Source organism: Pseudophryne corroboree, chromosome 5 (assembly GCF_028390025.1).
Source record: "Pseudophryne corroboree isolate aPseCor3 chromosome 5, aPseCor3.hap2, whole genome shotgun sequence".
In the NCBI taxonomy this organism is placed as follows: domain Eukaryota; kingdom Metazoa; phylum Chordata; class Amphibia; order Anura; family Myobatrachidae; genus Pseudophryne; species Pseudophryne corroboree.
The window spans coordinates 735,020,207-735,164,385 of NC_086448.1; the positions used below are offsets into that span (position 1 = coordinate 735,020,207).

The window sequence follows — 144,179 nt, forward strand, 5'->3', positions numbered from 1 at the left end:
AATAAGGCTCACATTGGAGGCCAATAAATCTAATGGAAAAAAGGACAAATCATTTAAAGCTTAATGGGTTGCTATGAAACGTTTACAGAAGAAAGTGCTGTTTTACTGTGAATGTGTCATTTGATTTAAAAGTTTTTTGTTGGGGGGGGGATTTTTGTTTGATTCACCCCTCTGGAAAGGGCAATTTCAGGTACATTTAATTGTTGCTAATCTGGACTAAAAATATATATTTTAAATTTGGATATAGAAGAATGAATTTTAAAAGGGTATCTTTTCAGCAAAAATAGATTTTAACTATAAACATGTATTTAAACACAAAAATGTTTAGCTACATTTAGGAGGAATATGGTTAAAATGTATGGAAAAGCATAATATAAAATATTTTATGGGAACACTAGCATCTCTACCATTGTGAGGTTAAAAACTATTGTACAGACCACATAAATTATACAGGGAGCAGAAAAAGTCCCGAAGGCTCATCCATATAAAGATATTTTCAAATTGAAAAGCTTATTCCCACTTCTTCCTTGAATACAGTAAAAGTTGTATATATAAAGCTGTAATAGTCTGGCATGAGTCTGCATCACTTATACAAATTGATTTTTTTTCTGGTGATTAATTTAGAACTACGCAATTACTGTATTACAGAGCAACTAATTTTTTTTACTAATTAAATTTAATAGACATATGTGGTGAATATTAGTGTACCTAGGGAGCTGCAAAACATGGCACCGTTTCAGCTGCGTCTTGCAGAGCTTTTTAAACTTCAAAACCAGGGCAAGCCTCCAACCTGAATTTATTTTTACACTGAGCATCTTCAGATATGAAAGGGAATGGATTCTTATTTCTTAGATGAATGGAATTGTGCATGTTCCTCATTACTGGAGTAACCTACTTTAGGCAGTGTTGGAGTTATACAGTAGTATTCTCTAGATTGTAAACTCTAATATAACACCAGTACTAGATTTAGATTCTTGGTCCAAAATGGCAATTTTGCTGTGTTGCTCCCATTTCTTCCCTCACTAAAGCACACATCTCGGATAACCTCATAAACTCTATAATAAATGTATTCCGCCAGTTCACTTTTTTATGCTGACATGTACTGTATATATATTATTACTGTATTATTATTAATAGTTAGCCTTGTTATAGTTATCTGTTACTCTGGGATGCGGTTAGCATCCCGGCAGTGGGAATGCTGGCGGACATGTTACTGACACCGGTATCCCGACACCACTCGGAATCATGGTGCCGGAACACCAGCCGCCAACATCCCGAAGTTACAGTACGTATCGGGGTCACTGTTAGGGAAGGTGTGTGGGGAAGGGGAGGTTTAGAGTAGGGGATAGGGGATGGGTAAAATAATTATCCCTTCCCCTGTCTGCATTTTCATTGTCGGGATGACACTGCAGGTCATGTGACCGCCGGGATCACATATCCAACCCGTTACTCTTACTACTCATTTTTAATATATTTTTTAAGAAAATTGGTATTAATTGGTGCTCTTTATGTGTTCAATATAATATACCTGCTGCCGGGATACCGGCTGTCAGTATACCGAAACGGCCGCCAGTATGCCGGGCTCGCTGTGCTCGCTACAGGTTCTGTTCCCACTCTCTGGGTGTCGTGGACACCTACGAGTGGGAATAGCCCATTAGCCGGGATTCCGGGTGGCAGCATTGTCAGCAGTCGGGATTCCGGCATCGGTATCCCGACTGCCGGCTTCCCGACTGCCAGCATTCAGACTGCCGGCATCCTAACTGCATCCCCTTTTATGTGGGGGTGCTCAGCAATTCACAGGACCTGCACCTTTTATTTTATTTTATTTTGTTTAGGTGTAATCTTTAAATCTTATTGGGGGAGCTGTATCAAACCCTGGAGAGAAATAAAGTTGAAAGAGATTAAGTACCAATCATTCCTAACTGTAATTTTTCAAACACAGCCTTTAAAATGGCCAAAGACAGAAGCTGACCGGTTGCTACTCTCTCCACTTTACCTCACTCCTGGGTGGGAAGAGACATCGCCGTCCATCATCACGATGATAATCGCAGATGTGCTTACATATGCAATTAGCATTGTGAAGGACAGCTCTTCTGATAAGTACTGTCCTTCGCGATCCCCGGCGGCTCCCGTGACTTCCGGGTTTCGGCCCCCGAAGTCATTCTGCGCATGGACAGAGTGACGGGGTGGCTGCAGGCAGAGGCGTCACTCACCTCTGTGACACCCGGTGCGGCAGCGAGGATAGAGGGGGCAGGGCTTAAATAGAGGGGCGGGGCTTCACAGGCGGAACCCGTTTTTAGACCATTGCAGGCACGCAAAGGGGGCGGGGCTTTGCAGAGGGGCGGGGCTTCACATCCCGACACCCGTGTTTTTTTTCCACTGGGGAGTGTGGGTCCTGTGGGAGGTGAGGGCTGACTCCCGGGAGGTGCTGTCCCTGCAGTGCTGGCTCCTACACAGTGACAGGAGCCGAGTGCTGCACATAATATAACAGTGCAGCACTCGGCTTCTGTCACTCTGCAGGAGCCGGCATTTTGGTGTCACCCCTCGGCGGGTCACACCCGGGAGCGGGCCGCACCCCCCGCACCCCCCTTGTGACGCCACTGGCTGCAGGGCATGCTGGGAGGAATCCGATTAGATCCCTCACACCAGCGCTGCATAGAGAAGCCTATAGGTGGTGCTGACCTGGCGGCTGGGGGTTGGTACATACGGAAAATGTGGTAAACAGGGAATTACCGCATTTTCCATTTAGTACATCCCGCCCCAGTGCTTGAATTAAATGAAATAATTTCTGAAATTAATAAAAATAAATCTGTGAACACTAATCCAGAGTATGGAAGCTACCTTTAAATCTTTTATGAATTTATAATAACAGTAGGTAAGTTCCGGTGGATTGTTCTGTAGAAAAAAAAGCATTGGCTTTAATTAGAGATGTGTGGTTTAGTTCTTCAGAAATCTGAACCCACCCGAATTTAGTGGATCCGGACGAACCAAAACCAGACCCGAATCTTTGGAGAAGATCCCAACTGAACTAAGTCCTGGTTCAAATCTTCCTGTGGTTCAGAATTTGGGTTTTAAATCTGAAATTTGGGTTTTGGATTCAGTTTGGATTGCAAAAATAACATGAATTTAGCTGTTTTTATAAAAAATAAATTAAAAAAATCATAATAATCCGGATCCAAAATCAAAACCAGTGAGGCGGTTTATGTAAAACCAAAACCCTCCAACAAATTAAAACCAAAAGCAGTAAAAATAGGCCGGAGCACATCTCTAGTTTTAATCAGTTTTGTATATAGTACAGATTTTATTTATTTCAGAAATGAGTGATAGCGCTCCTATTCAAGTATATTTACATTTGTAAATTACTTGTATAAAGATGATGATGAAATAGGCATCTCACTAGCACTACTTCTCTGCTACCCAAACCTCGGGTCTAGAGCTCATTTCCATGATTATAGAAAGGACAAAACAATATAGAAATAAAATAGACATTGGTACTTTCTCCTGGTCACTCAAATACAAGAACACAGACATATGACATAAGAACAGCAATGAGCACATGACACGGATTTTGTGCATTGAAATTTAATTTCAGGATACAGAGGACATGGTGTAAAACATCGGTTCCGCTAGGATAATTGTTACAACCTGCAGATCAATGCAAATCACAGAGAAAATTGATTCATGTAACTCAACTGCACATTGTGTGTGAGATGCATTTACACAGTATCTTTATTAATGGGACTGTACATGCCTAATGTGAATTAGTGTTAATGAAATTATTTTTCCCCCTATGCTCCCGTACACAAACTCCCGAAGCCCGGGAACACTGGGAGCTGCCATATTTCATTTAACATCAGTTATTATAATACAGTCAGCTCTTCTGTTGGCACATACACTTTCATGGTTTAATATCCCACTGGCCAAAACGTATAATAGGATTCTAATACATTCTGCCTGCTAATCTAAGTGATGCTGTGTGAGTACTGGTCCTGCTTTAGCAGACAGGGTGGCGGCACTATTCTTCTTTCAAACACTTTCAACATGCAGAACCTTAAACTGTTTCTAACTGAAAATCTAAAGTTTGTTACAAGCATGATAGACACAGTTGTAAAATATATTCTCTGGTAATATACTAAAATAGCCCCGTATGCATGTTGATTATCTCTTTTATGTATCCTATATTCCCCATAATGTATTGGCTATAATGTCCGCGTGACTCTTTCAACAGTTGCAATGAGACAATTATATTTTTATAACAATAATATGACCTGTAAAATCACAGGTATAAATTGGGCTAACTATACCCATATTCATTTTGTAAGTTTAATGGGGACACCATATATAATGCTTCTCATTTACTAAACACTCATTTTCCAAATTGTGTCTTCATATTTAAAAATATTTTAGGATTTTATGAGCACCCAGGAGCTTTACATGGCTGTCACTGGTCTGTCTGAACTCTAATGGCTATTCTAAAGCCTCTATCCATCAGTAGCAAGACAGGCAGAGTAAGCAAGCACACGCCTGGCAAAATCTGGGTGAAGGCTTTGTCATCCTTTCATTCTTCCTTATAATGGTCAGTAATGGACCGTACCCAGGGCCAGTGTAAAGGTGCTGGGTGCTCCTCCTCAGGAGTGATGTGTCCCTGTGTGGAGCAAGTGGGAGGGGTCACAGGCAGAGGGGCAGAATGTCTGTCTCAGTTCTGTGTATGACACTGCCGGTGTCCTGTGTCGGCGAAGGCTGGAATTGCGGCACTATTACATCACCAGGCCACAATCAGTGGTAGGGTACGTGTTAAGTAGCTTACTGGCTGTATTCATGCCACCTCTTCCCTACTAATAAAGTGGGTGTATTTTATTTGAATCCACATGGTCGGAGGAGCTCAGTGTGGGGGACCGCAGGGAAAGATGTGACTACTAAAGGGGAAATGTATCTAACCTTCTAAAGAAAAAAGTGAAGAAGTCTCTGCAAGCCTTTCTATTCCTACAGTACTTTAATAATGTCAGCTGCATTCTGAGCAAAAGTGACTAAGAGCAGAGTGGGCTGGCATCCTAGCGTCTCTTCCAACCAGGGCTAAACTACAGTAGCTGCATCAGTGTTTGGGACATATGCTCTAAGCTGCAGGGAGTGCTGGCACAGATATATTCTCACCCTATTCATCACTTTACCCCTGTTCAAGGGTGTCCCCACAACTCACCTAATACACCTGTCCATGCATTCTCATTATAAGTAATATCAAACCTTCTAAAGAGGACAGGTGGAGAAGTCACTCAGACTCAGAAGGGCACTTAGGTTCGGGTACATCAGCCCTGCCTCAAACATTCTACACATACAGAAAAATTACAGTACCTGCAATGGTTTCAGAGACCCCCACCTCAAAATCGAGGCAAACAGAATATATCTAAGAATACAAGAACATATGCCTCTATGTTATTTTTAATCATGGTGTTATAAGCATATTCACTGGGTATTTGCTTAAAATTTCAGCAAAAGAAAGTGAAATTGGAGATTTACTATCCCAAGTATAAATTATTAGGAGCAGATAATAATCTCTATTAAGGGTGGAATTCAATTAGCCCCGTTAAGTTAACTGGGGTGAAAAAGGGGGGTAGCCTTGGGCTTTATATCCTGGGGCTATTCAAATCCAGACCCTTTTTCACCCAGTCCCCTTTTTAACTCCCTTTAACTTTACGTGTCAACACGTGTTAATGGGTGTTAACACACAGAATCCGAGAAAGGTTCACAGATCTATGAGATAACAGGTTCACGGCACCCATTATCCTGCTAGTTATCAGGATTTTTTTCCGCGTCTGTTCAGATGCGAAAAGAAATCCCTGATAAGTGCAGTGTTATCGGCTGACTTTGGGGACTAACTGTATAGTCTCGGGGGATCAATTAGCCGGCTGTAAATCACTGCAACTGAATTCCCCCCTAATTTGTAGTGATTACATTATTTGTTAATTGCCTTCGAAAGAAAGGGCAAGTCAACCTGGAGCAAAAGAAGATAAAAAAGGAAGAAGCACAAAACCCCCCCAGTATTATCTATATCGTTCTGTTTGCAACTGGGATACAAGACAAGAAGTGTATATATTTTACAGTTCATTTTTACAGCGCTCGCTCAGCGTTATTAATACTGTATATTGCATACAATAATAAGGTAGGTGCTGTTTTGTCTTAAAAATTCCATATATCTTTTCAAAAAATGTACATTATTAGGACGGACTTAATTTTTAGAACCTTTAGTCTCAAAGACTGGGAACAGATGTTTAAGGGGTCTGATTACAGTAAGGTGATACATTGGCCTAATTCAGGTGCTTACTTGGAAGCAGCAGTGTTGTACTATATTGCAGCAGGAGGCGTCTGATATAAGTAGATGCCTCCTGCTTGCATTAGTGATCACGTGTATGATTTCCTTGAGTGACCCATGGGTTCACGCAAGCTGGCTGCCGCAGTTCCTACAAAGAGGCCAGGAAATCTCCATCTTCCGGCGGTGATCTTGGCCTCGGCATCCCCCCAAAGGGGAGGCCATTGACCCCTATGCCCAAACAGCTGCAGATTGTAAATCTACTGCCTCAGATCCGTTGGATCCGCTACATAATAAATCAGTGTAATGGTTCGACTGTGCCGGGCATAAGTATTGCCTCGTATCCAGCCTATTTGAAAATCAGACCTTAAATTTACCATCTTGTACTTAAAGGTATTTGCTGATAAGATAAAACTGACATCGTCCCCTAATAACCTTGAATAATGACAGTAGTATCTTTGCAACATCTTGTGATCAGCCTCACAGCCTTTGACGGGTAGGGCACGCTGGGCCTTGTGGTCCAACAACAATATAAGAACCGTGGTTTGCCTCTACTTCCAGGGATTGCTAACATATACCTGTTTTGTTTTCATATAACCTGTTACTTGCAAATAAAAAATATATGTTAGCGCATAGTCCCCCTTTATGTCTTTTCACAAATATACATTCCATCTCTAACAAAGACATTCTCTGTTTTTACTCCCTTTATAGTTACAAAAACTGTACATTACAAACAGTATAGAAACAAACCAAATTAAAAAGGAAAAAAAAAAGTTGCAGCACATTCTGGCTAATATTCTATATGCAATTAGATTTACAGATAAAAAAGTACTAAGAGACTATTTTTATCTAGAGCCCATTGGATACAGTTAGTGGAAGATAGAGTGAGTTGTTTAGTTTTCATCGGCACAAAGGACTAGAGCCAACTCCGTTCTGTACAGCTTTCCTCCGTCTGATAAGGCCATGATGCTTTTCTTGTATGTTGGAATGCTGTTAATGTCTAGATCCTATTTAAAGAAAGATAAAACCTTGTAATCCAATTTTGGTACTCATGTGAAAATCTCCAGATCTTTGTAAACTGTTGCAGCTTAGTTTTTATATTGTTATTTCGTGTTACAGCAGTTTAATACTTTCTTAAGCTTTATAAAAGCAACTCTGGCTCTGGATTTACACACTTATTGGGGGACATGTACTATGCAGTGAAAAGAGTGGAGAAGTGAGCCAGTGGAGAAGTTGCCCATGGCAACCAATCAGCTGCTCTGTATACTTGCAAATTATAAATGTTATTTCACTGCTGATTGGTTGCCATGGGCAACTTCACCACTGGCTCCCTTGTCCACTTTTATGGCTGCTTAATACATCTCCCCTATGGCTTGGTAGACTTCACATGTTTGCAACATTTACAGTGCTCTATCTTTATCTTTCATTTTACATTATCAAGATTTCTAAAATCTAATTTAAAACCAAATTATCCCTTCCAAAAATAAAGTCACAGATTTACCTTTTTATTCTTTTCGCAGAGATCTTTCAGCAAGGCGTCCAATTCATTTTCATCTATATAGCCACTGCCATCCTGCATGATAAACGGAAAGTCATCAAGGCAAAGATGTGCATTTAAATGTGCTTGGAATCTCGGCTTCGTGAAAATGAGCTCCGTAAATACATTTTACTGACTAATTTCTTTATTTGTTTTTTTGTGAACTCAGAAGTTTTATGGAGTTCTCTTATTTTCGTGAAGTCTGGACCTTGCGACAATCAATGAGCTGATACTAAATGAGTCAGCATTTCATTATAAGCATTGTCCTAACGACAGAGATTAATTATGGCTGACTAGTGGTAATGAAAGGAAACTGCAGTGAAACCTAGAAATAATTCCATTTGCACTAATACAAAAACTGTTGTCAAAACCTTTATAAACAGATCTCTTTGCTGCAGATAGGACCTCATTTAGCTTGGATCGCTACTGAGACAGAAATTGCGATTTTCTAAATCCTGCTTCTGCTAAAAATCGCATGTGAAGAGCTGCCCAGAAAGATAAAAGACGCCCACTGATGCAATCGCAAAATTGTGATGCATAAGCAGAAATTCAGTATAATTGACAATTGCGGTCGCACTGGCGCCATGCTTTTAGTCCATTGCAAATGACGTCAGATACACGCCCCGAATACGGACATGATCTGCCTGCGTTTTTCCAACTACTGCCTACAAACACCATATTAACACCCACAAACGGTCACTTTCTGTAATTCCAACTGTGACCGCTATTAAGTCTTCGCACATGCGCAATGCATTCACAGCGCAGTCTGACGATAATTGCCCGATTTGCAATTCTGCAGCTGAAGCTGAATAAGGCCCATAGTTATAGTTCCAGGCATTGTGAGAGGATATGACCTAAATTAATAACTTTCCATCCCATGTGCTGGTGCCCATCTAACATCCTCTGTTGTTTCATTGTTACTTGTGTTTGATAAACATAATGTATATTATAAAAATTAATGACATTACTGGAAAAATCCTGTAATTGCGTCTCACTGGAAACTGGTGCCCCAACTAATAAAATAAAATCTTTGTTTCTACTGTAGTCAAGGTTATTTAGCTTGAAATATGTGATAATTGAAGAGAGAGATAAAGTGGGGAAGTAGCCCATAGTAACTAATCCATTCCCAACTGTCATTTTATAGACTGTGGTAGAAAAAATTGCGAAACAAAACTCTTTTGAAGGTTTGATACATCTATCCCTAAATCTAATATATCAGTTAATTCAAGATATAAATACTTTTTTTCATATTCGCAATGTCTATCTGTGGAACATTAAAGGCAGATTCAATTCAGCGTTTGGTCCCACCAAATGGTGCTGCTATGCAGATTTACTGCTTCAGTGCCACCCGGACGCCCCATGCAGCCCCGCCCATTCTGTATGACATCATATGCTTAGGGGGCGGTGCCAGCACAGGTTGCTACGGAGTCCTGTTTTGCTGCTTGTGATTATTTATACATAAATTTACACCCAGACCTGTGCAGAACCCAAACTAGCCTCAACTACTTCTAAAGTCTTTGTGTAATATCATTTAATAGCGCTACAAATAAGAAGACTGGTGTGCAAAACGAAACAAAACGCACAACTCATTCCCAATAAAATTAGACTCTACATACTGTAATGAATGAAAGGGAAAGCTTTATAGATAAAAAGAATACACATACCTTGTCATATAATTCAAAGGCCTGATTAAATTCTTTGCCACACATCTTGACTCCCTAAAATAATAACAGCAATGGTAAAATATATTGCAGCCATTAGACTCTAATGAAATATTAATACGGACTGTAAGAAATGCGGCTCCTACCTGGAATTTCAGTAGAAAGTTTTCTTGCACTGGCAGTAATCTTTGGAAGAAGAAAAGTGACAATGTTATCTAGTGCACAAAATGCAACCAATATTTACACAGCGGGGGGAGGGTGGGGGGAATATACACTGGCGTATCTATAATGGGTGCAGTGTGTGCGGTGCACACAGGACCCTAGGTCTCCCGTAATCGTCACCGCCACTGCTAGCGCACTGAGCGCTAGAGATTCTGGCACAGTGCCAGAGTCTACAGCGCATGTGCAGGACTCCGGAAAAATGGTGCGGCGGCCATTTTTTGGAGTCCTGCGCATGCGCAGAGACTCTGGCACTGTGCCAGAGTCTCAATGCTGAGAGCGCTAGCAGTCCTGCAACCCATAGCTAAAATCCGCCACTGGTTACATTTGATAATAATTTATTAATTGTTTCAATAATCAGGTGGTTGGCTTTGTCCATACATTGAGGACAATAAATTCCATTCATGCATCAAAATTGTTGAATACAATAAATCTACTATTTATTATGTGGCTGTTCTGTACATAAGACCTGAATCCTGATTTGAAAGTAAAGCAAACAAAAACAAGTAACTATCCTCCTGGGCAAAACCATGTTAAACTGTAGGTGGGACTGATGTAAAATGTGCAGAGATTTAGATTTGGGTGGGATGTGTTCAACTGCAAAACTGTGTTTGAAAAATTACAGTAAAGCCCCGTATACACGGGGGAGACGTGTGCTGAGTGATCTAGCACAGACCGCTAAGCACACATCTCTCCCCCGCTCAGCACAGCGCGATGAGTGCTGAGAGAGAGGTGGGGGCGGGGGAGGGGGGGGCGCTCATTTCCCCCAGCGCTGAAATGAGTGATCTCACTAGATTTGCCATGCATGCATTACAAATCTAGAGCCGGCGATAGCGACGCGCAGCTGTCGCCGACACCTTACACACGGAGAGATCCGTGCTTAATTTCAAAACAATTTAGTCAGATTGCTTAGAATTTAAGCATGGATCTCTCCGTGTGTACCCCCTTAAGGGGCTGATTGGTTAGTTTGTTATTTCTCTCCAAGCTTTGATACATCACCCCCTCAGTTAGGTAAATACACCTTACTATCCTGGGTCTATGCTTGTCCCATTCCAAGTGCAAGTCAATAATGTACGAAAATCTTTATATGGGTTTATGCATACGCAAATGTTTATCTTCCACAAAACAAAAAAAGAAAAGAAAAAAATACAATTGTAAATTAGTATTTTAATCAATAAAATGTATAGTTTCTAGAGATGAGCGGGTTTGGGTTTACTCGGTTTTACCCGGATTTACTCGGTTCTCAAAACGGCATGTTATTGGCTCACAGACGTCACGGGTTTTGGATAGCCAATAAGAAAAATCCGGATAAAACCGAAGTGGCGTTAATTCTGGCGTTACATCCGAACCCGCTCATCTCTAATAGTTTCTGCTAATAACTTTGCCCACCAGGGGATAGTCATCGTCTCACATATAGCTACAAACAAAATAAACCTTATTCTGGGATTGCGGGAGAGACATTAGGTACTTTTTGATTAACAGCGACATAATAATGCTGAAAGAATCGCCCTCTCCGATTTCTACTCTGCTGATTATCTGGAGGCTCATTGTAAAAAGAGCACAATGTTTCAGAAAGAATAGGTGGTTGTACTGTATACCTCAAATCACAGGAAGCATAGTTTCTCCCCAATCAAATCATATGATATTTTATCTCTGAAAATAGAATTTTACTTTGAAGACTCTTCTCTGTAATTATAGCTATTTTACATTGACAATATGTTGTTGTTTAAGAAGTAGCAATTACTGTAAATTAAAGTTGTTGAAAACAGACTATGTGGGGAATTCAATTAGCCATTGTAAAATTACTGCTGCTAATTGATCCCCCGGGGGCTATCCAATTACCCCCCGAAAGCCAGCACTATCGGGGATTTCTTTTCACCTGCCCAGAGGTAGGCGAAAAAATTCCCTGATAACTGACCTGTTTTTGCGACTACCACCGTGAAAACAATGGACTACAATTGAATTGGCCGGTTACGACAATCAGGCGGAAAATTAACGGGCACAATTGAATTCCTCCATTATACAGTTAATGAAACTTATCCCAAATCAAATTCTTAGTAGGAATCGTGTTAATTTACAAACAATTATTTTACTGTCTTATGTATGAAATTGAGCATTTACCTTTCTGCACCAGACCACGCAACTTATGGGCCCTCATTCCGTGTTGTTCGCTCGCTGCCGTTTTTCGCAGCGCAGCGATCAGGTGAAAAAAAACGGCATTTATGCGCATGCGCATGGTACGCAATGCGCATACGCTAAGTACTTTCACACAAAAGTTTGCAGTTTTACAGAAGCTCGAGCGACGTTTTTCGGTTGCTCAAGTGTTCGTAGTATGATTGACAGGAAGTGGGTGTTTCTGGGCGGCAACTCAGCTTTTTTAAGGAGTGTGGTAAAAAACGCAGGCGTGCCAGGTAAAAACGCAGGAGTGGCTGGAGAAACGGGGGAGTGGCTGGCCGAACGCAGGGTGTGTTTGTGACGTCAAACCAGGAACTAAACAGACTGCAGTCATCGCAAGATAGGAGTAGGTCTGGAGCTACTCAGAAACGGCATGACATTTTTACTGTGCAGTTCTGCTAACCTTTCGTTCGCACTTCTGCTAAGCTAAGATACACTCCCTGAGGGCGGCGGCCTAGCGTTTGCATTGCTGCTAAAAGCAACTAGCGAGCGATCAACTCGGAATGAGGGCCATTGAGCGATCCACCGCCAAGCTGCCCGACAGCAGATACGGCCGACGAGCGACCCGGCGGCGGGGGGTGGGTGGGGGGTTGGCCAGTGACGGGGGGAGTGAAGTTTCTACACTCCCCCCCGTCACCCGGCTCCATAGAAGTGCAGGCAAATATGTATGAGATTGTCCATATTGGTCTGCATGCACAGCCGACGGGGCACCAGCGATGAACGAGCGCGGGGCCGCGCATCGTTCATCGCTGGTGCCTCCACACTGAAAGATATGAATGGTATCTTGTTCATTAATGAACGAGATCGTTCATATCTTTCACTAATATCGCACAGTGTGTAGGGCCCATTACTTCTGTCAAGTAATCTTGATCTCTGAAATAACCCGTTATTTTTTTTCTTTGCTGTGGCTAATTTATTGTATTAGTTATTGAACAGACAGCTGAGAAGTGATGGAGTACGGCATATGTGAGAGCCAAATACTTATTAGACTGCAACACCTAAACGTACAGTCACCGACCATTTATGATACAGAAAGACGATACAGTTAAACAGCACTTGCAAGTGCTGTATTTCACTTGATGGTTATAAGTCACAAAACCTATTATATTCAGTACTGTACAGGCACTTTTACATACTGGCTATATCTGTTAGTCTGAATGTATAAGAACACATTTTCTTGAACTTGTATTTCAGGTTAAATATTCATGTGCCACTGCTCCGGATTTTGCCTATGGCATGTTCTGCTACAGCAGATGGGGAAGAGGAACACCTGAATGGAATCTAACAAGGAAATATATCATATTCCTAGTGGATGTAAACAGGAGATCTGGGCAAGGATCCTGCAATTACATTTCGTAGCCGCAAACAATTATAAAAACCACACACACAAATGTTTCCATTAATTAAGTGACATTATAATCAAAGGCACAAGTAATAGTTCTTTATGCTCCCTATTATGTTCTGACTATATTGTATGCAATCATTAAATGCCATGGTGACCATAACATGTATCCACATAATGGAACACTGAAATCAATATATCATTTTGACAGTGTTTAAAATGTAATTTCCAATATTGGATTTACAACAATTTGTTTCTTGAAAATGTACAAAAAGTTGTATTATGATTAATGTAAAATTCTTCCTGTGTAGTATTTTTGCTAGTCTGTTATAAAGTTCACACATTTTTTGGTTTATGACCAACTTCTGTCCAGTAAGCTGGACCGCTTAAACGCCTTGAATTCGTAAATGGTAACCATCACTCCCGGTTGTTAACCATATACACACGCACACATATATACATATATTTATCTTAATATAGGAAATAGGGGGGCACCAATATTTATCTTGCCTCTGGGCAACTGGGACGAACTTACGCCACTGGGTCCACACGAGACCCAGAAGGGAGCTGTACATAAGGAACAGGTCTTTTGCATTCTTCGTGGTCCTCGCGTTTTTCCTATTGGGAGTAGCACACTATGCAGTAATTTTATTGGATTTTAATGTCTATATAATTTTTGTTTTAGTTTCTTTTATTGATGTATTTTATGAATCGCTCTATGTCATTAAATATGTGTATTGCATTGATCTGCTCTTCTCATATGTGACCAATAAGTGCTACATATTTTATTGTTCTGTCCAGTAAGAACTTGTTATTAGTGAGAGCTGCAACTAATACTACATAAGTAATTGCTGAAGAAGCATGTTTTGCAGGTAACCCAGCAGGTGCACAGGTGTATTAATTACTCACTGACACATTTTAAAAGGTCCACAGGTGGGCTATTCATTTCACTTGTGATTCTGTGAGGAGACCGGCAAAACATGCACTGTGTGGGGTCCTGAGGACCGAGTTTGCAGACCTATGTCCTAGAGCACAGGTTCTCAAACTCGGTCCTCAGGACCCCACACAGTGCATGTTTTGCAGGTCTCCTCACAGAATCACAAGTGAAATAATTAACTCCACCTGTGGACCTTTTAAAATGTGTCAGTGAGTAATTAATACACCTGGGCACTTGCTGGGTTACCTGCAAAACATGCACTGTGTGGGGTCCTGAGGACCGAGTTTGAGAACCACTGTCCTAGAGCAAACAAGCCCTTCCGGCAACTGATCTCCAGTGCAAATTCACCTGCTCAGGTGAGAGTATGACAGTAGTTTATCGCCATTCCACCAGTAGTTATGACCCAGTTCAATTAAGCCAAGAAGGAAAACTGAAGCCCTCTAGCTTTCAACTGTAGCCAAATTAACAAAAAATATCCATTGTCCTGTGCTCCGTCACCTTCACAAGCTGACCCTCTCGCACTGACCTCATTACAGCCCTGTCACTAACCTACTCCTGCGGCTTAGCCTTGTCCCACAAATAAGCTAACGTCTGCCCCTCTCTTCATGCTTAGATGAGACATCTAGTAGGGATGGCATGCAGGGAAAAATGTGACATACAGTGGGCAACAGGAAGGAGCTAACACAGTAGATTGAAAGGCACCGTGCTCCAATAATATCAGGGAGGAGCCCAAGAAGCACCTTAGGCTAGCAGTCAGCGGCAAGCAATGACCGTACTCATTATAAAAGCTGTCATGACACTAAAGTCCAGTAATCTGGTGCAATTACAGAGCCATAGAATTTGTCGTCAGATAAGAACCACTTAGCCCATCTAGTCTGCCCTAATTAGTTGCAGCTAGTTTTTATTAAGGCACAAATTACTATAACAAAGCAAATCCTAGCTTATCTGGCTTAATAACACATGTGGGGGAACCTAATTTAATGTAGCACTGCAATATCACTCTCAGCATCACTAAATAAATTGGGGATTAAGGATGAGATTTAGCAAACCTACTTAAGAGTAACAGTGATATACCAGCGCTACATATAAAATTAATAATGTGTGATGGACATTTAAAGGTATAACAAGTATGTCTTAAAATCACAATATATATATAGAATAATAAGTAAAACATATATCACGTATATGTGCCACAGTCATGTCAAAGAATAAAGGTTTCTATAACTAGTGCATATGACTACTGGCCTGGCTCCTCTATAGAGTATTGGATTTGGATTAGGACTCTCTCCAAATATGTGTCCATTAAAGTCCAATAATAGCAGGGATATACGTGGTGCAGCCAAGGCGGCTTACCCCGTTTCTTTGCAGCATCGGCACCGAAGATACAGTAGTTTTGCCATTGACTATAAAGAAAATGGTCTGACAACAGCTACAACTTGCAGTGCATCTCCCACTGACATCCTGGACATGATGCTAGGGGATGCCAGGGGGGCCGGAGTGGCACACAGTGGGAGTTGGTGTGGTCTCCTGAGCTTCTCTGAGGACCAGGAACAGAGGGCAAGAATAACAGTATACAAGGGGAGGAGGAGGAGAAGGGGATACTAAGGTAACCCAGCAAATGCAGGGAACTCTTACTAGTATTTTCTATAAAATGATAGATACTGTATAATATTTAAGTTGCTGTTGGCTACACCTGCACCTCCACTTGTCCTCTTTAGGAGGTTGGATAAATATCTAAAGGGAAGATGCGTAAATGGAGTATAATTACTAGGAATTCGCATATGAGTTATAGGGCCTAATTCTAGTTTGCAAGTAAAGCATAAAAAGGCAAGTAACTGTGCACCTGGGCAAAACTATGCATGTGGGGCAGATGTAACATATACAGAGAAATTTAGATACGGGTCGGGTATTTTCAAACTGAAATCTAAACTGCAGTGTAAAAATAACGCTGTCTGACATTTGTGGGCTACATGTAAAAGCAGCCAGTATTTACCCTGCACAGAAAATATGTAACTGTATTTGCTCCCCTTGCATTGCAACATGGTTTGTTCCAGATACAAAGTTACTTTCTTTTTGTGCTTTACTTCCAAATGAGAATCAGGCCCATAGGCAGAGTTTGGACCAGCTGCAGCAAATGGTTATCCAAACAAGGTAATAAAACACAAAGATCAATCTTAATGATTATAAGGATTCAATAGCTTGCAATGCGAAGTTGAATCATTCAGTTCATTAACCAAATATATAAGATATATGCAAGAAAAATAATTGTGATGTATTGCAACCTGAACCTATTCTACAAAGATTTGTGGGTGAATGGCTGATGAAAACATAGAACCATTTTAGAAATATTAGCGACACCCTCGTTCATGCAGAATGGAAATCATGTCCTAGGTTTGACCCAAGAGCTTACTAACATTGTTGAATTTGTGCTCACTGTAAAAGTATACAACCCACTAAATATTTTAGTCACCCTTTTAAATGTCAATGTATAAACTTACCAATGAATGTTGTATTCTAACTACAGTTTATCTCTCATTTACAGTAGTAATTATTATATCAATGTTCAGCATTTTGTTAGAACGCAAAAGAGGGAGGAAAGACGGAGCACTCATGTAAACAAGTCCATAACGTTTATTATATTACTGACGCAGAGGGGACAATTACATTTTCTTGGGTGCCGGTAAGTAAAGGCGCCCGTCTGAACAATTTAATTGTTTTGCAGATCGGTAGGGAGGGGAGGGTGCGGTGCGGGCAGACACACACACACACACACACACACACACACACACACACACACACACACAAAGTCAATCCCGGGTATCTCGGGAATCCCGGGATTGACTATTTTTCAATCTCGATACCCCGGATTGAAAAAATGGCCCGGGATTGGCCTCCCTACTTATGAGCATTAAAAAACTAATAATTTATTCCCCCCACAGTATAGCACAATTTACATTTCAAATTAACTAGAGCTGTACAATGTACCTCCTAAGGCCTTAATTCAAATATGGCCCCGTCATTTGTGCATATACAATTACTTATTGCAAACTGAAATATAAGAATGGTCACAGTCTGTGGTGATGTTCATATACTGTAGTTGTATTGCTAGAATTGTTTATTGAAACCCCAAATAGGTGTCTCCACAAAACTGATCAGCCTTGAAAACAATGTAATTGTCGTCGTCAATGCTAAGAAACATTAGAGCTATATTAATATTGATGTACAGTGGAATATATATATATATATATATATAAACACTGCTCAAAAAAATAAAGGGAACACTTAAACAACACAATGTAACTCCAAGTCAATCACACTTCTGTGAAATCAAACTGTCCACTTAGGAAGCAACACTGATTGACAATCAATTTCACATGCTGTTGTGCAAATGGAATAGACAACAGGTGTGAATTATAGGCAATTAGCAAGACACCCCCAATAAAGGTGTTGTTCTGCAGGTGGTGACCACAGACCACTTCTCAGCTCCTATGCTTTCTGGCTGATGTTTTGGTCACTTTTGAAAGCTGGTGGTGCTTTCACTCTAGTGGTAGCATGAGACGGAGTCTACAACCCACACAAGTGGCTCAGGTAGTGCAGCTCATCCAGGATGACACATCAATGCGAGCTGTGGCAAGAAGGTTTGCTGTGTCTGTCAGCGTAGTGTCCAGAGCATTGAGGCGCTACCAGGAGACAGGCCAGTACATCAGGAGACGTGGAGGAGGCCAACAACCCAGCAGCAGGACCGCTACTTCCGCCTTTGTGCAAGGAGGAACAGGAGGAGCACTGCCAGAGCCCTGCAAAATGACCTCCAGCAAGCCACAAATGTGCATGTGTCTACTCAAACGATCAGAAACAGACTCCATGAGGGTGGTATGAGGGCCCGACGTCCACAGGTGGGGGTTGTGCTTACAGCCCAACACCGTGCAGGCAGGGCCGGATTAAGCCTTCAGGGGGCCTGGGGTACTTTAGATAGGGGGGCCCTCTTATCAAAACTACCTTCCCCCCTGGTTATGTCCATTGTGTGTGTGCCTGCTCCTCCCACTACAGCAATTTGCTGTACCCACATCCAGAGCCAGATTTAGACCATCAGTGTAGGTCCCCCCTCCCTCAACTGCATGCAATTTCACACACACACACACACACACACACACACACACACACACACACACACACACACACACACACACGCACACACTGCCCCCATAGCTGCACACACACTGCCTTACTGACATGGACTCCTCTTACTGACAGATACCACTTACTGACATGTCACAGACACATCTTACTGATACAAACACTGACACACACACTTAATGACACAGACACCGCTTACTGACACAAACACACTTACTGACAGACACCCTTACTGACACAGACAAACACTTACACCTTACTTACACACCACTTATTGGCATATGCATACTGAGAGCCACCCCTTAGTGATACAGATACAAGTTACTGATACAAACATTTACTGACACCCCTTACTGACACAAACACTTACTGAAATACACACTTAGTGACACAGATTCCACTTACTGACAGATATCCCTTACTGACACTATTTACTGGCACATTATATCATACATATTTACAGACACACCTTACTGACACAGAGAAAACTTACTAACACAGATGCCCCTTACTGACACACACAACACATTTATTCACAGATACGACTGACTGACTGACTGTCTCTGACAGTCTCACATAGACACCACTTATTGACTGATACCTCTTACTGACACACAAACCTACTGACATGCACACACACACTTACTGACACAAATACACACACTGACACAAACACACTTACTAACATACACACTTCATGGCATACATTCACACAGAAGATGACATAGCCTTCATGATATATTCCCCCACATCCCACTGCTGCACAGTGCACACTGAAACACATGCTACTGGTATCACTGTGCGGGATTGGCACTCGCCTTTCCAAAGTCCAGATTTCTTTACTTGTTTGACCTCTGCCACTTTTAATCAGCTGCAGTCAGAGGTCTGTTCATTCTCTGCTTCAATCCGCTTGGTCCGTCTCTCTTCAGATAGACGTGGGAGGAGGTGTGGTCTGCTACTGGCTGCTACTGCTGTACACTGTACAGTAGCTGCGTAACCCTTTGTGCTGCCACTCAGCGACGCAGCGTGACTTCAGTGTGCAAGACAGCAGGGGGCGGTTGTGTCAGAGGCAGAACAGCCTGTGACCCCCTGTGACCCCCCCCTTAATCCGGCTCTGCGTGCAGGACGTTTGGCATTTGCCAGAGAACACCAAGATTGGCAAATTCGCCACTGGCGCCCTGTGCTCTTCACAGATGAAAGCAGGTTCTCACTGAGCACATGTGACAGATGTGACAGAGTCTGGAGACGCCAAGGAGAACGTTCTGCTGCCTACAACATCCTCCAGCATGACCGGTTTGGCAGTTGGTAAGTAATGGTGTGGGGTGGCATTTCTTTTGGGGGCCGCACAGCCCTCCATGTGCTCGCCAGAGGTAGCCTGACTGCCATTAGGTACTGAGATGAGATCCTCAGACCCCTTGTAAGACCATATGCTGGTGCGGTAGGCCCTGGGTTCCTCCTAATGCAAGACAATGCTAGACCTCATGTGGCTGGAGTGTGTCAGCAGTTCCTGCAAGACGAAGGCATTGATGCTATGGACTGGCCCGCCCGTTCCCCAGACCTGAATCCAATTGAGCACATCTGGGACATCATGTCTTGCTCCATCCACCAATTCCACGTTGCGCCACAGACTGTCCAGGAGTTGGCGGATGCTTTAGTCCAGGTCTGGGAGGAGATCCCTCAGGAGACCATCCGCCACCTCATCAGGAGCATGCCCAGGTGTTGTAGGGAGGTCATACAGGCACGTGGAGGCCACACACACTACGGAGCCTCATTTTGACTTGATTTAAGGACATTGGCCCTCATTCCGAGTTGTTCGCTCGCTAGCTACTTTTAGCAGAAATGCAAACACAAAGCCGGAGTGTATCTTAGCATAGCAGAATTGCTAATGAAAGATTAGCAATTGCTAACGAAAGATTAGCAATTCTGCTAATATTAGCAGAATTGCTAACGAAAGCCATTTCCTTGCAGTTTCTGAGTAGCTCCAGACCTACTCCTAGATTGCGATCACCTCAGTCCGTTTAGTTCCTGGTTTGACGTCACAAACACGCCCAGCGTCCGAACAGCCACTCCCCCGTTTCTCCAGACACTCCTGCGTTTTTACCTGGCACGCCTGCGTTTTTTAGCACATTCCCTGAAAATGGCCAGTTTCCGCCCAGAAACACCCACTTCCTGTCAATCAGCAGAGCGATTGAAAAGCTTCGTTCGCCTGTGAGTAAAATAGCATAGCTTTGTGTAAGTTTGCTTAGCGCGTGCGCACTGAGATGCATACGCATGCGCAGAACTGCCGGATTTTAGCCTATTAGCAATTCTGCTAAAATTAGCAGCGAGCGAACAACTCGGAATGAGGGCCATTACATCAAAGTTGGATCGGCCTGTAGTGTGTTTTTCCACTTTAATTTTGAGTGTGACTCCAAATTACAGACCTCCATGGGTTAATAAATGTGATTTCCATTGATAATTTTTGTGTGATTTTGTTGTCAGCACATTCAACTATGTAAGGAACAAAGTATTTAATAAGAATATTTCATTCATTCAGATCTAGGATGTGTTATTTTAGTGTTCCCTTTATTTTTTTGAGCAGTGTATATATATATATATATATATATCTATGATGAATTTTAGATTTACAGCTTGTTTTCTTACCTTGCCATCTCTGTAAGTCCCAATTTTCCATCATTATTTGTATCAAACATTCTGAGCTGCAAATGACAGAAAATCTTGTATAAATAACGTTATTTTAATTATACGGCAGGCAATACTGATTTTTTTTGCTTATACGTGTTGAAATAACTGTATAAATCTCTGAACCCTTTATACCCTTGTTTTAGAGATGTCTAGACATGATCATCCGCCATTGGGACCCTGTCAGCCTGACCTGAATGAACTCATACACTCGGACAGAGGTACAGTGTGTTCATGCAGCGTATCTAATCAACAATTTTAATTAGATAGGGTGTATTTATTTACCTGCAGATCTGTATGATGTATTCCATATCATTTGGAGAAAAAAATATAAAAAAAAATGTCCACTAAGGCACCCGAGACATGGATGCATTTCATGTTACTCCACCCGTTTCCAGACTTCACCTACCATGATTGGAGCTTCTTACTGTATATGCAGCTCAGTCTCAGTGATTTGTGAATAGTTTCTCATTGTCAAGTCTATGTTTAAGACTATATAATTGTGGGACGCATGCATGAGTTATAAGGTATGTGCATTTATATAAAAATGGCAAGATAACATAAACGATGAAATACAAAAACCGTGACACAAATAATATAAACAACCCCAATGTCTCCTCTATCCCATGACTAATGTAAGGCAATATTAAGCAAGCAGCAGCCGTTTTCCCCATCACATGCTACTGTGTGCCGGGGAAGCAGTGGGTCCTGGAAGGCTTCTGCTGCTGAGTGTAGAGGGGGGAGTGATTGCACTTATCATGCCCCCCCTTCCCGTATCTGACTATGGCTGAGGGGCACATGGCACCCGCTGTGCAGTTCGGCACCATGTTACGGGTCCCTGAGGACTGGAGTTGGTAAACACTGGTCTAAGGGGACTTTATCAAAGTCAGAAAGCCTCAGGGATGGACTGGGGCTTTGATTCAGCCCTTGCATCTCTTTGTAAATGCACATGTGAAAAATGGGTGTGGCCCTGTTGTCTGCATGCTGGCTGTGTAGAGCACCAGGAGGCGCAGCTGCTCGGCCAGGCTTTCAGACCGCACTGGTTCATTAGACCATTCTTTCTTCTGGCATTTGCCATTATGTACATATACAGTTGTAAATCTAACCCAGCAAAAGTAGACGCAGGCTGATTTTACTTGAGGTAGTTCCAAGAAAATGGAGCTTAGCTTTGTATGTACGGGGCACTTACATAGGCAGATATGTATAATAGAAATGTACTGCCTGCAGGGGATGATTTTCTCAATTCAATGAACATTGTTATCACATAGTAGCCTCAATTATTTACATTTATTTCTGGTTCTGACGTTTTAGTGAGCTTTATGGATACTGGGTCTCTGGGTATAAGATATTATACCTGAATATTTTACATGTACCTCACGTACATCCTTAGGTACAGTATGATAGCTCATACTTCCTTTTCTCTAGAAAACTTTTACCAGTTATTAATCCCTATTCTACGGGTGTAAAATAACAGGAACAAGAGATTCTACTGAACTTCTTTCCTTCGTGTCAGTGCTGCTGGCATTTGCTGCAACCTTAATATTAAGCCCATCTTCAGTTTCTGACTTCAGTGTGAATAGGTGCATTGTGGAGAAGCCAATGCCACACTTGGCTAGATTCCGACATGCAGTGTCTTTGAACAACAGTTGCTTTTGAACACACATCTCTGCCACAGGAGAGGGCGACACACTTCTGAATAGTACTTAGAATAAAAACTTCAGACTATCAAGAAATGAAGGAGAGGCGGGCCGCCTTGGAGCAAAGCCCCATTGTACTGAGCGGCTCCAGACTGCTCATGTTTATGCAAAGCAGTATGTCTGGCGGCTGATAAACCACTTCATTGTAACAACAGCTGGAATGAAAGGCAGGATATCGTACAGCGGAACAGTGCGGATGATCTTACCGAGTCGGATTTGAAACTCTATACCTTTGCACCAGAATAATATTTTCACTTCTTGTGTGAATACGCCAGCACCTTCCTAATTAAATTTATTGAATTTACAATATATTAGGTGTTGGGTAAGTAGGTCTTTGACATACCCAAAAAGTGAATGGGTATTATGTTTTATATGGCACTGCTGCACTGAGAGGACCTAGGCTGGCGCATTCTCAAGTGAACCTTTCTTTTTAAATTACATGCATTCTTACTCATTAAGAATTAGGACACTTAATAATAGCAGAGCGTACCTTTCAGAGCAGAATATCAGAGGAGATAATGACTTTGCCTTTGCAGCATAAAGCTTCAGCAAAGGGAGGGAGAAAAAATGAATACGTCTCTCTACACCTATTAACTACTAGTAGTTGGCAACTCGGCTCACTTCTAAATCTATACCTGCGATACTATTATTAAGTCCGGTTGCACTTAATATTTCATATCAGCTGCACAATGAGGTTGATTTAATGAACAGATTAAACGGCTGTGTCAGCTCGAATTTTTTATATTTTATCCCCGCACTATTTAGTCACCCGGCAGTTAATCAAAAATATATCTACACACTTGGGCTCACCAGAGGCTATTTATGAAGCCCAAAGGTGCCAAAGCGCAGCGGGTCACCTTGCTGAGGTTGCCGCAGAAGACTGTGGCGGTTTATTTATTAACAGTTTCGTAGAAAGCGCAGCAAATTCCATTGTGTTTTACAATTGGAAACAGTGATAACATAAAGCAAAACAATTGCAAACAATAGTGGGAAAAAAACAAGAGTGGGTAATAACAGACAGTTATAGAGGTAGGAAGGCCCTGCTCATAAGTATAGGGAAATAGGAATGGATAAACAAGGATAAGTGTTATCTATTGCATAAAGGTCCACCAGATTGCAAAGGTTCTTGGTGGGCTGTATGATATGGTCACACAGCAATGTTGGCCTAGGGTCAGGAGGATGGGAAGTTGAAGAACGAAAAAATATGTGAGGATGTGAGTGAACTCTATAGTAGGGAAGTAATTGGATAGGAAAGTTAATGAAGTTTATGAGGGCGGTTTTGGAATTTGATAAGCTTGCCTGAAGAGGTGAGTTTTCAAGGAAAGCTTGAAGGTTAGGAGACTAGAGGAGAGTGTTATTGTGCATGGGAGGGCATTCCACAGAGTGGATGCAGCCCAAAGAAAGTCCTGCAATTGTGCATGGAGCAAAGGGTGGTATTCAGGTGACCGAAGGTCACATGACCTCCACAAACATTCCGCCCCCTCACTATCCCAACGGTCGGCGTGCCGACCAACAGGGACTATTTCCACGACACCCATAGAGTGGGAATAGAACCCGTGGCGTGCACTCGCCCCTCCCTTCCCCGTCGGGATCCCGGCGACGGTATGCTGCCAGGATCCTAGCGTCGGCTGAACGGCAGTCTCCTGACCGTCGGTCAGCCATACTACACCCTGGCAGCAAATAATGAGTGTGGATGAACAACGTATAACTATATACTGCAAAAAGCAAAGATGTCGGGTTGGGAGACATTTTGAGATAAGCGAAGAGATATATGTTGGTGTAGTTTGGTTAAACGCCTTGTGTGTGAGTAAAAGTTTTTTATATTGAATACGGTACAATACAGGTTACCAATGGAGGGACTGACAGAGTGGAGTAACTGCATTTTGTTGCCAATTTTAGCCTTTTGCACCACCTGGCTGAAGGAAATGGCACAACAAGGGCATTTGCATGGTCGGAAAAGGCACACTGTCATGCCTAGTTTTGCAGAGCAATAAAAAAAAAATTAGATTTCAGAATCAGCATTCAATGGCAAGTCCCATGTCACGGTCCAGCATCAGTGGCGAGTACACCATGGCTTGCTGCAGAGCAGGCTAGGTGGTACCAGGCAGGAGCCGTCCTATCCCCTATTGCAGGTGTTGGCAGGGCAGCAACAGTAGGTGTCTCCATTGCCTTTGGGAGTTCCGCCTCTGGTAGGGGAACTGGAGGGAAGCCCTATTAATGCTATCTGAAGATAGCGTTATTATCACAGGGCTCCCTCCGGTACTTTTTAATAATTTCATTTTAGTAATTTTGGGCAGATCACATTTCATTACAAGTATGCGATCTGGAATGCGAATTTAAAAGCGGGTGGTCTTCAGTATGCCGACTGACGGGATCCCGGCGCACAGTATACCGGCGCCAGGATCCCGACAGCCGGCATACCGACACTTATTCTCCCTCGTGGGGGTCCACGACCCCCCTGGAGGGAGAATAAAATAGCGTCACCGTGCCCGTAGCGTGGCGAGCGCAGCGAGCCTGCAAGGGGCTCATTTGCGCTCGCCACACTGTCGGTAAGCCGGCGGCCGGGCTCCCGGCGCCGGTATGCTGGTCGCCGGGAGCCCGACCGCCGGCATATCGTAGTGAACCCTTAAAAGCTTGTAGGAGAATTTAGCTAATTTTCCTCCAATTGCCCTTTAGTACATTCAGGTGATACTAAAATAATGTGAAAAATAATACAGGTTGAGTCTCCCTTATCCAAAATGCTTGGGACCAGAGGTATTTTGGATATGGGATTTTTCCGTATTTTGGAATAATTGCATACCATAATGAGATATCATGGTGATGGGACCTAAGTCTAAGCACAGAATGCATTTATGTTACATATACACCTTATACACACAGCAGGAAGGTCATTATAGCCAATATTTTTCATAACTTTGTGCATTAAACAAAGTGTGTCTACATTCACACAATTCATTTATGTTTCATATACACCTTATACACACAGCCTGAAAGTCATTTAATACAATATTTTGTATAACTTTGTGCATTAAACAAAGTGTGTCTACATTCACACAATTCATTTATGTTTCATATACACCTTGGGGGTAATTCTGAGTTGATCGCAGCAGCAAGTTTGTTAGCAGTTGGGCAAAACCATGTGCACTGCAGGGGGGGCAGATATAACATTTACAGAGAGAGCTAGATTTGGGTGGGTTATTTTGTTTCTGTGCAGGGTAAATAATGGCTGCTTTATTTTTACACTGCAATTTAGATTTCAGTTTGAATACACCCCACCCAAATCTAACTCTCTCTGCACATGTTATATCTGTCCCCCCTGCAGTGCACATGGTTTTGCCCAACTGCTAACAAATTTGCTGCTGCGATCAACTCAGAATTAGGCCCATTATACACACAGCCTTAAGGTCATTTAATACAATATGTATAATAACTGTGTGTATTAAACAAAGTTTGTGTACATTGAGCCATCAAAAAACAAAGGTTTCACTATCTCACTCTCACTCAGAAAAGTCCGTATTTCTGAATATTCCGTATTTCGGATATTTGGATATGGGATACTCAACCTGTATTGTTAAGAATGCCCCAAATGGAGATTCTGCAAAGATCTGTCCAACTCAGAATCAGATGGAGAAATTCAGAAATGCATAAATTCACTTCTGTGTATGCACTATTTGATTAAACTATTTGCGTCCATATAAAGTGATCCGTCTAAGTCAGCCCCACAATGTGCAACAAACTCAGTTATGTCCATAGTTCCCTGTAAATGAACAGGCTGAATCTTGCTCTACGCACTGTATATAAGTGATGACAGATTTTCATTTTTCTAAGATATTTGAATTTAAATTAACTCTAAGATCATCCTTACCATTGTTTGTGTGTATTCGTCCAGTTTTGCTTCTTCGTATGGTTTGTTCGCCTTTTTTAACAAGTCTTTAAGAAAACTCTATCAGGACAAGAAATAAGAAGGGAAAAGTAAGCGCTCTCTAGTGCAGAACTGACACAGATGATCTGTTACCCACTGGTGATTAGGTCACATTTTGGGGTGGCATACCATAGTACTGCCGGAATCCCGACAGCCAGCATACCGACAACTATTTTCCCTCTTGGGTGTCCACGACACCCCCGGAGGGAGAACAAATAGCGTAGCGCGCCACATTGCCTGCAGCATGGCGAACACAGCGAGCCCGCAAGGGGCTCTTTTGCGCTCGCCCCGCTGCCGGTATACCAATGGTCGGGATCCCGAGCGCAGGCATACCATAGTACACCCCACATTTTGCACTGGAAAACATCCAGGGAACAGAAGACATATTACAATATATCTATGCAAAGACTTGGCTGGTCAAGTGGCTTCGGGACATACCCAATAAGTTAGACCAATTATATTAAACATGATAAACCAGCCCGACAAACTTAGCACAAGACAAATGAGAATAGCTGAAAAGGCAACAACTAACTCAAACGGGTGTGGTTCATTAGGTCGACCTGAGTTAGATCGGCCACGTTTGGTCGACATGCGTTAGGTCGACATGATCACTAGGTCGACATGGTCATTAGGTCGACATGTACTAGGTCGACATGGGAAAAGATTGACATGAGTTTTTTTTACTTTTTTTGTTGTCGTTTTCTTCGAAACTGTAGTCCACGTGGATCGTTAAGTATGAAAAAGGTAAAAAAATGAAAAAATTGTGAAAACCGTTTTCCATGTTGACCTAGTACATGTCGACCTAATGACCATGTTAACCTAGTGATCATGTCGACCTAATGCATGTCGATCAAACGTGGTCGACCCAATGTATGTCGACCTAACTCATGTCGACCTAATGACCACCATCCAACTCACCCATATCTAAGTGTCATTTTTTAAAATGTGCTCTTGGTAATTGAAAAGATTTTGGTTACTGACTGAGCTCTCTATGAGAAAAATAGCAGCTTAGAAACCAGCTGAATCTACGCGATGTGGTTACTATCCCAGCAGTCGGGATCCCAGCGGTCAGTATACCAACGTCGGGATCCTGACTGCCACAATGCCACCAGGGGGCCCAGGGCTATAAATAATTTAAATGTGAAGAGAGCGCTATTAAATCATAAGCATATAATTTTAATATTAATAAAAATAAGTAACACAATTGATTTGTAGACACGTTAAATAAATATATATATATTCATAAAAGTCCCGTGTATAGTCACTGGTGCAGGACCCACCACAGTAATGGAATGTATTAGTCCACATTCGATTATAAGGCTGATATAGGAAGGAGCTGGAGCTGTTGCGCTTATGTTACCACCTCAAACTCACCACTCAGAGTCAGCTGCATTTCTAGAGAGGAGGGGACCCGTGTGCAGACTCCGTGTGTGGGCCCCCTCCTCCCTGTAGCCGTCACCGCTGCTGCTAGCGCCCTCAGCGCTGAGACTCTGGCACAGTGCCAAAGTCTACAGCGCATGCGCAGGACTCTGAAAAATGGCCTCCGCGCCATTTTTCCGGAGTCCTGCGCATGCGCTGTTAACTCTGGCACTGTGCCAGAGTCTCTAGCGTTCAGTGCGCTAGCAGCGGCGGTGACGGCTATGGGAGATGAGGGGGCCCACACACAGTTGCCGATGGATGCCAGAAAGGTAAGTATAGAAGAAATGCGTGCAGTGTGTGCGGTGTTGGCCCCCTCTGGACCCAGGGGCCCGTGTGCACCGCACACTGCACCCATTATACATACGCCAGTGCTCAGAGTTGCTTGTGTGCTTGAACTGCATCTGCAGCACTAATGAAGTTGGTGATTAAAAAATAAGTTGATAACCACCAGCGGGAGGAGAGGGAGGGCTCAGCAGATGACGGCTCTGTGCAGCGGTTGCCTTGACAATCTCCGTAATGTGGCTCCTAATGAATATCAGTTTCTAAATTGTCCCTATCCCATCACTTCCACTTATTATCACCTCTCAAAAATACACAAAACACTTCAGTCACCCCCTGGGCACCCTATTGGGTCCCTCACTACTAGGTATAGAAACACTACATACTTATTTGCAACCTGATATAGACCTGTGTGATGCCATCAAAGGTTTCTGTTGGATGCAGTCCAATTCATACTTTCACACAACTATTTCACCTTTAACACAGAGTATTTTTTACAGATTCACGGTATGGTCATGGGCAGCAAGTTCGCCCCAAGTTATGCCAACTTATATATGGGTCTCTGAGCGGTGAGTTTGAGGTGGTAACATAAGCACAACAGCTCCAGCTCCTTCCTATATGGATATTTACACATCCTTATAATCAATTGTGGACTAATACATTCCATTACTGTGGTGGGTCCTACACCAGTGAATATACACGGGACTTTTATGAATATATTTATTTAATGTGTCTACAAATCAATTGTGTTACTAATTTTTATTAGTGTTAAAATTATATGCTTATGATTTAATAGCGTTCTCTTCACATTTAAATTATTTATTGTCTCTTGAATAGCCACAGATTATTCGCTGGGAGCAGCTCAATTTATAATTTACTGATAAACACTCTTTATCCAGATTAATATAATTAGTCACAACAGTTGCACCCAATTGCTTCACTTAAATATTTGTATAGGCCCAGGGCTATTCCCACTCGTGGGTGTCCACGACACCCATAGAGTGGAAAGAGAACCTGTGGCGAGCGCAGCAAATCACCGAGCGCGCTTGCTCCCCTGCTGGCATTCTGATGGCTGGGATCCCAGCATCTGTATGCTGACCACTGGGATCCCGGATGCCAGTAACCCGTACACAATGCGAAACTACAGGATGTATGTAAGGATGGTTGTGTCAATCTGAAAATGGGTTGTAAGTGTGATTAGAAGCTTTACATACGGACAGACTAGTGATGCAGTGGGCTGTCCCATTGTGGTCGAACCTTTCCTGTGTTACAGCACAGCTGCAACTGGGGTGGGGAGGGGGATTTGAGGAGACGCCAAGACTGTTGGAGATCAAAAAGCAGGAAACCTGTGATGAGTCAGAAGCATGCCGTGGTGGGGTAGACTCCAGAGGGTAGGCCAGTGACTAATCAGCAGAAGTCCAGGATCACCTGGCAACATTCAGTTCTTTTTCTATCTGTGCTGCACGTGTGATGTCATGACCTTACGCACACTGAGGAGTCTGCTGCCACCACTGCATTAGGAAGGAGCAAGGAGAAGATCCAGGTAAGTGGTGGTGGGGGGAGGGGTGACACAAACACAGGCTGCTACTGCAGAGACACAGCAGGCTGCTGCGGGAAGGGGGGGGGGGACAGTCTGCTGTAGAGACACTGGTGGTGGTGGTGGGGAATTACTGCCTTGTCCTGGGTCCTAGTTTCAGCCCTCATTATAGGAACCTACAGTAGCTAAATGCCTCATGTGCCTAATTCAAGCTGTAGTCTTCAGTAGCATTATCAGTGCTATCATGTGACAGTACCTAATAAATATGTCCCCAGCATACATACTACTTGCATTTCTATCCACATGTATTCCTGTGAGAAGTGGAACCTGATAATGTTACACCAGTGGTAAGCCCACTTTACATGGATACATGGACGTATATAATTCTTGCATTGGAATCAATTGAAAATTAATATGTCATCTAACTGACTTTAATTGTGACTCGCAGGCTTGATATAGTATCTATATATTTACTGTACCTTAAGCTCTTCATTTTCTATATAGCCGCTGTGATCAGTGTCATACCGCCGCCATGTCTGGAAGAGGTAATAACAGGTCATGTGAAAACGATCCTATGACTTTTATGCTGTAAAAAGAATAAGCACCACAGAGAGGAGACTATTGTGGATCTGGATGTTGTGTCTGAAATAGTAGCTTATATTGAAACATCAATGTCTATTGCGGTTGGTCGCTTGAGTAGATAGCAAATAATTGTATACCTGCAGCAGCCACTGCCCATGTGAGAACCTGAAACGAATGACTGGTTCCTGGTTTGGTCACATGGAGAGTGGTTATGTTAGAGAAGGCTCAGAAAGAATCTCATGCACAGTGGCCAATGACCTTATTGTATAGCCTTCAAGGTGAAAGTGAGTTGAGTGATGGGGCAGATGATCAACATTTCAACATACATTTAGGGTCCTGCTACAAGGAGACACCTTAATGTGGTAAGCAACTTTAATAATTTAAAGCCAAACATTATAACCTTCCAAAACCTTATAGAAACAAACAGTAAAAAAAAAAAACCTAAAGATGTGCAGGTTCAGATTTACTCAGATCTGTGTTTTGGATAGCCAATAAGATAAATCCAGATAAATCTGAACTTGCGCTTGTTTGGCAAAAAGAACCGAGTAAATCTGAACCCGCACATCTCTATAAAAAAACTAGCAGTCAACATTGATTAGTACTCCAAAAACAGCCCGGTATGACATACAATTTTTGAAAATAGTGAAATTAGCAACACCCTTCAAAGTTTGGTTAAGCTGCAAAGCAATGTCAGAAAATAATGTTCAAAATATGACACCAACGAAATGATATAAATGTGCCATATTGAGCTGAGCTACATTTATGTTGGTTTTGTTATCCTACATGGACATTTTTACCCAAACTGTTTCAAAAATTGAGGTTCCTGCTATTCCCAATAATATGCATTTGATAGTACAGGATTAAAACAAATGTTTGTGTTTAGCCATTGGCTAATCCCTAATACAGCATACATGCACCATTCACCAATCAGAGAATACAAAGCATAAACAGGAAACATGGAAAATTAACATAAAGCCCTTTCATTCCTTCCCACTTCATAGTGCTACTATTTGTAAGTGTTGACAAAACAACAACTTCCCATTGAAAACCTTGTGACACCTGTAGCCTACCAAGGGGGTTATTCAGAGCTGAACGCAGATGGCTGCATACACACCAGATCTGTGTTCATCTCCGCACATGCTGGGGCGCGCCCAGCACAGGGCAAGGGAGCCCAGCATCTGTAAGGCCGCCCTCCGATGTGTCCGCAATTAGATTGCAGAGGTATCGGATCTAAGGGTGACCCGTGGCAGTGCAGCCTGTCGGTCAGTGGCCAGTGGCCATCTTTTTTTTCGGAGTGGCTGCGTGATGTCTTGCAGCCACCCCCAAAATGGTCCCAGCCTGCCCCCCCAACATCACGTAACCGCCCATGAACGCCCGCCACTGTCAATCGCGCAACGTGTTCATGCAAATTGGTAAATCACAGATTTGACCAATTTGTATGGATGACAGGTTTTGTCCATTTTCCAGTGTTTGGGAGCAAATGGTCAATTGTCATTTGCTCTCATCCATTACCAGGTTTTCATTCCAACCAGCCAGATCTGGCAGATTACCTTGCAGATAATTGTATAGTGTATGCCCAGCAGTAGTCGCATAACAGACACAGCGAAAAGTCGCTGACAGTGTACTAAAGATGCTGGGCTGCGACTTTACTTGCACGGGAATTGGTTAACACACGTAAAATGTTGGTGATGAAGAGCAACGGAACTTGGGTGAGAAAAAGTGGGCGCTGGTATCAGAGCCTTTTTTTCACCGATTGACACGCAGGGGGAGATCTACTACGCCTTGTAGAGTGATAAAGTGGAGAAAGATAAAGTATCAGCCAATCAGCTCATGTCATGTTACAGGCTGAGTTTAAAAATTGACAGAAGCTGACTGGCTGGTACTTTATCTCTCTCCACTTTATCACTCTACAAGGCTTAGTACTACATCTGCCCCCCTGTCTCAGACATATGTAGCAGTGCCGCAAGCCACAGTGATCAGTGTACACTAACCATGTAGTGGTGTCGCTTATTTCTGATTCTGTTTTAATTATGCAAATAAGATGCACATATTAAGTGGTAAAAGATGCTTGTTTCAGTCACGTCGCACGGAACCTTGTGCACAGAGAGGGGCTATTTGGCACACCTAGAGCCATAGCATATGAAGACACATTTCTAGTGGCATATTTATCAAGCTATGCCCAGATTTATCAAGCCTTGGAGAGTGATAAATTGCATGGTGATAAGGTACCAACCAATCACCTCCTAACTGCCATGTTACAGGCTGTTTGCAAAATGACAGTTAGGAGCTGATTGGCTGGTACTTTATCACCGTGGAATTTATCACTCTCCAAGGCTTGATAAACCTGGGCCATAGTGAATCATAGAGTTTCTGATGTTTTTACAATAAAAAAAAATTGACTTTGACTATTAGTCCTATTTATCAAACTGTAGAATACACTTCTGCTAAATAGATGGCCTTGTTTTACACCTTTCTTCATTTTCATTGGGAAAGCAAAGCAAACTGAAACATCGTATTATGTCTTTTTATAATTGTGGAAAATGACTGTTTCCCAGTGACGTGCGATGAGGTCATAGACTGGGGAGGCACTGATGGAGACTGATATATATATATATATATATATATATATCAGTGCAATACCCAGTCTATGACCTCACTGCACGTCACTGACCGAGATTCATCGCACATCCGTCCTCCCCCCCCCCCCCTCCCCCTCTCCTGTGTGTCCAGACAGTGAGTGTAGGCGCTGCTGCTGGCTGGGGGGAGAGGGAAGAGTGCTGGCCTCCGCCGTTTCCCACCGCTCCAGTCTTCAGGGTCACCGCTCCTCCGCTGCTGTAGGCGGGTGCCCGTGACGGCTCCACCGCAGGGACCTGCCGTCACTTCCGCCCACCGCGCCGCATAAAGGGGTGACTGGACAGCGGATCCAGCACTGGATCTGCTGTCCAATCACAGCTGCCTCGCTGACATGGGGGTGGTATTCCTGTCAGTGAGGCACTTGTTTAAGTGCCGCCTTCAAGCTTTTTTTATATGGGCTTTTAAAGCCCAGTGCTTGGGCCCCGCCCCGCGCTCTGTCCCTTTCCCATTGTCTACGGGAGGCACTGCTATCAGTGCCTCCCAAATTGATTTTAGTAGTTAAAATTATTAGAATAAAATAAAGAAGATCCTTATAACACAGAATATGGGGTCGATTCAATTCACCGACTGTTGAATAGCACCGGGAGTTAGCTCCCGACGCTATTCAATTCAGCTCAAGTTAAGTCGGCGAAGGCACGTTCCCCCTGGACTTAACAGGTTGAATTGTCGGGAGAACAGGCATTCTCCAACTTAACTCCCCGCCGCGAGGCTGATTCCCGACAGAATCAGCCTCGCGCTGGGCGCACGGCAGCACTTTTGTCGGATTTCTTCTCTCATCCCCCGGGGGTAAGAGAAGAATTCCCGACAACTGAGGGTCACTTGTTGCTGTATTGAATAGCGCCGGCAGCTAATTCCCGGCGCAATTCAACTGTCGGTGAATTGAATCGACCCCTCTGTGTCATAAGTATCTTCTTTGTATTATTTTAATAATTAATCACAGGGGAGGCACTGCCTCCCCTGACTGCACGTCCCTGCTGTTTCCCAGAAAGGTGCTACTCATCAGACCAGCTTGATAAATATGACCCATTTGTCTGGTGTGGTTATCTCCATGACATTTCCTGGCTACAGAATAAAGTGTCTTTAATGTACACAGATTATTTTTTGTTTTGTTTTGTTTCTGATTTACATGATGAATATGTGGAATTAGTTTTTGCAAACCTGTATTTTCCTTGCAAAGAAATAGCTCTGAGATACTGTACCTGCATAAACTCCTCGCTTGACTTCAGCTGCTGTCTAAAGAATAACAGGAAGTTCTCCTCGGTCGGTAAGATCTGGGCGAGCTGAAAGAGAGGGCAGATAATGGAAATGAGAGGCATACATTACCAGACAGCCTTCAATCTGCAGTCACACATTGTAGAAAACATTTTTCAGCATTTAGAGAGCTGTTTAGTGAAGAACGAATCTTATTTGTAGTTAATGATGTTTCTGTATTTACTGCCCTTAGCATTAACTCTAGAAGCTCTTAAGGGGTCTATTCATGAAGCAGTGAAAAGAGTGGAGAAGTGAGCCTGTGGAGAAGTTGCCCATGGCAACCAATCAGCATTGAAGTAACATTTATAATTTGCATACTATACAATTGTACAGAGCAGCTGATTGGTTACCATGGGCCACTTCTCCACTGGCTCACTTCTCCACTCATTTCACTGCTTCATAAATAGACCCCTTAAAAATGTAATCACCGATTTCTCAGTATCAGAGACTTCTATCCATAATAATACATGTGAAAGTGATTAAAGGATAATATTAAAGAAACATATTTGATTTATTTTTTTCCTATAATTCTGTAGTCATGATATCATAAGCTAAAGGAGGATTTAAAAAAATAATTGTTTTTATATCATACATTGCTGATTCTATTAAAAAAGTATTATACCCCCCTTGCGCACAACTAATTCACAGTCTTTGGAAATGTACCCATGAAATCAATATGAAGTTAACTTTACTTCCCCATTGGGACCCCTATGTTCATTCAATTAAACTTTTACATCTTTTTCTCTTAAAATGCTTCTCAGTTGATCATGACAGTGAGGGGAACTGTTGTGTGGTCAACATGTGTTACTTTAGTTGTGTCTGCTTTTTATTAGAGTGTCAGGTTCACTTAGAAATTTATTTTCAACTGCTACTGGAAGGTATATGGATGTGACAATAAACATGGTGGACCAGTGCAAGTAAAGGATCTAATATGCTGCGGTTTGCATCAGAAGACTTAAATCTACTAGATCAATTCATCATTGTTGCAGTGCTGGGACAGCTCACAAAAGCACTCAGTAGCGCTACATATACAGATGGAATTATAACAATAATAATAAATGATAAAAAAGAAAGTTCTTATATATATCCGGATAGTCTTCCCGACGTGTTTTCTACTGAAGCAAGGCTTCCCAGCCGTCTCCGTCAGTTTGGGTCATAGGAGGGAAAACACCAAGAAAAGAGAAAAGAGTGGTCTCAGTTCTATTTCTCATTTGTTTAATTATATCAATATCAATGGAAGAGTCTATAATCTTCCTCCTTATGGGTGGTGTTCAGCTCTTAAACGTCTTATGGGGTCACCCTTGTGGTAAACAGTCAACTGCGTGCTCACAATTCTCTTACATAAAGCCTCGGAGACAACACTTATAAAGGTTTCTTTTCCCGTCACTTTTTATCAATATCAGAGAAGGAGGGGATGCTCACGTGTATGCTTACATCAAGGAAAGTGTAAATAAACCCATCAAGGTATCTTTCATCGGGCCAGATTCCTTCCGATCTTTCCTCGTGGTTCCCGAAGTGTAGTCACAGGAAATGAAGCAGAAGGAAAGTGGTTACTAGAGAAAAGTTCTCAGAGTGGAATTCCACCTATACGGGACAACCCTAAGTTTATGGGATTGTGCAGCAAGGTAAGTTTAAAGGACCACCTGTTCCGTGAACCCAGAATATAGGAATTGCTCACATGTATGCTTACATATAAGCAGTTATGGAAGTACATATAAAGGTATCTTTATCCCTGGTATTCAAATCTCATGTTTTAAAACATCATAACGGGTAATACGGAATGCTCACTTGTTCGCTTACATCAATACGGGTGATTCAAAGCACATAATGGTTTCTTTTCCCAGAGTCAGCGAAATTCACCATATTACCAGAAAAGTTAATATTATATAGGAGTCCTTGTGGTAAAAACAATTCCAGCAATTTATTCCAATAAAAAACAAATGTACAAAAAATGAAAAGACTTCTAGGTACGATACCAGATGGATTTACCAGCCGTGGGAGGAGCTGAAAGGACATAGGGATTGACTTTTTGGGACCGATACCCTGCTATCCAGTGGTGAGGAACCCGGGTATATTATTCCCTCCCACGGCTGGTAAATCCATCTGGTATCGTACCTAGAAGTCTTTTCATTTTTTGTACATTTGTTTTTTATTGGAATAAATTGCTGGAATTGTTTTTACCACAAGGACTCCTATATAATATTAACTTTTCTGGCAATATGGTGAATTTCGCTGACTCTGGGAAAAGAAACCATTATGTGCTTTGAATCACCCGTATTGATGTAAGCGAACAAGTGAGCATTTCGTATTACCCGTTATGATGTTTTAAAACATGAGATTTGAATACCAGGGATAAAGATACCTTTATATGTACTTCCATAACTGCTTATATGTAAGCATACATGTGAGCAATTCCTATATTCTGGGGTCACGGAACAGGTGGTCCTTTAAACTTACCTTGCTGCACAATCCCATAAACTTAGGGTTGTCCCGTATAGGTGGAATTCCACTCTGAGAACTTTTCTCTAGTAACCACTTTCCTTCTGCTTCATTTCCTGTGACTACACTTCGGGAACCACGAGGAAAGATCGGAAGGAATCTGGCCCGATGAAAGATACCTTGATGGGTTTATTTACACTTTCCTTGATGTAAGCATACACGTGAGCATCCCCTCCTTCTCTGATATTGATAAAAAGTGACGGGAAAAGAAACCTTTATAAGTGTTGTCTCCGAGGCTTTATGTAAGAGAATTGTGAGCACGCAGTTGACTGTTTACCACAAGGGTGACCCCATAAGACGTTTAAGAGCTGAACACCACCCATAAGGAGGAAGATTATAGACTCTTCCATTGATATTGATATAATTAAACAAATGAGAAATAGAACTGAGACCACTCTTTTCTCTTTTCTTGGTGTTTTCCCTCCTATGACCCAAACTGACGGAGACGGCTGGGAAGCCTTGCTTCAGTAGAAAACACGTCGGGAAGACTATCCGGATATATATAAGAACTTTCTTTTTTATCATTTATTATTATTGTTATAATTCCATCTGTATATGTAGCGCTACTGAGTGTGTGTACCACAACCTCCTTTTTCATATAACCTTTGGAGTATAATTGGTGATATACTCAGGTTCACACCCACTATAGCAGCTCTTAGAGCGCAGGGATTTCCTCTAAACTCCCTTTCAGCTCACAAAAGCAGTTGTTCCATGAATCCTAAAACTACCACTTTCACTGCTACCAGTAGCTGCAAAAAATGTACACTGTTGTGTTCCTTCCCTCCAGTGTTGGTGCACATGTGCGACCATAGGGTTGGGTCTGATATGCCGATGTTGAGGCGAATCCCAACAGGGGGAAGGTAAGTATACTTACCTTCCCCCAATGCCCCCCTTACCCTCCCTTCCCGCAGCCTAAACCTAACCCTCCTCCCTCAGCCTAAACCTAACCCTCCCCGGTGGTGCCTAAATCTAACCCCCCCCTTCCTGCTGTCACGATCCGGGTATCTGGACGCCATTTCTTACCTATCAGATGCCTCCTAAGGCTGGCTCAGCGCTCCAGGACCGGATCCCATCTGTTATCCTGATGTGCACATTCCCGCATCCTCTCCTGTCTCTCTGGACGCAGTCACAGTAACGCCTTATACATCTGGCATGGCGTCTCCCGCGGCCTCCGCCGCCGTCCCTGAGCTTCTGCATTCAGAGTGGCGATTACGTCAGCCGCGGCCTCCGCTGTGTCCGCGTGGTCGGATGTGCATCTGTCAGCCTGGCGTCTCCTGTCTCCGGTGGCCGGCGCCGCCATTACTGTTTTCCAGACCACATGGATTACAATCCAAACTTCCCTCCAAGTGTCTGCATGGGCGCAGCCATCTTGGATTCTGTCAGCTGATCATTCCTACCAATCCGTTGTCAGTATTATTAATTTGCATAATTGCCTAGCCAATGCCTTCCTTGCTGCAGGTATAAATAGGTTGTGCCTGAGCAAGGAAGGCGTCAGTGCTTTGGTTGTCAAACCTAGTTCCAGTTTGTCTCTCTCCTGTGATTGTCTTCCAGGTTCCAGCTCCTGTCTCCAGACTTCTGCTATAGAGACCCGCACCAGCATTCCATCTGCGGTGTAGCCTGACTCTCCGATCCATTCTGGACTCACCTGTTTCCAGCTACAACAATCACCTGCTTCCAGCCCAGCTTCCAGCAGTGTACAGCTTCTCTTAAAGGGCCGGTGTCCTTTCTGCAGTTTACCTCTCTCCACCGGTATTATTATTTCTCCGTTCTCAAATTCTACATTTCATCCATATTGCATCGCTCTCAAGCCTCATTTATTATTTAACTGGTTCCAGCCAGTATCCACTCTGTGCCAACACCTGTCTGGTTCTAACCAGTACCCACAGCAGCATTTTATCTTCAGCAGTCCAGCTTTCCCTGGAACACCAGCTGGTACGACCCTGGGCTTTCTGCATTACTACAGTTGAGCCTGGTAAGGACTTTCCAACTTGCAGATAATAAGAACTGTCTCATACCACCAGAGCTCTGTGGCCCCTGCCACCCTGTAGTACCCAGGAACTGTATTATTATTTCTCTGCTGATTTTTATGTTTCTTTACTGCTACTGTGATGCATGGAGTTTGTCATAAATAAACATCATTGACTTTTATTCCTGGTTGTCGTGGTCACGCCTTCGGGCAATTCTTCTATATGTCTAGGGGTCTGATACAACCTGCCAAGTTCCATTACACCTCAGCTCCTACAACTGAGGCTGCCTCCCGTCAGCTCAGGCCCTCAGTTGTGACACCTGCAGCCTAAACTCCCTCTCCAGTCTAACCCTAACCCTCCCTGGGGGAGCCTAGACTTAACCACCCCCTGCAGCCTAACCCTCCCCGATGGTGCCTAAACCTAACCCCCCCTTCCAGCAGCCTAAGTCTAACCCTCCCTAAAGCCCCTCCCCAGTTTAACCCTAACCCTCATTGAGGTTAGGGTTAGACTGGGGAGAGGGTTTACACAGGGTTAATAATATATGTTAGATCATTGGTATGGTGGAAGAAATTATTACAAGACATGCTAAAAATGATAACTGTATAAAAGTTATTTAATAACATAGCTCATATATTAATAACATAGCTCATATATTAAATATATTAAAAACAAATGTATTCAACACCAAAAAGATCACTAGTCCTTTAAATAGCATTATATACATATAAATACAATATATCGGATCAACATTGGCCCTCATTCCGAGTTGTTCGCTCGGAAAAAATCTTCGCATCGCAGCGATTTTCCGCTTAATGCGCATGCGCAATGTCCGCACTGCGACTGCGCCAAGTAAATTTGCTAAGCACTTAGTAATTTTACTCACGGCTTTTTCGTCGTTCTGGCGATCGTAATGTGATTGACAGGAAATGGGTGTTACTGGGCGGAAACAGGCCGTTTTATGGGCGTGTGGGAAAAAACGCTACCGTTTCCGGAAAAAACGCAGGAGTGGCCGGAGAAACGGGGGAGTGTCTGGGCGAACGCTGGGTGTGTTTGTGACGTCAAACCAGGAACGACAAGCACTGAACTGATCGCAGATGCCGAGTAAGTCTGAAGCTACTCAGAAACTGCTACGAGGTGTGTAATCGCAATATTGCGATTACTTCGTTCGCAATTTTAAGATGCTAAGATTCACTCCCAGTAGGCGGCGGCTTAGCGTGAGCAACTCTGCTAAAATCGCCTTGCGAGCGAACAACTCGGAATGAGGGCCATTGTGACCATCGGTCCCTGCATTGATCCTCTACAATATATAATATTTGAGATGTACAAGTGTCAAATATCGAACCACAAGTCCCAGGATAACTAGTAAGGCAAGCTCAGTCATGAAACTACAGTAGATTGAGGAGAATGTTGTGCTATTACCACATAACTCCGACTGTAATTAAGTGTCTACGCAACTAGCGCACACGATCAGTGGGGCAGATATATTAACCTGTAGAAGGCATAAGGAAGTGATAAACCAGTGATAAGTGCAAGGTGATAAACGCACCAGCCAATCAGCTCTTAATTGTTAATATACATATTGGAGCTGATTGGCTGGTGCATTTATCACTGGTTTATTACTTCCTTATGCCGTCTCCAGGTTAATACATCTGCCCCAGTATTTGTAAAGTTCCAAATAGGGAGAGCTAATTTGGACAGTATCTCCAGCTCAGCCTGACTACCCCCAGAATCATAGAGGGGGAACACCCGATGCACTTCACTTCAGCTCACCACTGCGGCTGCTCCTCTCCCAAACGAATGGTGACAGGTTCAGCACACTATTGAGCTGTACACTCTGTATCGATACCAGATGAAGCATATAATCACTATATAGAAATCCTCTGATGCGTTTCACCCCCGTACAGTAGGGTTTTGAAAAATATCATGTGTTTAGAAATTCGGCACCGAGTCCAAATGGCGCCCATCTATAGTAAATCAGCTATACGTATTGGGCTTAGAAGCAACAACAAATGGTTGTACGGGATGGCCTCCCGAAAAAGAGCTCTGGACCTCCTGTTCGACAACAGTACTTCACCCTCGGTAGCAGAGTGCGGACCTCCTGTGTAAACCCAACGCATTTCGACCCTTGTTAGGGTCTTTTTCAAGGCAGGACGCTTTTCCGGGGGTCATGCCGTACCACCTCATTATCACCTGTTTGAGAGCTGTCCGTTGCCAGTTCTCAAGCGAGCTGGTGATTACAACCTTCGGGTATTTGTGGGACAACACCTGTTCTATGTGTGCTGCTAACTAAATTCAAATGACAATACGGATCCTAAGATTCTCCGCATTTCCCCTTTTTTATGTGAACCTTTTGTTATGTGAATCTTTTAATGTGGATGTCATATGTCTTTTTTACATGATGTTGCTCAACTGTGCTACCACAGGGTATTACGTGTCTTTTTCATAAATGTATTGCACTAGATATTTTCCATTTGTATTTTCCGTACATGCATTGAGAGAACCATCAGAGTGGATTTAAGAGGAGAATGTACAGTTAACATCTAGATGTGGATCACTCTCAGTGGACATCATCCAACACAGGGACGTATGATATCCATTTGTTGTTGCATCTAAGCCCAATACGTATAGCTGAGTTAAAATAGATGGGCGCCATTTGGACTCAGTGCTGAATTTCTAAACACAAGCATGCCACGGGGTGTGGGAAGCGCCTCATCTTTTGCCACTCAGTTCAATGGCAGCCACTGTTGCGCACTTAAAGAGTTATTTCTCTTTCCATCCATACTACTTTGAAAAATATCAGCCAATTGGTTTCTGTCAGTTTACAGGCTGTATTTGAAAAATGAGAGTTATCAGCTGATTGGTTGGACTTAATTTTTCTCCACGGTTTGATACATCTCCTCCTCAGTGTCTGGGAATGTGGCATGAACTTTCACAGAAATATAAGAGCATACTTACCGACATTCTGGCTGCTCAGGTCGGCTCAACAGGCAGGCCGGGGAGCGCTCTGACGTAAGGAGTGGGTGGGCCGGAGGTGGGATGGGGGCGGAGCAAGGGTGGGACAGGGGCGGGGTTACGGTGATGCCTCCTTTAAGCCCCGCCCCCGCTCTGTAATGCCGCGATCACCGGCATTACATTGATGGGTGCGTGGCGATGATGACGCGATTCAGCAAGAATCGCGTCATCGACTGCCCGGACCGCCCACTTTACACACAAAGTGGGCGGACGGGCAGGGGGGACCCCTCAAATCGGGATACCTGCCTGCTTTTCCGGGGGGCCGGGAGGGTCACCCGATTTTCGGGAGTCTCCCGGCCATTCCGGGAGAGTAGGCAAGTATGTATAAGAGTATGCAGTGACCAATTTCTGAACTGTGTTGTTCAGTCACTGAAGTACAGGAACACACTATAGTTATTTTTATTTATAGGTATTTTTTTTAAACATATTAACAGGTTTAGGAAATTGGATCAGAACTTCTAGAGAAAAAAAGATGAAATATAAAATTACTGGTGATACATCTATAACCATTTTCTAAAAGTAATGAAAAAGGGAAATTAAATATTTTTTCTATGCATTATGTATCAGGTATGAAGCCGGTAAGTACTAAGATGTGGTCAAACAACTCACTTAATTTTTCTCCAATTGTGCCTACTTGTCCTAGCGTGTAATGCGTAAGTACATGGCTACTTTTGTAAATGTTGTACTATAAAGTACAGTGGGGGTCATTCCGACCCGATAGCTCGCTGCAGTTTGCATGGCAGTCGTCGTTGCCTAGCGATCACCTCTGAGACAGAGGCGGTCACTGGGCGGGAGGGGGCCGGACGGCGGCGTTAACCAGCCGTTTAGGGGGAGCGGTCCGGCCACGCCTGCGTTGGGGGGGGCGGGGCGCGGCAGCTGCGTGACGTCTCACGCAGCCGCTGCGGCCAGCGGCAGCGAGGAACAACTCCCGGCCAGCCGCAGGAGCTGCGCTGGTCGGGAGTTACTCCACAAGTACAAAAGCATTGCCGCTGTGCGATGCTTTTATATTTGTGCGGGGGGGGGGGGGGGGGGGGGGGGGCGGCACTAACTTGTGGGGCAGACTAGCCCTGTGCTGGGCGTCCCCCCGCATGTCAGGGAAGATGATCATAGCTGTGCTAAATTTAGCACAGCTACGATCAGCTCGGAATGACCTCCTGTATACAGTATGCCATCTTTGTCCCATATGGAAATGCGTATGGGCATGGTGCATAATTTTTGACCAATCCGTTCATTCAACTTTTATGTTTCTCACATACAGTATATTGGGGGTCTCGCTCGCTGCCGATCTTCGCAGAGTATCGATCAGGTTAAAAAAATGGCAAAGCTGCACATGCATATGCACCGCAATGCGCAGGCGTGTCGTACGGGTACAAAGAGGATCGGTGCTGGGCGATAGATTTAGCAAAGATTCCATTCGCATAGCCGAACGCCAGGTTGATTGACAGGCTGAGGGTGTTTATGGGTGTCAACTGACCGTTTTCTGGAAGTGTGTGGGTAAACGCAGGCGTGTCCAGTCATTTGCAGGGCGGGTGTCTGACGTCAATCCCAGCACCAAAAAGACTGAAGTGATCGCAAAGGCTGAGTAAGTCCAGAGCTACTCTGAAACTGCACAAAATGTTTTTGCTGTGCTTGGCTGCAAAGGTGTTCGCACACTTGCAAAGCGAAAATACACTCCCCCGTGGGCGGCGACTATGCGTTTGCACAGCTGCTAAAAGTAGCTAGCGAGCAATCAACTCGGAATGACCCCAATAATCTGATAAGCATTCACAACTTAAATAGATCTATAAGGTGGCACTGTGTTTGTCTTATTATGTGTAACATTTATACATTTGATTATATTTATTACATTAAAGTATCTGTGCCCATAGAAATGCACAATGCTACAGACAGTGCTTCTTGTTTGTGCTAAAGGAGTCCCACTGAAAGTAAAATGATTTGCTCCCCAACATGCACAAGCACCACTGCTTGAAGCTGTACTGAATTATTTTTCTGCTACAGGGTACACTGGGCTCCACAAGGAAAGACATAGGGGTGTAGAGTAGGATCTTGATCCGAGGCACCAACAGGCTCAAAAGCTTTGACTGTTCCCAGAATGCATAGCGCCTCCTCCTCTATAACCCCGCCTCCCTGCACAGGAGCTCAGTTTTGTAGTTGGTGCCGCAGATAGCAGGCACATAACAGAGGGGCTGCTCTGGGCAGCCCTAAGAAAAACTTTTTTGAGAAGAAAAGTGAAGACTTCAAGGGCTGTAGCAGTGTGTACATGTCTAGTGACATTCACTGCTGCAGCTCCATCTCTCCCCAGCGGCGCTGTACACTCCCGAGCCCTGGTTGCCGGGTAACTACAGCAGGAGGCTCCGGTTTTCTTCTGAGTCAGGCACACACGACGGGGGCTCTCCGGGATCGCGTGGCCGCGCTTCGGGAGGTGGTGAGTGGGTCCCGCTCGCGGGACCCTTGCTTTATCGCGATCCGGCGCGGTCGGTGAGAGGCGGACCGCGCGCGCTGGCGGTGGACACTGTGGCAGTACAGGTGATCCCACTAGATCACCAGGGCATGGGTGCAGGTCAGGTTTTCTCTTAAAACCTTTTTGTGTGTAGCCCGCAGTACCTGGTGGTTTTGCCAGCAGAGGGGATAAGGCTTAGACCTGGAGCCTCTCCCCCAGCCCCAGGGCGCCATTTCCAGCAAATGTTCCCGCCCAGGAGCTGCATATCTGTCTCTCCCTCACTCCCTGTCAATGTTTGGGCGCCATTTCTCTCAGCTACACTGTTCCTGGGACTGCTTGGGCAAATCCTCCTTTGTAAAAGCCGTCTGGTTGTCAGCGCTGTGACTTTACATGACACTTAAGTATTGTACATGTCAGTTAGACAGTGTTAGTTAAGAAAGAGTGCATTTAGTCAGGGTTCTCTGGTACAAGTACCCTGTGATATACATCCAGTTCTTACTGTGCAGTGTTATATCTATTGACTACATAGCTATTGTCACGATCCGGGTATCTGGACGCCATTTCTTACCCATCAGATGCCTCCTAAGGCTGGCTCAGCGCTCCAGGACCGGATCCCATCTGTTATCCTGATGTGTACATTCCTGTATCCTCTCCTGTCACTCTGGGACGCTGTCACAGTAAACGCCATATTACACCTGGCATGGCGTCTCCCGCGGCCTCCGCCGCCGTCCCTGAACTTCTGCATGCAGAGTGTCTGAGTGGCGATTACGTCAGCCGCGGCCTCCGCTGTGTCCGCGTGGTTGGATGTGCATCTGTCAGCCTGGCGCCTCCTGTCTCCGGTGGCCGGCGCCGCCATTACTGTTTTCATTACCACATGGATTACAAACCAAACTTCCCTCCAAGTGTCTGCATGGGCGCAGCCATCTTGGATTCTGTCAGCTGATCATTTCCACCAATCTGTTCTCAGTATTGATAATCTGCATAATTGCCTAGCCAATCCCTTCCTTGCTGCAGGTATAAATACACTGTGCCTGAGCAAGGAAGGCGTCAGTGCTTTGGTTGTCAAACCTAGTTCCTGTTTGTCTCTCTCCTGTGATTGTCTTCCAGGTTCCAGCTCCTGTCTCAAGACTTCCACCATAGAGACCCGCACCAGCATTCCACCTGCGGTGTAGCCTGACTCTCCAATCCATTGTGGATTCATCTGTTTCCAGCTACAACATTACCTGCTTCCAGCTCAGCTTCCAGCAGAGTACAGCTTCCCTTAAAGGGCCGGTGTCCTTTCTACACTTTACCACTCTCCACCGGTATTATTATTTCTCCGCTCTCAAGTTCTACATTTCAGTTCATATTTCATCGCTCCCAAGTTCATTTATTATTTAACTGGTTCCAGCCAGTATCCACTCCGTGCTAACAACAGTCTGGTTCCAGCCAGTATCCACAGCAGCTGTTTTATCTTCAGCAACCCAGCTTTTCCTGGAACACCAGCTGGCACAATCCTGGGTTATCTCCATTGCTACAGTCGGGCCTGGTAAGGACTTTCCATCTAGAAGATCATAAGAACTATCTCACACTACCAGTGCCCTGTGGCTCCTGCCATCCTGTAGTACCCAGGAACTGTATTTATTCTTTGCTGACTTTTACGTTTTCTTTTACTGCTGCTGTGTTGCGGAGTTGTCATAATAAACATCATTGACTTTTATCCAAGTTGTCGTGGTCATGCCTTCGGGCAGTTATTATTCATGTTACTTACATGTCCAGGGGTCTGATACAACCTCCCAGGTTCCGATACATCTCAGCCCCTACAACTGAGGCTGCCTCCCGTCAGCTCAGGCCCTCAGTTGTGACAGTAAGCACTGACCTAATGAATCCAGCCGGAGACCAGGATCAAGCGGCCAGGCCGATGCAAGAACTGGCAGCCCGACTAGAACATCAGGAGGCTGCACAGGGCCACATCATCCGCTGTCTCCAGGATCTCTCTACTCGGCTGGATGGGATTCAGACAACTCTCCGTGGATCAGGCGCGTCTGGTGCGTCAACCACAGTGACTCCAGCTATAACCCCACCCACCTTACCCATTTCTGCTCCACGTCTTCATCTTCCAACGCCAGCAAAATTTGACGGATCTCCAAGATTCTGCAGGGGATTTCTCAACCAGTGTGAGATTCAGTTTGAGCTACAACCTGGCAATTTTCCCAGTGACCGTACAAAAATTGCCTACATTATTTCTCTTCTCAGTGGCTCAGCCCTTGATTGGGCATCACCGTTATGGGAGAGGTCCGACACCCTGCTATCTTCCTACACTGCCTTCGTGTCAACATTCAGGCGCATCTTCGACGAGCCAGGCCGGGTAACCTCAGCTTCATCCGAGATTCTCCGTTTACGCCAGGGGTCACGTACTGTAGGACAATATCTGATACAGTTCCAGATCCTGGCATCCGAACTGGCATGGAACGACGAGGCCCTGTATGCTGCATTCTGGCATGGCTTATCTGAGCGTATTAAAGATGAGTTAGCTACCAGAGACTTACCTTCTAAGTTAGATGAACTAATCTCACTCTGCACGAAAGTTGATTTACGTTTCAGAGAGAGAGCAACTGAGCGTGGAAGATCATCTGCTCCAAAATCTTCTGCTCCTCCTCCTCGTCAACTGTCACCATCTAAAGATGAGCCCATGCAACTTGGCCATTCCCGTTTAACTCCTGCTGAGCGCCGAAGACGTCTCTCCGAGTTTCTCTGTCTCTATTGTGCAGCTCCGTCTCACACCATTAATGCCTGTCCCAAACGTCCGGGAAACTCCAAATCCTAGCTCGCCAAGGAGAGGGCCGGCTAGGAGTAATGATCTCCTCTCCATCTCCTCAAGATTGTAATCTCCCAGTCTCGCTTCAAGTTGCTCAACGTTATCGGAACGTCATTGCCCTCCTTGATTCCGGAGCAGCTGGGAACTTTATTACCGAAGCCTATGTTAAACGGTGGTCCCTACCCACCGAGAGACTTCCTTCGTCCATTTCTTTAACTGCCGTGGATGGCAGCAAAATTTTTGATGCAGTTATTTCTTTAAGGACTCTACCAGTTCGTCTGAGAGTGGGAGTTCTTCATTCCGAACTTATTTCTTTTTTAGTGATTCCAAGAGCCACACATCCTGTGGTCCTGGGCCTTCCATGGCTCCGTCTTCACAATCCTACAATTGATTGGACGACTACGCAAATCCTGGCATGGGGTTCCTCCTGTGCTGAGACATGTTTGTTTAAAGTATTGCCTGTCTGTTCTTCCTCCCCCAGGTCGTCTGATGTTCCACCTCCTCCATATCAAGATTTCACGGATGTGTTCAGTAAAGCTTCTGCTGATATCCTTCCTCCTCATAGAGAATGGGACTGTCCGATTGATCTCGTTCCAGGGAAGGTTCCACCTCGAGGCCGAACTTATCCGTTGTCTCTGCCTGAGACGCATTCTATGGAGGAATATATTAAAGAGAACCTAGCAAAGGGGTTCATTCGACCTTCTTCTTCTCCAGCCGGCGCAGGCTTCTTTTTTGTAAAAAAGAAAGATGGTGGTCTGCGGCCGTGCATCGACTACAGAGGTTTGAACGACATTACCATCAAGAACCGTTATCCCTTACCCCTGATTACTGAGCTCTTTGACAGAGTTAGCGGAGCTACCATCTTTACAAAGCTGGACTTGCGAGGTGCATACAATCTCATCCGGATCCGTGAGGGTGACGAGTGGAAGACCGCCTTTAACACCCGTGACGGACATTATGAGTACCTCGTCATGCCCTTCGGATTGAGCAATGCTCCAGCTGTCTTCCAGCATTTTGTCAATGAGATCTTCAGAGACATTCTATACCGTCATGTCGTGGTCTATCTAGACGATATCCTCATTTTTGCCAAGATTTAGAGGAACATCGTTTTTGGGTTAAAGAGGTTCTGTCCCGTCTCCGTGTCAATCATCTCTATTGCAAATTAGAAAAATGCGTCTTTGAAGTCAAGTCCATTCCGTTTCTAGGGTACATTGTGTCCGGTTCCGGACTAGAGATGGATCCTGAGAAACTACAAGCAATCCAAAATTGGCCGGTACCCTTAACCCTCAAAGGGGTCCAGAGGTTCTTAGGGTTCGCCAACTATTACCGAAAGTTTATACGAGACTTTTCCACCATTGTGGCGCCTATTACTGCTTTCACTAAGAAGGGTGCTAACCCGTCCAAGTGGTCTGAAGAAGGCATGCAAGCATTTCATCTTTTAAAACAAAGGTTCATCTCTGCGCCTGTTCTGAAACAGCCTGACATCGACTCTCCTTTCATCTTAGAGGTGGATGCCTCCTCCGTTGGAGTAGGAGCGGTGTTATCTCAGAGGGCTAAAGATGGCCATTTACACCCTTGCAGTTTCTTCTCCCGGAAGTTCTCCCCAGCTGAGCGCAACTATGCCATTGGCGACCAGGAGTTGCTAGCCATCAAGCTCGCTCTAGAAGAGTGGAGGTATCTGTTGGAGGGAGCTTCTCATTCAATCACCATACTTACAGACCACAAGAACCTTTTATACCTGAAGGGCGCACAATGTCTCAACCCTCGTCAGGCCAGATGGGCACTTTTCTTTTCCAGGTTCGACTTTAAACTCCAGTTCTGTCTGGGCTCTCAGAATCGCAAGGCCGATGCCCTTTCCCGCTCATGGGAGCAAGAAAATGAGTCAGAGTCTTCAGACAAGCATCCTATTATAAATCCGTTGGCATTCTCCACGGTAGGGATGGACTCTACGCCCCCATCAGGGAAAAGTTTTGTGAAGCCGATGCTAAGGAAGAAGCTCATGCATTGGGCCCATGCTTCCCGTTTTGCCGGACATACTGGTATCCAAAAAACCCTGGAGTTTATCTCTAGGTCCTATTGGTGGCCAACTCTGAAAAAGGACGTCTTGGAGTTTATTGCATCTTGCCCAAAGTGTGCCCAACATAAAGTATCCCGCCAGTCGCCTGCGGGGCAACTGGTTCCACTATCCGTTCCCCGTCGACCATGGACCCACTTGTCGATGGATTTCATTACAGACTTACCTATCTGCAACAAGTTCAATACCATCTGGGTGGTAGTTGACCGGTTCACCAAGATGGCACACTTCATTCCTCTCACCGGTCTTCCGTCAGCTTCCAAGTTGGCTCAAGTATTCATACAAGAGATCTTCCGACTCCACGGTCTTCCTGAAGAAATTATCTCAGATCGAGGAGTTCAATTCACAGCCAAATTCTGGCGAAGTTTATGTCAAGTCCTCCAAGTCAAGCTAAAGTTTTCCACGGCTTACCATCCTCAGACCAATGGTCAAACCGAGAGGGTGAATCAGGACTTGGAGGCCTTCCTCCGCATCTATGTGTCCTCCTCTCAAGATGACTGGGTTCAATTACTTCCCTAGGCCGAGTTCTGTCATAACAACCAGTATCATTCTTCATCTGCTTCAACACCATTCTTCACTAACTTTGGATTCCACCCTAAAGTTCCTGAGTTCCAACCGCTTCCAGCAACTTCTGTTCCCGCAGTGGATATCACCTTGCATCAGTTTGCCAATATCTGGAAGAGCGTACGATCAGCTCTGCTCAAGGCATCGTTCAGGTACAAGAAGTTTGCGGATAAGAAGCGTCGAGCAGTTCCTGCTCTCAAGGTGGGTGATCGGGTATGGTTATCCACGAAGAATTTGAGGTTAAGAGTTCCCAGTATGAAGTTTGCACCTCGCTATATCGGTCCTTTCAAGATTGAACAAGTCATCAATCCTGTTGCTTACAGACTCCAGTTGCCTCCCTTCTTAAAAATACCCAGGACATTCCATGTTTCCCTGTTGAAACCGCTGATCTTGAATCGGTTTCATTCCTCACTTCCTCCAACTCCGAAAGTCCAAACTCAACGAGGCGTTGAGTATGAAGTGGCCAAGATCCTGGACTCACGTCACCGTTACGGTCAACTACAATATCTTATTGACTGGAAGGGTTATGGTCCTGAGGAACGTTCATGGACCAATGCTTCTGATGTCCATGCTCCTGCCTTGGTCCGGAGATTCCATTCCAAGTTTCCTCAAAAGCCAAAGAAGTGTCCTGGGGCCACTCCTAAAGGGGGGAGTGCTGTCACGATCCGGGTATCTGGACGCCATTTCTTACCCATCAGATGCCTCCTAAGGCTGGCTCAGCGCTCCAGGACCGGATCCCATCTGTTATCCTGATGTGTACATTCCTGTATCCTCTCCTGTCACTCTGGGACGCTGTCACAGTAAACGCCATATTACACCTGGCATGGCGTCTCCCGCGGCCTCCGCCGCCGTCCCTGAACTTCTGCATGCAGAGTGTCTGAGTGGCGATTACGTCAGCCGCGGCCTCCGCTGTGTCCGCGTGGTTGGATGTGCATCTGTCAGCCTGGCGCCTCCTGTCTCCGGTGGCCGGCGCCGCCATTACTGTTTTCATTACCACATGGATTACAAACCAAACTTCCCTCCAAGTGTCTGCATGGGCGCAGCCATCTTGGATTCTATCAGCTGATCATTTCCACCAATCTGTTCTCAGTATTGATAATCTGCATAATTGCCTAGCCAATCCCTTCCTTGCTGCAGGTATAAATACACTGTGCCTGAGCAAGGAAGGCGTCAGTGCTTTGGTTGTCAAACCTAGTTCCTGTTTGTCTCTCTCCTGTGATTGTCTTCCAGGTTCCAGCTCCTGTCTCAAGACTTCCACCATAGAGACCCGCACCAGCATTCCACCTGCGGTGTAGCCTGACTCTCCAATCCATTGTGGATTCATCTGTTTCCAGCTACAACATTACCTGCTTCCAGCTCAGCTTCCAGCAGAGTACAGCTTCCCTTAAAGGGCCGGTGTCCTTTCTACACTTTACCACTCTCCACCGGTATTATTATTTCTCCGCTCTCAAGTTCTACATTTCAGTTCATATTTCATCGCTCCCAAGTTCATTTATTATTTAACTGGTTCCAGCCAGTATCCACTCCGTGCTAACAACAGTCTGGTTCCAGCCAGTATCCACAGCAGCTGTTTTATCTTCAGCAACCCAGCTTTTCCTGGAACACCAGCTGGCACAATCCTGGGTTATCTCCATTGCTACAGTCGGGCCTGGTAAGGACTTTCCATCTAGAAGATCATAAGAACTATCTCACACTACCAGTGCCCTGTGGCTCCTGCCATCCTGTAGTACCCAGGAACTGTATTTATTCTTTGCTGACTTTTACGTTTTCTTTTACTGCTGCTGTGTTGCGGAGTTGTCATAATAAACATCATTGACTTTTATCCAAGTTGTCGTGGTCACGCCTTCGGGCAGTTATTATTCATGTTACTTACATGTCCAGGGGTCTGATACAACCTCCCAGGTTCCGATACATCTCAGCCCCTACAACTGAGGCTGCCTCCCGTCAGCTCAGGCCCTCAGTTGTGACAGCTATATATATAAGTTGGTCCAGTGCAGTATTATTGTTAGTAATAACCTCTGCATTGTATAACTAACTATATGTGTGTGCATTAGCTTGCTGAGTGGTTTCCATTTCGTGTCTCTCACTCAACTGGCTATCCCTATATTCTATAACCTGAGGGGGCTTGGTGTGTCAGGTTTTATAATTATATAGGATTTTCACAAGATATACTTTAATACGTATTTTTCTCTGTGATTTTAGTCACCATATCTATCCTGTATCCCTGCTTGTGCGGACTACACTGCGCAGGGGTTTGGGCAAGAGGTATTGTGCTGCTGACAATTGTACTGTGTTACCTGATACTGCAAGTTATATCATGTCTGCTTCTGAAGGTAACGGTTCTGGGGCTGAACACACTGCCGGTGTTGCTGAAGCCACAGATCCCTATGAGGAGACCATAGCAGCTGTGGGCTCTGGTTCTGGGGGCTCCTTGCCCCCCAGTGTGACTGTGGCAACGGGGGTGCATAATGACCCACCGTGGGCTACTTTCTCCATGCTTCTACATACGCTAGTTACTAAACTAACACCCCCTATGGGACCACCTATGCCGGTGCAACCGTATGTGGTCCCTGCAGCTAACCCGCCATGGGCGGATAATTTGTCTGCTCAATTGAAGAAGTTGACTACTAAAAAGTCTGACCCTCGCTCGCATAAGACCAAGGGGTCCTCTAAGTGAGCTCTTATCTCCTCATAATCCACTGCTGTCACTGACACCTCGTCTGATGAAGATGGCGCTTACACTGACCCCACAGATTCTGACACAGATACTGGAGGGTAGTTCACATGTGGATGTTCCTGATCTTTTGGAGGCTATTAAGTTGATTTTACAGATTACGGATGATCCCGAGCCATCCGCCCCTCCTAAGAAACCAGATAGGTTCAAGCGTCAGAAGGTGGTTAAACAAGTTTTACCTCACTCTGACCACCTAGTGGATAGATGTCAGGAACCCTGGGAAAACCCGGGAAAGAAATTTGTGCCTCAAAAGAAGATGCTGGCTCGCTATCCCCTCGCGCCAGAGCTGTCTAAAGATTGGGAAACGCCTCCTCCAGTAGACTCACATGTGGCTAGGATGGTGGTTTCCTCTGCTCTACCTGTCACTACCGTCACGTCTCTAAAAGAGCCTACGGATAAACGTGTGGAGGGTTGTCTGAAAGCGATTTACACCATTACGGGTGCTGCAAAAAGGCCCACTTTTGCAGCAACAAGGACTTCAGAGGCTATTGAAGCATGGGCCCTAGAGTTAGAAGCTGAAATCTCTTCTGATCATGCTAGACAATGCTTGTCATATATTGTCATAGCTTCTCACTATATTAAAGAGGCGGCTTCTGATGCCGGTATCCTAGCAGCCAAGGCCTCTACTACATCAGTCCTGGCTCGCCGGATATTGTGGCTGAGATCCTGGTCTGTGGATCTGGACTCTAGAAAAACCCTGGAGGTACTTCCTTTCAAGGGAGATATTCTGTTTGGGGAGGACTTAAATAAGATAGTGGCTGACTTGGCTACTGCCAAAACTGCCTGTCTGCCAAGTACCGCTCCTTCTGTGTCGAAGTCTAAAGGTACGTCCTTTCGCCCCTTTCGTCCTTCAGGTAAAGCAAAAGGTCAGGCGTACAACAAGCAGGCCCGCACTTCCAAATCTGGTAAGCCGAAGCCCAAAAGAGCCTGGGCTGCCCGTCAGCCAGGTTTCAAGACCGATAAGCCTACCGCATGACGGGGCGGGCCTCCCCCTGGGGGATCCCAGGGTAGGGGGGCCCGCTTCTAGGGTATACCCAGGAATGGTTGAAGACCACTTCAGATGCCTGGGTATGGGAAGTCGTCACTCGAGGTTACGCCATAGCCTTCAAAAACCGACCCCCTCATCGATTTTGCCGGACAGACGTCCCGTTGGACCAGACAAAGGCAAACACTCTACATTCGGTGGTACAGACCCTCCTGGATACAGGAGTCATAGTACAGGTGCCTCTTGCTCAGAGGGGCTGGGGGTACTATTCTCCGCTGTTTCTGGTCCCAAAACCGAATGGGTCCTCCCGGCCCATTCTCAACCTCAAGGCATTGAACAGGTTTGTGAAAGTTTCCAAGTTCCATATGGAAACCCTTCGCTCTATAGTTCTGGCCTTGGAACCTGGGGACTACATGGTCTCCCTGGACACACAGGATGCTTACCTGCATATTCTTATAGCACTGTCACATCAGCAATACCTGAGGTTTGCGATTGGCAACCTCCATTACCAGTTTCGGGCGTTACCTTTTGGTTTAGCTATGGCTCCGCGAGTCTTCACCAAAGTTATGGCGGTGATGACGGTGGTACTCCGCCGTCAAGGGGTCAGGATACTGCCGTATCTGGACGACTTGTTAATCCTGGCAAATTCCCCAGAACTTCTCCTACGTCATCTGGATATGACTGTCCAGTTTCTACAAGTTCACGGGTGGCTCATCAACTGGAAGAAATCCTCCCTGGTCCCTGCTCAGAGCATGGTGCACCTGGGAGCGCTATTGGACACTCACAACAAGCGGTTGTTCTTGTCTCAGGAGAAAATCCTGAAGCTTCAGGACAGGATTCGTTGCTTCCTTTCTCGTCCGCAAGTGTCGATACATTCGGCGATGCAGGTGCTGGGCCTCATGGTATCAGCATTCGACATGGTGGAGTATGCTCAATTCCATTCTCGCCCCCTCCAGAGGCTGATTCTGCCTCACCGGATCAGGTCTCACATGATCTCATTGACTCCGGAGGTCCGTCTGTCGCAGCACTGGTGGCTCCAGGACCAATGATTGTGCAGGGGCCGTCCCTTCTGGATATCTGTCTGGGTCCTGTTGACGACAGATGCCAGTCTAAGAGGTTGGGGAGCGGTGCTGGAGCAACACTCCTTTCAGGGTCGGTGGACCAAGGAGGAATCTCTCCTCTCGATCAACATTCTGGAATTGCGGGCGGTCTTCAATGCATTGAACCTGGCCCAGCATTTAATTCAGAACCGTCCTGTTCAAGTACAGTTGGACAACGCCACCACAGTGGCTTACATAAATCATCAAGGCGGCACTCAAAGCCGTTTGGCAATGAAGGAAGTCTCACGGATTCTACATTGGGCGGAACGCCATCTACCGGCCATATCGGCAATATTCATTCCGGGAGTCCTGAATTGGGAAGCAGACTTTCTCAGTCGTCAGGACGTACACGCCGGAGAGTGGGGCCTCCATCCAGAAGTGTTTCAATTCCTAGTGGAAAAGTGGGGCCTTCCAGACGTAGATCTGATGGCGTTTCGACACAATCACAAGGTTCCGGTCTTCGGAGCAAGGACAAGGGATCCTCAAGCAGCATTCGTGGATGCGCTGGCGGTGCCGTGGAGGTTTCGGCTGCCGTACGTGTTCCCTCCGGTGTCACTCCTGCCCAGGGTAATTCGGAAGTTCAAGCAAGAAAGAGGAATTCTGCTTCTCATAGCTCCGGCGTGGCCCAGACGGCACTGGTTCTCAGACCTGCAGGGCCTATCGTCAGAGCATCCAATTCTACTTTCACAAAGCCCAGACCTCCTCGTTCAGGGCCCCTGTGTCTACCAGGACCTAGCCCAGCTGTCTTTGACGGCGTGGCTCTTGAAGCTTCCGTCTTGAGAGCTAAAGGGTTTTCTGAGGCGGTCATTCAAACTATGTTGCGGGCCCAGAAACTGGCTTCTGCTCGGATTTACTATAGGGTCTGGCATTCTTACTTTGTTTGGTGCGCATCTAACAATTATGACGCTTCCAAGTTTAGTACAGCCAAGCTGTTGGCCTTTCTTCAGCAGGGCCTGGACTTAGGCCTGCGTCTGGCCTCCCTCAAGGTTCAAATATCTGCCTTGTCGGTGTGGTTTCAGAGAAAGATTGCGACCTTACCTGATGTACATACCTTCACTCAGGGTGTGTTGCGTATCCAACCTCCCTATGTCCCGCTTGTGGCTCCTTGGGACTTGTCGGTGGTTTTGGAGGCGTTACAAGAGCCTCTGTTTGAACCTCTTGGTTCAGCTGATCTTAAGTGGCTTTCCCTTAAGGTGGTGTTTCTGCTGGCTATTGCTTCAGCTAGAAGAGTGTCGGATTTGGGTACCTTGTCTTGTAGTTCCCCATATCTGATATTTCACCGTGACCGGGCGGTTCTTAGGACTCGTCCCGGTTATTTGCCTAAGGTGGTTTCTTCGTTCCACCTTAATCAGGAGATTTTGGTACCGGCCTTTGTCTCTCCTGATCTGTCTCCCAAAGAGCCGTCTTTGGATGTGGTACGGGCTCTCCGTATCTATGTGAAGAGAACTGATTCTGTTAGGAAATCTGATTCTCTCTTTATTCTGTTTGGGTTTCACAAACATGGCTGGCCTGCTCACAAGCAGACTTTGGCCAGATGGATTAGAATGGTGATTGCACATGCTTATGAGAGGGCTGGTCTATCAGCTCCTGCTCACATTACGGCCCATTCTACTCGGTCTGTTGGACCTTCTTGGGCGGCCCGCCGTGGTGCGACCCTTGAACAATTGTGCAAGGCGGCTACATGGTCCTCTGTGAACACGTTCATAAGGTTCTATGACTTCGATACTGCCGCTTCCCAGGATGCTTCCTTTGGACTCCGGGTTCTTATGCCCGCTACAGTGCGTCCCCTCCCATAAGGAACTGCTTTAGGACATCCCCTATGTCTTTCCTTGTGGAGCCCAGTGTACCCCGCAGCAGAAAACGAGTTTTATGGTAAGAACTTACCTTTGTTAAAACTCTTTCTGTGAGGTACACTGGGCACCACAAGGCGCCCACCCTGACGCACTTAGCTTCTTTGGGTTGGTATGGCATTAGCCGCTAACACTTTTCCTGTTGTGAGAGTGTGGTGTATGTGGCTACTAACCGTTGTCGTCTCTTTTCCTGCTACTGCATTGGGCTGGTTAACTAAAAACTGAGCTCCTGTGCAGGGAGGCGGAGTTATAGAGGAGGCGGCGCTATGCATTCTGGGAACAGTCAAAGCTTTTGAGCCTGTTGGTGCCTCGGATCAAGATCCTACTCTACACCCCTATGTCTTTCCTTGTGGAGCCCAGTGTACCTCGCAGAAAGAGTTTTAACAAAGGTAAGTTCTTACCATAAAACTCGTTATTGCAATGCAAACTCCTGTTTCCCTGAAATATGTGTAGAGTGCATCGAGAAAGGTGTAAGGCGCATACAGGTATGTATCAATTATCAGGTATCAGACTTCATATCTGTAATTTATTAATGCAGCTATTTGCAAAAATAAGAAATTATGGGGGACATTTACTAAGCAGTGATAAGAGCTGAAAAGTGAGCCAGTGGAGAAGTTGCCCATGGCAACCAATCAGCACTGAAGTAACAGCTATAATTTGCATACTATAAAATGATACAGAGCTGCTGATTGGTTGATGAGGCAATTTCTCCACCGACTGGCTCACTTCTCTGCTCTTATCACTGCTTAGTAAATGTCCCCCTAGGTACCACCCGGATGTACCAATGTTCACATGCAGGAACAGGGACTCCGTAAAGGAGCCCGACTCTGCGAAGTGTTTGGAGTGAAGTGCAGGGCAGCCACCTGCAATTGTGGGGCTCGGGACTGACAAAAGAGACATGGACCCTCCCCCTCAAAAAAAAAAAAAAAAAATTCTGCCACACAGCTCCACCCCTATGTGATGTCATACATTGTGATTTTACATACAGGTGAAGTGTTGCAGACCTACATGAATGGTTCACAGAGAGCTGATGTGCAGCTATCTGCGCACAGTCTGGTGCAGCTCTCCAGGTACTGGTGGTAGGACCCAGGGGTGGGCCTCCCTCTCTGTAAGGGCCCAGGACACCGGTCCCCACAGCCCCCCCTTCCCCAGGTGGCTGCCCTGGTGAAACGGCCGCATTAGTGATCTCTTCACTCCTCTATTGGGACTCCTGCGCATGACCGGCCAAGTTTTAGCAAAATGCACTCCGGAGCTTGGTAAAGCTGACAGATTTAGAGCCCCCATAGAAAACAATGGTGGTTGTGGCTACTGTTAGAAATGAAAGGACCATAGCAGATATCGATCTGTAACGATTTGATCATATTCTACTATTTGTCCATTCTCTTATGTCTTACAGTACTGAAATCAGTAAAATCTCGTTGATCTATTTGCTGTCAGTGTCCAATCGCCTTTGTCTACAAAGTGTACTGTATTTATTGCTGATATAATTCTACCTCAATTTCCAATGTTGTTCTTATGCAATCAAGTATTTCTATGCTGTTAGGAGTCTGTATTTCCACAATCTTTCTGCCAATATTTGTTACCTACCAGACAATCAAGAGGTTGCCACCATTCTCCCCATATTTAAGATAAGTAAATATACAGTACCATGGTGGTTTTGCCCAGGGTTGGACTGGCCCACAGGGGCACAGGGGAACCCCCCCAGTGGCCCCTGCTGCCTGAGGGCTCACCCTCTCTTCTAAGGATCAGGTTCACTGTGCACTTATATTATACAGTAAACTGTACATATGTTACACTGCACTGGACTATGGTGTACTTTCTACAGTGCAGTGCTGTTATTAATGTGATACAGTACTGTGCAGTACTACATTATCATGTGTAGACCAGCATTATATACTATATATACTTATCAGGAGGCCCAGACCATGCACTATCTAAAGTTTAGCCAAGCCTCTGTAGTGGCAGGCCACACCTCTTCTGAAGGCTGGCCACAACCCTAAGCATGGGCCCCTACCACCGCATTCTCCTGGTGGTCCCTTCATCCCCCAGTCCGACACTGGTCTTGCCAACAAACACTGAGTATTTTGTACTTGTTGAATACAAAAGGGTCAGTGGTTTACTGAATCCATCTCTGGTGGACAGAAAACCCGTTCATTACCCCTGGGGCCTCTATAGATTCAGGTGGAAGCACTGCCATGAACAGAACAGGAAATGGTAAGAAGTGTATTACAGCGGAGACACAACTACTGGATGGTCCTATCCATTGGCATGTACAAAAGGGGTATTATACATAATTACAGTATGTTTGCTAATTACTTTCTGAAACTGCATAGGATAATGGGGGTCATTCCGAGTTGTTCGCTCGCAAGCTGATTTTTGCAGATTTGCTCACGCTAAGCCGCCGCCTACTGGGAGTGAATCTTAGCTTCTTAAAATTGCGAACGATGTATTCGCAATATTGCGATTACACACCTCGTAGCAGTTTCTGAGTAGCTCCAGACTTACTCGGCATCTGCGATCAGTTCAGTGCTTGTCCTTCCTGGTTTGACGTCACAAACACACCCAGCGTTCGTCCAGACACTCCCCCGTTTCTCCAGCCACTCCTGCGTTTTTTCCGGAAACGGTAGCGTTTTTTCCCACACGCCCATAAAACGGCCTGTTTCCGCCCAGTAACACCCACTTCCTGTCAATCACATTACGATCGCCAGAACGATGAAAAAGCCGTGAGTAAAATTCCTAACTGCATAGCAAATTTACTTGGCGCAGTCGCAGTGCGAACATTGCGCATGCGCACTAAGCGGAAAATCGCTGCGATGCGAAGATTTTTACTGAGCGAACAACTCGGAATGACCCCCAATATAAATAATACTTTAAACATGCACAAGGGGCAGATTTAGCCTCAGCTGCAGTCCTGATTTGGTCATAATTCACTGATGTTTTTGGAACTGTGCATGTCTTGCAATGGTGCTGTGGCTCCGGTTGCAGTGTCTGTTAAACGCAGCCTGATTGAGCATTCCATTTTCTGGGTGTGTCGCAGCCAGTGGCCACAGTTTCACTGGCCCCAGCAGTGTAGTTATCGAGGGTTACTCAGAGGATCAGTGCAGGGGCCGATGGTCACAATGTTGATCCGAAGTTGGGCCTTTGGACACAGGCAGCGGATCAGAGAACCCGGCAGTGGGAGTATTTTTACACAAGACAGTGGCTTAGCATATAATCGCACAGCCGCTGTGTACAATGCAACGGTATTTGCATCCACCCCTCAATGGATCCCTATTAAGTGACCAGCATAGAGTTGTTGGTGTAACAACTGTAACGAGATGCATTGGAACGTTAGTGGAGCCAGACAATAATCCTGAGAATGCAGTCTCTCAATTTACTATGAACCTGTGACATCAATGAAAATGCAATTTAGTAATTATCTAGGAACCAGTGAAATTGTGGAGCCCATCATGCTGGATTGCAAAATTCTGTACTTAATTCGCTATTTTCATATTTCACACTTATTTATCAATAACCAAAATAAAGGCTAAATAATAATAAGGTCGGCCTGTCTTCCACCGATGCTTGTGGCATTCCAGCAACTGCAGCCAAATGGCATGGAACCACTTTGAGTAGAACATACCGTTCACACTACACAGTGCCGAGACACCCTGCAGTCAGGTATATCCCACGTAAAGTCACTGTTGTGCCACAGGATTAATTGTATGGAATATGGAAGGAGATTAAGTGGCCACGATAATCCATGACACATGCACTGGCTGCTATAAATGGGATAAGGGGTTGAGTAAGGGCACTGTAAAATTGTGTCCCTGCAAATATGCTCATGCCAAATAAACTGGACCAGAAAGGTCACACTGCCCATTAAAACAGTGTGGCATGGTTGTTATCCAGTGTTATATTATGATTGAAGGTCCATAGATTATGCTTGACCTGTTCAGTATCTCAAGATCCCTCACAGCCCCCGACATCTCCTTTACCATCCACTGGTGTGTATCAGAGTGTCTAATGCAATTCCTTACCCCAAACTGTAATCTTATAAATTTTAGAATTCAAATTCATTAATATAGTTATTATACAGTAGGATCCGGTATGATATACCGGCAGACGGGATGCCGCCTGTTAGTATACCGATAGCTCAGGGGCGTTTTAAGAGAGGAGGAGGTCCGTGTGCAGCCTTCTGCTTCAGGGGCCCCCTCCTCTCTGGCTGATGCACAGGTGTTTTAATACTTACCTCTCCTGGGTCCCCCGGCGGTGCCATCCCTATCCGCAGCAGCAATAGAGTATGAGAACAGACTCTATTGCGCATGCGCAAACCTCCGGGAACACGGCGCGGTGGCCATTTTCAAGAAGATTTTGCTAATGCGCATTGCGCAAAACTCCGGAAAAATGGCCGCCGTGCTATCTTTTTGGAGTTTTCAGCAGGCGCAATAGAGTTTGTTCCCCCTAGTGTTCAAACTGTATTACGCTGCTGAGAAGGGATGGCTCCGACGGGGGACTCCAGAGAGGTAAGTATTAAACAAATGGGTGCAGTGTGTACGGGGTGGGCCCCCCTGGACCCTGGGGGCCCGTGTGCCTCGCACACACTGCACCCATTATAGATACGCCAATGCGATAGCTGCATCCTGTCTAGCGGAATCCTGGCAGCAAGGCAGCGAGTCCCCTTGCGGGCCCGGTGGCTCGCTTCCCTTGCCACAGGTTCTACTCCCACTCGATTGATGGTGTGGACCCATCAACCAAGTGGGAATACCCGGCGGGTGTCGGGCTGCTGTAAAATGCTGGCTGTTGGGATTCCGGTGTCGGTCTCCTGAATGCCGGGATCCCAACAGCTGACATTATAACTGCATCCCATACAGTGTGTATCAATCGAAACAGCAAACCAAATGTTGAATATTCGATTTCATATGTGTGCCACAAACCAAGACTGTAGCCGCACTGAAATACGTAAATAGGTATCTTGTAGAGGTCAATGAATGATTTTGGTCTGTTGTTAAAAAAACACTCATAGTGCCTTGTGATCACAAGCAACCACAGCAGCCTTCAGATCATTTCACTTGTTTTGCAAACAGCGTATTTGAATGAAACACTAACAACTACAAAGTCACTGCATCTGTCAAAGCTGATTTCCACAACATTTGCACAAAAAGCAGGGAGTTGTATTTGCATACTTTATATTACAGTACAATCTAAGTAGCATACACATGTTGCAGCGTGATGCTACAATATGTGGGGTAATCAATACACGGGGGTAATCAGCGGACAACTCTATAAGGAGCATATTCATTATCCTTTAATTGTCACAATCTCTACATTCCCCAGGGGAATTGTGACATTCATCAAACTCTAAAAAAGTTTTTTTTTTTTAGTTTGGAGGTGAAACTGGCGAATAACCCCCAAATCACACGCTGCCATTTACACAACAGCTTGGTTTATGGGAGCAGACGCAGCTGCATAGAGACAGTATATAATGTCCCGGCACCGGGCCGCAGTACTGGGGTGACGGCGGCAGGGGAGAGCAGGGAGCCAAGGCTGCATAGATCGTCCCGGCGGGGGCCGCGGTACTAAGGTCCTACGGCGGGGGGGGGGGGGGGGGGGGGGGTAGCCATGGCTGCGGAGGATCAGTATATAAAGATAAAAAGTCCTACTACGAAGGATGGGAAGGGGGGGCAGTAACAGCACAGCAGTCCGGGTACTAAGTAAGGCCTGCCAACAGCCTGATTTCCTTATCCAAAAATGGTACACCTGTTTGAAAAGGTCTGTGGCCTCATCTGAATATTAATAATAATAATAATAATACTTGTAACAATAATAACTGAGGTGAATTATAAATGATTACCCCAATATTACTGCAAAAAGCCACACAGCCGGCAGAATCAGTTTTAAATGATGACATTTCTACGAAATTTTCTAGTATTTAGCAATTTGAACATGTATTCAAATTATGGGCGGGATGTTATGGTGTCCGAGATCACCGGAGGGGCGTGAAGACGGCCGATCTTGGACGTATTTTTTAAAGGGGCAATCACATACGGGTGGTCTTCATGTTGCCGGCGGCCGACATCATGTTGCCGACATCTTTTCTCCCTCTTAGGGGTCCACGACCCCCCTGGACGGAGAATAGATAGCGTGGCACGTGTAGTGCGCCACCGTGCCCGCAGCGCGGCAAGAGCAGCGAGCCCACAAGGGGCTCATTTGCGCTCGCCCAGCTGTTGGAATGCCGGCAGTCGGGATTCCGGCGCCAGTATGCTGGTCGCCGGAAACCCCAACCCCCGGCAAACCATACTACACCCTCACATACAAGGCAAAACCATGCCTTGTAAGTGATGACCCTTTAAAAAACATATGACATCCCGCACCTCCGGCGATCTCAGACACAATAACATCCCGCTGTATATGTATTCTTATATTTCAGCTGAGTATTTGTTCTCTGTACTTCTCTGCGGTATCCTTAAATAGATTTACAGATAGAAATTTTGATTATGCATAGAAATTTTCAACCCAGTAACATGCTTACCTCAAGTATCTGCTCTCCTAACAGGTCCATGATACATTTGCATATATATTTGTGAATATTACTTCTAGCTCCTTGACACAAAAAGCAATTTGCATTTGGAGCTTAGTGGTCCTTTCACAATGGCTGCAGAGTATCTTTAAACTAAGCTCACGCCGTATGAAATTTGTTAATTATTTTTTTCTCCAGCTGGTGCAATAGCTAATAAACTTCGGAATAGCCTCTTATACTCCAGAGTGAGTGGCAGATTTATTGACCTAATTTCATGATAGTCTATCTCAGCAGTCCCAAGATGCCTCTCATTAATGGCCAGATCTGTGCTTATCTTCCAAGAAAATAGAAGCTGGAAGGTCAGATTTAGTGTGCATTGGAGTACAACACACATCACATAGGGCTATATCCTGGGCTCTCATAAGTCACCCTGTAGCTGTATACTTCTGAGTTTCAAATTAGATTCCTTGTCTAAGGACATAAAGTTTCTTCAACGACACAAACAGGATGAAACGTTCACGAGACCCATTGTATGTAAATATATACACTATATATATATATATATATATATATATATATATCATACACCCACACTCATTCATTCACATGCATCTAATGATATGAGTGTTTGCATTCTGAATTTTTACTGTGACTATCAGTTTTCTGTGTCTGCAGGGAAGGATCCTGAAGTATAAATTCCAGAAAATAGGCCACAGACAGAATATAGAGAACAGTACGACATAGAGGAGGTGATATACAGAAGTGAAAGTATTTAGGATCACAGCAAGAAACATGAAAATAAGAAAGGTGTGTGGTGACTGGTGAGCAGTCCTTGTTGTTGTTCCACAGTGCTTCTCAAACTGTTGTCAAATTCCAAAATTCAAGAAAAATTCTCTATTCTCAAATTAAAATTCAAGCTATAGTAAATTACAAATTGCCTTGAATAGTTAGAACATCCTAAATAGCAAATAATTAGTACAAGAGGAAAGCAGAAAATAGCATTAGCATATTACCGCAACTGATTATCAGAAAAAAGTGCAATAGTGAACGCAGCTGCGTCCACCTTTCAATCAGGCCTCCTGTGTGCCTTCAGTGCACCGAGTCTTACTGTTATGTCCTAGTGTCCCTGATAGCCAATGGTTCCAATATATAGAATATTATGCAGGCACGCAGCCTCTGCTTGTCCCAGGTTTCAGTGAAAGAGGGATAGACCCAGGGCCGGTTCTTGCCCTTGTGGCGCCCCGGGCAAAACATTAGGGGCGTGGCTTAATACGGGTGCGTGGTCAGTTACACCCCCATTTGTAGCGCAGCTGAAAGGAAAAAAAAAAGTATACTTACATCCCCGCTCCTGATTCCAGACCTCCGCCGGCGCCGCTCCTCTCCTCGGATGCATAGACACTAGAGGTCAATTATGCCACAATGCTGTGCAGTGCGCGATGACGTCATCACGCATCGCACAGCAAAGGTCCTCTCCACGAAGGGAAACTAGACGTACGCGTCTGGTTTCCTTCACAGCGGAGACCAGCGGGGAGGGGGGGCACAGTAGCCGATCTTGCCATGGTGCGCGCCCTCCGGATGGCGGCGGCGCCCTGGGCAAAAGTCCTGCTTGCCCGTGGCAAGATCCGCTACTGGATAGACCGTAGCAGGACTGTAACTATGTGTGTGTGGAAGGGGGGGATCTAGTTTCATCCATGGGAGTAGAGACATATTTAGAATGGGTGCAGGGTGTGCAGTGCACAAGGCCCCTGGATCCAGAGGGGGGCCTGCACTGCACACTCTGCACCCAGATTATACTTACCTTGTGTGCTGACAAGCGGTTCCCTCCTCCTTTGCTGTTCTGTCTCCCAGTGACATCTTCGGGAAGATGTCGCTGCACAGTGGAAGCAAAGACTGTGCCAGAGCCTTTGCTCTCTTGTGAGAATATCACTGGGAAGATGGTGCCATGGAGAAGGAGAGACCTGCTTGTAGACCGCAAAGTTAATTGGGGTCACTCTTGTGGGTGATCCCAATTAACTTTGCGGTCTACCGCAGACCGCAAAGTTCCCATCATTGGTTACAATGTAGCTGCGCTACGCTACATTCTAACCAGTGCGCTCCTCCTGATTGACAGGGCAGGAGCGCACAGCCAATCAGGAGAGTGCCATGACGTGGCATTCCCTGATAGGCTGGCGGGACCTTCACTGACAGAAGTCACGGGGGGTCCCGCCATTCGGGTAAAGGGGTTCCATGTGTAAACATGGAACCTCTTTAAGTGCGTGGTTCGGGTTTTCCGTTTTGTTTTTTTAAACAAGTCCCTGGATTACGTAGAGAAAGAAGAGGACAGATCTACACCAGATTGTTTGTAAGTATAATATAATCCGTGGATTCTACTGGACAAGTGGACTTGAATCGCAGCACTGGAGGTAGGTAAGTATGTGAGTGAGTAAGTGTGTGTAATTAAAATTGTACTTTCACGGTGTCTGTGTAGTGTTTTTTTGGGGGGTATTTTTTTTTGTAGTAGAACTACAGGTACCAGCGGGCCCGTTATTTTCCTGCATGCTGGTACTTGTGGTTCTCCAAGTACCAGCTTGGAGGGAGGCTTGCTGGGACTTGTAGTTCTACTACAAAAAACAATATTATTTATTTTTACACAAAGGCTATCAGCCTCCTATCTACTGCCCACGTATGGGGGGGGGGGGGGGGCAGCCTCGGGCTTCACCCCTGTTCCTTGGGTACCTGGAGGGGGAGACCTCTTGATTTAAGGGGTCCCCACTCCTCCGGCCAGGGGTGACTAGTTGGGGGAGGGGGGTAATGCCACGGCTGCAGGGACCAGTATAACAGTGTCCCCCGGCTGTGGCATTATCTCTCTGGCTAGTGGAGGCCGGTGCTGGTTTAAAAAAAAAGGGGGACCCCTATGTCTTTTGTCCCCCGTATTTTTTGAACCAGGACCGGATGCAGAGTCCGGTGCTGGTTGTTTAAATATGGGGGAACCCTACACAATTTTCCCCCTGTATTTTTACAACTAGGACCGGCTCAAAGAGCCCCGAGGCTGGTTATGCTTAGGAGGGGGGACCCCACGCAATTTTTTTTAACATTTGTAACCCTTTCATCCTTTAGTAGATTATACACAATGAAGCCCTGCACGGATCTCACTGATCCGGCCGGGATTCATTGTGTTATGTCCGGCAGTGTTTTACTCATCACTCCCATAAAACACTGCCTGACAATATGAATCACATCGACATCGGAAAAAACGAAAATAGAAAACTCGGCAGCTTAGTAAATTACCGTAGATGGATTCAAAAAGTTGCAGTAAAATAGGTCCAATAAAATTTGAGATCAAACTCCCTAAAAATCGGCAAAGACACGAATATTAGTAAATAAACCCCCATGTGTATTGCAAGAGCCAGGGAGGTTCTCTAGACCTGTCGTTGATTTAGAGCATGTGGTAACATTATTTTACACAATGAGATGTAAACACATACTTATTGTATTAAAATGTACAATAATAAAATAATTTGTGAATTGAGAGGTAATAATAATGATCATAATAAATGTGGAAAAATTAAAAACAAACAAAACACGTACACGCCATGTACATATAGCAGCTATAATCTCAGCATATCTGTAATAAATGACATATACAGATGGAACCCTGCTCATCTATCCCTTTAATAGGATTAATTGAGCCAGTGCTGTTGGACTTAATCCCCTGCTGTAATGACTTAAGGGGGGTACTGATGGGAGAGATGTGTGCTGAGCGACCTTAACACAGACCGCTCAGCACACATCTCTCCCCCCGCTCAGCACAGCGAGGGGGGAAACGGACGGACGGGGGGGCGCTCACTTCACACAACGGTGAAGTGAGCGACCCGCTAGATTGAACCTGCATGCAGGCTCAATCTAGCACCGGCGATAGCGATGCGCGGCTATCGCTGGGGGGCATACACACGGCAGATCCGTGCTTAAAATCTAAGCAATCTAGTCAAGTTGCTTAGATTTTAAACACGGATCTCTCCGTGTGTACCCCCCCTATAATCCCCTGCTGTATTGTTCTCTCTGTATTGTATTGCAGCTGAGAACAATAGATGAAAGGCTTATGCTAATAAACCTTGGTGCACCTAGGTGCAACAGAGAAGGATAGATGAGCGAGGCTCCATCTGTATTAGGGACACTATATATAACATTTTAGCAATATATATGTGGGTCTCCACTAAATGTGTAACAATGACGAGAATAATCTGAGTTACATTAATGTCAGTTTTTCCTATTTTTACATCCAAATGAGATAAAATTATATTTATTCAAATAGCTACCAAAAACGAATCAGAATTCTCCCTATAAGAAAAGTAAAATACATAGGTAAACTTGGAATAAAAAAAAAAATGCATCCCTGATTAAAGCAATTCCAAGAAAAAACATAAGAAATGGCCAAAATACATGTGGACCTTACGGGGTTAAAGTACATACAGTACAGTAGGATGGGTAGGAACTGGGTAAAAATGAAATGTACACTCCTGGAATCTTTTCCCTCACATCCCGGGCTGGAAGCTTTATAACAGAACCTCTGCCGCTGACTGCTCTGGCAAGCTCACAGTTGAATATTTGAACTCCGTATCATTATTTTTTTAATTGCATAGAGGATTTAAAACACAGCTGGGAGCTACAGTCACATGGTGTAACTTCATATCATCTGAATCCAAGCATTAAGAGAGTCAAGACCTACTTAGCTTTCGTTACAGGCTCCTGTTAGCCTTTGGCAGTTCAGTTATTCTCTCAAAGGGGGAAATTGACTAACAATCGTGTTGGGCTGCTATCTGGTATCACACCGTATTGTTTCGAGCCACAAATTGCTGTCACAATCCGGGTTACATGACACCATTATTTACCTTTCAGGTGTCTCCTGAGGCTGGCTCAGCGTTCCAGGGACGGGTCTCAATCATGCTGCTAAACATCCTTACTTTATATCTCCTCTCTGCAGGTCCGTAGGTGCTGTCACAAGGAACTTTTATAAGTGGAATGGCGTTTCTAGCCCATCGCGGCCTCCGCCGCCATTACTGCACTCTCAGCACTTGGACGGCTCTGCATAGCGTCTCCTGTCAGCCACGGCCTCCACCGCTATTGCTGCGCTCTCAGCGCCTGGATGGATCAGTGTAGCGTCCCCTGTCAGCTGCGGCCTTTGCCGCTATTATTACCGTTCAAAGCACTAATAGGTCTGTGCGGTGCCTCTCGCCCGCTGTGGCCTCTGCCGCCGGCTCTGTGAGTTTGCTGTGCAGCTTGGCGTCCACTATCCCCTGCGGTCGCAGCCGCCATTGCTGCAAACTCTCCATATGGGATTACAAACCAGGTTTCCCTCCAAAGACCAGTATGGGCGCAGCCATGTTGGTTCTGATCACATGACGCTATTTCCTCCAATCTACGACATCGTTGAGTTCTGCCTGATTGCTGATCCAATCCCTGCAATGCTGAGGGTATAAAAGGACTGATCCTGAACCAGGAAATCGTCAGTGCTTTGGTTGTCATTACCAGTGTATCCTGTCTCTGCTCTCTGTGATTACTAACTGTGTTCCAGGTATTCCAGCTCCTGTGTCTTCAGTTCTTCAGAGACCCGCACCTATCACCACCCTGCGGTGCCTGCCTGACTCCATGGTATCCTCAATGCCTTCTGCTATTGGCAGTGCTCTAAAACACCGGCTTCCAGCATTTAGCTCCCAGCGGATGTCATTGGTGCTCCGCCATCGGTTTCCCTAATATCTTCAGTGCTCAAGTCATCTATTCTTCAAATTCATCGATCTCTAGCGTCACCAGTGTCATTCAACTCCTCTGCTAACACTGGTTCACCTGCACTTCATCCACAGTTCTTTGTTACCGGTTCCATCCGGCAAAACCGGTACTACTCAATCTAGGTGTACTACGTGTACTACTCATTCTACAGAACGTTCAGCCTCTGTACAACATCTGCTGATCAGTTCTAGCTTTCATCTACCATACAGCACCTAGATGATGGTAAAAGGACTCTCCATCTCCCAATCTCCCAAGCTAGCCTTGTGCGGATACCACACCTAAGGGAATACCAGCTTTTGCTATTTCTTGTGGAACTGTGTACTGTTTTTAATAATTTCTCAACTGCCGATGTACCAACAGAACTGTGTTCAATAACCATTCATTTTATCCTTGTTGTCGTGGTCACACCTTCGGGCATTGGTGGTACAAGTCATCTGTATGTCTAGGAGTCCTATTCTACTGCCCAGATTTACATTTACACCAGCCCCTACAACTGAGGCTGTTTCAGGTCAACACCAGCCGTCAGTTGTGACAATTGCACATTTACAAAGACTTGTGTTCACTTGTATTTTGTCATTCATGGTGTAACTAGTCGTGTTATGGCGCAGGGGTGGATTGAGATGGAAACGCAGCCTGGGAAATGTATGAAAGCAGCCCTATAGGGATTGGGTCTTCTGAGGGGGTGGGGCCATTGAGGGGGGTGGGATACTCGCTCCTCTTAGGGCCTGATATCGAGTTGGGCACTGTTGCGGCCTTCCTTGCCACTTTTGCTGCAGTTGCATCTGTAAGTTTATGCTAATGCCCTTACACAGCCCTTCCCTGGTGTATATCAGTGTATCTCAATATGAAAGGGCTGAGGTACACACTGTCAGTGCTACAGATGCTGCAATCATGCTTTGTGCGTCATTAGTTGCCTCCATCTGTTGCACCACTGACACTTTCCCAGCCCTATGCCTAGTGCCGATCATCCGTCTGAGTACGGCCTCCAATGTCAGCAATTTGGCGTCTCTATATGCAACCACTTTCGGCAACACACCCATGTTACTGCAATAACACGCCCATACTGCATTACATCTGCGTATGATTAGCCAACCCCCTGTAACCGTTTAGGAATGCCCAACACATTTCTACTACACTTCTTGGTGCGTCCATCTGAGGGCCTAATTCAGACCCGATCGCTGTTGTGCGAAATCGCACAGTCGCCAAATATTGAATGACTGCACATGCATATCCACCGCAATGTGCAAGTGCGAGCCCAAATAGCGACAGAATGGTACGAAAATTTAAAGGTGATTGACGGGAAGAGGACGTTTGGGGGTGGTAACTGGCCGTTTACTGGAAGTGTCAGGAAACACGCAGGCGTTCCCAAGTGTTTTCAGGGTGGGTGTGTGACGTCAGCTCTGGCCCCGATAAACCTGTTTGTATCGCACTGTAGGAGTAAGTCCTGGGCCACGCACAGACTGCACAGTATGGAAAAATCATTCACTGGTGAGTCAGATGCGAACGGATTTGCAGCTCTCCGCTGTCTGAAGTTTTTGCACGGCGTGCGCATGCATTCACACACTTGCACGGGGCGGGTTTTCACTCTCTATTGGCGGCAGATATCGGATCAGGTCTGAATTAGGCCCTGGATCCGTACTACAACTCTCTATGAACATTCTGCTACTTTAAGAAAGCTTGCTGGGTGCACTATCCAAATAAAATGAAAAAGAAAACTTTTGGGAGCTGGTATACTGTAAAAAAAAAAATGCCCAATGTCACTTTGTGCACCTGCAGCTGTATGGAAGAGTGTAAATCTTCTTTTCCAAACAGAAATCAAAACAAAAAGCAGAGTGCTGGGAGCACAGGAGAGCTAATGAGTAGTCTAGTACATTATTTAGAATAGTAATTTAGAGAGACTTGTGAGTTTAAAACTTTTTCTTTTAAAATAATAAAAATTCTCTTATTAACAACCCCTTTGGGGGTATTCATGCCCGGCAACAGGGGGAAGGCAAAGAGGACACTTGTAGCGGGCCCTGATATTCTGAGGGGCTCTGAACCCTCAAACAATCTCAGGAGACCAGACTGGGGACACAGAATGGTGCTGAAGTGACAGAGGAAAGGATGAGACTGGAGTGATATACTGTAGGTGAGTAAACTTGGACCGAGACAGGGTGAGCCAATAACCGACCGACCTGTAACGGGATGCAGTCAATTTACCTCCAATCAAAATCCCGACGGTCGAAATCCCGACAACAATTGACCGACGGTCAAAATCCCAACAAGGTCAAAATCCCGACATGGACAAAATACCGACATTTAAAAAACTGACAAGGTCAAAATACCGACATGTAAAATGCTGACAGGTCAAAATGCCGACATGAGTTTTTCATGATTTTTTCCTTGAAACCGACTTGTTCATACTTTACCATCCCAGTGGACCTGGAGGGGGAATATAATAGTGTGCCGAGCGAATATAATAGTGTGCCGAGCGCAGCGAGGCACTGTGCGCTCGCCATGCGAGAGGACGCGGTACACTTATATGGTGTCCATGTTGACATACACACAAAAAAACAATGAAAAACGCCGGTATTTTGACCTGTCTGCGTTTTACATGTCGGTATTTTGACCTTGTCGGTATTTTAAATGTCGGTATTTTGTCCATGTCGGGATTTTGACCTTGTTGGGATTTTGACCGTCGGTCAATTGCTGTCGGGATTTCGACCATCGGGATGTTGATTGGAGGTATTTCATACCGATCCCCCTGTAACTACTGGGGAGGGATGGGGGCCCCAAAAATACAAGTGAACTGTGCCCTAAAATTTCTGTTGCCAGCCCTGGGGAAAAAGAATCTTTTACTGCCAATAAAAAAACATGAGATTAAGGTGTATGTGTGCATGTAAGGTGTGTGTGTGTGGGGGGGGCTGACCTGCATGTTAGTATCTCAATTTGTTCTGTCCTCCTCGGCTCATGGAGGGGAGCAGTTCTTACTGCACTTGTGTCTTATATTGAAAACCAAAAGCCCTTATCTGCACTGCCACTGTGCTGCCTGGCCGGACAGTGCAGAAGTCACTCACCCCGCAATTATGCTCGAGGGTAGCCGGATTCCCGTTTGTCTCACCTAAAACATGCAATGGAGGTACACACTGCCTGCCACAAAGAGCACTTTCCAATAAGCAAGTCTGCTTGTGTTGCAGAGGTCAGCACCATTGCTGTGCCGTAGTACTGTACTGTCCTGGGGGATACAGCTGGATAACCTGTACGCCCCAGCAGTGTCGGATGGGAGTAAGAAGGGCCCACCGGGGTAATACAGTGGTAGGGGCACAGGTGTGACCAGGCAATAGTGGAAGTGTGGCCAACCACAACAGAGGCCCAGCTAACTTTAAGAGAGTGCATGATCTGGCCAGTATAAGGAAACATATGTATAATGTATAATTAAAGTGTACTAGGATAGTTTGGAACCTGATCCCTGCCCCACAGTCGGAGCCACATTGGGCCTAATTCAGACCTGATCGCAGCAGCAAATTTGTTAGCTAATGGGCAAAACCATGTGCACTGCAGGTAGGGGGGCATCTACCCTTTGTCCCGTTCGGCATCTGACTGCAGGGGGGGGGGGGGGGGAGAGGCAGATATAACATGTGCAGAGAGAGAGAGTTAGATTTGGGAGGGTTATTTTGTTTCTGTGCAGGGTAAATATTTACACTGCAATTTTGATTTCAGTTTGAACACACACCACCCAAATCTAACTCTCTCTGCACATGTTACATCTGCCCCCCCCCCCCTTGCAGTGCACATGGGCCCTCATTCCGAGTTGTTCACTCGCTAGCTGCTTTTGCACACGCTAGGCCGCCGCCTTCTGGGAGTGTATCTTAGCTTAGCAGAATAGCGAACGAAAGATTAGCAGAACTGCTACTAAATAATTCCCTGCAGTTTCTGAGTAGCTCCAGACCTACTCCTAGACTGCGATCACCTCAGTCCGTTTAGTTCCTGGTTTGACGTCACAAACACGCCCTGCGTTCGGTTATCATGTTTTTAAAACAGTTTGTATCTTAAAGTTTGGCTTTTATTAAATATATTTGCACCCTCATATATTCCTCCATTTTTTGTTCTCACCTCGGGCATTAAACGAGTTGAAGGAATAGAGGGGGACGGCACCTGAGGATATTGAAAGATACCTTTATATGGAAGTACCTCGCCATTTGAAGTAAGCGCTCATGTGAGCAGTCTTTTTGGAATCACGAGTGTATAAATGCACATGGTCCTAAGTTTGCCCATATCACCGGTAGAAGGATAAAGATACCTTTATATGTTTCATTTCCATCCATCCTATGTAAGCACACATGTAAGCGGCACTCCAAATGAACCACTGAGGTGAACCTTACGGATAGAAGAATACACTCTGAATAATTAGCCTAAGGATTTGGGGTTGACCCCTGTCTGTTGTGTTCACATAAGCAGTATACTGAATATCTGTACCTTATTTGTGCTTTTTTTGCATAAAAACCTCTTGGGAAATACACCCACATAAGAACCTTGTTGGATAAAGAATCATCGTAGAAGGCTAAAGATACCTTTATATGCTTCATCTATATCTCTCCTATGTAAGCACACACGTAAGCGACACACCATATGAACCACTGAGGTGAACCTTACGGATAAAATAGCATGCCTTGGATATTGCTTAGCCGAAAGAGTCTGGGTTGTCCCCCACTTCGACCTTTTGTGTTCCTACAGGATACATTCTGAACCTCTGTTTTCTGTTGTTTTTTTTTGCATAAACATCTCAGTGGAAGTGGACTTACAAAGGACTTTCCTGTTTCAAGAGTTTTGGACTATAACCCACACGGGTAATACATTTGTCCACCTTTTATGGCCTGCGCCACCTGAGGTTTTTCCAAATTTTCTTTGTGTATATGTTCATGGTGCGTTAGGTGACACACCGGGAGAATACCTGGGTTGGCTGCAGTCAATGTGCGCAGGAACATATCTTACATATCCATTTATCATATAGTTACCAATGGCCTCCTCTCAGCTAAGTCAAAGTCTCACTTCTCCTTATCGTTCTTGACCTCTCTGCAGCCCTTGCCACAGTTGACCATCCACTTCTCCACTCCCTTCACTCACTTGATCTCAGGATCAGGGTTTCCTCTTGGTTTACCTCCTATCTCTCTAACCGATCCTTCTCCATCACAACATCTACCTCCTCCTGCTACACTATCTTGCTCCCTGTAGGTGTCCCTCAGGGTTCAGTCTTACACTTTCTACTCTACATATACTCACTTGGTAAACTTATCAACTTTTTCATAGGTCTATTCATGAAGCAGTGAAAAGTGTGGAGAAGTGAGCCAGTAGAGAAGTTGCCCATGGCAACTAATGCACTTTATAAATGTTACCTCAACACTGATTGGTTGACAAGGGCAACTTCTCCACTGGTTCACTTCTCCGCCCTTCTCACTGTTTCATGAATAAACCCCTCAGTCTTTGGTCCCATGTTGATGCTGGTGACACCCAACTCTACGTGTCCTTCTCCGACCTCTACCCTACTCTCCTCTCAGACATCTCAAATTGCCTATACGCTATCTACTCTTGGATGTCCCAATGCTTTCTCAAGCTTAATATGTCCAAGACTAAGCTAATTTTATTCCATTGCTACTACCCCCGTAACCCTCACCATCAGCAACTCCACCATCTCCTTAGTTCTTCAAGTCCACTGCCTAGGCATTACCCTCATTCATTCCTCACATTCAGTCACTTACAGGCTCCTGTCAGTTCCAACTAACATAATTCTCTTCCTCTTCCTCAATGCCCCCAAACACACTTGTCCATGCCATTATTATCTTTCATTTTGAATATTGCATCCTTCCTCTCAACTGTCTGTCTCTTCTCCAATCTCTCCTTAACCCTGCTGCTAGACTGATCTTTCTATCGCACCGATATGGCTCTGCCGCCCCTCTCTTCCAATCTCTCCACTGGCTTCCTGTCCCATACAGGGTCCAGCTTAAACTTCTCACACTAATCTGCAAAGCCCTATCACTCTCCCCTCGCCCCTATATTTCCAACCTTGTTTCCCACAACACAGCTTTGCTACCTTTTGGTCAGTTGGTGACTGCCACCTTTTCCTCCCACTGATTATCACATCTCATTTCCGCCTCTAAGACTTCTCCTGTGCTGCCCTCCAAGCTAGGGAATGTTCGTCCTCCTTTTACTAGTCTCTCCCCTAACATCAAACACTCACCTCTGAGTACCAGATCTCTGGCTCAACTAGACTTCCTTCCTACATCCCTAACCCTTTGTATCTCCACAATATCCCCACTGCTTCCCTTTCAGCTAAACTGGGCATTGTATAGTGGGTGGCAGGGCCGCAATGATGCAGTTGCACCTCTACGCCCCTGCACCATCCACCTATACAGATGCCTCGCCCCCTGTTAAGCTGACCTGACTGCCTCGTCCTGGAGGGGGCAACCAGAAAGTCATCAAGACCTATAGTTTCCTCCCTCCACCTACAGTACTCCACTGTTTCAGCCAATAGGTACAGATGGGTCCATGTTTATCTTGACCTTTAATAGGATTAATTGAGACTGGGCAGTCGGATTTAATCCCTTGCTGTAATGACTTAATCCCCGACTGTATTGTTCTCTGTATTGTGTTGCAGCTGAGAACAATAGATGAAGGGTTTATGTTAATAAGTCATGTTGTGCCTAGGCGCAGCAAACTAGCCAAGATAACCGTGGACCCATCTGCATGTGCCAGTATTACTGTATGCCCACATTTGTTGATACGTATATTTGCTGTTGTTATCCTGTTTACTTGGTTTTGTATACATTTGTGATGCTTTATAAATAAAGGCTAATAATAATAATAATAATAATAATAATAATAATAATATAACAACCATATATGAGCAGCTGGCTAGTTGTAAAACATTGAGGCTTCTTACAGCTACCAGATTAGCTATGTAAATCGGACTCATAGGAACTACACAAACTGTATTGCAACTAGCTTGCGTTCATGATCGATAGTTGCATGGTAAACATTGCAGGCATGCAGCAAACGTAAGCAAATTGACGTGTGTCTATGCAGCAGGTGTCCTGCATATCTTTCCACATTTGCACTGCTGATCAGATAACATAAATATTGTCTGATTTTATAGCACTTATATATAACCTGTACTCAACTAATATAAAATATAAGGTACAGTAGCAGGCCTGACTATAGGCACACCGAGGCCACTGCAGTGATATCTCACTGAATGCTTGTATTATTTTACACTGATTTATTTTATATGCAGATATAACAAAATGTTTTCGTTATACTTAAAGAATCAAATCTATCTTTATACTACTACCTAGTGCCTTGTTTGTTTTTGAGTAGCATATAATAAATTCCTGCTTGAAAATCATTACACTCCAAATTCTTACTGCACCCAGTACATCCACAAAAGCTGAATGCAACTTCAGTATATATTTCCCCAGAGGTGAGGCACTCACAGCTTGCTAAATAACTACTCAGACACCAGCTTTCTGAGTAGTTATTTTACAAGCCGTGAGTGCAGCACCTCTGGGGAAATACATGTACTTATGTTATATACTGTATAGTATATTTTTGTGTATCTTAGATGTGCAGCCTCTGACCTCTAAAGAGACAAACCAAGGGCAGGCAAACTTAAGTTGATGACATGTAAGAGAGTGTACGGAACTCAGTGTGTAGTAAACTCCCCCGAGAGGCCTGTTGTGAAGATATGTGATAATATGTAGCAGCAGCAGCAATATACTGTATAGCAGCTTCTGATTGACTGTTTGCCAATTGATTTCAACTCGTAGCATATAATCAGTGGCATCCCAAGGCAGGTGCGGGGGGTGCGGCCCGCACCCGGGTGTGACATCTAGAAGGGGTGACACCAATCTGTGGGCTCCTCCGCAGTGACAGGAGCCAGGTGCTGCGGTGTGAAATTCTGCTACAGCACCCGGCTCCTGTCATAGAAGAGGAGCCAACAACGCTGCAGACAGTCTCCGGGGGCAGCCCAGTACAGCCTAGCATCTCCAGAGATGCTGGGCACGCCGCCGGAGTGACGATCCGCGTGGCCACGCCCCTTTATTTTGCGTTACCCCCCCTTTTTGCAGCGCACGCGCCGGAGGCGAGCTAGCATATCAAGGGTGCGCACCGGGTATCACCACACCCGGTGACGCCTCTGCATGTAATATTAACTTGCCAATTGATTTCAACTCATAGCATATAATATTAACCTTTCAATAGTGCCATATATCACACAGTACATTAATCATTCACACCAGACTCTGCCACAAAAGGAGTTTACAATCTGTATTTGCTGGCTGTTAACCAGAGCTCCTACTGGTAACATAGACAGACACAGGGGCGGATTTAGGGGTGAGGCCGCCTCTAGGGACAACAGTAATGCCCCCCGCCTAATTGTATTATTTTTTATTGATTGGTTATATGCGACACCGACAGCATGAAACCCCTGGTAATGAGTATGACACACAATGCATTAAAGTCCTGGCAATGAGCAATACAACCCTGGCAACGAGTATAAAATCCCTGGTAATGAGCATGGAACCCAGTGCATGAAACCCCTGGCAACAAGCATGGATCCCAGAGTGGTGTGTGGCATTATGTGTCAAAGCATACCTCCCAACATGACCCAATGCTCTGCTTCTGGACTTTTCTCTTAATGTATGATTGGGAGCACCTGTTTTGGACAGGTTAATGGATAAGAAAGGTATTTCACTACAGGTGATGGCAATCATACAGTAAGAGGGAAGTCCAGGAGCAGAGCATTCTGTCCCTCCTGGAGAGGGTCATGTTGGGAGGTATGGTCAATGGCATGGTGTGTGGCAAAAATGTGTCAGTGGCATTGCAGTGTGTGGCATTTTGTGTAATGGACATTACGGTGTGTGACATAAAGGGGGAAATTCAGACCTGTTTGTAGCAGCAAAATTGTTAGCAGTTGCTGGGGGGGGGGGCAGATATAAGATGTGCAGAGAGAGAGTTAGATTTGGGTGACGTGTGTTCAAACTTAAATCTAAATTGCAGTGTAATGATAAAGCAGCCAGTATTTACCCTGCACAAATAACCCACCAAAATCTAACTCTCTCTGCAAATGTTATATCTGCCACACCTGCAATACACATGGGGGGTCAAACCGAGTTGATCGCTCGCTAGTTATTTTTTGCAGCGCAGCGATCAGATAGTCGCCGCCTATGGGAGAGTGTATTTTCGCTTTGCAATTGTGCGAACGCTTGTGCAGCCGAGCGGTACAAAAAAAGTTTTGTGCAGTTTCTGAGTAGATCTGAACTTGCTCAGCCACTGCGATCACTTCAGCCTCTCCGGTCCCGGAATTGACGTCAGACACCCGCCCTGCAAACGCTTGGACACGCCTGCGTTTTTCTAACCACTCCCTGAAAACAGTCAGTTGACACCCATAAACGCCTTCTTCCTGTCAATCTTTTTGCAATCGGCTGTGCGAATGGATTCTTTATTAAATCCATCGCCCAGCACCGATCCGCTTTGTACCCATATGACGCGCCTGCGCATTGCGGTGCATACGCATGCACAGTTTTGCCGAGTTTTGGCCTAACCGCAGCGCTGTAAAAAATAGCTAGCGTGCGATCAGGTAGGAATGACCCCCATGGTTTTGCCCAACTGCTAACAAATTTGCTGCTACGATCAGGTCTGAATTACACCCAAAGTGTGGAACATTGCGGTGTGTGGTATAATGTCTTACTGAAACTTTTTTGGCTTAGGGGGGCAAAATTTCTAGTTACACCACTGGCTTCTACTGTCTTACTAGGATTTATTTTTTATTTTTTTATGCAACTCATTATTGCAAACATATACTGCAACTTCCATAATACAGTAACAGAGGTGCTTGGTCAGATCTGCGTTGTGTTATCCCAAATGACAAAGACAGAAAAATAATAGTTTGACGCAGTGTTGCAATGACCTAGGCAGTGACTATATACCTATGATGCCGTTAGGCAGCTCAATACAAATCCAGACGGCTATGGCATTTGGAAGATTTTGTACAGTCGCTGTGTACACATACTGTACACAGTTTCTGCGACATTAATGTAAATCTCTGAATCCGCCCTATGTTAGTGGGCCAAAAGAAAATTTTGCACTGAGACACTTAGGACGCAAACAAACAATTCACAATTAATTAAAGAAAATGCTTTTACTCTGTTTTACATATATATATATATATATATATATATATATATTTATTTATTTATTAATTATATATTTCCATAGTCTATTATATGGCCAGTGTTTTGTTCCATACTTGCCTACTTTGATGGTTTCCTCTTTGGGAGAAGCACAAAGAGGAGAAGCAGGTGGGCGACAAAGGGGGCGGGACCAGACTAATTGCTTAATTAAAGCCCGCCCCCTCACTGGGAATACACAGCGATTAGCTCATATTTGCATAGTGGGTGGGGCCTAATGATGTGATTTTCTCAAAAATGCATCATTAGGTCCCTCCCCCTCCCTGTATTATTCTCCCCATTCCTAGTGAAGTGGGTGGGTTGTGGCAGGGGTGTCCACTCTTCCAGGGGGTGCGGGGGACTACCGGAAAAATCGTGTATCCTCCACATGTTTCCGGGAGAGTAGGCAAGTATTTTTTGTGCTGAAAAAGCCCCCCCCCCCCCCCCCTCAGCTTATACTCCAGTGATGCTCCCGGAGTCCTGCGCAGGAGCAGAGCGCAGGGAGCAGCCATGAGGGAAGAAGGAGGAGGGAGGGGGACACGGGAGCCGCAGCAGCGCACTGTAATGTGACGCTGCTGCAGCCACCCCTCTCCATGCTCGCTGAAGCACCGCCGCGCCGCCCGCCTCCTCAGCCGCTGCAGAGTTCTGTCCCAAGGCCGGCCACCGCTGCCCGCACCGTCTGCTGCTGCCCGCACTCCGCTGCCCCGTCATTCATGGTGAGTAGAGACAGGCTGCGGTGGGGGGAGGGGGGGGGGTTTCGGGGAGGAGGTAGTTGGGGGCTGGGCATTTCTGGCACTGTGAGGGCAAATCTGGCACTGTGGGGGAGTATCTGGCAGTATAAGAGGGCATATCTGGCACTGTGGGGGCATAGCTGGCACTGTGGGGGCATATGTAGCACTGTGCGGGCATATCTGGCACTATGAGGGCATATCTGTCACTGTGCGGGCATATCTGGCACTATGAGAGCATATCTGGCACTGTGGGGGCATATGTAGCACTGTGGGGGCATATCTGACACTGTGAGGGCAAATATCTGGCACCATGGGGGCATATCTAGCACTGTGGGGGCATATCTGGCACTGGAGGCATATCTGGCACTATGAGGGCATATCTGGCACCGTGGGGGAATATCTGGCACTGTGGGGGCATATCTGGCAGTATGAGGGCTGTGTACGGCTAGAGCTGCAATTCCCACCCTAGGCTTATACTGGAGTATATACAGTATGTTTTTATCATATTTTGCGTATTGTGATTTATTATGTTTGGGATGGATACTCGATGAGCATTCCAACCAAAAATGCAAAAACATCCACCAATTCTCCTAATGGATCTTATAGAAAATATTATTTTTCAAGGTTACTATTTAAACATTTAATGGAAGAAGGGTAAAATGACATATTTAAGTGCTTCGTCCTGAAGGTTACTAGAAGATCAGAATACAATGGCAGCATATAGACATACGAGTAGCCTGGTTTAATAGCGTCGTTACTGAGTTGTAATCTTTAGAGAACCACTTTAACAGAGATCCCGGTCCTCAAAGGCAGAATATAATTATAACAAGCCCTGAAATATAATTGTTTGAAATCCGTCATTTCAGACATAGCTGTAATTTGAAATGATGTTGAATGTTTCAAATATTATTTTACAGCCACGGAAATGTAATCTAAAGAGAGGAAATTGCAGCTGGATTCTGCAGGAAGGCCTAAAGGCTGCACCCAAGAAAACACAGGAACTGTTCCAACACACTTCTCTGAATTCATTCAATTTAAAGCTTCAATAACTAAGGTCTATGAGGTAGCACAGAAATGCTGTGTGTACTAAACCGTTCAGTACTTCTTATTTTAATCTTTTTAATTTGTGAGCACCAAATCTGAGTGTGTTTCTCACAACCTCCCAGGCATGGCCTGTTATTCTGACCTTTAATCATTTCCACCATACTAGCTTCATGGCCTTTAGTGCAGGAGAACACACACACCAAGGGGATAATTCAGACCTGATCGCAGCAGCAAATTTGTTAGCAGTTGGGCAAAACCATGGGGGTAATTCCAAGTTGATCGCAGCAGGAATTTTTTTTAGCAGTTGGGCAAAACCATGGCCCTCATTCCGAGTTGATCGGTCGCAAGGCGAATTTAGCAGAGTTACACACGCTAAGCCTACGCCTACTGGGAGTGTATCTTAGCTTCTTAAAATTGCGACCGATGTAATCGCAATATTGCGAATACAAACTACTTTGCAGTTTCTGAGTAACTTCAACCTTACTCTGCCTGTGCGATCAGTTCAGTGCTTGTCGTTCCTGGTTTGACGTCACAAACACACCCAGCGTTCGCTCAGACACTCCCCCGTTTCTCCAGCCACTCCTGCGTTTTTTCCGGAAACGGTAGCGTTTTCATCCACACGCCCATAAAACGCCGTGTTTCCGCCCAGTAACACCCATTTCCTGTCAATCACATTACGATCGCCGGAGCGATGAAAAAGCCGTGAGTAAAAATACTATCTTCATTGTTAAATTACTTGGCGCAGTCGCAGTGCGAATATTGCGCATGCGTACTAAGCGGATTTTCATTGCGATGCGATGAAAAATACCGAGCGAACAACTCGGAATGAGGGCCCATGTGCACTGCAGGGGGGGCAGATATAACATTTGCAGAGATAGTTAGATTTGGGTGGGTTATTTTGTTTCTGTGCAGGGTAAATACTGGCTGCTTTATTTTTACACTGCAATTTAGATTGCAGATTGAACTCACCACACCCAAATCTAACTCTCTCTGCACATGTTATATCTGCCTCCCCTGCAGTGCACATGGTTTTGCCCAACTGCTAAAAAATTTCCTGCTGCGATCCACTTGGAATTACCCCCCATGTGCACTGCTCCCCCAGTGTCTCACCAGAAATTCCTATGAGTACAGAACATATACATGGGGACTTGGGATAGACAGATGCCCCTGGGAAACTGGTTGCCGTGGTGACCTGGCAACTAGATTTTGTTGAGTCTCAGTATATACAATAAGTACATTATTATATTGTGTGACACAGGTAGAGGAGGCTGCAGTATCTTATCTCCACCACCATAAGCCAGCTTCATTCAATTGAATTGAATGCAGAAATAAAGATAATTGGCAACTATTAATCTTTACATGCAAGTTAGTAATTTTATGAAAATGTTATATTGTATGGTTTCAAATATTTAATAAAAAAATCACCTGTAGTGGTGAGAGCAATATTGGCTTCAGTAGACTCTGCTACTTACCTAACTGGCACAATGCAATACTGTACATCTCCTTTAGTAGCAGATGAAAGGCCATTGCTACAATAGTAAATGATACCGCCCCACTCCCCACAGCGGTTCACTTACAGTCTCCTAAGTAACAATCAGCAGAGATGTTGACGTGTGTAAAATGATTAATTGGATGATAAATCTGTAAACAAAAATGCTTAGTACAAACTAAATACTACTCAGGGTATTTAAAGTTGATATTTAATTAAATGTCATACCTAAAGGATCTCACCTCGCATTTGAATCTCCACATTATGGGCCTAATTCAGAGGTACAAGTAGTGTTGATGCTGCACGCAAGCGTCCAATGTTTTTAGTCTGTGCCCGAGTCGCACTGCGCATGAGTCTCAATGGTTACTGCACTAATGGGCAGATTTATCAAGGCTTGGAGAGTGATAATAAAGTGGACAGAGATGAAGTACCAGCCAATCAGCTCATAATTGTCATGTTACAGGCTGTGTTTGAAAAAATGACAGCTAGGAGCTGATTGGTTGGTACGTTATCTCTCTCCAAGGCTTAGTACATCTGCCCCTAACACACAGGGGCTCTTTTATCAACGAGTGATAAAACTCATTGTGAATGATAAAACTCATTGGGGGGAATTCAAATGTTTGAAAAGTCAGTTGGGTGTTTGTTTTTACCTGTCTATTAGATAGGAAAAAACAGACATCCAACTGACTTTTCAAACATTTGAATACCCCCCATTGTGTATGATAAATGGTGCTCCAGCCTATCCGCTCCCACCTGTCATGTGTTCACCTCCTTACTGTCATGCGTTTGAGCCCCTCAGATCCAGATTGCATGCAGTAAGATAGAAACCAGTGGGCATTACTGGGTAGTAACGGGGGGATGGCTAGCCAGACATGGGCGTTTCACAGTCAGTGACCGCATTCAAAGACACAGGTGCAGATGCGGCAAAAGACACAGTGGCAGATGAAACTGTGTCCATCCCTGAATCAGGCCATTTATGTTCATCTCTCCCAGACATTGCCTATTCTGCCCAAAGTAATCCTACGTAGTGTGCCTAAACTGGCTGCCTTTCTTGGATCCTTCCTGGGTAGGCTGAATAATGATTGAAACAGATGGATCAAAATGGCTGCCGCACCATTCTGTCATGGCTTCTGTATTTTATGCAAATCTAAACCTCTGTATTACGGTCATTTAACTGTAGACTGCCTTGAGTCCTACTGGAGAAAAGCGCTACAGTACATACATTTATGACATTATTATTATTATTATTATTATTATTTAATTTTAAATAACAAAATGTGTTTGGTCCTTTGCTGTGCTCAGATGTATTTTTTTTGTATTTTCCAATATTGGGCCAGATTGAGAATTGGACACTAATGCATGTTTCCCGGTCACATCTGAGAACGCAGCTGCTTTCACTGACAGCCCATGAGATGGCCTTTTGTTGTGTTCACTTCAAGCTACAGTACCTCTGAGTCACTCTCCAGGAATGCCCAAGGCTTTGCCTCAATGGCCCTAATGCCAACAGTCCCATACACAACAGCATACGGAACCTCGTAGTCAGGAAATGCATGTGCCCAGTGTCGGACTGGGGCATGAAGGGCCCCCAGGGAATATGCTATGGATGGGGCCCATGTTTATGAGTGTAGCCAGTCTCTAGTTGGGGTGCATGGGCTGGGCCCCTTGATAAATATATATATACAGTAAATACACCTAGTGCATGCATTATAATGTACTAGATAAATACCAGGAATGCACTGTAGAAAATACACCATGGGGGTCATTCCGACCCGATCGCTCGCTGCAGATTCTCGCAGCGCAGCGATCAGGTCAGAACTGCGCATGCGCCGGCACCGCAGTGCGCCGGGGCATGGCAGCCATTGTTGCTTAGCGATCGCCTCTGAGACAGAGGCGGTCGCTGGGAGGGAGGGGGCTGGACGGCGGCATTAAGCCACCGCTTAGGTGGCTCGGTCCGGCCAATGCAGGCGTGGCCGGACCATTGGTGGGGGGGGGGGCGGTCCGCAGCGGCTGCGTGACTGAATGCGCAGCCGCTGCGGGCCAGGAAGCGATGAGTAGCTCCCGGCCAGCACGCTAAAACTGCGCTGGTCGGGAGCTACTCTTGAAGTGCAAAGGCATCGCCGCTGTGCGATACCTTTGCACTTCTGCGGGGGAAAGGCCGGCACTGACATGCGGGGCGGACTAGCTCTGTGCTGGGCGTCCCCCCGCATGTCAGTGTGACGATCAACTCGGAATAACCCCCCATGTGCAATATAAGGTAACATACTGTATGTATAATGTATAATTCAAGAGCACAGTCTGGAACCTGATTCTTAGAGGAGGAGCTGGGGCCCCAGGCAGTAGGTCCTACTGGGGGTTTCCCCTGCCTGTACCCCTGTGGGCCAGTCCAACTCTGCATGCATGCACCATAGGAAGTTTCAGCAAATAATCGCGCAACTGTGCAAACATCACCCTTGCGTCACCTCTGAGTCTGGCCCATTACTGTTATTCATATTTTCAGAAGCATATTACATTAGGAAACTACTTTTGCAAGAGGCTTTCAAACACTGTGCCTTGTGTATTACAGCATTATATAGTAAAGGATAGATGAATGTCATATATAATATAGATCCCTATATTGGAACGTCAGCATATGCATTATACATGAATCCTGAAATATGTCTATATGTATGCACTGTGCAGTTTAATGCATTTCCTCAAGTGTGCAGCATATATATTGCAAGTCATTATAAGATATATACACAATATAACATTTGTTATTTAAATTTCATGCATGACAGTACAAAGCAAAGACTCTTTAGTGAGTTATGAAACAAGCCAGTGTCTGGATAAATTAATGGCGGCGTTTGGCAATATATCTACAGCTCCAACCCATTCCCTATCATTTATCAAAGCTTACATCATGTTATAAAGAAGATCACATCTCAGAAATGTTAATTTGATTGATAATTAATTTTTTTTGAATTCACTATTTTCCATGTTGCATTGAGCTTTGTATTTGAACATTGTTTTGTAACCACTTTATATTCAAATATAGTCTAAAGTGTTTCAACTGACAATTGTCCTGAACCCTTGAATAAATGTAATTGCAAATTTTAATTATATTAATTTTGTTGGTTTTAAGAAATAGTAACAGTCATTTACTAAGATCCTTAAGTATTGTAATATTCTTTTGTTTATCTTCTCGGAAATGCTTGAAAACCACCAGCAAACTGCAAAAAACATCAATACACATTGAAACAAGAGCTTCTCATGGTGTAAACAAAATCTGATACCCTATGACCCCTAGGTCCATCTAAGATGAGAGATCTGGAAAGGATGGGGTTAAAATCTCTAGCAGATTTTCATTCTGCAGTCTTTCATGGAGCAGGTTTAATTATATTGATTACATAACGCTTTCATTTCTAGATCACACAATATAGTGCAAAAATACTCAGGGGCGACCTTATGTCCTGTGACACCTGGTGCACTACAAGCTCCCCCATGCGTGCACCAGGGAATAGGGGCATAGCCTTGTGGGTGTCACCCGATTGAGGGTGACACTAAGGAGTGGCCCATAAACCCCACATCCCCCTAATGATGCTACTGTGAACAGTCAGTTGAAAACAAACAGCAACATAATGTTAACAATGGTGACATCCATAGATTTCAAGTATAGTAATTTGCATTGTGTGTGTGTGTGTGTGTGGGGGGGGGGGGGAATAGGAGTATTTTTATTCATCGAATGGGGTACAGGTTCATTAATAAATCATTTAAAGGGACAAAGGTCATTAGTAAATCTAAAAAATAATCCACCATTCATTATTATTTCATCTAAGGGAAGACTAGATGTGCTGCTGCTACCCACCGGCCAGGGGTACCAGGAGAAACCCAGTGCTACTTAGCATTGAGCTGGGAATCCTTAGGTGGCTTCTTCACATTCAGGACCATCTTAATGTATTAACATACTGTGTAGTTGCCCAGGGCCACAGTATTATAGGGGCCTTCGAGCAGGGGTGCGGGGAAGGGGGGGCTGGGGTTATCATCTGGACACTGTTGGACTGGGGGATGAATAGGCCACAGGGAAAATGCTGTGATATGGGCCCTTACTCAGGGGTGTGGCCAGCCTCCAGAGGGGGTGTGTGGCCAGCCTCCATAGAGGCTTGGATAACCATTAGAAAGTGCATGGTCTAGGACTTTTAACAATATGTATACAGTATAGTAAATATTGCTTGTGCATGCCTGGCAATGTGACAGAACAGCAATGCACTTTAGAAAATACATAACAGTTCTGTGGGAGTATAATGTAACATACAGTATGTATAATTCAAGTGCACAGTTTGGAACCTGATCCCCCAGGCAGTGGGGCCCATTGGGGGGTTTGCCTGTGCCCCTGTGGGTCACTCCAACCCTGCATCCCGAGCTTCTTGGGAGGCATGTCGAGAAAGCTGCTGGGCTGCTCTGATTGTGAAATACTTAAGGGAGGTACACACGGAGAGATCCGTTCTTAAAATCGAATCCAAGTTAAGCACGTATCTCTTGTGTGTATGTCCCACAGCGATAGCAATGCGCAGGTGCTAGATTGGCCTGCATGCAGGCACAATCTAGCACATTGCTCATTTCACCCGCTGGGTGAAATGAGCGGCCCCCCATCCGCCTCCTCGCTCAGCACACATCGCGCTGTGCTGAGCGGGGGGTGAGATGTGTGCTGAGCGGTCACTAATAGATTGCTCAGCACACATCTATATCTATCTATGTATCTATCTATCTATGTATCTATCTATCTTAATACACATACATTTATAGACCAATGAAAATGGATTTGGACACATTCATGCACTTAACTTGAGAGCGCGCTGTTATTCAGTTACAATACCCTTTATTAAGTACATTTCAATATACTGCCATACCAAGGATTCAAACCTATAACCTGCTGAATTCTAATCAAACACCCTACTCATTGAGCTATTTGATCCTTCATAAAAACTATGATCACTATATGAAGCTACTTGTACTTTGTAAAAAAAATAATCAGCATTGCAGTTGAGCAGATCTATGTAATGTGCAGCCACACATCCAATCCCTTGCAGCCACACACTACATAGATCTGCTCACCTGCAATGCTGATCAATTTTCACAAAGTGTAAGGTAAGCATCAAATAGTTAGAATTCTCTAACTTAGAATGATCTACCTTTCTATGCAAGGGCAGATAGCTCAATGAATATTGTGACTGCAAAGCCACAGGCAATGGGTTCGAATCCCCGGTACATCAGCGTCTTGAAATGTAATAAAGGACAGTGTGACTGAATAACAAAGAAATCTCAAGTTGAGTTCATGAATGTTGTATAGGTGTTAGCGACAGAAGGGGTCAGGGTAGGACACAGGGGTGGCCAGGAGATGCTCAGCTTAAAAAAAAAAAGGGGGGAAGCTGCAAGTGACAGTAATTAAAACAGATAATTGACAAGTGCCACCAAGAGCGCCACCTACCCTGCAGCGCTATATGCGGTGCCCCCCTCCGCACACACCTAGTTGCGGCCCTGGGTAGCACACTGCTTTGCCCCGGGCCTACAATACTGTTAAGATGGCCCTGTTCACACTTCCTCCTGGAACCGGAAGTGTGGCGCTTAGCTGTGACATAATATCTACGCACACCCCAATTGCTATTGCCTGGAGCCCAGTGTGGGGTCACAATGGGGTCTTTAAAAACTCAATGTTTTAGGCACCCCTTTACCACTGATGCACTCAGCAACAGCACATGAACAAATAGAAATACAGTCATTTTTGTTGTAGAAATCTTTTTAAGTGTTGTCTGAAGATACAATAGGAATATGTTTTAAATCCCCTCTGACCTTAGTTCATCCCATTAGCAAGCAATCACACCATCTATAGTCCTCCCTCTCTTGACAGCTTTATAACTTGTCTACAACATTTAACACTAAGCCAGCACTCACTGATTTCATTACATCCTCCACTGCTATCTACTCCCCAACACACTTCATTTTCTGTGCCTGTACATATATTAGCTGGGAGGCCAGGACGTGCCGCAATATTCAGCACAGCCATCATCCTTGTGAATAAAATAAAAACATGCTTGGTTGATTGCAGAAATATAAGGCTTTGGCCGGTTGCTTCTTTCTCACGTCTCTTATAGACTGCAAGCTCTAGTGAGCAGGTCTCTTTACTCTCACCATGACTTATATAATATCACTCGAACATTTACCATGTTTATTCATTCATATAAGGCATTGCCCCACCAGAGCTGACAATCTATTTTCCTTTCCACAGGAGCCAAATAACCTACCAACACTATGGGACAGCAATGCTAACCACTGGATCACCAAGCAGCCCTTTCTTTGACTCAAAAGAAAATCACTGTACCATACCTCCCAACCGTTATTTGGGGACTGTCCCGCTGTCCCACCCGCGGGCCGCAGTGTCCTGCGGTGGGGGGGGGGGGGGGGCAGTTGGGAGGCTCTTGTAGTCACTGCTCTGCTTAGCAGAGCAGCAGTCAATAGATGCTGTGCACATGCGCACGGCGTCTATTCAGTGCAGACAGAGGGAGAGAGGGCATGCCAGCAGCTCACAGAGCACTGGGCATGCCCCCTCAGTCACGAAACTGGGGCCGTGGCTCGTGATCGCGGGTCCTCCCGTGAAGCCACGCCCCGTTTAATAGGCCACACCCCTTTTTGGGAGAGCGCACGGCTTCGTCGCGCATGTGTCCCTCTTCACAGGCAGACACAGTTGGGAGGTATGCTGTACATATGTAATGTTTCTTTGCACCCATAAGATATAAAGCTGTACAAAAGGTTAGCACTGTATAATAAAAGAATATACATATAATACTAATCATAATTCATAATGCATTCAGTACATGTAATGCCAGACATCAAACAGCCCCATATTTATTTTCAAGGCCATGTTATTGATTTGATGGCCATCACAGGAGTATAATTGCAAAGAACCCAATTCCCCAAGATCCATAAATTGGAAAGAAAACAACAACCTTACATTGGACTATTATAGAGCATTTTTAAAGTTATTCCTGGTGTATCCAACATATTGAAAATACAGAACGATAGAAAATATATTCAGTCGTTAACCGATTTCTCAGTGCTTCTCTAGACATACTATTGTAGATATTTCAAAATAGCTTTTTTAAATAATATAAAAATCTTTTAAATACAGCACATGGCATTTTTTAAACACGAATACGCACACAGCTATTAAAGAATTATACGCTTGAATTTAATTGTATATAAATAACAGCTACTGAGATTTAAACACCTTATTTACAGTATGTGCACTATCAGCATGTTCATTACTCAGTACAGAAAATGCCTATCATCACCTTCTGCATATAATTACTGCTAGGACGTTACTGAAACTTGCTTCTGATGAATATTTACTGTACACTACAAAGGTGTTCCACAGTATCCTGGAACATCACTGCACCGTGTCCAATTATTGTTAGGCTGCTATTGCTTTTATGGTATGATTTTGTGTTTATACTTAATCATTCTAACATGTTTGTTTTACCAGCATTTACTGGAAATAATATGATAATAACAATGTAATACTGGAAAAGATGGAATTTCTCAACTTTTTCTTGCCAAGCCCCTCTTGTGTCTGTAAATGGTTAGCAAGCACCCGATAGGGCTATAAATTATTAACAAATACCCCCAACTTTACTCAATAATTCAAGGACAATAATTCAAGGACAAGATTGATGAGATCCGAGATGAAATGGTATGCTCTTCCTCAGCCAGTGACCTGCTAAATTCTCTACCTGAACCCTCTGGCACTCTCTCCTCATTTGATCCCACAAGTGAAGATGAAGTGTCAACGCTCTTCTCAGCCTGCTACTCTACTACCTCTCCTCTTGAGCCTATACCCTCACAAGTAAGTCTCCTGTGCTCATCTCATCCTTAACTAACATCTGTAATCTCTCTCTCTCTCTCTCTACTGGTATCTTTCCTTCACTGTTCAAGCATGCACTGATTACTCCCATTCTGGAGAAAAAAAAAATTCTGACCCTAACACCCTCTCAAACTACGGCCCATCTCTCAGCTGCCATGCCTCTCCAAGCTACTTGAGAGACTTGCCTACACTCGCCTTACACACTTTCTTAAATCACACAATTTATTTGACCCACTTCAGTCAGGCTTTCATTCCCAACACTCCACAGAGACAGCACTGACTAAAGTAGTGAATGATCAAGTCACTGCAAAGTCCAAAGGCCATTACTCACTTCTTATTCTTCTAGATCTCTCTGCTGCTTTTGACACTGTTGTCCATTATCTTCTCATACAAACACTACAATCCCTTGGTCTTAAAGACACAGTCCTCTCTTGGTTTCTATCCTACCTATCTAATAGCTCCTTCAGTGTTCGCTTCTATGAATCCACCTCCTCTTCACTACCTCTTTCAGTTGGAGTACCACAAGGCTCGTTCTTAGGTCCTCAAGCTTTTCTCAATCTATACCTCATCTCTTGGTAAACTAATCAGCTCTTTTGGTTTTCAGTATCTGTACACAGATGATACTCAAATCTACCTATCCTCCTCAGATTTGTCACCATATGTATTGGTCAGGGTCACTGAATGCCTTTCTGCTCTTTCATCTTGGATGTCATCTCGCCACCTCAAACTTAATATTTGCAAAACAAAGCTACTTATATTTCCATCGGCCAATAGTAGTTACCAACCTGATATTTCTATCACTGTTGAGAATTCAACAATCAATCCTACCCCACAAGCTCGCTGCCTAGGTGTCAAACTTGACTCAGAACTGTCCTTTGCTTCTCACATTCAATTTGAATCAAAATCATGTTACATGCATCTAAAAAACAATTCCAAAATACGACCATACCTTATACAAGACACTGCAAAAACTCTAATCCATGCTCTCATTATCTCCCGCATTGATTATTGCAATAGTCTTCTTACTGGTCTTACCAAAAAGAGACTCTCACCACTACAATCCATTCTGAATGCAGCTGCGAGGCTAATCTTCCTTGTCAGACGTTCATCGTCTGCAGATCCACTCTGTCAGTCCCTCCATTGGTTACCTGTATCCTACCATAATCAATGTTAAATACTTTTACTCACACATAAGGCCATTAACCAAACTACACCAATGTACATCTCTTCGCTCATCTCAAAATATCTGTCAACCCGACCTCTCCACTCTTCACAAGATCTACATCTCTCATCCATACTCATTGCTTGCTCCCATGATTGCAGGACTTTCTTTGGGCTACACCCACTCTGTGGAATGCCCTACCACGCACAATAAGACTCTCACCTAGTCTCCAAACCTTCAAACGTTCACTGAAAACTCACCTCTTCAGGCTAGCTTATAACATTCCAGAACCGCTCACTCAACCTTCATAAGCTTTCCTATACGATTATGGCCTTCATTCCGAGTTGATCACTCGCTAGCTACTTTTAGCAGCCGTGCAAACGCATAGTCGCCGCCCGCAGGGGGAGTGTATTTTCACTTTACAAGTGTGCGAACGTCTTTGCAGCGGAGCTCTGCAAAAACATTTTGTGCAGTTTCAAAGTAGGTCTGGACTTACTCAGTCCTTGCGATCACTTCAGTGTTTTTGTTCCCGAAATTGATGTCAGACACCCGCCCTGCAAACGCCTGGACAGGCCTGCGTTTTTCCAAACACTCCCAGAAAATGGTCAGTTGACACACACAAACGCCCTCTTTCTGTCAATCTCCTTGGGACCAGCTGTGCGAACGGAATCGTTGTTGAAGCCATCGCTGGGTAATGAACCACTGTGTACTCGTATGATGCACCTGCGCAGTGAGGTGCATACACATGCGCAGATTAGCCCCGTTCTGCCATGATCGCTGCACTGCGAAAATCCATAGAGAGCGATCAACTCGGAATGACCTCCTATATACCCACTGTACAGTCCGCACACATCCTCCACATATTTTCTCTTTCTTCACTTTCCCTTCTTTCTGACCATGGTTCATCATTGCTGTGATGTGATATCATGAAACCACCTAGAATCTCCAGTGAACAAATAGGCAACAGATAGTACCTATCCTTGTGTATCAATGCCTTTTTCCCTATAGATTGTAAGCTTGCGAGCAGGGCCTTCCTACCTCTATGACTGTTTGTTTATTACCCAGTTTTGTTTTATCATTGTGTCCAATTGTAGAACAAAATTTGCTGCGCTATAAAAGAAACTGTTAATAAATAAATTAATAATTGTTTATTAATGCTGTATTATGGAGCATATGCATTAATTAAGAGGTTTCAGACATGATAATTGTAATTTCTTATCAACGTAATTCACGGTAAAAAGAAATTAGTTGCCGCCCGGCAGAGCTGCCATCAGAAATTGTGTGGCCTGGGACTGCCAGAATAGGCAGAGCCACTCCCCCTTCAGCCCCCACAACTTGCCATTCTGAGAGCCAGTCTTGGGAGAAGGCCGCAGAACATCATGTGGCACCTCTAGGCATACTGGGACCACAGCAGCTGCACAGGGAAGGAGCCTGGAGCAGGTAGCCATAGAGGGACAACACCAGCGGTACTTCAAATTTGGAGCCGGCAGCGAGCCAATTGGTACTTGTGGACTGGCAGCCAATCAGGAGCTACTGCTGTGTCCTCTCTTAATTGGCTGCCAGTCCGTGAGCTCCGTTTAGTTTGCGCCCTGCTCCAAATTCAAAATGCCGCTTCCCTCTATGGCAGCCTGCACTGCACTCCAATCCACACCGCTGCCATGTGGACCAATTCACAGTTGGGGCCAGGACTGGAGTCCCTGCAGTCCCCCCCTGATGGCAGCCCTGCCGCCTGAATGTACCAATGTTCACATGCAGAGAGAGGAACTCCGAAGGCAGTCCGTCCCTGCTATGTGTTAGCAGTGAAGTGATCACATCAGCGGCCATTGCCGCTTATGCACATACTGTAAAGTAGCTTTTGTGAAATGTAGCCCATACTGCAGGCTACAGCGGCGACTGTGCTGCGGGGGCCAATTTGACAGCAACTTCTGTTGGAAACGGAGGGACCGCAACAGGTATCAGAGATATTTGCTACAGTTCCTCCATGGTACTTTGGGGTGATACTTTATATTTGAAGATTCCCCCTCCCCCCCTGACAATGGGTATTTTCAGGGGATATACAGTAAATATTGATTGATACATAGGCCCCTTCCGTGTGTAACTTACCAATAACTGTCACCAACTGATATTGCGTATATTCTATTCTTTACTGCTACAATAAACTAATACTAGTCAACCGCATTGCTTGAAATCATTGTCATCTTAAGTTTGCTGTATCCCAAAATTTTACCGTATCTCAAAAGTTTACTGTAAACTGAAAGTGTTAAGGGCCCCATACACTTATGCGACCACATGTCGCAGGCGATCACCCCGGCAGCCTCCCGGAGGGCAGGATCGCCCAAGATACATCGTATGCTGTCCTTTTGCATACGATGTATCTTGGGCGGTCCTGGGCGTTCCCAGCCATGCCCCCAGGTCGGACCTGATTGAATGTGCAGCACATTCAATCTGGAGGATCTGATCCGATGCTCGCGGGAACGTGCATCGGATCGGAAACACCTCCAAAATGCCCGATTTCATCCAATATATCGGGCCAAATGCCCGAAATCGGATGAAATCGGGCATTATTGCTCTAGTGTATGGGGCCCTTAAGAATTCATTATTATCAACTGAATTTAGGGCAGACAAAAATTGTCAAGGGCTCGCTGCAATTTACAACCCAAAGGGATAAAGCACCTGCCCCCCAACTCAATGCTTTTTGTATGGGAAAAAATCACGACTTTGACATGTTATTCCTCAACAACTTGACCACTTATCAAAATTCTGTGACCTTATTGCACATCTACATCATACGCCCTATCGAATTAAATATCAAAATCGGTGTTGTCATTGTCATTGTTGAGTAGTTGCTCTCATGAGAAAATTGTGATTTTAGAATCATAATTGATTTTGACATACAATAATAGACTGTAAAGACAAACAGCATGAATGACAAATGCATTTGAAGTCATAGACAAAACCTCAAAAATCTATTTTTACAATTTGAATTACAATAATTACATTTACACGGTCAAGTCACATTATTGTGGCCACCAGCTAATAGCCAGAGTAAACGCTGTGTGCAGCACGGACAGCAGCAAGACGGGCTGAGCTGTCATTTTAGACACACGTCTCATAGTCCCTAGGATCACTTTGATGGTGAGCTGCTCCACTGTAGCGTGTCGGTTGGCTCTCACACTCCTTCGTAGCCAACGTTCACCTCTCATATGGCACATGCAGCTCCGCAGTTTCCATGGCGGTTATTTGCAGTGGTCCCATTTGTCCAGTCTCGATACACCTTCACCACAGCAGCACGTGAACAGTTCACAAACTGCGCTGTTTCAGAAATACTGACACCCTTGGCCTGAAAGCCGATAATCATAATTTTTTGAAACTCGGATAAATCGCCCCTTTTACCCATGACCTATCACAGCCTATCGCACACCTTATATACCCGCCTAGCCAGCACACGACACGTGACGTACTTCATGGACTACGCGCTGCTGATGTCAAATGTAGGAGGAGGTCGACCGTGTATACTATATATATATATATATATATATATATATATAAATAGATAGATAGATAGATAGATAGATAGATAGATAGATAGATATGGCTTTGTGCATTCTAGTGCAGTCACTGAAAACTAAAAGTTTTATAATAGTTGTCTCCGTATCTACATTATAAACAGTATTTTCACCAAGTAATAAGATTATTCCCGCAGCCAGTGACCTTACATGAGACATTTACACTTTTAAGACACTTCTGGTGGCATTTATCCGTTCTCCTTGGTTTGATTCTTCAGACTGATATTAAAATGATAATTCTTCATATTTTCCAACTGCCAAGCCAACCATACAGTAGTTACATGGCACATGATATAGGGCCTGATTCTGAGGTGGCAGTAAAGCAAAAAAGAGCAAGTAACTGAGCACCTTGGCAATACCATGTCGCGCTGTACAGTAGGTTGGGATGAATTTAAATGTACATACAGATTTTAATTTAAGAAGGGTCCAAACTCATATTTACAGTGTAAAAACAAAGCTGTTCAGTAAAGCAGCCAGTATGTGCCCTGCATACAAAAATAGTAAATGTATTTGCACACCTTGCATAGCAATATGGTTTGTCCCGGTACACACCTACTTGCTCTTTTTTGCTTTACTCTCACCTCAGAATCAGACCATAGTGAGCAGTGAAGATCTGGAATGCCTGTCTGAGCTCTGTTTTCACTGTGACATTCTCCCCAGTGGCGTCACAACGAGGGTGCGGGGGTACAGCCCACCGAGGAGTGACACTAAAGTCAGGTGCTGCACTGTGACATTACGTGCAGGCTCCTGTCCACTCCTCTAACCAATGAGGCCATGCTCATTACCCGCAAGGTCACGGCCCCTTTTTGCCGGTGTGCGGCAGCGCCACTCGCACAAGATCTCCTCCCACACCAGGTGGCACCATCATTTGTGACACCTCTGTTCCTCTCCCTCTGTCATCACTTGAAATGCGTAAAGTAGCCTTCCAGAGAGGCACTGAAAAGTTGATAAGGATTTGTAGAAGGATAGTAAGAAAAATTATCATATGAATGTTTAAAAGGCACTTAACTTGCTATTTAAAGACATCAAAAAACTTTCTATGTGGAAACATGACCCGGCACTGGGAATGGGGGGATGGGGTTCGACCAAATCTGGGTTAGCATGGCCATGCCCCTTCGAAAAAAAATGAGAAAGAATATGTGAACAGGTGGTACTGGTGGTTCCTTATAACTCGTATAGGGAACAGTGGTTAGAGGAAAGGGTTCTGGGAAAATATTTGATTTAACTGTAAAGGCACAGGGGGTCATGTGTCCCTGTCAGCAGCATGAAGGGTGGAATGTCCTCCTTAGCAGCTGTCCCAGGCCTCTGCTAGGACCTTCCAACAAGTCCAAGTAATTAGAACCTTCTCCCTCGGTGCCTCTATGTGGGATTGCTGATTCAACTGCTCAGAACATCTACCCAAGTCAAGACAATGAAAATGCTTAATTTGTATTGTTAAAGCTTCATTTTCTTGAGCTGTTTTCGCTTTACTCATTTACTACTGTAGTTCACAGGACCTTTAAACGCAATTTCTTGCACACCAGCTGCCCCACAGACTGTTCCACCTGAGGCAACTGTAAAATTTGTACAGACCTCACACAACATATAATCTTTTCCCAAAGATGATAAATCTTACCTCTACTATTCCAATCTTTCCATCACTGTTGTGTTTATACTCCTCCACAAAGGCTTTCATTTTGTCAGATAAATCCTGTAAAATATCAAATATTTATTCAATAACAGGTTTAATATTTTAGTGTGTTTAGGTTTTTTCTTCATAACAATGCACTCTGGGGTTTTATTATTTAAAGGAGATCTGAAATTGATGTACTGTATTTTTCTTCACTGGAACTCCACCTTTCACTAACTAACAGAACTGGAGATAGAGTCTCTACCACAGATCTTGAGATCTATTTGGAAGGATCCTCTCGTCCACTGGTACCTCTACTCTTTGGCGGGATTTGGAATGTGTTCCTATCAGACAACTGAGAAGCCACAAAATCTGTCCTATTTGCTAGTATTAGAAATGAGTGAATCTCCCACATCATAGCCGGGTGGTCACCTGGGAGAGGAAGGACTGGGGCACTTGCCCCCCACCCCTCCCTTTCCCAATTCAGTTCTGATGATAATACAGCCTTTAAACTCACAAGTAGCTAGTGACATTACTGAGAAAATGTCTGCTTAGTATTTACTGTATAAGGATGTCCTCACAGAATGCATTCTCGTGACTGATAGTTCAGTCCCCAAAATGGCTGCCTCCACTGGCTGCCACCACTGACTTTCACTCACATATTGTATTTATGAACAACAATTTAAAAGAAAATCAGAAAATGAAAGAGTTAAAGGATATTCTATTAAGAAGCTAATCTAGAAGCGTTGCATTTAGAATCTAGATGTTATATTGGCAACACTGGGGGATATGTACTATCAACCTTCTAAAGTGAAATTGCTTATAGCAAACAATGAGATTCTAGCTATCTTTTATCTAGTTAGTACATTTTATAAAATGACAGCTAGAAGCTGATAGGTTTCTATGGGCAACACCTCCACTTGTCCTCTTTAGAAGGTTTGATGCATCTCCCCAAGTCCATATAACTCATTGTATAGGGAACAGTGGTTGGAGTAGAGGGTTCTGGGAAAATATTTGATTTAACTGTAAAAACACTAATGTAGTCCGATGTGCAGGATAAAATGCCATTTTAATTGGTACAGCTTGGAAACAGTAGTACATTCTAAACAGAATTTATATTATTTCAGGTTGTGAGAGAACACAGACAAAATGTTTACTTATATTGTAATTAAATTATAATTATTATAATTATGACAGTGTGCTACAGTATCAAACATGATCTTTATGAGCATGATGTATACCATTCTGTATGCTTTAATTACACCGTGAAATAAATATGGGGATGCGGTCAGGATCCTGACAGAATCCCGATGGATACGGGCAGTAAGTACAGGGGTTAGGGTTAGGCCATAGGGGGAGGGTTAGATTGTGAGGGGGGTTGGGTTGGGGTGTTAGAGTTAGGCTGTGGGGCGGGGTTTAGGGTTAGGTGGTGGGTGGGGCCGGTTTAGGGTTAGGGTTTAAATGCTTACTAGGATCTGTCGAGATGATGACTATTGGGTCGGCAGCCTGACTGTTGGGATTTCGTACCCGACCCAGAATATGTACGGAATTATTACACATTTTTCATGTATCTAATATATAGTATTGAACTGAACATTAAGATTTTTGTTAAGGTTATTTACATTTTCTATTTTGTCTAGACTATTCCCTACCTGGACTGTCTGTTCTGAGGTCAAAAAACTACACTATGTTCAGTGATCTAAATGAAAACTCTGCAGTATGAATAATAACAATTATCAGCCTGCTTAATTGCCCAAGAAATAAATGTAATCAAAAGTAAACAATAGTTCATAGATGGAGATAATTGTTAGTTGTTTGGAATTTATTTGACTTTGGTGTTGCTATAAGTCTATTTCTGGAAATACAAGTATACCTTGCATCACAAAACAAAAAGTGAGTTGGAGAAAGAAAGAAAGAAAGAAAGAAAGAAAGAAAGAAAGAAAGAAAGAAAGAAAGAAAGAAAGAAAGAAAATAAATAAATGAGTGGATGTCAGGAAGAGGGAAAAAGGAAAAAAGAATGAGAGAGATATGAGATGAAGAAAGAAATGTGAAAAAGATCAAAAATGAACAGAGAAATATTGAGAGACTGGTAGATAGATGAAGAGTTATGGAGGGAGGGAGGGAGGTAGAGAGAGAGAGAGAGAGAGAGAGAGAGAGAGAGAGAGAGAGAGAGAGAGAATGAGAGAGCAAGAGATAATGAAAGGACAAGAGAGAAGATTGAGTAAGAGGAAAGGGGGGATGGATGGAGAGAGAGAGAGAGAGAGAGAGAGAGAGAGAGAGAGAGAGTAAGAGATGGAAGAGGGAAGGCAAAAGACAGCAAGAGCTTTAGGGAAGGAGGGAGAGAGTAAGTACGAATGAAAGGGATGGAGAGTGAGAAAGCGTAAGAGATGGGGAGAAAGCAAAAGAGAGCAAGAAATGGGGGAGGGAGGTAGAGGGAGAGCAAGTGATGGTGGGATGTAAGGGGAAGGGAGGGCGAGAGAGGGTAAGAGACTGATGGAGAGAAGACGAAAGAGTGCATGAGATGGTTGGAGGGAGACAGTAAGAGATGGAGGGAGGGAGTGTGAGAGAAAGTAAGAGATGGAGCCAGGGAGGGGGCAAAAGAGAATAAGAGATGTTGGAGGGTGATAGAGAGAGAGAGAGAGAGAGTAAAAGATGGTAGGAGGGAAGTAGGAGGGATGGTGAGCAAGTGAGGATAAGAGATGGAGGGAGAGCAAAAGATAGCAAGAAATGGAGGGAGGGATGTAACGAAAGAGCTTGAGATGACGGGAAGTGGGAGAGAGGGAGGGATAGCAAAAAAAACAACAACAACAAGAGACATAGGGAGGCCAAGAGAGAGCAAGAGATAAATGGAATAAGTGGAGGGGAGGAAGAGGAAGAGTTGGGGGAGGGCGAAAGACATCAAGATAAGGAGAAAGCAAGAGATAGTAGGGAAGTTGAAGGGAGAGTGAGAGATACTGAGAAGGAGCAAAGACATGAGGGAGGGAGAGAGAGAGAGAGAGAGAGAGAGAGAGAGAGAGAGAGAGGGGAGAGAGAAAGAATGAGAGAGCAAGAGATGATGAAAGAGTGAGAGAGAAGATATAGGAAGAGGGAAGGGGGGATGGATGGAGAGTGAGAGAGAGAGAGTAAGAGATGGAAGAGGGAGGGCAAAAGAGAGCATGAGATGGTTGGATGGAGACAGTAAGAGATGGAAGGAGGGAGTGTGAGAGAGAGCAGAGCCAGAGAGGGGGCGAAAGAGAATAAGAGATGTTGGAGGGTGATAGAGAGAGTAAAAGATGGTGGGAGGGAAGTGGGAGGGATGGTGTACAAGTGAGGATAAGTGATGGAGGGAGAGCAAAAGATAGCAACAAATGGAGGGAGGGATATAAGGAAATAGCTTGAGATGACAGGGGAAGTGGGAGAGAGGGAGGGAGAGCAAAACAACAACAACAACAACAACAACAACAACAACAACAACAGACAGTGGAAGGCCAAGAGAGAGCAAGAGATAATTGGAATAAGTGGGAGGGAGGAAGAGTAAGAGTTGGGGGAGGGCGAAAGACAGCAAGATAAGGAGAGAGCAAGAGAGAGTATGGAAGTTGAAGAGAGAGTGAGAGATACTGAGAAGGAGAGAAGACATGAGGGAGAGAGAGAGAGAGAGGGGGGTGGAGAGAGAGCGAGATAGAGAGAGAAAAGAGCAGTGGTGAAGACAAATGGCTGGTAGATAATGAGAGGCAAAGACCAAATCAAGTGTAAGTGGATTAAGAAGGTTGACACTCTGATGTAAGAAGGGCGACACACTGAAGATCTAGGTAAATGAGAGACAAAGAGACTTGTAAACCATCAACAGATTAAAGATTTACATTCTGAAAGCTCCCTAGATCTTCTGTGATTTAGTATTACAATTCTGTTTTTGTTTACCAAACTCCAGAGTTTTTCCTACATTACTTAGTGAAAAGGTTCCACAGGATGTAGTTTTTCAAATATTTGGCTGTACACTTTAGCGACTACCCTTAGAGAAATGAAAGTGGATAGTGACACATCTTAGCCTTAAAACACCAAGGTCAGCTACCTCATTGTCAGGCATTAGAATAATCTGTATGCATCGGTGACTCAAATTTCTTAAACCCAAATGAACACATTAATGGTTAGGGAGGTTCATTAAACATTTACATTCACTATACAAAATGACTTTGTAAAAGTTTTGGAAAATATTGGACTGCATTGTGATTATGTATCAGTGTTCCATAACAACCACTTGATTGTCCTTTTCAGACATTTTACAAATACAAGTTAAATGTTGAGCTTAAGTGAAATCAAATATTAAATCAAATGTTAAGATTTAAAAACATACACTTTAAAAATGTTGCCTAAATATTACTTATAAATAAAAAATGAATTTTAACGGTAGAAAAACAGATACAACTATAGAAGGTCAATATACAGTATTAGCTCTATGAGCGCAAGTAGATTAAGCCTGAGTGCATTGTTACAGAGAAGACAAGGATCAGAGCAAAGACAACTCTACAGGATTATAAATGTTAGACAGTAATCACTACTGATGTGACATATGCTATGCAGTATGAGAAAACTGCATTCAATAACCTGGGATTATTAAACAAATACATATACAATGTAATAAAGATACAATGTAGATATAAATCTATAAATAATCCAATTTTTCCCAACAGTAACCATTTTTTAAACTTCTTTTTACTTCAAATCCATTAATAACTATTGGTTATAGTCCATGACACTCTTAAAACTTGTAGCACAAGTCCTTACTTCTACTAGTATGTTTTCCAAGGTATACCGCACTATAGACTATAAAAATATATATATCTTAAATGAGTAATATAATTCCACTAAGTATTGTTCATTTTGGGGGTGAGCAGACATTAATACACTCTACATATACTAACCTTGGTCAAACCTGCAGTAAAACCACACCAGCAAGTAGCCTTCATTGGACTAGTGTAGAATAGACAATTTGCCAATGGCTAATTGTTTGCTTTTGTCTTTACACAAATTTGTGCCTTTGAACAATGTTAGAAAATACCTATCAATGTCTTTTCATAGCTTCCCTTACAATCCACTTATCTATTTCTTAGGTACTGTGAGGTCATATATATGCGTGACGTTTTAAAGGTCATTATATGCACAGTACTGAAAGTCATGATGTGGAGTATTAACTTGCAGGAACATAAAAAGTCACAGCTGAAATGATCAGCTGAAGTAGATGCAATTACTACACAGAATGCCTAATCCATGCAGTAATTCCACCTATTTTAAGAGTGTAAAGTCCATGAAGCAGACAAGGTAATTGTTAAATACTCTAGTGCACTTGTTTCTATTTTCATTTAAAAGTCCTAGGATAAATAAATCTAATAATTGCAATTTTTCAAAACATGCATTTCAAGTAACTGGAGAGAATGTCTTTATATCAGTTCAAGGAGGAGAGCATACTGTACAATTCTTTTCAGCACCAGGTTACTATATTCCCAGGCTAGAGAGATAATATATTGTGTATCTGTATTTCAGCCCCAGCCAAGCCTGCCACCAGGCTCTAGAGGTGATAAGTGATACTTTAAGTAGATGCTGCAGTTAAAACTTAAATCGATTTAGAGTTAAATGTTATCTCCTACTATGGGGGATGACAATACACATCAGTGAATTTGATGCTACTGCAGCTTTGATTTGTGTTAGCTCTAAAGCTGACAATACTCATTTTGATTTGCAATCGACAGAAATAAGTATGTAAAAGATGCTATCAATATAAGAAGAAGAAAGGTCAGCAAAGCATCCATCCACCCAATGACATCCACATACAAGTAGAAAGCATCACATATGTGTAATGTTACAGCCACATACCAGCCCTGCTTTCTTCCGAGCTTGCAGGAACTCTTCAATAAAGTTCTGCAGTTCTTTCCCTTCGATGAACCCATTTCCTGAAAACAGAAACCAGTACACAGTGAGATCCCCTCCAGTACAATGTAAGCAGGGAGAAGATTGCTATATCTAGATTAGAAGGTGCCTTGGACTCAGCAGATGATTTAATCCAGCAGAGAAGAAATGATAGAAATATAGAGAGAGTGAAAGCAGCTTTAACCTTTTCCATGCCAGGGCATTGCATCTCTCTGGCAGTGAAATGGTTAGCTCTCAAGTAAGGGGTTGCATAGAGTTTTATAGTGCACAATATTCACCATCGCTGTCATAATGACGGAAGATGTCCAGAAACTGCGAGGCTGAGATTTCCACTCCTTGCAGGTGAGTCTCTGCCATAGTGATACAGTGCTGCAGCGGCTGCTGTCCTTGGTGCTGATGAGAGGCTGAAGTTGGAAAGCGCTGATCTGCCGCCTATATAAGGCACTCTGTGTCCGCTGACCCCGCCCACTGCACCTTCAGACCGCCCGAGTCACACCCTTTATCCCACCCTACTGTCACTTTTTTTTTGGCCACTTCACCTTTACTTCTTCCACCTATACTACTTGGCTTATCACACAGTGCAGTATGCAGGTCGGAAAGCAATTACAGGCAGACGCACGGTAGTAAAATAAACTTGGCAGGCAGTGGGAGAACAGGTTCTAGGATGAAATCATCCTAGTGTAGGTTTGTGAATGAATGGTGTGTTACAGGTTACATTGCACTTATTTTCCTGGATCACTGGCTACTGTCATACACTTGAAGGTTGCTGACTAACTGGAAAAAAGTAATTACAAGGAAAACTTTAACCTATTGCTTTTTATAATTTTTTTCCATCCACTGTACAGTACTTATCAGCAACATCGCTACATTATTGTAGCATCAATCATTATAAAAGTATACATGCCCTTATAACTTGGCATATGCTGCTAAAGATAAGTTTATTACACATATAACTGATTACTACACAGATTACACTAAAGGTACATAGACACTGGGCGATATTTTAGACGATATAGCTCATTTTCAGCCTTCTGAGTGATATTGTTTAAAATATCGCCCAGTGTGTACGCTGCAAGCGATGAACGATGCGCGGTCCCGCACAACGTTATTGTCCCCCGCTGTTGGCTGTGCATGCAGCTTAAAACAGCATGTCTGGGCTGGCCGCAGGATTGCGTCACTCGACAATATCATCATTGGCATTTCTATAATGGCTTCAGGGGGGCCCACACCGCACACATTGCACCCATATTTTAATACTTACCTCTCCGGAGTCCAGAATCCAAAATGGCTGCCACGCATGCACAGTAGTGATTCTTGTTTCCAGAGCATGGCGGGCGCCATGTTTCTGGAGACCTGTGCAGGTGCAGTAGACTCCGGCACGATGCCAGAGACTACTGTGCTGTAAGGCTGGGTACAAACTTGTAGCTCAATCTGTAAAGCGGCAGTTTCAGGTATATACTCTTGGCTGCTCGATATATCACCCTGACGTCACAACTAGCCGGGCATTTGAATTCTTCTGACCAGCTTTGACATCAGTCCCTGCAGCCAGTGTATAAGCGGTCAGCGGACTGCCCGGACAAACAGCCAGATGTTCCGATATATACTGTGTGCAGCTATATAGGGCATCAGCTGTGCTGCTGGACCGCCTCGATATGTCTGTAAACAATGTCATTCATAGATATATCAGGTTTACACACCCGCTGACCCACTATTGATTTACTGTATCGCTCGAATGGACGATATAGCGCCCAGTCTGTACTCAGCTAAAGGCAGACTGCTTAGTGAACTCTTTAGGAGCAGGTCTGTCTGTACTCATGGGCGTAGCAGCCGACGCTAGTGGAATCATTGACATATTATTATTATATATAGCTAACACATATTACACCGCATTTTACAAAGAAAATTTCAGTTATTCTGAACAGTCCCTGCTACAGTGGAGCTTACAATCTATATTCACTATCACATGGACACACATACATATTAGGGTTAACTGTTATGTCAGCATCCAATTCATTTAATAGAATGTGTTTGGGGAAGCAGCCTGAGCACCCAGAGGAAACCGTTTAGTTTTTTCTGTTTAAACCATTTATTTTTATTTTTATAATGCTTATTATATTAATACCATAAACATTGCTATGTATTAGAAACCTTGATAAACCACATTTTTTACTGCCTATTATTCCTCTTACATCTGAATATGTGTCTATAGACTTGACATATTAAAACATGCAAAGTACACTCAGAGACATCTCAATAGGACTGAAGTTTTTCGATTGAAATAAACGTGACAGAGTTAAACCATGAGGGGTTAAATTAGTAAAGCGATAATCATTCACCCACCCTATACATCTGGTGTGTGTGTGTGTTTGTGTGTGTGTGCGTGTGTGTGTGTGTGTGTGTGACCTTACTGCATGCTCATTCAAATGAAGACCACAAGCAACAAGAGTGTGGAATAATATCAGGGGAATTCTCTTATAATAGTTTTTTTTTTTTTTTTTTTAAAGAAGTCAAGGCACCATGCCAGTAGTCACAGCATAAGAATAAAAATCTGCCAACCCTGGCACAAACATCAGGGGGTCAATTTACTAAGATGGGAGTTCTATTTAAGATGGGATGTTGCCCATAGCAACCAATCAGATTCCAGGTATTATCTCCTAGAAGGTGCTAGATAAATGAGAAGTAGGATCTGATTGGTTGCTATAGGCAACATCGCTTCTTAAATAGAACTTCCATCTTAGAAAATGTACCCCTAGGAGAACATACAAACCCCACATACTTTAGACATAATTAGAACTTGAGCCTTGATCCTGACTTGTGCTTTTGTGATGATGTATTTTGCAAAGACATCATCAGTTTTATTGACATATGTATTCAGGAAATGGTTACTTTATTTTTAACCATAAAGTATATATATTTTTGGCATCTGTGTTATATTAATAAAGACATAATTTGCAATATTCTAATTTGGTAAAATGCCAATGTTTGGATTTGCTGGCAGAGAACATTCCTTAGAGTTTAATACAAAACACAATATATACACTGCTTGCAATTTGATTAGGCAATCTGTGTTTCCAGGGATATGCAGCAAATATTAATTGATAAATAATCCCACAGTATAATAAGTAAGTTGTGCTTTACTATTGGGAACAAAACAGTAGTAAATCAGGACTGGGTGATAACAGACAGACAAAGAGGTAAGAGGGCCCTGCCTGCAAGATTACAATGACCAATTATGATTATGATTATTATTATTATTATTATTATTATTATGATAATGATTATTATTATTATTATTATTATTGTTGTAATAATAATAATAATAATAATAATAATAATTTATTTTTCGTCTGCTTCGTCTTCTTCTTCTTATTATTATTATTATTATTTTAAATAGCGGAACCCTAAGGTATATTTACACTGTATAGCTCATTGATGCCACAGTATGCAGTACACCACATTACACTAACAGTGTACATGACCCCATTATGTCAATACTATACAATACAGACACACTGTCACTTGTCAGCATCAGTCTGTTTATAGACGGGGTGGATGTCCAGACATTGGGGGCCTCCACACTGCAGTAAATGTTGCCCCGGCCCACTCTACCCCTACCTGTCCTGCGTTAGGCAGCAGGGCGCTGCAGGGCACTGCAGTGCCGCGATTCTCAGGTGGGAAGGGGATGGGACCTAATATCGTGAAGTGCCTGTCCCCATCATAGTCTTGTGCTTGAGGTGAAGCCTAGCCAGGCTGTAACAGGTACTGTAGTGTCTCTCCCAGTCGCTCCTCCTCCCTCCCTCTCTCTCACTATGTCTCTCCCACTCTATTATCACCTGCTTTCTCTCCCTAATGCATCCACTCTCTCTTTCTCCCTGATGCTCTCTCTCTCTCAACCCTGACAACCTCCCTCTCTTTCACTCACTCCCCCTCCCTCTCTTGCTCCCCTGTATCTCTCTCTTTATCTCTCCCTCTCTCTCTCTCTCTCTCTCTCTCTCTCTCTCCCTGACTCTATCTCCCACTCCCCTTCCTCTCACTGTCTGTCCTCTCACACTCTCTCTCTCTTCCTGACACAAGTTCTCTCTTGTTCCCCTTTCTTTCTCCTTGACACCCTCTGTCTCTCTCCCACTCGCTCCCGCTCCCTCACACCAGCTCTCTCCCTCTCTTGCTCCTCTCTCCCTCCCTCTTACTCTCCCTGCCAGCCTCACTCTCTCTCCCCGCTCTCATTCCTATATCGTTCTTGCTCCTCTCTCTCTCTCAGCCCTCTTTCCTTTTCTCTCTCCCTGACACCCTCTCTCTTGATATCTTTTTATCTTTCTTCTTCTCTCTTCTCTTTCTCTCGTCGTCTCTCTCTCTCTTACTCCAACACCATCTCTCTCCCTCTCTCTCCCTGGCCAACTCTCTCTCGCTCCCTGACACCCTCTCTCTCTCTCTTTCTCGCTCCAATCTCTATCCCTGACACCCTTTCTCTCTCTCTGACACCCATTTCTATATCTCATTCTTCTCTCTTTCTCCCTGATACCGTCTCTATCTCTCTCTGGCTCCAACACCACTTCTCTCCCTCTCTTCCTGACCCACTCTCTCTCTCTTTCTCACTCATCTCTCTCTTTCTTTCTTTCCCTGATACTCTTTCTCTGACACCCTCTTTCTCTATCTCGTTCTTCTCTTTCTCTCTATTGTCTCTCTCTCTCACTCTCCCACTCTCTCTCCCTGACATCCCCTTTGTCTCTCTCTCACTCCCCTCACTCTCTGCGAGGTGCAGTCAATTTTATTGGTGGGGACCCCCACACCTTTGTTGCCCTGGGGCCCCCACTGGCCTTAATTAGGCCATGTGTTTATGTAAGCAGGAGTGTGGGGACAAAGCAGGGGGCTACTATTAAACATCCCAGTTATGGAAAATAAATAGCTTATATCCCAAATCCTAATAGCTTATTTTTCTTGTCCACATTTGATAACTGTGAGGAACCCTTATATCATAATATCATCATTATATGTTACTGCCCAAGTTCTACAAATAGATTATGGCTATCTAAAGTAATCCTTTCCCTGGGCCAGAATTATGTTAAAGCAGCATACATAAGGAGTGTTGTGGTGGATTGGAGCAGCCAATAGGCCACGGAGGAAGTGACACAGTGTTCTATGTTAGTCTGTTTTGCAGACAAATCTTGTGTATTTTAGCACTGTGCATGATCATAGAGGTGCATCTTCATTTACAGGCCTCAGTCACACACATCTCACTTGCATATCCATTTCCATTTGTTACGTCTAGTCCCAGTCTGTGGTGTGATACTAATACTCAGGGCTTGAGGAAGAGATTATACATCTCGAAACGCGTTAGCTATTGGACATCTACACGTTTGGCTATTGGACATCCATACGTTTTGGGACCAGGACGTTTGCGGATGAACTTCCATTGGTAAGCTCAGGAGCCAGAGCAGGGTGAAGTCTGGACCACCCTGCCATATATACCACCTGCGGCTACTTTGCTACCCTTTTGGTACGATTCATTTTGTTTTATCTTAAAATTGGGACACATGTCCTTAAGAATGTTTTATGCATGATTTGTCTTATTAAACTTATTGTCATTTTTTATATAGTTTTATGACATTTAGTGGAGATATTAACAGATTACTCTGTATATTGCTGGTTTAAAAAAGTGAACCATCAGCGATTACACTTGCACCTAGCCACTGAAAGTGTGCGCCCACGTTACACCATCCCATATTGCTTTTATCTGTTTCATTTGGGGGTAAAGGGAAACCCTCGGGTGTGTCCAAGGCAGCACATAAAACTTTCCAGCACCCAACAAGTTACTCCAAACTTTATATTTACGTAGATGAATACCTGTATTTAATTCCATGCACACATAGCGTGTGTAATTGTGGCCGACATGTGCATCTTTGAATTGGCCTCACAGTGTCTTAAACAGAACAAAAGTGGTTATCGATCATGTCTACTGTGCCACAGTGCTGTTTACTATGAGATAGTGTGACACAGTTCTGTGTGATCTAATGTACTCAAATGTCATCACTCCTGTGCCCAACCTGCCATATTGATCCCTACGGATGATGCTAGTATAGAGTTTTTGATGCAGATGCAGTAATGGAACAGTGATACACTGCATACTGTACCCTATTGTAAGTAGTTTTTTCAGCCTGTCCAGTTGAATGACATGTAACATATGACACAGTCTCAGTCTAAAGAAGATCATGCATAGCATCTGTGATATTACCCTATGAATCAGCAACCTAACTGGTAATTATGTGATTGGCTCGTGGGTTTCCTCCTTCCCGCTGCAAAAATCTGTGATTGGCTCACACTTGTGTCTGTCTGTCTGTAGTTTTTACTTGACTCCTCTGTCTTGGAGTGGATCATACTTTCATATCTGTATGAAATAATCTCCTAATTTTATAATGTGACAGCTAGCATATATAGGGATATATTCAATTGACGTCGAAAACTGCCGTCTGTCGAAAAGACGGCAGTTTTCAACTTTTTTTAGGTCGGAAGTGGTTCCAACCTATTCAATATATTCGACAAGTTGAGGAATTCAACTTGTCGAAAAGCACGTGGATCGGCGGAATAGCTGCTGATCCACGTGCTTGTGTCGAAAACGGGGCCAAAACCGACAGGTTTTGGCCCCCTATTCGACCATCTCAGTCTGAGATGAAAAGATGTCGGACTGAGACGTGGGACCCAGAGGAGGAGAGGGGGGAGAGCCGCAGGGAGACGGGTGACAGCCACGGGCAGCCAGGGGAGATCAGCGCTACAGCACAGTGCTGCAGCAGGATGACACACAGCCGCGCCGCTCACGGCAGCTTCCACCCGGCTCCAGCAAGTGAGGTCACGCTTGCTGGAGCCGGGTGGACACTGCCGTGAGCTTGGGCGGCTGTGTGACATCCTTCTGCAGCGCTACTCTAACGCTGATCTGCTCCGTCTGCCGGCGGCTCTCCCCGCTGGTCTCCCCGCGGCTCCCCCCCCCCCCCCCCTCTCTCCTCCTTTGGGTCCCTCATCTCAATTCGACTTGAAAAAGTCAAATTGAGATGAGATTTGAATAGGGGTTTGTCGGATCCATTCCGACAAATGCATGTCGGAATGGAACCGACGCCAATTGAATATACCCCCTAGACTGTGACAAATAAGTCTGACATGCTATGTAAAATGATTTATATTTTATATATCATTCCCTGCCTATTATAAATGTTTGCACTACTGTACATAGAAAACTGGCCACAGGTGTGGATGCAGGGCATTACATTTGTCGTCTCACCATTCTTACCTGCTTTGTCACATTAGGCCTCATGCAGAGTTGCCTACTTTCCCGCAAGTTGCGGGAGACTTATGATTTTTCGGGCAGTCCCTCACACTCACGGAAGAGTAGCAAGGTCTCCCACATCCAGCCCGTTTCTTAGTGAAGCAGGCAGGATGAGATTATAGCTGGGATTCCTCTCCCAGCTTCTCCCGGAGGGGAGACCCTTAAGGTAGGCAACTATGGTTGCAAGCAAAGCCAGAAAGGGTGTGGTTCATCAAATCGACAGTGTCTAGGTCGACAATGTTTAGGTCGACCACTATAGGTCGACAGTCACTAGGTCGACATGGATGGAAGGTCGACAGGGTTTCTAGGTCGACATGTGCTAGGTCGACAGGTCTAAAGGTCGACATGAGGATTTTTTTTTTGGTGTCGTTTTCTTCGTAGAGTGACCGGGATCCCAAATTAGTGCACCGCGTCCCCTCGCATGGCTCGCTTCGCTCGCCATGCTTCGGGCATGGTGCCTTCGCTCCGCTACCGCTTCGCTCGGCACACTTTACCGTTCCAATCGTAGTCCACGTGGATCGTTAAGTATGAAAAAATTCAAAAAAAGAAAAAAAATGTGAAAACTCATGTCGACCTTTAGACCTGTTGACCTAGCACATGTCGACCTAGAAACCCTGTCGACCTTCCATCCATGTCGACCTAGTGACTGTCGACCTATAGTGGTCGACCTAAACATTGTCGACCTAGACACTGTCGATCTTCAGACCGGATCCCAGCCAGAAAGCCCACATCTGTGCAAGGCCATGAATCAGGTCATTGTCAGGAGTTGGATAATTGTGTTCCCAGTGCAGATGAATGGGGAAGACACTTGTCCTGTGACTAAAATATTTAGTGGCTATAAGTAGAATATCATCAAGGAAACAAATAGCAAACGGTGATGGAAAAATACAGTGGTTTTGTTTTTCCGAATCTGAAGCTTTGAGTATACTGTATGCTGCAAGATTAGCAGGTTAAAACTAGTCAAAGTCAGATAACGTACACTCTATACTAGGGGGGTAATTCCAAGTTGATCGCAGCAGGATATTTTTTAGCAGTTGGGCAAAACCATGTGCACTGCAGGGGGGGCAGATATATATCATGTGCAGAGAGAGATAGATTTGGGTGGGGTGAGTTCAATCTGCAATCTAAATTGCAGTGTAAAAATAAAGCAGCCAGTATTTACCCCGCACAGAAACAAAATAACCCACCCAAATCTAACTCTCTCTGCACATGTTATATCTGCCCCCCCTGCAGTGCACATTGTTTTGCCCAACTGCTAAAAAATATCCTGCTGCGATCAACTTGGAATTACCCCCTATATACTCTTCCAAACGTCATGACCTTAGATTGAGATCTTAAACTGTGAAGTTTATTCAAACTAAGCTATCGTAATACATTTCATTCGATTTATTACAGTGACTGTAACACCTGTCTGTTTTGTCATATAAATGAACCATTGTGATCTGGAGATTACCACTGATCCAGCCCATGTGGGATAATGGGGGTCATTCCGAGTTGTTCGCTCGGTAAAAATCTTCGCATCGCAGCGATTTTCCGCTTAATGCGCATGCGCAATGTCCGCACTGCGACTGCGCCAAGTAAATTTGCTATGCAGTTAGGATTTTTACTCACGGCTTTTTCATCGTTCTGGCGATCGTAATGTGATTGACAGGAAATGGGTGTTACTGGGCGGAAACAGGCCGTTTTATGGGCGTGTGGGAAAAAATGCTACCGTTTCCGGAAAAAACGCAGGAGTGGCTGGAGAAACGGAGGAGTGTCTGGGCGAACGCTGGGTGTGTTTGTGACGTCAAACCAGGAACGACAAGCAGTGAAATGATCGCAGATGCCGAGTAAGTCTGAAGCTACTCAGAAACTGCTACGAGGTGTGTAATCGCAATATTGCGAATACTTCGTTCGCAATTTTAAGATGCTAAGATTCACTCCCAGTAGGCGGCGGCTTAGCATGAGCAAATCTGCTAAAATCCGCTTGCGAGCGAACAACTCGGAATGACCCCCAATAGTGGAAATGAATCCAATCACTTTGAAGCAAGGTGCTCCAGAGCTCTGTGCAGAGATGGACGATTGGATCTCCCAAATAGATAATCTGAGTCGATGGGCTAATACACATAGAAGTCGGATGATAATAGGGAAAATGACATTAATGTTGTTCATATTCAGGGCAGGCGCAGTGGAAAACCTCCCTATCTCTCACTTTAATCTGAATGGTCAGAGCAGAGCATCATTGGGCTTTGCGTGACAAGTGCTGCATCCTCAGTGCCTGATCTCAGCATGATTCACTATCTCCAGTCTGCATGGGAGGACCTTATGAGGAGAGGGAGTCCATATACAGTGCCTTAGTATCCCCCCATTGCAATGGTACATGCGCAGTGTAGGCTCTCAGCTATGACAGAGTCTGCTGTGCATGTGCATATATCCAGGTAAATGGCGCTGAAAGAAAGTATATTGTATAGGTGCAGGGTGTGCGTTGTGGGCCCACCTGTACCCAGAGCCCTGTGTAGAACATACACCCTACATTCATTATAGATATGACACTCAAGGGGGAAGTTTGGATGGGGACCTTAGGTATAGGAAAACTAGGTAAATGCCTAGGGCATTTGGAATGACCAGGGGCATGCCTTCCAAGCCTAGGGCCAGCTCAGCTTGCAGTGGGCAGTGGCGGGTTGCGGGCATTTGAGGTGCGGAGCTGGATGCCTAACGCGATCAGAGCTCACAGCTCCGATCAGGCTGTACTGTAGCTCATGCAGATGAGCCGGCACCAGCAAGAGCCCTGGAAGCAAAGCAGACAGTGGGGAGAGAATCTGAGGGGTGTGGCTTCACAGTCGGGAGAGGCTGTGCGTCCCCGGGGCCAGCTGCAGGTGGCATTAGCGTCTGCGTGACTGCTATGGTGCCCAACCAGTCTCCCTAGATAAGAGGAGCACACAGCCTGAAATCTATGAGAAGCAGCAATACACCCAAAAGGTGACTGCTTAGCACCCACAGTAAGCTGCAGAAGCACTTACAGGGGGAGATGTACTAAGCCTCCAAAAGTGATACATTTCACAGTAACAAAGTACCAGCCAATCAGCTCCTAACTGCCATGTTACAGGCTGGGTTTGAAAAATGACAGGAGCTGGTTGGTTAGTACTTAATCACGGTGCTATTTATCTCTTTTCAAGGCTAAGTACATCTGGTTCGCAGTGAGAGGTGAGCAGGGTTGGGCGGGATGCCCACTCATGGAGGAATGCTTAAGAGAGAGGTGACTTTCTAGCGGCTGGTAGGGGGGAGGAGCATTTCAAAACTTTGTTATGGGGCCCCCACAGATATAGTTATTCTCCTGACCCTATGTGCCTGCCACCTCACCCTGTGTATGTGCCTGCCACCTCACCCTGTGTATGTGCCTACCACCTCACCCTGTGTATGTGCATGCCACCTCACCCCCTGTGTGTGTGCATGCCACCTCATCCCCTGTGTGTGCCTGCCACCTCACCCCCTGTGTGTGTGCATGCCACCTCATCCCCTATGTGTGCATGCCACCTCACCCCCTGTGTGTGCCTGCCACCTCACCCCCTGTGTGTGTGCATGCCACCTCATCCCGTGTGTGCATGCCACCTCATCCCCTGTGTGTGCCTGCCACCTCACCCCCTGTGTGTGTGCATGCCACCTCATCCCCTGTGTGTGTCTGCCACCTCACCCCCTGTGTGTGTGCCTGCCACCTCACCCCCTGTGTGTGCCTGCCACCTCACCCCCTGTGTATGTGCCTGCCACCTCACCCCCTGTGTGTGCCTGCCACCTCACCCCCTGTGTGTGTGCCTGCCACATCACCCCCTGTGTGTGCCTGCCACCTCATCCCCTGTATGTGTGCATGCCACCTCATCCCCTGTGTGTGCCTGCCACCTCATCCCCTGTATGTGTGCATGCCACCTCATCCCCTGTGTGTGCCTGCCACCTCATCCCCTGTGTGTGCCTGCCACCTCATCCCCTGTGTGTGTCTGCCACCTCATCCCCTGTGTGTGTGCATGCCACCTCATCCCCTGTGTGTGCCTGCCACCTCATCCCCTGTATGTGTGCATGCCACCTCATCCCCTGTGTGTGTCTGCCACCTCATCCCCTGTGTGTGTGCATGCCACCTCATCCCCTGTGTGTGTGCATGCCACCTCATCCCCTGTGTGTGCATGCCACCTCATCCCCTGTGTGTGTGCATGCCACCTCATCCCCTGTGTGTGTGTGTGCATGCCACCTCATCCCCTGTGTGTGTGTCTGCCACCTCATCCCCTGTGTGTGTGCATGCCACCTCATCCCCTGTGTGTGTGCATGCCACCTCATCCCCTGTGTGTGTCTGCCACCTCATCCCCTGTGTGTGTGCATGCCACCTCATCCCCTGTGTGTGTGCATGCCACCTCATCCCCTGTGTGTGTCTGCCACCTCATCCCCTGTGTGTGTGCATGCCACCTCATCCCCTGTGTGTGTGCATGCCACCTCATCCCCTGTGTGTGCATGCCACCTCATCCCCTGTGTGTGTGTGCATGCCACCTCATCCCCTGTGTGTGTGTCTGCCACCTCATCCCCTGTGTGTGTGCATGCCACCTCATCCCCTGTGTGTGTGCATGCCACCTCATCCCCTGTGTGTGTCTGCCACCTCATCCCCTGTGTGTGTGCATGCCACCTCATCCCCTGTGTGTGTGCATGCCACCTCACCCCCTGTATGTGCATGCCACCTCATCCCCTGTGTGCATGCCACCTCATCCCGTGTGTGAGTGTGTGTGTGTGTGTGTGTGTGTGTGTGCACATGCCACCACATCCCCTGTGTGTGTGTGCATGCCACCTCATCCCCTGTGTATGCCTGCCACCTGACCCCGTGTCTACCTGCCACCTCTCCCCCTGTGTGTACCTACCACCTCACCCCCTGTTTATGTGTGGGCCTACCACCTCACCGCCTGTGTATGTGTGGACCTACCACCTCACCGCCTGTGTGTGCCTGACACCTCACCACATGTGTGTGCCTGTCACCTCACCCCATGTGTGTGTGTCTTCCACCTCACTCCCTGTGTGTGTCTGCCACCTCATCCCCTGTGCGTCTGCCACCTCACCCCCTCTGTGTACCTGCCACCTCACCCCCCTAAGTGTTTCTGCCACCTGATCCTCTGTGTGTGCCTGCCACCTCACCACCTGTGTCTGCCTGCCATCTCACCCCCAAGTGTGCCTGCCACCTCACCCCCTGTGTGTGCCTGCCTCCTCATCCCGATGTGTGCCTCCCACCTCACCCCCAGGTATCCATATATACACTTATATAATCATTTTTAGGGGGCATACATTTTTTATTTGCCCTGGGTGCCATGAACACTAGTTACACCTCTCCTGTCCAACCCCCCGTATCTGTGGGATGGGTCTGGCCATCCCCTGGGCCTGCTTAAGAAGGTGAGCTCAGCTGACCCACGCAGTGCGGAAAGAGTGGTGTGCTGGCGCTGCTGTCTAGGATCCAGGAAGTGGGACATGGGAAATTTTCACACTGCAGCAGTCTCGCACAGTAGCAACAGCTGCAGTGTGAAAAGTGGGAGAGAGCGGCGGTGGCAGGCACACGAGAACTGCAGAGAGGAGATTAGATTCTTGATTTCTTCCACTCCCATCCTGCCCTGTGTCCCACTACTGCTCCCAGCCAGCCCCTGGTCCCCACTACTAGTCCCAGTCTGCCTTTTGCTCCCCACAACTACTACTCCCAGCCTGCCCCTGCTTCCCAATACTTCTAATCCCAGCCTGCCCCTGCTTCCCAATACTTCTAATCCCAGCCTGCCCTGCTTCCCAATACTTCTACTCCCAGCCTGCCCTGCTTCTAAATTCTTCTGCTCCCAGCCTGCCCCTATTCCCAATTCTTCTACTCCCAGCCTGGCCCTGCTTCCCAATTCTTCTACTCCCAGCCTGCCCCTGCTTCCCAATTCTTCTACTCCCAGCCTGCCCCTGCTTTCCAATTCTTCTAATCCCAGCCTGCCCCTGCTTCCCAATACCTCTAATCCCAGCCTGCCCCTGCTCACCATCATTACTACTTCCAGTCTAACCACTGTTCCCTCCACTACTACTTCCGAGTTTGCCCCTGTTTCCCACCACTACTACTCCCAGCCTGCCCCCTTATCTGTACTACCACTACCTGCCTACCCCCTGCTTACCACTACTGCTCCCAAGCCTGCCCCCTTATCCACACTGCAACCACGAGCCTGCCCCCTGCTCACCACTACTACTACTACTCCCAGCCTACCCCCTGCTCCCCACCACTACAATTCCCAGCTTACCGCTTATCCGCACTATGACTACCAGCCTGGCACTGCTCCCCACCACTACTACTCCGAGCTTGCCCCCGTTTCCCACCAGTACTACTCCCAGCCTGCCTCCTTATCTGCACTACCACTACCAGCCTACCCCCTGCTTACCACTACTACTCCCAAGCCTGCCCCCTTATCCACACTGCAACCACGAGCCTGCCCCCTGCTAACCACCACTACAACTCCTATCCTACCGCTTATCCGCAGTATGACTACCAGCCTGCCTCTGCTCACCACTACTACTCCCAGCCTGTTCCTTTCTTCCCACCACTACTACTCCCAGCCTGTCAATTTATTTATTGCCACTACTACAGCCTGTCTCCTGCTTCCCACTACTATTCCCTGCCTGCTCCCTCTTGACAGACCCACTCCTCAGCTGACCCCGACCCCATTAGGGTTGCTTCCATAAATTTCCCGGGCTGGTTTTCCATCCCAATCCGCCACTCGCTGCTGTGATCTGTGATGGTGGCTGTGCTGGGAGAGGGGTGCTGGGTCAGAGGTGGAACTAGCAGTGGTGGTAGGGGCACCAGACAAAATCTTGCCTAGGACATCAAATTGGTTAGGCCGGCTCTGGGGGGGGGGAGGTTATGTCTAGTATGGATAGAGTTGGCAATGAAGTTCCTCCGTCTCCTCTGCCCCTCCTCCCCAGTATACTTCCTATTGCTGGAGGCTGCCCAGCTTTGCTGCTATACTGGTTCCAGCCCATTTCTCCTACTTCACAGAGGTCAGAGTGTTATGATTCCAGTACTCCTGACCGGAGGAGATCTTATGACAATGGCCAGAGTACTGGAAGGGAATGCTGGTTACGGGAGCAGGAAAGACTAGTTGCCCCTGGCGCCCTAACTCTATTGTCTCAGCCGTGCTATCGGAAATCCCTTGCGAGACTATGGTTTCTTGAGCCCCTGGCAGCCACGTTTGAAAGGCGGATTATGTCTGCCCAACTCCGGTGCCCCCCGGTCTTAGTGAGAGACAAAGGGAAATCCGAGGCAGGATGATGACAAGAGGACCTCTGACTAACAACAGGCCAAGGGCAACAAGCTAACTAACCAAACCTGAAGTATGTGCGGAAAAACCGCCAGGTAAAAGGACAACCAAAATCCACTAGTCCATAACTCCTACCCAGCACCGCTGGATACCAGAGTGGATCTGTGGGAGCGGAATCCTCCGCAAAATGCTCCGAAACACAAATAATAAGTAATAAATAATAAAGCGGCCAAGCCGCAACACACGGCAACGCCGCGACTCACGAACACCACTGGATGTTTAAACGGTGCTCAGTCAGGACTCCAGGAACAAGATGACGACTTCCAAGTGCAGGACAACTGAGGACTGGAACGACCGGATACAGCAAGACTGGAAACACTCTCAGCAAACAGAGACAGCATGCAGGAAGCTATTACCGGCGTCTGTGTGAGGCACTGCAAGAGCATATAAACTGAAGCCCTCCAATCAACTGCTGACAGGGCTAATTGCGTGGATGCCGTGCAGCTGCCTTGCTGCACGGCCAGGAAACAGGTGCTCTACTTAATTTAAATGGACCCAGCAACGGGGAACGCGGTCCGCCAGTGGCGTCCCCGTTGCTAGGGTCCGTGCGGCTCCGTGCGCCCGGCGTCTAGCGTTGCCAGGGAGCCGGCGGCTGTACGCGTATGGCGTCCCTGGTTGCTAGGCGCCGGGCCGCACAGACGAGCGGACCCCGGCGCCTAACAGTACCCCCCCCCCTTGAGGAGGGGTCAAGGAACCCCTAAAGCCAGGTTTCTGAGGAAATTCCCGAAAGAATGCCCTCTTGAGCCTCGGGGCATGGAGATCATTATCCAGGACCCAAGACCTTTCCTCTGGACCATAGCCTCTCCAGTGCACCAGAAAATAAAGCCGACCCCGGGACAATTTGGAATCGAGAACCTTCTCCACCAAGAACTCCTGTTGTCCCTGTACATCTACTGGAGATTTCCCCTGAGAGATCTTCCGAGGAAATCTACTGGAAGAAACGTATGGTTTCAACAGGGAACAATGGAACGTATTTCCGATCCGGAGAGCTCTTGGTAAACGTAACCGGAAAGCAACTGGGTTGATTTTTTTAATAATATGAAATGGTCCAATAAATTTGGGGCCCAATCTAGCTGAGGATTGTCGAAGTCTAATGTTACGAGTCGACAACCATACCCTATCTCCCACCTTAAAAGTGCAAGGACGTCGGAGCCTGTCAGAAAATTTTTTCTCTCGAAAGGCCGCTTTTCTGAGAGCAAGGTGCACTTTTTTACAAATGACTCTGAGATGAGAGGTTAAGGTTAGCGAGGAAACTGAAGAATGTTGAAAAAAAGAATTAGCTCTGGGGTGAAAACCAAAAACTGAAAAGAATGGAGACACATTAGTGGAGGAATGACAAGAATTATTGTAAGCAAACTCCGCCAAAGGAAGAAACTCGGACCAATCATTCTGGAGTTTGGCTGAGTACAAACGCAAATACTGTTTCAATGATTGGTTAACTCGCTCGGTTTGCCCGTTGGACTGGGGATGGTAGCCGGATGTTAAAGACAATTTCATCTTTAATGAAGCACAAAAAGACCTCCAGAATTGTGCAATGAATTGTGGACCCCGATCAGAAACAATATCAGTGGGCAACCCATGAAGTCTGAAAACATGGCGGAGAAACAAAACAGCCAATCCCTGGGCAGATGGCAGTCGGGGAAGAGCAATGAAATGAGCCATCTTGCTAAAACGGTCCATTACCACCCATATGACTCGGAATCCGGCTGACAGAGGGAGGTCTACCACAAAATCCATGGAAATATGAGACCATGGCCTGAGAGGAACATTTAAGGGCATAAGTTGCCCGATAGGCAAGGAACGGGGAACCTTATGCTGTGCACAGACCTGACAAGAAAAAACAAACTCCTTAATGTCTTTAGAAAGACCAGGCCACCATACTGAGCGGGAGACTAATTCCAAAGTCTTAGAGATCCCCGGATGCCCGGCAACTTTGCTATCATGAAACTCAGTCAAAACAGTAGCTCTCAAAAACTCAGGGACGTAAAGACGACCAGCAGGAGTATTTCCAGGAGCTTGATGTTGAAGCTGCTTTAACTGGGTAAATAAATCTTGTGTGAGGCCTGCCCGAATGACTGAAGACGGAAGTATGGGAGTAACAGGACTGTTATTATGAACTGGAAGAAAACTGCGTGACAGGGCATCCGCCTTGGTATTCTTGGAACCTGGCCTGAAAGTGATAATAAACTTGAAACGAGTAAAAAATAAAGCCCAACGAGCCTGCCGGGCATTCAGCCGCTTAGCTGATTCGATGTACTGAAGATTTTTGTGGTCAGTCAATACTGAAATGGTATGTGTTGCTCCCTCAAGCCAATGCCTCCACTCCTCGAAAGCCCATTTAATAGCCAGTAACTCCCGGTTACCAACATCGTAGTTGGATTCAGCGGATGAGAATTTCCTGGACATAAAGGCACAAGGATGTAGTTCCAGAGACTCCGGATCCTTTTGAGATAGGATAGCCCCCACTCCAACCTCCGAGGCATCAACCTCAACAACGAAGGGCAATTCTGGGTTGGGATGTCTGAGGACTGGAGCTGAGACAAAAGCTTGTTTCAAGGCCTGAAAGGATAACTCAGCTTCACGTGACCAGTTGGTAGGATCCGCTCCCTTCTTAGTCAGTGCCACAAGGGGAGCAACCAGGTCGGAAAAAGAATGAATAAATCTTCTATAATAATTCGCAAACCCTAAAAAGCGCTGAATTGCTTTTAAATTGGTGGGTTGCGCCCAACTAAGGATGGCTTGGAGCTTCTTAGGTTCCATGCAGAATCCCCGAGGGGAAATAATGTACCCTAAAAAGGATACCTCCGTGACATGAAACTCACACTTCTCCAGCTTGGCATATAGATGATTTTCACGTAATTTTTGAAGAACCTGACGCACCTGGGTAACATGTTGTTCAATTGAGTCAGAATAAATCAGGATGTCGTCTAAGTAAACGACCACGAATCTTCCTAGGAAGTCACGGAGCACATCGTTAATGAGATCCTGGAAAACTGCTGGAGCGTTAGACAAGCCGAACGGCATCACCAGATACTCGTAGTGACCCGACTGAGTACTGAATGCCGTCTTCCACTCATCTCCAGACTTGATTCGGATGAGGTTATACGCTCCCCTTAGGTCAATTTTAGAAAAAAATCACAGCCGAACGCAGCTGATCAAAGAGGACAGAAATCAGCGGCAGAGGATAAGTATTTTTAACTGAGATCTTATTCAGGGCTCTAAAGTCAATGCAAGGTCTGAGTGATCCATCTTTTTTTTCCACAAAGAAGAAGCCTGCACTTAAAGGGGATTTAGATGGCCTAATAAATCCTTTCCCTAGGCTCTCCTTAACATACTCATTCATGGCCGCAGTTTCTGGCCCAGATAAAGCATATAACCTTCCCTTTGGCAAAGTGGCACCAGGAATTAGCTCAATAGCACAATCATAAGGCCGATGGGGAGGCAGAATGTCCGCATTGCCCTTGGAAAACACATCAACAAAGTCCTGGTATTCCACGGGAATGAGTTCAGGAATGGCAGTTGCTATTCTGACGGGAAACGTAATACATTCCTTATTACAGATGGTACCCCATTGTGAAATATCCCCCGACCGCCAATCAATGGTGGGATTATGAAAGGCCAGCCAAGGGTGACCCAGAACCACTGGAACTGCTGGGCAATGGGTAAGGAAGAACTCGATCTTTTCGTAATGAAGAGCTCCTACCGTAAGTAGTACAGGGGGTGTACAGAGGGAAATAACCCCATTGGACAAAGGACTCCCATCTAAACCATGCATGGTGACACACCTACCCAAGGCTAACTGAGGAATGCCTAAGGCCTTGGCCCAAGTTAAGTCCATAAAGATCCCTGCAGCTCCACTGTCAACAAAAGCCGACACCGAAGAACTGAGGCTGCCAAAGGAAACTTTAGCTGGGACTAAAAGGGAGTTATTCGAGGAGATAAGCTGCAGACCGAAGTGAACCCCCTCACAATTCACTTGGTCGAGGCGTTTCCCGACTTGTTCGGACAATTACGGGCAAAATGTCCCTTACCCCCACAGTACAAACAAAGACCAGAGTTTTGCCTTCTGGCTCTTTCTTCTGGAGACAGCCGGGAGAGACCCATCTGCATGGGCTCCTCTACGTCCTCAGGAATGGAATATACACATGGAGTAGACCTGACAGGTGCTCCTTTTTCAGCCCTCCGCTCTCTGAGACGACGATCAATCTTAATAGAAAGTCGAGAGTCTCAGGAGCGGGATACTGAAGGAGACTGTCTTTTATAGACTCTGATAAGCCGAGGCGAAACTGACTGCGCAGGGCTGGGTCATTCCAGCCACAGTCGTTCGACCAACGGCGAAACTCCGTACAATAAACCTCTGCAGGATTTCTACCCTGTCTGAGAGCGCGCAACTGACTCTCAGCGGAGGCCTCTCTATCAGGGTCATCATACAAAAGCCCTAAAGACCCAAAAAAAGCGTCTACTGACAACAACACCGGATCCTCTGCTTTTAAACCAAATGCCCAGGTCTGAGGATCCCCCTGGAGCAAAGAAATAATAATCCCGACCCGCTGAGATTCAGTACCTGAGGAGATCGGTCTTAAACGAAAATAAAGTTTACAGGATTCTTTAAAATTAAAAAACTCTTTCCTATCACCAGAAAAACGGTCAGGCAAGTGCATTTTTGGTTCAGGGACTACCCTCGGGGAAGTTCGTAAAAGATCTTCCTGCGACTTCACCCGAAGGGAAAGATCCTGAACCATCTGAGTAAGTTCTTGAATCTGGCTGACTAGGAGCTGACCAGGATTTGGCCCTAAACCTGTGGGATTCATGAGGCCGATAACTCTTACAAAACTGAATAAGGAAAAAATTAAACCCTGTTTTAATTTTAAGTTTTGGTATTGGCCGGTAATAATGTTATGATTCCAGTACTCCTGACCGGAGGAGATCTTATGACAATGGCCAGAGTACTGGAAGGGAATGCTGGTTACGGGAGCAGGAAAGACTAGTTGCCCCTGGCGCCCTAACTCTATTGTCTCACCCGTGCTATCGGAAATCCCTTGCGAGACTATGGTTTCTTGAGCCCCTGGCAGCCACGTTTGAAAGGCGGATTATGTCTGCCCAACTCCGGTGCCCCCCGGTCTTAGTGAGAGACAAAGGGAAATCCGAGGCAGGATGATGACAAGAGGACCTCTGACTAACAACAGGCCAAGGGCAACAAGCTAACTAACCAAACCTGAAGTATGTGCGGAAAAACCGCCAGGTAAAAGGACAACCAAAATCCACTAGTCCATAACTCCTACCCAGCACCGCTGGATACCAGAGTGGATCTGTGGGAGCGGAATCCTCCGCAAAATGCTCCGAAACACAAATAATAAGTAATAAATAATAAAGCGGCCAAGCCGCAACACACGGCAACGCCGCGACTCACGAACACCACTGGATGTTTAAACGGTGCTCAGTCAGGACTCCAGGAACAAGATGACGACTTCCGAGTGCAGGACAACTGAGGACTGGAACGACCGGATACAGCAAGACTGGAAACACTCTCAGCAAACAGAGACAGCATGCAGGAAGCTATTACCGGCGTCTGTGTGAGGCACTGCAAGAGCATATAAACTGAAGCCCTCCAATCAACTGCTGACAGGGCTAATTGCGTGGATGCCGTGCAGCTGCCTTGCTGCACGGCCAGGAAACAGGTGCCCTACTTAATTTAAATGGACCCAGCAACGGGGAACGCGGTCCGCCAGTGGCGTCCCCGTTGCTAGGGTCCGTGCGGCTCCGTGCGCCCGGCGTCTAGCGTTGCCAGGGAGCCGGCGGCTGTACGCGTACGGCGTCCCTGGTTGCTAGGCGCCGGGCCGCACCGACGAGCGGACCCCGGCGCCTAACACAGAGAGGGAACTCAATGTAATCAAATCAAATTTATAGCAGGGCTGGACCGCTGCGGTAACTTATTCTCTCAGGTCCTCTGAGAGGCAGAGAGAGCATATCAGAAGACACCAACAAGGAAATATATCAAACTTTCTAAAGAGGACAAGTGGAGAAGTTGCTCATAGCAAGCAATCACATTCGAGGGTGTAGATTTGCTTTCCCGCGGTTTATCAAAGCTAGCTTTAACCAATCATTTTAAAACAGCAATATGAGTAAATGCTAAATCAGACTTGTTCAGTCAATTCAGTGGATAATCAGTGGCCTTGACAAACTGCGACATAGTAAATATCTCCGTAGTTATAATTTTATAGAATGTACTAGAGACATTATAGGTAAAAACTAATTGGTTGCTATGAACAACTCCAAATGTAAAGGCTTTTAACTGGATTCAATTGCAACACTGCCAACTACTTGCACATTCCCCCCTAACAAAGCTTCTCTCTAATCTTCATAACAATTCCCTTTCAGTTATTCCTATGCACTTTTATTAACCGCCCTCTTTCCAGCGATGGAAGACACCTTCCTGTTCACAAATGATGACACTGGAGGCATTTCAGTATTCATTCAGTTGACCTCACTGGCAATGTTGAAGAGATGGTATGTAGTCAGGTGACCGGCGGTCGGTATCCTGGCGCCAGGATTCCTGATGCCAGGATTCCGGCCACCAAGATGCCAGCAGGGGGCCCAGGGATATTCCCACTCGTGGGTGTCCACGACACCCATAGAGTGGGAATAGATCATATTGGGGGGCACTTACAGTACTATTTTTTTCTAAGTGTGCAGGGCCACGCCTCCCATGACTAAGCCACACCCCTTGAAAAGTACTTGGGCCCAGCCAGGCTCTGGTTTTGCCCTGGTTTTCATACCAGTACTTAAAGTATGAACTGTATTGATTACTTAGGAACTCTCATGTATGATCATTGGCATATCTATAATAGATGCAGAATATGCTATGCACAGGGGTCCCTAGGTTCTGGGGGGGCCCACAACGCACGCCCTGTGTCCATAATTATACTTACCCCTCTGGAGTCCTACGTCAGCTGGCACTGTAGACAGAATCTATGCATGTGTAGTAGAGTCTCTGGAAACATAGCAGGGCGCCATGTTTCCAGAGACCTGCGAATGCACAGTAGACTCTGGCACATAGCCAATAAAAGCTACGTTTTAAAATTGATCATTACCATCCAAAAGTGTGCACTGGAAAAGATGTATCATCTCTTCTACTTTTGCCCTCGCAGAGCCCTATTTTCCCCATAGTTTACACAAACTATCATCTGAGAGCACCACTAACCTAGCGCTATGCTTATCAATACAAAAAGCCATACTGTATGTTGGTTTACATTATGTAAGCTATTCATATGTCTATATACATACCCTGGGCAGATTTATATTACTCTTGTGAGCAACACCAACTGCCAATTCAACCGCTGGCAGACATTGCCGGTCGGGACTCACTGCCAGTTGGTGTATCTCTCCTATTTGAATTTTGGACTGCGCTGCAGCCGCACATCTGGAGCCGCAATGTTGGGTACTAATTACCTGGGCCTGAAATTGTGTAAGAGGCTCGGCAGGGCTTCATGCCAGATGTGCAGGGGGAAAAATGACCTCCTCCTTGGTCTACATAGTAGTTTTATTAAATCAAAATTGAGGGGGCATGGCCATCCCTGAAGGACTGGCCATACCTCTCCCTTCTATGGCCCTGCACATCCTGTCCCCTGTAATGCAGCACACATTAGGGATAGCCATCAGCATACCCCCCATCAATGGTTGCCATCGATGGCTATTTTAGCAGGAACTGTTGATGGTTAGAAACAATTCTACCATGTACCATCGATGATTCCCACCATCGAATAGCCATGCATGCTTAGAAGAAGCTGTTTGAAGCAATAAACAGTGTCGCGCAGTTACCTCTGCGCATGCACGCCCCCTCCCCGGTGGCTGGATGCTGTTCTTGTGCGTTGCCTGTTGCCATGCCGATGACGCTGGAGCATGCGCAGAAGCAGCGGGCAGCGGCTGGGTGGCACTGGCGACTCCCTGTACGGTTGGTTCTAAATCGGAGTGGGAGAAGGGACCTTCTGACGTCACTAGGGGGAGGAGCTACGTCGCCTGATTACTAAAAGTAATAGTTGGTGGCGTGGATAGAAGAGGACCTATCCTGCTGGCCTAGCTCCTCCCCCTTATGCCATGCCTCCTCCCCCTGACGTAAAAGGTCCCTTAGGCCACTTGAATCTAGCATCAACCGGCTGGGGAAAATGCTAGTACTTGAAGAGAGACTACAGTGGTGGGTGAGGAGAGGCGGGACAGGGCGGCCCTGACTTCTGACTGACAGCTTGCTTGTCTGCAGCTGCAGTCCCACCAGTAACGAGTACTACTGGTGATAATATTAATGGGGGTTGGCTGGAACAATTCTGTATCATACTTGCATACCTGACCCTCTCCAGAGCAGGGAGAAAATGCTCTGTTCCTGGACTTTCCTGGTAATGTATAATTGCCATCACCTGTGGTGAGCTAGTTAATTGATAAGAAAGGTGTTTCCCCACAGGTGACGGCAATCATACATTACCAGGAAAGTCCAGGAACAGAGCATTTTCTCCCTCATGGAGAGGGTCAGTTAGGCAAGTATGTTCTGTATGCTGCATTGCAGGCAGTGCCGCTGCAGCACAGTGCCAATTCAATGGAAATAAAAAAAACATCGCCATCGGCTACCACACTCGCCATCAATGGCTGAAAACTATCTGATCTTCCGCGATCGATGACAGAACCATCGGGTACTTGGTCCCAACCATCGTTGTTTCGGGAACATTGATGGCCAATGGCCCTCCCTAGCACCCTGTAAACCAATACATACACCGCGTAATGAGGCCCACAAGCCCTATAATGCAACAAACATGCCCTATAATGGAGTACACATCTCCAGTATTTCATCACACATCCTTGGGTAAACATCCAATCATTTAGCCATCAGTATGCTGGAGAGTGGCTGCCATTTCCTTGTAGCCCACATTGTTTATTTTATTTATTTAGTAATAGTTTCTTATATAGCGCAGCAAATTCCGTTGCGCTTTACAATTGTTCTGATTCTTCTCCCTAGTGTTTGCTTCAGCGTGGTCAGAAAGTGATGACATCACAAGTTGCCCCACCCAAAGAGTTCATAAAATAAAAATAAATATAACTCCATAGTATCAGCAATAATCAGTACTATCAGAATTTTTTTTCTTCTTTGAAATATTATTTATTTGTGCTAAAAAATGTCCTGTTTTTAAAGTCAATTAATATTTTAAAATGATAAACGAATAGTTAAGGAAACTTAATGAGACACAGCATGAAATGAATGATTTCTAAAGCAAACAAACTATTTTCCGTAAGATCGTCTCTGTCTTGTAGAAAAGTAATTGGGAAAATGTCAGTCATGACGAATTGCAACGTTGTACTGTATGCAAAACTAGCCCAGGTCGTCTAAGTTTAGAATGTTTTGCATCGTGACATGTTTGCATGTAGTGGGGTTGTGCTAGCATTCTGCTGGTTGAGATGACATGATCGTTAACCAAGTTATTATACCTCACACTTCCTGTGCCTCTCCTGCCATAGACTTTTTACTCCAGATTTTTGCCTATAAAAATTATTAGAATAATACAAAGAAGATGCAGTATTTCAAACATATTCTTTGTATTTTTCATATACTTTATACAATAAAAACTCTTGACATAAACGTTAGTATGAGAGGAAAGGCTCTGCCTCACCTGCCTCCGCCCACTGCACGTCACAGGATACTACATTATCTGCACCTCCCATTTGCATGTTTCTCCTGGTGCCGGTACTCCCTGCACACCTACTGCAGGTGCTGCTGACATCTCTCTCTGCTCCCGCCAACTGTTACAGAGCACCTGCCTCCGCCCACTGCACGTCACATCTATCTGCACCTCCCATTTGCATGTTTCTCCTGGTGCCGGTACTCCCTGCACACCTGCTGCAGGTACTGCTGACATCTCTCTCTGCTCCCGGCAACTGTTACAGAGCAGCTGCAGCTCATATAGGGATACACATGCAGGGCTGTTTCAAATTTAAAGGGACAGGCATGCCAAACGTGACATCACATTTGGTGCCAAATTGAAATCTTCTCCTTATAAAAGTGAGCACTGTTCAAGTGTCAGTGTATTAGGCTTCATACCTTTGCTCTAGAGTCTGTTCCCAGTGAACTCCTAGGGGTCTATTTACTAAGCCTTGGATGGAGATAAATGACCAGCCAATCAGTTCCTAACTGCCATGTTACAGGCTGGGTTTGAAAAATGACAGCTAGGAGCCGATTGGCTGGTCCTTTATTTTCATCCACTTTTATCTCCATCCAAGGCTTAGTAAATAGACCTCCTAGAGTAGTATCTGTATTCTGTCGGGATTCCGGCGTCGGCATTGTGACCGCCGGGATCCCAACAGGCGGTCTCCTGATCGCCTCCCCATCAGACGATTCTCCTCGCTTACTCCCTGATATTGCTCCTAGTGATTTCCTGGTTCTGACTTTGACTATTTTTTTACCTGATTCTGCTTGCTCCCTGGTACCGCATTGCCCACATGGTTCTGATCCGGTTCTGATGACAATGCTCCAGAACGCCACATGGTGACCAGTCTTACTGACTGCACTCAGTTCCTTCATACCCACCATTCTGAACATTGGTACCCAGTCTGAAAGATGCGACCTGCATATTGGGTGCAGCAAAGTCCCAATCCCATTGCGGGGGTCTCTGGTGAAGGCCAGCGATATGTGTTACTCCGCACCTCTGTTCTGGGTCTACGCCAACTTCAGGTATACGGTCATAAACAGTCAGCATCCACATCATCCATCCGAGGGTTGTGACACTCTTGTACCAGGCACAGGGCTGGTGTAAATGCGCACTGATAGCCATGATGGCTACTTTGACAAGCAGATGCCCATGGGTGGTGTGGCAGCAGAAATACGCAGAAATCTGTGAATATCCACATGTATTTCCGTACACGCAACGTGGCCGACTTACAGCCAGCACCATTGTGAGCATGTCCTGTTGGGATCCGGTCTCTAGGTCGACAGTAACTAGGTCAACACTATCTAGGTCGACCACTATTGATCGACAGCAACTAGGTCGACAGGTCAAAAGGTCGACATAAGTTTTTCACAATTTTTTCTTTTTTTGAACCTTTTCATATTTAACGATCCACGTGGACTACAATTGGACTACAGCCATACAAGTGGACACTGTGCACTAATTGGGGTTCCCGGTCACTCTACGAAGAAAACGACACAAACCCCCCCCCCATTAAAAACTCATGTCGACCTAGACCATGTCGTCTTAGAGACCCTGTCGACCAACAGTGGTCCACCAAGTTACTATCTACCTTCCATACTACACCCGTCCTGTCAACACAAATAATAGAGAAAGTAAGTCTGAAATTGATTGTAGGGAATTCAGTATTCGTCTGCGTCTGTTACAGTGTACATGTAGGGAGCATCATATTGCTGCTTGTTTTATATTTTACTGAAATAATATTGTATATACAGTGTATATGTCATGCTGATCAACAGCATGGAATAGAGCTTATAAGCACAAATGGAACCACATGTATCCCAACGTCACGTTACTTGGGTTAGATTATGTAGTTATCCTAACCACATGCTAAAATGTAGTCTAGAACCCCTGTTAGATTCTATATTTCTCAAGACAAACTGAGCTGATTTGTTACAGCTCCTGCTGTCTAGTCATACAGTATTATCCAGTGATCGGTAAAGACGTCGGAGTAAGAGAATGGCTGGCTGGTAAAGTTTGTGTCATATGGGGTAATTCAGACCTGATTGCTAGGCTGCATTTTCTCACAGCCTGCGATCAGGTCAAAACTGCTTTGTGCGTGTGTACCGCAATACGCAGGTGCGTCGGACGCCTGCACCGGGCATCAGTACATAGCGACGGGATGGTGCAAAAAAAGGAATTGCATGGGCGAACGCAAAGAGATTGACGGGTAGACGGTGTTTGTGGGTGGCAACTGACCATTTTCAGGGAGAGTCTGGAAAAAAGCAGGCGTGTCCAAGCGTTTTCAGGGAGCGTGTCTGACGTCAATTCCTGTACCGGACAGGCTGATGTGATCGAAGCGGCTGAGTAAGTCCTGGGCTGTGCAGAGACTGCACAAAATCAGTTTATGCAGCTCTGCTACACATGCGATCGCACACTTGCACAGCTCAAATACACTCCCCCTGTAGGCGGCGACTATCTGATCGCAGGACAGCAAATATCACTGCCCAGCGATCAGGTCTGAATTAGGCCCATAGCTAGAATGTGGGAGTTGCTGTATTACTATGATACTGATTATGATACATCATTCATTGTACTACATGTTTCCAGCAATATGGAATGCAGTTGTCATAAGACAAATGGAAAATACTGGGATGAACAGAGATTTTATTATCCAGGTTGCAGTGCATGTATCCTAGGGAAAAGGATTAGAATGCCATTGGCCCTAATTCCGAGTTGTTCGCTCGCTAGCTACTTTTAGCAGAAATGCAAACGCAAAGCCGCCGCCCTCTGGGAGTGTATCTTAGCATAGCAGAATTGCTAACGAAAGATTAGCAATTCTGCTATTAAGTATTTCCTTGCAGTTTCTGAGTAGCTCCAGACCTACTCCTAGATTGCGATCAGCTCGGTCCGTTAGTTCCTGGTTTGACGTCACAAACACGCCCTGCGTCCGGCCAGCCACTCCCCCGTTTCTCCAGCCACTCCTGCGTTTTTACCTGGCACGCCTGCGTTTTTTTTAGCACACTCCCTGAAAACGGCCAGTTTCCGCCCAGAAACACCCACTTTCTGTCAATCATTCACCGATCAGCAGAGTGACTGAAAAGCTTTGTTCGCCCGTGAGTAAAATAGCATAGTTTTGTGTAAAATTGCTTAGCGCATGCGCCCTGCTGTGCATACGCATGCGCAGAACTGCCGGATTTTAGCCTATTAGCAATTCTGCTAAAAATAGCAGCGCGCGAACAACTCGGAATGACCACCATTGTACATAACCCATGGGTCTCATGGCTTTATGAAAACATATACAGAATCAGTCAAGATCATCTTTATCATTTTTATTTACCATAGCTTTACTCTTTTACCATGTTACCCAGTGTGAATACGGACAGCGACGAACAGTCTGCGGGCAAGGGATCCGGTCTTTAGGTCGACAGCACTTGGTCGACACTCATTAGGTTAACATGCTCTATAGGTCGACATGGTCACTAGGTCGACGTGGACAAGGTTGACATGGAAAAAGGTCGACATGAGTTTTTCACCTTTTATTTTTTTAGTTTTTCATACTTTACGATCCACGTGGACTACGAATGGAAATAGTAACCTTGCCCGAAGCATGGTGAGCGAAGCGAGCCATGCGAGGGGACACGGTGCACTAATTGGGGTTCCCGGTCACTTTATGAAGATAACGTAACTTTTTAAAATAACATCATGTCGACATTTTTCCATGTCGACCTTGTCCATTTCGACCTAATGACCATGTCGACCTAGTCACTGTTGACCAATAGTGGTCGACCTAGAGACTGTCGACCCTATGATCCACACCTGTGGGCAATGTACTCTGATTTGTTACCTAAAGGCATTAACATCATTGATCCAGAAGAAGTTCTACAGCACCGAACAGTGGGGGAAACAGGATATACATAATACGGGTATGGATAGACTCAACTTAGGTCGACAGTCATTAGGTTGACCACTGGCGGTCGACATGGGCATTAGGTCGACCTGTACTTGGTCGACAGGTGAAAAGGTCGACATGAGTTTTTGGTGTAGTTTTCTTCATAAAGTGACGGGGACCTAGTACACGCCGACCTAATGACCATGTCAACCTAATGCATGTCGACCTTCAGTGGTTGACCTAATGACTGTCGCCCTAAGCTGTGTCGAGCTAACGACTGTATCCCACATAAAACAGAGGTGGGAGGGCCCTACTCACAAGAGAGTATAATCTATTGGAGGCAAGAGAGCTGAAGCAAAAATGCTGTGAACGTGTACAGTACTGCATGTTTTCTTTGTCGGACCTTGAATGACGTCTCCAATAGGCTTTGTGACTTCTGGCTACAGTGACACAACAGCTGGTTCTTCGGTGAAGAAGTGGTAGAAATCTCCTGGGGTCTTTCCCTAAATTTAGACGTGTCATGAATTCACAGAGAAAGTTATGGAGGTGCAGAATATATATATACATATATATATATATATATATATATATATATATTGGTCGAAGTGGGGCGGTATACGGCAGTATGGTATACCGCCACTTCTTCCACTGACCCGGAAGTTCGTTTAAATGAAAAAGTGTGCAGCAGGAGGCGAGGGAAGTGGCCATCCTACTGCACATGGTGCTCCCGTCCCCGCTCGGTGGCTGTGTAGAGCGCTGGACTAGCTCACAGCCACTCACCGCCACCAGCTGCTCCCCGCCGCCCAGCCCCAGCCGCTCACCGCCGCCCAGCCACCTGCCGCTCATCGCTGCCCGCAACAAATGGCGGCCAGAGGGACCTCACCGCACCAAAGGCCACCTTATCACTGCCACTGCCCATGGGTGCCTCCGCAGACCACAGTCAGGTAATGTTCCCCTGCTGTCACCCTCTCTCCCTGTCTTTACTGTCCCTGTCCCTACTGTCACTCTCTCTCTCCCTCCCTGCTGTCACTCTCTCTCTCCCTGCTTTCACTGTCATCACTCTCTCTCTCCCTGTCGTTACTCTCTCTCCCTGCTGTCTCTCTCCCTGTCGTTACTCTCTCTCCCTGTCGTTACTCTCCCTGTCCCTGCTGTCACTCTGGCTGCCCCTGTCCCTGAATTGTGGATCATACCATGTGCTATAATGTGAATTTTGGCTCATTCAGTGTGCTATAGTGTGAATTCCGGCTCGTTCAGTGTACTATAATGTAAATTTCGGCACATTCATTGTGCTATAATGTGAATTTCGGCTCATTCAGTGTGCTATAATGTGAATTTCGGCTCATTCAGTGTGCTATAATGTGAATTTCGGCTCGTACCGCGTGCTATAATGTGAATTTCACTCATTCAGTTTGCTATAATGTGAATTTCGGCTCATTCAGTGTGCTATAATGTGAATTTCGGCTCATTCAGTGTGCTATAATGTGAATTTCGGCTCGTTCAGTGTACTATAATGTAAATTTCGGCACATTCATTGTGCTATAATGTGAATTTCGGCTCATTCAGTGTGCTATAATGTGAATTTCGGCTCATTCAGTGTGCTATAATGTGAATTTCGGCTCGTACCGCGTGCTATAATGTGAATTTCACTCATTCAGTTTGCTATAATGTGAATTTCGGCTCATTCAGTGTGCTATAATGTGAATTTCGGCTCATTCAGTGTGCTATAATGTGAATTTCGGCTCGTACCGTGTGCTATAATGTGAATTTCACTCATTCAGTTTGCTATAATGTGAATTTCGGCTCATTCAGTGTGCTATAATGTGAATTTCGGCTCAGTGTGCTATAATGTGAATTTCGGCTCATTCAGTGTGCTATAATGTGAATTTCGGCTCATTCAGTGTGCTATAATGTGAATTTCGGCTTATTCAGTGTTCTATAATGTAAATTTCAGCTCATTCAGTGTGCTATAATGTGAATTTCGGCTTATTCATTGTGCTATAATATGAATTTTGGCTCATTCAGTGTGCTATAATGTGAATTTCGGCTCATTCAATGTGCTATAATGTGAATTTCGCCTTATTCAGTGTGCTATAATGTGAATTTTGGCTTATTCAGTGTGCTATAATGTGAATTTCAGCTCGTACCGTGTGCTATAATGTGAATTTCAGCTCATTCAGTGTGCTATAATGTGAATTTCAGCTCATTCAGTGTACTATAATGTAAATTTCAGCTCATTCAGTGTGCTATAAAGTGAATTTCGGCTTATTCAGTGTGCTATAATGTGAATTTTGGCTCATTCAGTGTGCTATAATGTGAATTTCGGCTTATTCAGTGTGCTATAATGTGAATTTCGGCTTATTCAGTGTGCTATAATGTGAATTTAGGCTCGTACCCCGTGCTATAATGTGAATTTCAGCTCATTCAGTGTGATATAATGTGAATTTCGGCTTAATCAGTGTGCTATAATGTGAATTTCGGCTCTTACCGGGTGCTATAATGTGAATTTCGGCTCGTACCGTGTGCTATAAGGTGAAAGGGGCACCAGTACTAGATAGTATAAGGGGTTCTACTACACTGGACACGCATCCTTTTGGGTGACCACACCCCCTCAACTTTTCCATACCCCCACTTCAAAATTTCCACTTTGACCATTGTGTATATATATATATTTTTATTTTATTTTATTTTTCTCTCTCTTATCAGAGCAAAATAGAGCAATAATAGGATTTTAATACCTACCGGTAAATCCTTTTCTCTTAATCTGAACCATGGGGTATGGACGGGATCCGCAGGAGACATGGGCACCTTAAGACTTTGAATGGGTGTGAACTGGCTCCTCCCTCTATGCCCCTCCTGAAGACTCCAGTTTGAGTAACTGTGCCCAGGGAGACGGACATTTCGAGGAAAGAATTTATTGTTAAACCACGGTGAGCATCTTACCAGCTCACACCCCAGTATGCCGCAGAACATGGCATTCAATAGAACACCAGCCGACGGCATGAAGAATATGCAGCAATACGCTGACAGAAAACGTAACACAACCTGTGTGTAAACACAACCAATAACAGCATAATGCATGCAACGGCATGAAAAATGTCAGCAACAGGCTGACTTAAACGCAACACACCATGGGCAATATTTACTAATATTCGTGTTTGAGTCGGTTTGTGTAGTGTTTAAACTCGTTTTGTATCGGGTGCATTTTCATGCAACTTTTTGAATCCATATACGCAAAGTTACGAAGCAGTCGACTTTATGGTTGTCGTGTTTTCCGATGTCGATGCCAGTCGTTTTTTTTGGCACATTTACGGCCGTCATTTTAGTTTGCCTACGTGTTTTCGTTGTATTTGCTGTTTTTTTCCCTAAGTTAAACGCGGCAGGGTTTTTTTTTTCCTGCGGCCGCATTTTCACTTTCAGTTTCGATTTTCATCCCCGTTCGTGATTGGTAGTGTTTCAGATGGTAGGAGCGTCTGTGCGCAACCATATAAATACGCCCCAAACCGTCCACACCTCGTGGGTTTAGTTAGTGGTGAGGAGGAGGGAGGTTGTGCTGTGGAGGTAGGTGAATTTGTGGTTTGGTGAGGAGTGTTGGTAGCGATTTCTGAGTGTGGTATTGTGTTTGAAAGTCGTCTTGTCATTCTTGTTGTCTTGTATTTTGTGGTTTTGTCTAATTTTTAGTCCAAGTTATTTTTCTTTATAGTCCCTTGTCAGTGTTTGTGTGTGTGTGTGTGTGTGTGTGTGTGTTTGTGTGTGAGTTGTGTAGTGGTAGTGGAGGAGTGTGTTGTTTGTCAAAAATTTTTTTCTATGTTAACTCTTTAGACACACAATTATGTGTGACTCAGAGGTGGGTGAGGTGGAGGGTGTGAGTGAGGGGGAGGAGGTTGGTCAGGTGGAGGAGGTGAGTGTTAGTGAGGTGGAGGAGGTGGGTGAGGTTGCTGCAGCAGCCTCAAGTGATAGTGACAGTCAGAGTGCTCCGCAGCCACGCACCACTACTAAGACTGGGCGGGATGTATAGTTTAGTTTTGCTGAAAATGTGGCATTGGTGCGTGAGCTGATGAAGTATCAGAGGCAGCTATTTGGCCCTGAGTCCGCCAAGGTGCCAACACGGAGGAAGACGGTGTTGTGGGCGAAAGTTGTTGCTGCTGTCAATAGTGAGGGGGTGGTCAAGCGGACGGAGGACACGTGCCGCAAACGGTACTATGACATAAAGCGACGTGTCAAGTCCAAAATGGCCAAGGAGGCCAAGGAGGCTCGGAAAACCGGTGGTGGGCAGCCCTATATTGCAAGATATCTGGAGTATGAGGAGCCCATGCGGAGTGTAATACCTCCTGAAGTAGTCTCTGCAACCCATGTCCGGGATTCAGATCGGCCCATGAAGAATGGTGAGCATGTGTATTTGCATTTACATTCTATGTTTGTTTTTGTTTTTTTTATTTTAAAATGTGTGTCATGTGACGTTGCATATTACTCCCATCTTCAAGTGTGTTTCAGCCAATACATTGTTTTGGTTAATGTTTTATACAAAAGCCAATGTAACATCTTACTTTATTGTATGTCATGTGTTTTTCTGAAAGATATTTTGCATGTGTAGTTTGGACTTGGTGTGTCTCTGAATTGTCCTGCAATAATGTTTTCATTTTGGGCATTTTTTAAATAAAAATTGTGACTATGTTTTATATTTAAGTGATCCATGTGCAATGTTTAAAAAACAGTGGTTGTCATGTTAGAGGCTGGAGTAGTGGAAAGTGCTTTGGAAACCACTTACATGTGTAATGTCATTATTAGATAATGTTAAATGTTTATTCAAAATAACACTATTTCTTTGATAATTTTTTGCTTGTATTTGTACTGTGACACCACACTGCAGTGTAATTTTTAAAAAATTGCTACATTTTGTTTTGGCTCATATAGTGGTAATGTGTCTTTGGAGTGCCACATCACAGAGCAATTTATATATTGCATCTGTAATATTTTTCCTTTCAATACAAAATGAAGATGTGTGTGTTTTTGGTTGTTTTTTTGTTTTGTTTTTTAACTTGTGGCCTATGTCAGTGTCCTGTACATGTTTTCCTGTGTTGATTTTGCCATAGTGCATATGTCTATTGGACAATGTTTATTGTTTTATGTTTGTTTTTTATTTTTGTTTTTCCGTTCCTTATGTTTTTATATAAAACAAACCAAACATTTCTAAAAGAATAAATGTTTATAAGCATAATGGGTGGATGTATACACAATAGCATGACATTTTTTTTTATTTTTATTTTATACAGTGTTAGAAAAAATAAGATTTTACTCACCGGTAAATCTATTTCTCGTAGTCCGTAGTGGATGCTGGGGACTCCGTAAGGACCATGGGGAATAGACAGGCTCCGCAGGAGACTGGGCACTCTAAGAAAGATTTAGTACTACTGGTAGGCACTGGCTCCTCCCTCTATGCCCCTCCTCCAGACCTCAGTTAAGGAAAATGTGCCCGGAAGAGCTGACATTACAAGGAAAGGATTTTGGAATCCAGGGTAAGACTCATACCAGCCACACCAATCACACCATACAACTTGTGATAACATACCGAGTTAACAGTATGAACAACAACAGAGCATCAACCACAGATGCCAACATAACATAACCCTTTATTAAGCAATAACTATATACACGCAGGGCCGGTTCTTAGTCTTGTGGCGCCCCGGGCAAAATATGGGGGCGTGGCTTCGAATGGGGGCGTGGTCACGACGCTGAAAGAAAAAAGAAAAGAAAAAAAAAGTATACTTACCATCCCCGTTCCTGATCCAGACCGCTGCAGATCCCCATCCGCCGGCGGCGCCGCTCTTCTCCTCTCTTCGATCTATGGGAGAGACGTTATTACGTCTCTCCCATAGAACAGCATAGACACTAGAGGTCAATTATGACCCCTAGTGTCTGTGCCACTATGCTGTGCGGTGCGCGATGACGTCATCGCGCATCGCACAGCAAAGGTCCTCTACATGAAGGGAAACTAGACCGTAGTGTCTAGTTTCCCTTCATGGAGAGGACCTTTGCTGTGCGGTGCACGATGACGTCATCGCGCACCACACAACTAAAGTCCTCTCAATGAAGGGAAACTAGACGCTACGCGTCTGGTTCCCTTCAAAGCGGGGGGGGGGGGGGCACAGCAGGGCACTGCGGGGGGCACAGTGGCGGATCTTGCCCTGGTGCGGCGCCCTCCGGATGGCGCCGGCGCCCTCCGGAAGGCGGCGCCCCGGGCAAAAGTACCGCTTGCCCGTGGCAAGAACCGCCACTGTATACACGTATTGCAGAAAGTCCGCACTTGGGACGGGCGCCCAGCATCCACTACGGCCTACGAGATCTAGATTTACCGGTGAGTAAAATCTTATTTTCTCTGACGTCCTAGTGGATGCTGGGGACTCCGTAAGGACCATGGGGATTATACCAAAGCTCCCAAACGGGCGGGAGAGTGCGGATGACTCTGCAGCACCGAATGGGCAAACACAAGGTCCTCCTCAGCCAGGGTATCAAACTTGTAGAATTTTGCAAAGGTGTTTGAACCCGACCAAGTAGCTGCTCGACAAAGCTGTAATGCCGAGACCCCTCGGGCAGCCGCCCAAGAAGAGCCCACTTTCCTTGTGGAATGGGCTTATACAGATTTTGGATGCGGCAATCCCGCCGCAGAATGAGCCTGCTGAATCGTGTTACAGATCCAGCGAGTAATAGTTTGCTTTGAAACAGGAGCACTGTCACGATCCGGGTATCTGGACGCCATTTCTTACCCATCAGATGCCTCCTAAGGCTGGCTCAGCGCTCCAGGACCGGATCCCATCTGTTATCCTAATGTTCACATTCCTGCATCCTCTCCTGTCTCTCTGAGACGCTGTCACAGTAACGCCTTATTACATCTGGCATGGCGTCTCCCGCGGCCTCCGCCGCCGTCCCTGAGCTTCTGCATGCAGAGTGTCAGAGTGGCGATTACGTCAGCCGCGGCCTCCGCTGTGTCCGCGTGGTTGGATGTGCACTTGTCAGCCTGGCGTCTCCTGTCTCCAGTGGCCGGCGCCGCCATTACTGTTTTCATTACCACATGGATTACAAACCAAACTTCCCTCCAAGTGTCTGCATGGGCGCAGCCATCTTGGATTCTGTCAGCTGATCATTTCCTCCAATCTGTTGTCAGTATTGTTAGTCTGCATAATTGCCTAGCCAATCCCTTCCTTGCTGCAGGTATAAATACACTGTGCCTGAGCAAGGAAGGCGTCAGTGCTTTGGTTGTCAAACCTAGTTCCTGTTTGTCTCTCTCCTGTGATTGTCTTCCAGGTTCCAGCTCCTGTCTCAAGACTTCCACCATAGAGACCCGCACCAGCATTCCACCTGCGGTGTAGCCTGACTCTCCAATCCATTGTGGATTCATCTGTTTCCAGCTACAACATTACCTGCTTCCAGCTCAGCTTCCAGCAGAGTACAGCTTCCCTTAAAGGGCCGGTGTCCTTTCTACACTTTACCACTCTCCACCGGTATTATTATTTCTCCGCTCTCAAGTTCTACATTTCAGTTCATATTTCATCGCTCCCAAGTTCATTTATTATTTAACTGGTTCCAGCCAGTATCCACTCCGTGCTAACAACAGTCTGGTTCCAGCCAGTATCCACAGCAGCTGTTTTATCTTCAGCAACCCAGCTTTTCCTGGAACACCAGCTGGCACAATCCTGGGTTATCTCCATTGCTACAGTCGGGCCTGGTAAGGACTTTCCATCTAGAAGATCATAAGAACTATCTCACACTACCAGTGCCCTGTGGCTCCTGCCATCCTGTAGTACCCAGGAACTGTATTTATTCTTTGCTGACTTTTACGTTTTCTTTTACTGCTGCTGTGTTGCGGAGTTGTCATAATAAACATCATTTGACTTTTATCCAAGTTGTCGTGGTCACGCCTTCGGGCAGTTATTATTCATGTTACTTACATGTCCAGGGGTCTGATACAACCTCCCAGGTTCCGGTACATCTCAGCCCCTACAACTGAGGCTGCCTCCCGTCAGCTCAGGCCCTCAGTTGTGACAGTAAGCACTGACCTAATGAATCCAGCCGGAGACCAGGATCAAGCGGCCAGGCCGATGCAAGAACTGGCAGCCCGACTAGAACATCAGGAGGCTGCACAGGGCCACATCATCCGCTGTCTCCAGGATCTCTCTACTCGGCTGGATGGGATTCAGACAACTCTCCGTGGATCAGGCGCGTCTGGTGCGTCAACCACAGTGACTCCAGCTATAACCCCACCCACCTTACCCATTTCTGCTCCACGTCTTCATCTTCCAACGCCAGCAAAATTTGACGGATCTCCAAGATTCTGCAGGGGATTTCTCAACCAGTGTGAGATTCAGTTTGAGCTACAACCTGGCAATTTTCCCAGTGACCGTACAAAAATTGCCTACATTATTTCTCTTCTCAGTGGCTCAGCCCTTGATTGGGCATCACCGTTATGGGAGAGGTCCGACACCCTGCTATCTTCCTACACTGCCTTCGTGTCAACATTCAGGCGCATCTTCGACGAGCCAGGCCGGGTAACCTCAGCTTCATCCGAGATTCTCCGTTTACGCCAGGGGTCACGTACTGTAGGACAATATCTGATACAGTTCCAGATCCTGGCATCCGAACTGGCATGGAACGACGAGGCCCTGTATGCTGCATTCTGGCATGGCTTATCTGAGCGTATTAAAGATGAGTTAGCTACCAGAGACTTACCTTCTAAGTTAGATGAGCTAATCTCACTCTGCACGAAAGTTGATTTACGTTTCAGAGAGAGAGCAACTGAGCGTGGAAGATCATCTGCTCCAAAATCTTCTGCTCCTCCTCCTCGTCAACTGTCACCATCTAAAGATGAGCCCATGCAACTTGGCCGTTCCCGTTTAACTCCTGCTGAGCGCCGAAGACGTCTCTCCGAGTTTCTCTGTCTCTATTGTGCAGCTCCGTCTCACACCATTAATGCCTGTCCCAAACGTCCGGGAAACTCCAAATCCTAGCTCGCCAAGGAGAGGGCCGGCTAGGAGTAATGATCTCCTCTCCATCTCCTCAAGATTGTAATCTCCCAGTCTCGCTTCAAGTTGCTCAACGTTATCGGAACGTCATTGCCCTCCTTGATTCCGGAGCAGCTGGGAACTTTATTACCGAAGCCTATGTTAAACGGTGGTCCCTACCCACCGAGAGACTTCCTTCGTCCATTTCTTTAACTGCCGTGGATGGCAGCAAAATTTTTGATGCAGTCATTTCTTTAAGGACTCTACCAGTTCGTCTGAGAGTGGGAGTTCTTCATTCCGAACTTATTTCTTTTTTAGTGATTCCAAGAGCCACACATCCTGTGGTCCTGGGCCTTCCATGGCTCCGTCTTCACAATCCTACAATTGATTGGACGACTACGCAAATCCTGGCATGGGGTTCCTCCTGTGCTGAGACATGTTTGTTTAAAGTATTGCCTGTCTGTTCTTCCTCCCCCAGGTCGTCTGATGTTCCACCTCCTCCATATCAAGATTTCACGGATGTGTTCAGTAAAGCTTCTGCTGATATCCTTCCTCCTCATAGAGAATGGGACTGTCCGATTGATCTCGTTCCAGGGAAGGTTCCACCTCGAGGCCGAACTTATCCGTTGTCTCTGCCTGAGACGCATTCTATGGAGGAATATATTAAAGAGAACCTAGCAAAGGGGTTCATTCGACCTTCTTCTTCTCCAGCCGGCGCAGGCTTCTTTTTTGTAAAAAAGAAAGATGGTGGTCTGCGGCCGTGCATCGACTACAGAGGTTTGAACGACATTACCATCAAGAACCGTTATCCTTTACCCCTGATTACTGAGCTCTTTGACAGAGTTAGCGGAGCTACCATCTTTACAAAGCTGGACTTGCGAGGTGCATACAATCTCATCCGGATCCGTGAGGGTGACGAGTGGAAGACCGCCTTTAACACCCGTGACGGACATTATGAGTACCTCGTCATGCCCTTCGGATTGAGCAATGCTCCAGCTGTCTTCCAGCATTTTGTCAATGAGATCTTCAGAGACATTCTATACCGTCATGTCGTGGTCTATCTAGACGATATCCTCATTTTTGCCAACGATTTAGAGGAACATCGTTTTTGGGTTAAAGAGGTTCTGTCCCGTCTCCGTGTCAATCATCTCTATTGCAAATTAGAAAAATGCGTCTTTGAAGTCAAGTCCATTCCGTTTCTAGGGTACATTGTGTCCGGTTCCGGACTAGAGATGGATCCTGAGAAACTACAAGCAATCCAAAATTGGCCGGTACCCTTAACCCTCAAAGGGGTCCAGAGGTTCTTAGGGTTCGCCAACTATTACCGAAAGTTTATACGAGACTTTTCCACCATTGTGGCGCCTATTACTGCTTTCACTAAGAAGGGTGCTAACCCGTCCAAGTGGTCTGAAGAAGCCATGCAAGCATTTCATCTTTTAAAACAAAGGTTCATCTCTGCGCCTGTTCTGAAACAGCCTGACATCGACTCTCCTTTCATCTTAGAGGTGGATGCCTCCTCCGTTGGAGTAGGAGCGGTGTTATCTCAGAGGGCTAAAGATGGCCATTTACACCCTTGCAGTTTCTTCTCCCGGAAGTTCTCCCCAGCTGAGCGCAACAATGCCATTGGCGACCAGGAGTTGCTAGCCATCAAGCTCGCTCTAGAAGAGTGGAGGTATCTGTTGGAGGGAGCTTCTCATTCAATCACCATACTTACAGACCACAAGAACCTTTTATACCTGAAGGGCGCACAATGTCTCAACCCTCGTCAGGCCAGATGGGCACTTTTCTTTTCCAGGTTCGACTTTAAACTCCAGTTCTGTCCGGGCTCTCAGAATCGCAAGGCCGATGCCCTTTCCCGCTCATGGGAGCAAGAAAATGAGTCAGAGTCTTCAGACAAGCATCCTATTATAAATCCGTTGGCATTCTCCACGGTAGGGATGGACTCTACGCCCCCATCAGGGAAAAGTTTTGTGAAGCCGATGCTAAGGAAGAAGCTCATGCATTGGGCCCATGCTTCCCGTTTTGCCGGACATACAGGTATCCAAAAAACCCTGGAGTTTATCTCTAGGTCCTATTGGTGGCCAACTCTGAAAAAGGACGTCTTGGAGTTTATTGCATCTTGCCCAAAGTGTGCCCAACATAAAGTATCCCGCCAGTCGCCTGCGGGGCAACTGGTTCCACTATCCGTTCCCCGTCGACCATGGACCCACTTGTCGATGGATTTCATTACAGACTTACCCATGTGCAACAAGTGCAATACCATCTGGGTGGTAGTTGACCGGTTCACCAAGATGGCACACTTCATTCCTCTCACCGGTCTTCCGTCAGCTTCCAAGTTGGCTCAAGTATTCATACAAGAGATCTTCCGACTCCACGGTCTTCCTGAAGAAATTATCTCAGATCGAGGAGTTCAATTCACAGCCAAATTCTGGCGAAGTTTATGTCAAGTCCTCCAAGTCAAGCTAAAGTTTTCCACGGCTTACCATCCTCAGACCAATGGTCAAACCGAGAGGGTGAATCAGGACTTGGAGGCCTTCCTCCGCATCTATGTGTCCTCCTCTCAAGATGACTGGGTTCAATTACTTCCCTGGGCCGAGTTCTGTCATAACAACCAGTATCATTCTTCATCTGCTTCAACACCATTCTTCACTAACTTTGGATTCCACCCTAAAGTTCCTGAGTTCCAACCGCTTCCAGCAACTTCTGTTCCCGCAGTGGATATCACCTTGCATCAGTTTGCCAATATCTGGAAGAGCGTACGATCAGCTCTGCTCAAGGCATCGTTCAGGTACAAGAAGTTTGCGGATAAGAAGCGTCGAGCAGTTCCTGCTCTCAAGGTGGGTGATCGGGTATGGTTATCCACGAAGAATTTGAGGTTAAGAGTTCCCAGTATGAAGTTTGCACCTCGCTATATCGGTCCTTTCAAGATTGAACAAGTCATCAATCCTGTTGCTTACAGACTCCAGTTGCCTCCCTTCTTAAAAATACCCAGGACATTCCATGTTTCCCTGTTGAAACCGCTGATCTTGAATCGGTTTCATTCCTCACTTCCTCCAACTCCGAAAGTCCAAACTCAACGAGGCGTTGAGTATGAAGTGGCCAAGATCCTGGACTCACGTCACCGTTACGGTCAACTACAGTATCTTATTGACTGGAAGGGTTACGGCCCTGAGGAACGTTCATGGACCAATGCTTCTGATGTCCATGCTCCTGCCTTGGTCCGGAGATTCCATTCCAAGTTTCCTCAAAAGCCAAAGAAGTGTCCTGGGGCCACTCCTAAAGGGGGGGGGGGTGCTGTCACGATCCGGGTATCTGGACGCCATTTCTTACCCATCAGATGCCTCCTAAGGCTGGCTCAGCGCTCCAGGACCGGATCCCATCTGTTATCCTAATGTTCACATTCCTGCATCCTCTCCTGTCTCTCTGAGACGCTGTCACAGTAACGCCTTATTACATCTGGCATGGCGTCTCCCGCGGCCTCCGCCGCCGTCCCTGAGCTTCTGCATGCAGAGTGTCAGAGTGGCGATTACGTCAGCCGCGGCCTCCGCTGTGTCCGCGTGGTTGGATGTGCACTTGTCAGCCTGGCGTCTCCTGTCTCCAGTGGCCGGCGCCGCCATTACTGTTTTCATTACCACATGGATTACAAACCAAACTTCCCTCCAAGTGTCTGCATGGGCGCAGCCATCTTGGATTCTGTCAGCTGATCATTTCCTCCAATCTGTTGTCAGTATTGTTAGTCTGCATAATTGCCTAGCCAATCCCTTCCTTGCTGCAGGTATAAATACACTGTGCCTGAGCAAGGAAGGCGTCAGTGCTTTGGTTGTCAAACCTAGTTCCTGTTTGTCTCTCTCCTGTGATTGTCTTCCAGGTTCCAGCTCCTGTCTCAAGACTTCCACCATAGAGACCCGCACCAGCATTCCACCTGCGGTGTAGCCTGACTCTCCAATCCATTGTGGATTCATCTGTTTCCAGCTACAACATTACCTGCTTCCAGCTCAGCTTCCAGCAGAGTACAGCTTCCCTTAAAGGGCCGGTGTCCTTTCTACACTTTACCACTCTCCACCGGTATTATTATTTCTCCGCTCTCAAGTTCTACATTTCAGTTCATATTTCATCGCTCCCAAGTTCATTTATTATTTAACTGGTTCCAGCCAGTATCCACTCCGTGCTAACAACAGTCTGGTTCCAGCCAGTATCCACAGCAGCTGTTTTATCTTCAGCAACCCAGCTTTTCCTGGAACACCAGCTGGCACAATCCTGGGTTATCTCCATTGCTACAGTCGAGCCTGGTAAGGACTTTCCATCTAGAAGATCATAAGAACTATCTCACACTACCAGTGCCCTGTGGCTCCTGCCATCCTGTAGTACCCAGGAACTGTATTTATTCTTTGCTGACTTTTACGTTTTCTTTTACTGCTGCTGTGTTGCGGAGTTGTCATAATAAACATCATTTGACTTTTATCCAAGTTGTCGTGGTCACGCCTTCGGGCAGTTATTATTCATGTTACTTACATGTCCAGGGGTCTGATACAACCTCCCAGGTTCCGGTACATCTCAGCCCCTACAACTGAGGCTGCCTCCCGTCAGCTCAGGCCCTCAGTTGTGACAAGCACCCAGCTTGTTGGATGCATACAGGATAAACAGCGAGTCAGTTTTCCTGACACCAGCCGTTCTGGTCACATAAATCTTCAAAGCCCTGACTACATCAAGCAACTTGGAATCCTCCAAGTCACGAGTAGCCGCAAGCACCACAATAGGTTGGTTCAAATGAAAAGATGACCCCACCTTCGGCAGA

The 144,179-nt window shown here is 45.4% G+C and overlaps 1 protein-coding gene across 1 annotated transcript; it reads right to left on the bottom strand.

The window, feature by feature from the left end:
- Positions 1–3,566: 3,566 nt before the first annotated feature.
- On the bottom strand, positions 3,567–102,619 carry CALB1 (calbindin 1). The gene is made up of 11 exons (XM_063924077.1): positions 102,470–102,619; positions 102,138–102,214; positions 96,297–96,371; positions 34,261–34,341; positions 30,325–30,381; positions 26,554–26,631; positions 20,953–21,008; positions 9,649–9,688; positions 9,506–9,559; positions 7,806–7,877; positions 3,567–7,311 (listed from the first exon to the last, which is right to left on the bottom strand). Exons 1-11 carry the CDS (start codon positions 102,546–102,548, stop codon positions 7,198–7,200), a joined length of 783 nt encoding a protein of 260 aa, XP_063780147.1. The 5' UTR covers positions 102,549–102,619; the 3' UTR covers positions 3,567–7,197.
- Positions 102,620–144,179: the final 41,560 nt, after the last annotated feature.

What these genes read in the sequence shown, in the direction of transcription:
- CALB1 (XM_063924077.1), bottom strand. Translation starts at nt 102,548, where the DNA reads ATGGCAGAGACTCACCTGCAAGGAGTGGAAATCTCAGCCTCGCAGTTT. An exon ending in GGACTTACAGAGATGGCAAG is followed by an intron (nt 9,689 to 20,952) that starts GTAAGAAAACAA and finishes CTTCTTCCAAAG; the next exon opens with ATTACTGCCAGTGCAAGAAA. An exon ending in TCTGCGAAAAGAATAAAAAG is followed by an intron (nt 7,312 to 7,805) that starts GTAAATCTGTGA and finishes TTCTTTAAATAG; the next exon opens with GATCTAGACATTAACAGCAT.